At 39.8% G+C, this 136723-nt stretch overlaps 2 protein-coding genes and 2 long non-coding RNA genes across 7 annotated transcripts; 3 read left to right on the top strand and 1 right to left on the bottom strand.

Annotated features, from left to right (window-relative positions):
• Positions 1-20737: 20737 nt before the first annotated feature.
• On the bottom strand, positions 20738-29270 carry LOC124251429 (uncharacterized). Its single transcript, XR_006891753.1, has 6 exons — positions 29019-29270; positions 28286-28321; positions 27701-27748; positions 27521-27582; positions 24704-24734; positions 20738-22969 (listed from the first exon to the last, which is right to left on the bottom strand). It is a non-coding gene; the product is annotated as an uncharacterized LOC124251429 (long non-coding RNA).
• A 39-nt stretch (positions 29271-29309) lies between these two features.
• VPS45 (vacuolar protein sorting 45 homolog) lies at positions 29310-90114 on the top strand. Of its 3 annotated transcripts, none has more exons than XM_046684222.1 (15): positions 29310-29473; positions 30112-30246; positions 33469-33529; positions 37265-37344; positions 38396-38464; positions 38580-38717; positions 39155-39265; positions 41790-41924; positions 42639-42752; positions 43165-43332; positions 52398-52556; positions 53040-53147; positions 53964-54085; positions 65253-65384; positions 74985-75598. In XM_046684222.1, the coding sequence occupies exons 1-15, from the start codon at positions 29381-29383 to the stop codon at positions 75016-75018; spliced, it is 1659 nt and encodes a 552-aa protein (XP_046540178.1). In that variant the 5' UTR covers positions 29310-29380; the 3' UTR covers positions 75019-75598. The 3 variants fall into 3 exon arrangements, with proteins under 3 accessions (XP_046540178.1, XP_046540179.1, XP_046540177.1); XM_046684221.1 differs by lacking the exon at positions 74985-75598 and adding an exon at positions 89491-90114 and having other exon boundaries at positions 29311-29473; XM_046684223.1 differs by lacking the exons at positions 65253-65384; positions 74985-75598 and adding an exon at positions 64462-65211.
• Positions 90115-94766: 4652 nt separating this feature from the next.
• PLEKHO1 (pleckstrin homology domain containing O1) lies at positions 94767-103720 on the top strand. Of its 2 annotated transcripts, XM_046683588.1 has the most exons (6): positions 94774-95117; positions 95737-95883; positions 100121-100261; positions 100957-101061; positions 101453-101554; positions 102703-103720. In XM_046683588.1, exons 1-6 carry the CDS (start codon positions 95088-95090, stop codon positions 103405-103407), a joined length of 1230 nt encoding a protein of 409 aa, XP_046539544.1. In that variant the 5' UTR covers positions 94774-95087; the 3' UTR covers positions 103408-103720. The 2 variants fall into 2 exon arrangements, with proteins under 2 accessions (XP_046539546.1, XP_046539544.1); XM_046683590.1 differs by lacking the exon at positions 100957-101061 and having other exon boundaries at positions 94767-95117.
• Positions 103721-107848: 4128 nt separating this feature from the next.
• On the top strand, positions 107849-113833 carry LOC124251101 (uncharacterized). The gene is made up of 3 exons (XR_006891675.1): positions 107849-109134; positions 112041-112114; positions 113301-113833. It is a non-coding gene; the product is annotated as an uncharacterized LOC124251101 (long non-coding RNA).
• Positions 113834-136723: the final 22890 nt, after the last annotated feature.

Genomic DNA, 136723 nt, shown 5'->3' with positions numbered 1-136723 from the left:
TTTTCCAGTGGGAGTGAGGAGGAAGGCAGGCCAGGCTTGGGCAGGATCCTAGAGGCTGGGAGGACGTGAGAAAGGTATTTACTCACGGCAGCTGGGAGGAAATGAAGCCAGAGAGTGAGTGTAAAACTATATTTGGGGAGGTGTGGCAGAGGTTAAGCATTAATCTGGAGAAGCAAAATCTTGTCAGAAGTCCAAGGGGCAAATTCACAGCCAAAAATAGGAGATGAAGTCAGAGATCAGGAACTCAGAAAACTCAAGCACAATGATTAAGGCCGGTATGAGGTGAAAGGGTCCAGGGCTCCAGAGTGAAAGAGACTGAGTCTCACTGCTCCCTGCTGTGGGATGAGCAAACATGGGCTGAGCCCAGGTCAGGTTTACTGAAAGAAGACATGACAGCACCTGCCCAATGGAATCCAGACTCTAGTGCTCAATGAATACTTTCCAGATGATGAAACTGATTTATTAATTAGTCAACAATGTTTATGAAGGATATATAAAATTCATTAAAATATGTATATTGCCAGCAAACTCAGCAGCTTTCCTGAAGAGAGGCAGAAGGGAGAAAAAGGTATAAATGTGGACATTTTAAAGTCACTAACATTATAGACACAGTGGTTACTTTTTCTTGCCACCAAAAACACCATTTAACCCAGCCATTTGGAAACAAAAACAGTTTCTTATTCCAAAATGAAGAAAGAGCTAGCATCTCTTTCTCTCTCTCTTTTTTTTTTTTTTTAAAATTATTCTTCCTGCTTCCCAGCCCTAGAGTCTGGAACTTAGAATGGAAGTAATGAGTCAGGGTTAGTTCCACAGTCTTCACCTGTGAGAAACGCTGTAAACTGCTTTTATGCCTCAGAGTCTGAAGCAGGTGATCTGACTAAGGGAGCGACTCCAGCCCTTGGTAACTGGAATTGTCTACAAGAGCCACAGCCACCCATGCTCCCAGGAACGGAGCACGTACTTCATGTGATTCTCAACCACCAACAGCACATCACCTGGGAGCTCAGTGGAAATGCAGACAGTAGACTTGCGGGCATAAGAAGACACCACAGGCCATATAATGACATCACTGTGTCTCTAAAACAGGCTTCTGCAAACCACTAACAGATGCGAGTCCATCCTCTGGCCCAGTCAGTTAGGGATCACGCTCCACTTACCCTCAGTTTTATTCACCTCTCCAATATCTCACTGGATTCATCTTATGTCCAATGGTACATATTTTTAAGATTTTATTTTTTTCCTTTTTCTCCCCAAAGCCCCCCAGTACATAGTTGTATATTCTTCATTGTGTGTCCCTCCAGCTGTGGCATGTGGGATGCTGCCCCAGTGTGGCCCGATGAGCAGTGCCACGTCCGCGCCCAGGATTCGAACCAACGAAACACTGGGCCGCCTGCAGTGGAGTGTGTGAACTTAACCACTCGGCCACGGGGCCAGCCCCAATGGTACATATTTTTAAGAACCCAGGAGAAAAAAGAAACATCTCAAAGTGCCAAAGAGTCCAAGGACTGTCTATTTTTTTTTTTAAATCCTGCTTTTTTTTTTTCTGAGGAAGGCTTTTCTTTTTCTTTTTTTCTGCTTTATCTCCCCAAATCCCCCTGATACATAGTTGTATATCTTAGTTGCAGGTCCTTCTACTTGTGGCACACTGGACGCTGCCTCAATGTGGCCTGATGAGTGGTGCCATGTCCGCGCCCAGGATCGGAACCAGCGAAACCCTGGGCTGCCGCAGCAGAGGACTTAACCACTTGGCCCTGGGGTCGGCCCGAGGAGTCTCTTGACTGAAAGACAGAACATTAGCCACAGCAGCACAGCTAAGAACATTAGCATCCAGTAAGATTTTGTTTGCCATCATGGTGGCAAGAGGTTTATCACAATTAAATGAGAGCTGGCAGTGGGGAACTAGGCACTGTAATAGACAGGAAAATTCCTCTTACCTGGTATATGTTCTGAAAGTAGAATCAGGAAGTTCTGACTTGAGATACAAAAAGGTATAGTAACCTTACCTAGTGACAGCAACACTTCCTGCTTCCTCCTACACATGTTAGTGAATGATGACAGAATTTAACCACTCTGGCGGAGAGCAATACTATTTCTTTCCTAGTTTTGACACATTAGTCAGTGGTCAGTCTAGGGACATGAAGGGCCATCATTCTCAATGAAACATCTCCATTTAGCATATTAACAAAAACACTTTTCAAGCATTTATCTACACAAGGCAATGGAATAAATATTCCGTTCCACAAATTAAATCTAGTTCCTGCTTAGCTTTTCCAAGAGCCTATGATCTATTTTAGATCACAAAGTACAAGTCCCTTCAAATGGAGTCATTTTCATTTTTGTTGTTAAGGATGAGACCAGGGCAAATAATAAGGCTCGAGGTAACAGTTTTCCTGGCAGGAGCTTGTCCCTTATTACTGCCTCTGCACTCTAGGGAATAAAGGATCTCACAGGCTTATGAGGGGACATTAGCTTAAATAGGAAGAGAACAATAAAGAGGATAAGGGATTTGAGCACAAGGTGATAAAGCCTAGGAACAGATGGCTTGGTGAAGAACACTAAAGAGGGTTAAAGATAATGATCTGTATGCTATTTTCCATGTTCTTCACAAAACCGAGGAAAAATGTTCTTGATCCTTTAGGAGTTTAGCCTGAATGACATTATATGACAAGAATTATAAAGCCATACATAAATATAGATCTTTGAGAACAAATATGTCAATAAGTAGCCATCATTGTGGCTACCATTTTAACATGTACTATATGCCAGGCACGTAAAACTGAAGGATTGATGATGGTTTTCTCACTTAATCCTTTCAACAACTCTTCTTTTAACCCTAAGTCTTCAGTGAAGTTTTATTTTTTTTAATTAATTAATTAATTTATTTATTTATTTATTTATGAAGATTAGCCCTGAGCTAACATCTGCTGCCAATCCTCCTCTTTTTGCTGAGGAAGACTGGCCCTGAGCTAACATCTGTGCCCATCTTCCTCTGCTTCCTATGTGGGACGCCTGCCACAGCATGGCTTGCCAAGCGGTGCCATGTCCGCACCTGGGATCTCAACCAGCGAACCCGGGCTGCCGAAGTGGAACGTGTGCACTTAACCACTGCGCCACCGGGCCAGCCCCATATGTAAACTCTCAACCTTGGATCAGATCAGTCAATCCTAAAAGCCAATTTCTCTGCTACTACATTCTAAACACAACAGGAGAAAATTACACCTGTGTACTGATGCCATTATAAAATTTTAAATATCAAAGTTTAGAAACCCTTCTGTAATTCCTTCAGTCCTATGACAAACTTTCACTACCATCTTCCCTTTATAACCACCACCTTGCTCCTTCTCAAAAGATAAACTAATTTCCCATTTCACAGAGAAAATTGGGGCCTTGGTGTGAGTGGGGAGGCATTTCCTTCACCTCCAGGCCCTGCATTTACAAACCCACTGCAGCAGAATCCATCCTTATATGACACAAGTTTCTGGATAAAAGCCTTTCCCTCTGGGCTTAGAGGAAATGCCCCTTCTATTCAAGGTTAATCCCTCCAACCTCCAACCCCATTATTGTGCATAGGTCCATCCCCTTCTGCCTCCTCAGGGAACTTGTGCCATTAATATTCCATTTCTCTTCTATTTTTTATATTTTCCACTTCTCTTTCTCTCCTGGATCCCTCTATGCAGCTCATATCGCCCTCATCTTAAAGTAAATAAAACAAAAACCAGCCTCATAAAATATTCACTGGACCCTGCATCTCCTTCAAACTATTGCGCTCCCTCACAGCCAAGCTGCTTGAAGTGAACACCACATCTCTTGTCTCTACTTCCTCAACTCCCATTCATCCTTCAAGCTACTGCAGTTTGGCTTCCATTCTCACCAGTTCATGGAAACTGTTCTAGCAAAAGGTCATCAATGTCCGCAGCATCTGTAATTGTCACCTTTTTTTTAAAGATTTTTTAATTTTTTTCCTTTTTCTCCCCAAAGCCCCCTGGTACATAGTTGTATATTCTTAGTTGTGTGTCCTTCTAGTTGTGGCATGTGGGATGCCATCTCAGCATGGCCTGATGAGCGGTGCCATGTCCGCCCCCAGGATTCAAACTGGCGAAACCCTGGGCAGCCACAGGGGAGCGTGCGAACTTAACCACTCGGCCACTGGGCCGGCCCCCAAATAAAGATAATTTTCTTTTTCCGGTCTTTACATCTTTCATTGTTCTCACTTTATCACATGGTTTGACTTCCAATAAATATTGAGTAGCAGTGACCAACTCCCTTGTCTGGAAATTCTTCTAAAGTTGCACTGTTAAGTTTAATGTTTGCTGATACACTAAGAACTCTTTATCAAGTTAAGAAATTTTCTCTCTATTCCTTTTTTTGCTAAGAATTTTTATTATTTATTCAGGAACGGGTGTTTAATTTTATCAAATCCTTTTTACCCATCTATTGAAATGAACCATTCTATAAGATGGAATAAATCCTATTTGGTAATGATGGATTTTTCTTTTAATATACTACTGATTTTATTTGCTAATATTTAAGATTTTGCAGTTGTTTTCATAAGTAAGAATGACCTATAATATTCATTTCTAGTGCTAATTTGTATGTTTTTGGTATCATGGCTTTGCTAGGTTATAAACTAAGCTGGAGCATCTTCTTTCTTTTTCTGTGCCTTTACAGTAGGCTAAGTTATAGTTATTTCTCTGTCTTCACTGTTAGACCTCAAGCTCACTGAGGGCAGGAACTGTGTCTCCTCATTTGCTATCTTCCCAGTACCTAGAACAGTGCTTAAAACACCTGGCAGGGGATCAAAATATTTTGGATAAATGAAGTTCTCCCTGAGGACCCAATGTACAGCATGGTAACTATAGTTAACAATACTGTATTATATACTTGAAAGTTGCTAAGAGAGTAGATCTTAAATGTTCTCACCACACATACACAAATGGTAGTTATGTGAGGTGAGGGAGGTATTTAACCTTATTGTGGTAAACACTGTGCAACATATACGTGTATCAAATCATCACTTCGTACACGTTAAGCTTATACAATGGTATATGTCAATTATATCTCCATAAAGCTGGAAAAAAATAATAAAGCTCTCCCCACTTTGACCTCATAGGGTACGTAGTATCTTTTTACTGGTAATGATCATATTCTAGTAGTCACTTATCTCCCTTACTAAGTTATAGATCCTTATATGATTTTTCATTATATGCCTGATTATGTCTGGCAAGGAGGAATCTAATGAATATTTGTGAAATAAATTAAAGAAAATTTTAAGTGACATGAAAGAGCACTGTAACACCATATTTAAGGTGAGGTGCAAGGCCAGGCCTAAACAAAACTTTTCTCCAGTGACAGCCACTTGCATGGCACTCCTCATTAACCTAGTCTTGCTGTTTCTGGCTCACTGCTCTTCTGCTGTCCCACAGAGCCTGTCACTGACGTGCACTCCCTTCCACCTCCATAAAATTTACCTGTCCTATTTTTTATTTCCTCAGGGCCTGAGGTTTCAGCCAGCAAATCAGACAAGCTAATTTTCATTAATAGAGAACAGTAATTGGAGAAGCCAAAAGGAGCACATGCCTAGGCAATAAATGTGCACTTTTAATAAAACATTGTGCTTTTTCTGATTATAAAATACATGTTTATTATAGAAGTTTTAACCACTAAAAAAATAAAGAAAATATAAACCACACAAAAACATCTCAGGCAAGGCATGATGTTTGCTGCTATTTTAGCACCAAATAGCACAACAGTTAAGAATTCAGACTTTACTGCCTAAACTCGAATCCCTTCTCTACTACTTTCTAGCTGTGTAACCTTGAGCAAGATACTTAACCTCTCTGTGCCTCAGCTTTATCATCTATAAAAAAGGGGTAGTAACAGTATCTATTATTTCTCTTAGGATTAAGTAAGTTAACACACGTAAGGTGCTTAAAACAATCCCTGGCACGCAGTAAGGTTTGTGTTTGCTGTTGTTTTGCAAATATCCTTCCAGATAGACAAGACAGACCAACTGACAGACAGGAAAGGGATATGTCTATAAACACACATACTTTTAAAAAATATTAGAATCATCCTTTACCCATACTTTTCTTATTTCACTTGTCACTTAAAAGTATACCATGAATATTTTCTCGTATTTTAGTGTTCTTCAACAGTAGGTGTTTCAAGCTGGTAAACCGGTGGGAAGAATTCAGACTTCGTCTTTTGTTGGCCAGAAGAGTATTGTTTTACAGTTTGAATTTTAATGCCCTCAGGTGGAGCATGAACTCTCCAGGTTACCACAGTCCTCACCACTCACTAGCCTCTTAAGACTCAGATGCTTTGCACATACAGTTCACTTGCTAGGCTCCTGAGGGCTTTCAAGCTTTTTACCCTCAAAATGATTTTTAGTAATTGTATATTCTTTCATTCTATAACTAGGCCATATTTTACTTAAGCAATTTCTATTGTTAGGCATTTAACTTGTTTCTAGCTCACTATTATAAATAATGCCGTGAAAAATATCCATAAACACAAATCTTCTTTATACCTCTCTGTCTCCTTTCCTTAGAAAATTTCCTAAAAGTAAAAATGCTGGGTCAAAGTTTGAATATTTTTGAGACCTTTAATATAATACATTGCTAAATTGCCTGACAAAAAAATTGTACCACTTTACATTTCCACTAGCACATTTCTTTGAACAGTTACTAATACTGTATTATCGCCTTTTAAACATTTGCCCAGGAAAGGTCTTGTTGTTTGTGCCATCGAGTGGATTCCTAGTGACCCTGTGTACAGCAGAGTGGAACCTGCCCGGGCTCTTTGTGCCATCCTCTCATCTTCCAGTGCTATATCAGATAATGCTCTGCTGCCATGCATAGGGTTTTCATGGCCAATTTTCATTGGTTTTTCACGGCCAATATTTTCAGAAGTGGTGGCCAGGTCCTTCTTCCTAGTCTATCTTAGTCTGGAAGCTCTGCTAAAACCTGTCCACCATGGGTGACCCTGCCGGTATTTGAAATACCAGGGGCATAGCTTTCAGCACCACAGCAACATGCTGCTGCCACAGTAAGACAACCAACAGATGGGTGGTGTGGTTCCCAAACCAGGAAACGAACCTTGGCCTCAGGAGTGAGAGCACCAAATCTTAACCACTAGACCACCAAGGCTGGCTAGAAAAAATCTAACCAATAATATGCGTCTTGCGGGCCAGCCCGGTGGCATAGTGGTTAAGTTTGTGAACTCCACTTCAGTGGCCTGGGGTTCGCTGGTTCAGATCCTGGGCATGGACCTACACAGTGATCATCAAGCGATGCTGTGCTGACATCCCACACAGAAGAACTAGAAGGACTTACAACTAGGATATACAACTATGTACTGGGGCTTTGGGGAGGAAAAAAAAGAGGAAGATTGGCAACCAACATAGCTCAGGGCCAATCTTCCTCACACACACACACACACACACACACAAATAATAATAATAATATGCATCTTTTAAATATGGCCTTTTGTGGACAAAATACTTTTTCCTCCAGCCTCTCAACCTCATTCTTTTCCCTGCTGTCCAGACAACTAAGAGAAATACTTGGGGGAAGATGAGAATCCTAGCTGTGTCCTTAAATGACATCCAATATACCCAAGTGTCTCTATGCCTCAAAGAACTTGCCAGTGGTAAATAACAGGAGTAAAATAGGGGCTATCTTTAGTCTCTCCTAATTTCTATCATTAAGGTATAAAATTAACATTAGTATAATTATTATTGTAGTTGTTAATAACAGCAGCAGCCATCTCCTGCACACTTTATTATGTTTAGGCACTGTAATAAGTGCTTTACTTTCATTAATCTTCACAATAACCCATGAGATAAGTATTATTATAAGTATTATAATGGACAAAACTGAGGGTCACACAAGTTAAAGAAACTTGTTTCAAGATACATGGTCATCAGTGGCAAAGCCAGAATTTAAGCCTTCATCATCTAATTCCAAAACCACAATAGTAAAATGCCTCTAAGAATATTATTATTATTAATAAATCTCTTTCTTTTAACACTTTTAATTTCTCAAAAGGCTCTCATCTACACAGTTTGGTGCTGAAGATAATGTCTGTGGGATATAATGGAGAGGTATTGTGATCAATGCATAGAGTAGGCAGTGAAGCAGTCTGCCACAGCATAAAAATAACACAAAGTCCCTGTGGCCATGGCCATCCGTTAAGGTCATAACCAGGACCATACTTGCAGTTAGAACTTAAAAATTATTCACATAAGCACTTTGAGTTAGACATAGATGACAGCCCTGCAGGTCTCCCACACACTCAGGCTTCTCCTAGCTGCAGCAGGAATGCCAATTACAGAATTATGACACGAGTTCTGGCCGATTCCAACACTCCTCTTTCAGCAAGTTTATTCTTTTTCTCCTCTCCAGCTGACAGAGCTACTTTAAAAAAAGAAATCATTTCTGAAAACATTTGAAGCAGCTCATCCCTCTGGCTTCTAGCAGAATAGGACTCTGTCAGAATAATCTAGAAACTTGTTTTCCAATGTTTGAATAAAAGTTCCTAAGTTTTTTAGGGCTGTTATAGCATTAGATTTGGCCAAAAATATAAATATAAATGTAGGCTTTGACTCATCCAAAACAGCATATTTTGAATACTGCAGTTTTATTATTTTATATTTATTTATGGGCCTTTAAAAAATGTTAATATGATTTAGAGCACTAATAAGGTTCATTGCATAATTAAGTTTGGCAGCTTTCTTCCTAAGATCAGCACACAATAAAATGTCACAGTAAGCCTCTGTTTCAGCAGTTCTCAATATTTTTGGTCTCAGGAACCCTTTACATTAAAAAATTATTGAGGATCCCAAGGAGTTTTTGATTCTGTCGGTTACAGCTATTGATATTTACCATACTAAAAATTAAAACTGAGATTTTAACAATTTATTAATTCATTTAAAAATAAACCCATTATATGTTAAGATAGATAACATGTTTTAGGGAAAACAACTATTCTCCAAAATAAAAAATTAGTAAGAGGATGGCATTGTTCTGTATTTTTGCAAATGTTTTAAATATTTAGCTTAATGGAAGACATCTGGATTCTCTCTCGTATTTGCTTCTGCACTCAATTTGTCATGATAGGCTGTTTTAAAAGGTTGAAATATTTGAAGAAAATCTAGCCTCACACAGATATGTAATTAGAAAAGGAAGGAATCTTTTAATAGCCTTTTCAAATAATTGTGGATACTCTTCTTTGATACTACACCAAAACTCAACAAGTAGTAGTTTCTAAAAAGTTAGTTACAACGTGAAATCTGAAAGCATATCAATGAACTTTTCATACTCTTTTACATTGAAATCCATTAGTCAGGGGATTGCCCAGTGGAGCAGTGGTTAAGTTCACACATTCTACTTTAGCGGCCCAGGGTTCACTGGTTTGGATCCCAGGTGCAGACCTATGCACCGCTTATCAAGCCATGCTATGGCATGCATCCTGCATATAAAATAGAGGAAGATGGGCACAGATGTTAGCTCAGGGCCAATCTTCCTCAACAAAAAGAGGAGGATTGGCGGCAGATGTTAGCTCAGGGCTAACCTTCCTCAAAAAAAATAATAAAGTAATAATAAAATAAATAAATAAAATCCATTAGTCTATCTTGCACTTTGGATAGATCTTTTATCCATGCTTATCTTGTAACACCATGCATTGTTCATTTGAAAAATATTGAGTCACTGAATTATGCAGATTTTCCAAATGTTAGCACATTTCATTGTATAATATCAAAATATTACATTTATGAATATGATCTCATTAGAAAATCTCTAAGTATTGGGGAGCTGTCAAGTTCACAATAGCAGATACAATTTTTCCAAAATTCCTTTGTCTGTTTGAAAGCCCAGATTTTATCATTGGCAACAAATCTGGTCAGTTATTTTCCTTGAAGCAATAGGCTCATTTTGTCCATTTTTGAGAAAATGTCTACCGTATACCCATGTCTCAATATCCACTGTTTGTCAGTTGTTCTTTCAAGTAAAAATGGCACTCCTTGACCAAAAAAGTGGTTAGTTCAGCTCACAATTCAAACTATTGCACAAATTCTTTTCCACCAGACAACCATCATACTTCGGCATACAGTGGAAGTGTTTATGTGTACTTACTTCATCACCCAGAATATCAAGAACACATGTACTCAGGGGCTGACATTCAATAAAATAATTTTTCCTCCTTCATCGAGAACACTCAAGTGAGACTGGCCTCTATTTCCTTCCTTCTTTCTCTCTCTCTCTCTCTCTCTCCCTCCCTACTTCCTTCTTGGTCTTCCTCCTTCCCTCTTTCTCATTCTTTCTTTCCTTTTCTTCTTTCTTTCCTTCCTTCTTTCTTTACTTGTTGCTTTCTTTCCCCCTCCTTCCCCTCCTCCCTTCCTTCCTCTTTCTTTCTGCAAGTGCCTGGCAGTGAAGAATACAATGACTAGGAGTAGTATAGCTTGGTGCCACTCCTTAATTTGTGCTAAGGGACTAATAGTTTTACCTACCATTGCTTTTGCACCATCAATGTAATATCAACATAGGAAAAAAATGGCATATCATGTCTAAAAATTTTTGAAAATAGTTTTAACCTTACAACTCCCATACAGGGTCTCAGGGACCGTTGTTCTATTTACTGCTTGGTTCAAAAGTATTTTGCTGGGGCTGGCCTGGTGGTGTAATGGTTAGGTTTGCAAGCTCCGCTTTGATGGCCCAGGGTTCGTGGGTTCAGATCCTGGTCATGGACCTACACACCGCTCATCAAGCCATGCTGTGGCGATATCCCACATACAAAACAGAGGAAGATTGGCACAGGTGTTAGTTCAGGGACAATCTTCCTCACACTCACACAAAAAGCATTTTGCTTAAGAAATCACATACTAACTCATTTTTGGTTGTTTCATCAGAATAAGTCACTTCTAAAATCTTTTCTAATAGTTGGAATCTTTTATTTAAAAAGCCACTTTTTTGATATATAAGAATATTGTTTTAAGCATCTCTCTGACTCTGCTTCCATTGTCACATCTTTCTCTGACCCTCTCTTCTACCTCCTTTATCCACTTTCAAGAACCCTTGTGATTGCACTGGGCCTACCTGCTACCTTTTCTTTTTTTAAACTATGAAAATTTTGTTCTTATTTTTTCCAGTTTTATTGAGATATAATTGACATATAACATTGTATTAGTTTAAGGTGTGTACAATATAATGGTTTGATACATGTATATGTTGTTCAGTGATTACCACAATAAGGTTAGTTAACACCTATCACCTCACAAAGTTACATTTCTTTCCTTGTAATGAGAACTTTTAAGATCTACTCTCTCAGCAACTTTCAAATATACACCACAGCAGTGTTAACTGTAGTCACCAATACTTTTGCTATCTTAAGGTCAGCTGATTAGTAACCTTAATTCCCCTTTGCCATCTAACATGACATATTCACAGGTTCCAAGGACCCCAGTCCTAATGTGGACATCTTTCGGGAGGGAGGTGTTATTCTGCCTACCACAGTGAGCTCCACCCTTGAGTCACCATCTCAAAGAGAGTCAGGCATCATAGCCCAAAGGCCATACTATGAGACCTTCATGTGCTCTGTAATTTCCCAGTCCCTGTTCTTTGTGACTCTCCAAAATGGTTTGTAATAAAATTCTTAAAATGAAAAAGGCCTGGGAAGAGTGATAAATTGAGGACACAGTATTCCAATCCAGAGCTAGACTCGCAAGAGATTGAGCCCAAGAGGGTGTAGCATCAGGGGAGAAAAAGGCAGCCTGAGTCCCTGAAGCCTGAGCTCAGAGAGAGGACCCCAGGGTGCAGGTGGGGGTGGCATAGATGCCCTCACAAAATACAGTGACATTTAGAACATATAATGTCCTCTAACACAGAACTGTCAGCTGCCTGGGTTCCAGTCTCTAGAAAAGAGAAAAACAACATTCCAACAATCCTTCTGGCGCAGGGGTCACCGTATGTGTGTGTTTCTACCATCTCCCCTAGGTTTAAGTCTTTGTCAGGTTGCAATAGTAGTAGGTGCTCAACTAATGTTACCACTCCGTGCCAGGGTTTAATTTTCATCTTTACAAAGAAATTGCAAAGTAGCTAACAATATCTCCACTGGACAGATGGGGACACTGACGTCCAGGGAGTCAGGCCAGACAACTGGTGAGGGGGTAAAGCTCAGATTGAGACCCTGGTTGCTTTGGGTTCAAAGTCGGTGTCTTTTCATGACATCACATTGCCTCCCCCATGAAATCGCTGTGCCTGCTACTTGATCACATATTGTTCTCTTGTGAGACTACCATATTACTATGTGTTCTTCACCATTATAAGTTTTGTGACTGCTCAATATTCCAAGGACTGAAGCCATCATTATCTAATCAATTGTGTTCCCATTGCTGAAATTTTTATGATCATAAATAAAGCTATGATGAATACAAGAAAAATTGTTTTAATGGTATTATCCACAAGGGAGTGAATCCAGAAAGAAAAATTATGAAATTTAAGATATGCTTTAAGGTGATTTTCACATTGATTAAAATCATTAACTCATCTTAACAAAACAAATATTTGTCCCACAACAATTTAACAACACCCACAAAACTGAATAATTCGAGCTCTTGTATGTCTGTAAGTCATTCCTAGAATTGAATTATTCATCAGATAAGATTTAAAATGAAGCAACATAAACACTCTGTTGTCCAGGCCTTTAAAAAGAATGGTAAACTGCTCTTCTACTGCTCATATTCATCCTATGGACACAAAATACAATGGTGAATTTTTAAATAAGACATTTTCTTTATTTATGGCTACTGTCAAGCATATATAAGAAAATAAGAGCTGGCAAAAATTAGATCAGATGTGGCCCAGTCAACTCAGCATTTTATCTAATGAAGATGATCCTAAAGATTGATTCCTAAGAAAACATGCTAGTTGTCCTTGATAGAATAGATCTTAAAATGTTCAAGACGTAGGGGCCGGCCCCGTGGTTAAGTTCCCACGCTCTGCTTCAGCAGCCCAGGGTTCAGATCCTGGGCGCAGACACGGCGCCGCTCATTAGGCCATGTTGAGGCAGCGTCCCACATCCCACAACTAGAAGGACCCACAACTAAAATATACAACTATGTACTGGGGGGATTTGGGGAGAAAAAAAAGCAGGAAAAAAAAAGAATATTGGCAATAGTCAGGTGCCAATCTTTAAAAAAAAAAAAGTTCAAGAGGTAGCACAAAATACCACCACCCCTCCTTTTTTTTTAATAAAAGCTGTTTATCTTATTGCTCATTCCTTAATCTGAAGAAAAGAACTGCTTATGGACAGTGGATGAAACACAAGTGTTTACCTTGTACAAACCCTTCTAAAATGACAATAAAGGCACATGCCTTCAGTAATGAATAGAATGAGAGAGAAGATAACAGCAATAAAATTTGGAAAGTTGGATAACAAGTATCTATTTTAGCAGACTTGACATCTTATCACACAGATTTCAGGCCTCATTATACCTTTTCCTTTTTTTAGTTAAAAAAAAATTACATGAGGGGCCGACCTGGTGGAGTAGTGGTTAAGTTTGTGTGCTCCGCTTCAGAGGCCCAGCGTTTACTGGCTGGATCCCAGGCACAAACCCACACACCAGTCCTCAAGTCAAGGAAGATTGGCACAGATGTTAACTCAGGGCCAATCTTCCTCACACACACACACACATAAAATTACATGTATATCTGCTAATTGTGAAAAACTCAATACTCTGGGTATAATCTGGACAGTATAGAGTTTTGAACAGTGTTCTTTTCTTGCTATGACTGAAGTTTGCATCTGCTTCTCTTTTGTAACCCAGATCACACTGACTCTTAGTTAAGCTTGTGGTCCTTTACCTAAGAATTGCTCCTACATCAGATGTTCCCCATCCTGCACCAACTAAACTAAGCATAGGATTCTATACATCTGCCCACTTTAAATGTTACCTGTTGGGGATGGTGCTTTAGGTATCTTGGATACTAATCCTTTCAAATATAAACACACACACACCTAAACACACCCACATGTGTCTTCTGGACTGCGGCTGTCTTTCCTCTGTTTATGGTGCTTTTGTATAAAGAGGCTTTTAATTTTAATGTAGTAAAATTAATTGATCTTTTTCTTTAAAGTTTGTGCTCTTTGTGGTTGGTTTATGAACAGCTTCCTCATCTTGAATTCAAATTTTTAAGGTTTATTTCTTTTTTTTTCTCATTCAGGTCTTAATTCTTTTTGCCTTAAAATGCATCAGATAGCTTTCTTTCAGTTAGTATTTGCCTGCTGTATCTTTTCCTATACTTTTACTTTGAAATATTATTTATTTTTTTAAATAAAAATTTTATATATTACATGTATCTGTTGCAAACAGTATATACTGTTTTTTAATATAATAAGTAAATATGTTTTTAAACTAGTGAGTTTAATCCATTTATCCTGATTATCATGACTACTGATATATTTGGGTTTTCCATCACCTTATTTTTTTGTTTTTTAGACTTCTTTGCCATGCCTCTTCCCCCTCACTTCCTGCCCTCTTTCGGATTACTGGGTTTTCTTTATTCCCTCTTTCTCCTTATTTAGTTTCAAACTTTTAAAATTTGTTATTTCCACTTTTAAAAATTGTTACCCTTAATAATTTATTATGCATACTTAACTTACCAAGTCCAAAATTATGGTATGGTGCTTTATGGTTTTTGAATTTTACGTTTTGCCTAGGGAGGCTATTATCAAGAGTAAAAATAGTTTTATTTTCTTGTAGTACTTTTATAATTTTTTTTGTGAGGAAGATTAGCCCTGAGCTAACATCCATGCCCATCTTCCTCCACTTTATATGTGGGACGCCTACCACAGCATGGCTTGCCAAGCGGTGCCATGTTCACAGCCGGGATCCAAACCAGCGAACCCTGGGCCACTGAAGCAGAACGTGCACACTTAACTGCTGTGCCACCGGGCCGGCCCCAGTACTTTTATAATTTTTATTTGTACATTTTGATTGTTAATTCATCTACAATTCTTTCTGTATAGGGTCTCGAGGAGGAAATCTACCTTTATTTTCCAAACAGATAGCTAATGGTCTCAACACCTCTTATGTTGTCCATCTTTTCCCCGTTGATTTAAAATAGAACCTTTATCATTGAGTCCATTTAAAGATGGGTCTATATCTGTACATCCTACTTTATACCAATCTGTCTTTCCCTTGCATTTACCAAACGATCTTAATTACTCTTGATAGTCTAATATCTGACAAAGCAAGTCCTTCCAGCTCCATTTGCTACACATTGCTCTTTAAAAGAAAAAAATTTCTTAATTGTCTTTTCTTGTCTATAGTCTCTCTTCATATAGTCAAGTCCCTAGCCTCCCAAGAATTCCCATTGAAGTTTTGATTGAGATTACTTTGAACTTAGAGATTAATAAGAGAGACTGACATCATTATAACATTGAATTTTCCCATCCAAGATTATAAATCTCTTCATTTATTCAAAATGTTTTAAACTGTCTTTCAGAAAATATTTACAATTTTTTTCATTTAAGTCACACATTTCTTGATAGGTTTCTACTTTTGTTATCCTTATAAGTTTTTCCATTACATTTTTTCATTAGTTATTGCTTGCATACATGAAGATGTTGATTTTGTTTATCTTATACTGAGCCATTTTATTGTACTCTCTTATTAATTCTAATTAGTGTTTCATTGGTTGTCTTAGATTATCTAAACAGGCATTCATATTGCCTGTATATGATTTTTGTCTCCTCCTTTGCAGTATTTACCTCTTTATTTATTTTCTTCTACATCGGCTAAGACCTCTAGAATACTGCTGAATAGCAGCAATTATAGCAGGCATTCTTGTCTTCCTCATGAAAAGGCTTCTAATAAAGTATGATGTTCAATTAAGTGTTTTAATAGATCATCCTCATCAAATTAAGGCAATTTGTTTCTTTCTTTCTTTCTTTCTTTTTTTAAAGCTGCAGTGCATGGTTGCATATCCTAGTTGGTAGTTTAGTTCTCTATGTGAGCTCCCGCCACAGTATGACAACTGACAGACAGGTAGTGTGCTTCCACAACCAGAAAAGGAAACTGGGCGGTGGCAGTGGGAGAACTGAATCTTAACCCACTAGACCACCAGGGCTGGCTCTAAGGCAATTTCTTTCTTTTTCCTAGTTTACAGTAGCTTTCATCAGGAATGGGAGTTGAACTTTATCAAAAGTTTTCTCAGCATCTTACAAGATTATCTTTTTATTCTTTAGTCTCTCAGTGTAGTGAACATATTCCCTACTGTCAAACACTTGCATTACTGGAATTAATACTACTTAGTCAATTCAATTCACTCAACAACAATTTATGAACCTAACACAGGTCAACCACTTTTCTGGGCACTTGGCATGTATTAGGGAACCAACAATGATTCCTCATGGAGCTATAGTCTAGCAGATGTCTATGATCTATTTTTCTTTTAACCCATTGCTGAATTTATTTATTTTTTACCTTTGAGGAAGGTTAGCCCTGAGCTAACATCTGCTGCCAATCCTCCTCTTTTTGCTGAGGAAGACTGGCCCTGAGCTAACATCCATACCCATCTTTCTCTACTTTATATGTGGGACACCTGCCATAGCATGGCTTGACAAGCAGTGCGTAGGTCCACACCCAGGATCTGAACTGGTAAACCCAGGCCACCAAAGCAGAACATGTGAACTTAACCACTGCACCACCAGGCTGGCCCCCATTGTTGAATTTAAATTGCTAATATTTGATTTAGTATTTTTATGTTTACAGTTATAAGTGAGATGGACGTAAGTTTTTCTTCTTTGTGCTAATCTCTGCTTTCCTTGTCAAGGTTAGGTTAATCTTGTAGAAATATATTGCAAGTGTTTTGTTATTTTCCATGCTATAGGAATGTAGAAGTAACAGATGAATTTCTCTCTCCCTTAAAGATTTTGTATAACTTGCCCATAAAATCTAGACCTGGGGTCTTTCCTTTTCCTTTAAAAAAATGTTTTTAATTGTAAAAAATACATAAAATTTACCATCTTAACCATCTTTAAGTGTATAGTTCAGCAGAGTTAAGTATATGCACGTTGTTGTGCTCTTTTCCTTTTTAAATACATTTCTTTTGCTACCTTTTCAATTGCCTCTACGGTTATTGGGCTGTTAGAGTCTCTACCTCTTTGAGTGAATTTTGGTTTGCCTTTCCTAGAAATTCCTGTTTCACTTAGATTTTAAATTTATTGCTATAAAGTAGTACACAATACATTTTTATGCTTTGTAAATCTTCACTATTTCTGCGATTATGTCCCCTTTTCATTCCCAATGTTGTTTTTTTGTATTTTCTCTCCTTCCCCATCTTTCTCTTTTTATCAGATGTACCAAAGATGTGTCTGTTTTATTGATCTTTCAAGAGATCAGCTTTTGGATCTACTAATCAAGTATACTTTTTATTGTTTGTTTCAACTTCCTTACCTCTTTTAATTCCATCCTTTTGCCTTTTTTAGAGTTGATGTTCTTCGTCTAACTTATTGAGTTTAATATTTGGTTCACTGATTTTCAATCTTTCATGTTTTCTAAGTGCATTTCTAAAGCTGTACATTTTCTTTTTAATACTCCTTTCTGTATACTATAGGTTTTGCTATATAATGTTCTCAGTATTGTCTTTCATTTCAGTTTTGATTTTCTTTTAACCCAAAGCTATTTGCAAGTGTTCTTTTAACCATACAAGCAAATCATTATTCTTTTTGGTTACTTGTTGGCAGTATATATTCTTTTCCCCTCCCCTCACACTCATTCCCGCACAGAGAACCAGTCCCCCACTTGAGGGCAGACTACTCCCAAGATGGGCCTCACCCAGTGGGCTGAAGATCAGCATGCCCTCTCTAGCCTGTGGTCCCACACTCACTGCACCCTGCTCTGCCATGTAAGGGTCATTTTACACATTTGTCTTTCTCACCAGCTGAGGCCTTTTGGTAAGGAATTCAGAGATCTGTTAATACTACATTTTGAAACAGTATTTCTCAAAGGGAGGTCCAGAGACCTTGTGCATCAGAATCACCAGGTGGTACAAATTAAAAGTATAGCTCCCAGAGCCCCTTTAAGATCTATTAAGTCAGAATCTCCAGGGGTGGAGGTCCAGGAATCGCCTTTTTTCTTTTTTTTTTTGCAGGGAAGGATTCACCCTGAGCTCACATCTCTTGCCAATCTTCCTCTCTTTTTTCTTCTCCCCAAAGCCCCAGTACATCATTGTAGATTCTAGTTGTAAGCCCTTCTAGGTCTTCTGTGTGAGGGTCTGCCACAGCATGGCAACTGACAGACAGGTGGTGCGGTCCCACAACTGGAACTGAACCGGGCTGCTGAAGCAGAGCAAGGAACTTTAACCACTAGGCCATCAGGAATGGCTCTGTGGTTTTTATCTAATGAACAGTATTGACAGTTCTATTAAAATAGTATTTCTGTTAAACACCGCTTTTCAACATGTAGGGCTTTTTTAATATCATTTGAGGAAAACATTTAGTTTCAGTCCTTTTTAGGCACTCTTTTTAACTGCTTTTTCTATGTGAGCCACCACCACAGCACAGCAACTGACAGACAAGTGATGTGGTTCTGTGACCAGGAAACGAACCCAGCCACAGAAGTGGGGAGAGCACCGAACTTTAACCACTAGACCATCGGGGCTGGCTTGTGGGAATCTCCATTTTAACAAGCACCCCAGGGGCTGGCCTGGCAGCATCGTGGTTAAGTTTATGCAGTCTGCTTCGCTGGCCCAGGGTTCGCAGGTTTGGATCCCAGGTATGAACCCACACACCACTTATTAAGCCATGCTGCAGCAGCATCCCATATACACAGTAGAAGATTGGCATGGATATTAGCTCAGGGAGCATCTTTCTCAAGCAAAAAGAGGAAGATTGGCAACAAATGTTAGCTCAGGGCCAATCTCCCTCACAAAAGAAAGAAAGAAACAAGCACCCCAGGTGAGTCTATTCCAGCATAGAGAAGTTTGACGACTATTGCTCTACATGATACTCTGATAAGCTTCACTTAGTTCAGAGCAAGGCAACTTCGTAGGAAGGTTTTAAGAACCATGTCACATAAAGAATATTGAAGAAACTTAGGCTGTGTAAAGCTAGAAAAAAGACTTGGTGGGGAGAACACAAGAGATGCCACTCATATGAAAGATACTTTAAATTTACTCCATGTAGTTTTTAAAGGGTTAAGTCCAAAGGGTAAACATTAGAGGGAGACAGATTTGGCTCTAATATAAGGAATAGATCTCTAACAATTTGAACTCTTCAAAAATGGAATAGCTGGGGCCAGCCTGGTGGCACAGCAGTTAAATTCGCACATTCCAGCCCAGGGTTCGCCGGTTCGGATCCCGGGTGTGAACATGGCACTGCTTGGCAGGCGATGCTGTGGCAGGCATCCCACATATAAAGTAGAGGAAGATGGGCATGGATGTTAGCTCAGGGCCAGTCTTCCTCAGCGAAAAGAGGAGCATTGGCAGCAGACGTTAGCTCAGGGCTAATCTTCCTTTAAATAAATGAAACAGCCTTCTTGTGAATTAGTGAGTTCCCTCCTATTTGGACATATTCAAGCAGATAATGGATGACTTTGTGCTAGAGATGTTGAAGAGAGACTTTGACATCAGGCAAGATAATTTCTACATTCCCTTCCAACTCATAGGATTCTTAAGATCCTCTAATTTTAGGTTCATGAGCTCAGTAAGAGTTATGATCATTACAACATTTCCAGATGATATTGGACACCCATTTCTTCATAATCAATGATTCAAATACACTTTTTGATTTAACACAATGTATACAAAAATTGTTTTGAGTAAATAAAATCTCACACAACTATATTTTTCCAAATTTCAGAGCTGTTTAAAGGTTTAGTTTCTTTCTGCACATATATGTGATGCCTAATCCCATTCTAAGAGCTAAAAACACAAAACCCTTACCAAAATTAGACGTGCAATGACCAAATAAACTCATCCACTGCTTACCTGAAGGTCAAGGATATGTGGCAAAGAATACTATTTATAACAACCCAATATTACAATCTGGTCTATAAAATAACCCATCCTCACAAAGTTGAAAAAATGAGTTTAAAATATGAAGCAGTGACAAGATGTATTAACTTGTGAAAATGGTTCTTTAATTTGTGCCTTTAAGTTGATAGAAAAAAACTCAGTACTACAATAGATAAATTATATATCACTATGTTTATGTAGTATTTGTGGCCAAGGTCCCTAAACAGAAAGTTATCCAGGGGCCAGCCCCGTGGCACAGTGGTTAAGTTCAGCATTCTCTGCTTCAGCAGCCCAGGTTCACAGGTTCAGATCCCACACGGAGACCTACACCACTTGTCAGGCATGCTGTGGCAACAACCCACATACAAAGTCGAGGCAGACTGGCACACATTAGCTCAGGGCTAATCTTCCTCAAGCGAAAAAAACAGGAAGATGGACAACAGATGTTAACTCAGGGCTAATCTTCCTCAGCAGAAAAAAAAAATTATCCAGTGGTGCCACGGGGATCAATAATAGCATCAAGAATTATTAGATTCAGGACTGGCCTGGTGGCATAGTGGTTAAGTTTGCACACTCTGCTTCAGTGGCCCGGGGTTCACAGGTTTGGATCCTGGGTGCAGACCTACACACTGCTCATCAAGTCAAGCTGTGGTGGCATCCCGCATACAAAATAGAAGAGGATTGGCAACAGATATTAGTTCAGGGCCAATCTTCCTCACCAAAAAAAAAAAAAAAGAGAGAGAGAGAGAGAGGAATTATTAGATTCAGATTTCATATTTTAGTTGAAAAAAGATAACATTTGTTTTCAAATTAAACTCTTAAAATAAAGAATATTATTCAACATATACCAGAGTTGAGGGAAATTTTTGGAAAAAGGAGACAAAAACGTATTGAGGAAGTCAACTTACTTTCCAGAGAACTCCACTAATATTAGAACCAAACATTTTTATTAGATACTAACTTACTTGCTTTTTTGTACCTTATGTCATCTTCTCTAGTTTGTGTTGTTACAGTCCTGCATATGTTAAATAAAAAAACAATTATATATTTTGCATGATCAATACGTTACAACATTAAGATCAGACTAATAATACAAACGCACTCCACTTTTTTTTTAAACTCCCTGCAATCGTACAGCAAGTCCTCAAGAACATAAAAACGTGAACAAAAAGGCTTTATATTTATCTTACAGAAGGTATAAACATCAGTTATAAAGAGATGCAAGCCTTATTTAGTTAAATATAATTAACATGATTACAAAAGCATCTCTAATAAAGCAGACAAAATAATTACATTGTTCATAGTTCTACTCAGAGTTCACTGAACTGTTAAAAACAACTTCAAAAACAATCAAATGCAAAGGCAAATCCCTACTACACAAATAAAATAAATGCAAAGAATGGTTAACCTTTGGATATTGACCAAGCATTCGTTTTTCCCCAGTCTAAACAACCTTGTCTTAATTCCTATGGCATACAGGACGGATTAGAAAAGAAGAGGCTAAAAATTAGCTGTTGCAGAGTTCCAGGAGTGTGGCATATGGGTGATGCAGTAACAGTGGAATTGAAGGGGGAAAGGCAGTCTTCCCCCAAAACCTGCTCTTCCTGCAGTCTTCTTCATCTCAGTCAATGGCAGCTTCACCGGCTAATTGTTCAGGCTAAAAACCTGGTACCTTGCTGGCACTCCTGTTGCACATATCCTTCATCCAAATCACCAGCTAATACTATCACAGTCTCCAGAATCCAACCATCCCCTCACCATCTCCACCTCCCTGGCTAAGATCTCCCATCTCTCACCTGGATTATTGTAAATGCTACTAACCAGTCTCCCTTTTTGCCTTTGCCCTCTGGAGTTTATTCTCAACCCAGGAGCCAAATTGATCCTCTCCTCAAAGCTCTCTAGTGACTTCCTGCTTCAATTCAAAATAAAAGTCAACGCCCTCATAATAGTGTCCTGCAGAAACTGCTCCCCATTATCTCTTTCCCCCTCACTGCCTCAGCTCCAGCTGCACTGGCCACTTTGCTCTTTTATGAACAGACCACTCCCACCTCCAGGGTTTTGCAATTGCTCTTTCTTTTACCTGGAAGTTTCTTTATTTAGATACCACATGGCTTGTTCCTTTCACCTCCTTCAGGTTTCTGCTTAACGTGCACTTCTCCACAAATAATTCCTGGACCACTCTAGTTATAACTGCAAACCTTACACATCCCAATACTCCTCCATCTCCCTTCTTGAAACCTGTTTTGTTTTTCTCTATAGAATTTATCACTACCTAATTCCCATAAATTTTACTTATTTTGTTTGTCTGATTGTCCTCACTAGATGGTAAACTCAATGAGATTAGGGATTTTGTCTGTTTTGTTCAATGCTATTTTTCCATAGCTAGCACACAGCAGGTGTTTAATAAACACTTGTTGAAAGAACGAATATCCACCATTAATCCTCTAGCGACCAGTGTTGAGAACTAGATGCCTTACACCATTTGGGGTGCTTCATACCAGTGCTAAAGCAGATGCATACATAGTTAGATTTATATTAATATACTACTCGCAGAAATTGAACAAGACATGTACAGTATGCAGATATAAAGCAAAGAGAATAATTTCCATGTGCAAAATATAAAACTCCTAGATTTCTGAACTGAGGTTTTCAAAGTCCATTTCCTTCATTTGAAAGACAGAAGTCTAGTGAGCTTAAATCATTTCTGAAGCTCATCCAGACATTAGCAGTAAAATATACTACAAGTCAGATTACCTGGCTCTCAATTCAGTGTTCTTTTCATTCTATCATGGTACTCTTTAAACTTGAGCATTCCTCTGACCAGGAACTGAATCATTCTATAGCCTCTGAGTTGAAATCACTACATCACCAGGAAATAAATGTCTAACTCCCAATATTATTCCTTAATTAAGTCATAGTGAGTAGATGTTGCTGTATTCTTTCAATGATAACTAGAAATTAAAGGGAAAGAAACCAATTTCACTATTAATTGTAAATTTTGTGCCATGAACAAAGGAAGCTGTCATTTGCATTACAGTATTCTGGGTATAAGCATGGATTCTGGTATTCACACCTCCAGGTTCAAATCCCAGTTTTGTCACTTATTAGTGGAAATCTTCTTAATCTCTCTAAGCTCTGATTTTCTCATTTTTAAAAAGAGGGTATCGGCCCTACTTATGTCTTTGAGTTGTGAGAATAATGCACAGAAAGCACTGAGCACATGGCCTAACACATACATATTCATGTTGACAGATGGACTGTCAATTGCAATCAGACATGAATAGAAGTTATAATCAGATACACCCCCTTCAAATTTTAGATGTTACTTTATATTTATTAAACTAATCTCCCAAATTAGAATGCTTGTTGATTTGAACCTTATAGCAATTAATTTTACCTAGTTCCTTAAGAAGTGAAAAAATTATAAAGCATTTTATAACTCATGCAACAACTCATATCCATTTAGCAATTCATATTCATGCAACAATTCAATAACATTTAAAGCCAAAAACAGATTAAACTCAACATTAAAGCATTTTGTAATCTATTTTGGCCAAAACAATGCATTTTCCCTCATTCATGTAGCCATTACTCAGTGGGCCAGCACCCTGTTACAAAGAGCCTATTAGTTATCGGTACCTTCTTGGTGGTCCAAGGGCGCCCTCTGCCTGAACACTGAAAAACTCAAAGCTAAATTAAATACTTTTTAAAAACTGATGCTTTCTCAAGTGAATTCTTAATCAGTAATTCTATGAAATTAATCCTCTCTTTAATCACTGCTACAGATAGTCAGAAAAAAACAAATGTTAGTCAGAAAAAAACAAATGTCGTGTCATCTGTTACAAGAGCACCAGAAAGGTCAAGTTTACATCCCTGTAATTTACCTGGGAGTTTGGAAAGAAAATCCATGATATTTTCCCCAGAATTTATTCCATATCATTCAATAAATTATTGGCGTGAATCACCTAAATCAGTATATTGATCTCTTTGTTTTGTCCACGTAAAACTCTACACTTTACTTAATATGCCATTGTAGCACTTTGCCCAGTAATGAGTATCACCAACATCAAATATTTATTGGGTATCTTCTGTGTACAGGACACTGCACTAGGTCAAAAGGATGGAAAAAACCCATTCTCTATCCTCAAAGAAATGATTGTCTACTTTCTAAAAAAGGATGCGCACAAAGAAATCTATGGTAAGATGCCCACTGAAAAAGATAGGCTTCTCCCATTTGCTGCTTTCTGCGTCACCTTAGGAAAATTAGCCGACTTATCTAAACCTCAGTTTATCTGTAATACGGAGATGATACTCACCTCAAAACAAAGTTGCAAAAGTTAACTGAGATCTTTGCAAAGGGCTCAGCACATGTAAAATATCAGTAAAAGGTGGTTGCTTATATTTATTAGTATTACTAAGAGAAATCTTGAGTAACAACATCCTACATTAAATTTCATTGGCTTCAAATAGAAAGATGTGTAAACAAAATATTTTGTATCTTATTTTTTCAACATTAAATGTTCTCTCCAGTGAAGAAAAACGTGTGACCCTGACCAAATGCTTGATCAAGTCAATATTGAGCCATTTGTACAGGAATTATTTCATTATAAAAAATATAATTAAGACTACTTTACCACTAATGAAATTTAAGGATTTATAAGAACACACATTTTTCTGGTACTTACTTCAGGTAGCTTGCCTGTTCTCTTGAAACATCTAAAATGTTAAAAATAATTCTATCACATTTTATAGTCATCTACATTTCTAACACAAAGAACAGCCCAAGAACAAAATCATGATCACCAAACGGATCTTAGCAATATACATATATAATTTCAGAAATAAGAACTTATACATCTCCTTAACACTACAAAGCACTTTTAAATTCATTTTGTGAATTTTAACAATTTCTCAGGGAAGCAAGCACATGACAAATATTTTTTATATTCAATTTGTGGGTGGGGAAACTTATAAATAGTAAAACTAAGCACAGTACAAAATATTTGCTAAGAAAGAGTAATTAAAGCTAGCCTAAAGACTACATGTATTATCTCCCCTAATTCTCACACCAAACTAAGGTGGGGGTCATTTTCTCCACTTAGAAATGAGGAAACTAAGGCACAGAGCAGTTACGTAGCTTGACAAAGTCCCGCGACTGGCACACAGAATAATCAAATCCAGGTCGTCTGATTCCAGAGTCTGCACTCTCAACCTCTATATATACTTCCTACGGCTTAAGATAATAATTTTCTTAAATATCCATAAGTCTATCTGACATAAATGGGGGGAAAGGATAGCTCTTTTTTACCGAAGAATTCCAAATAATAACTATAGAACAAATGAGGAAAATACTTAGCATCAGGTAAACACCAATTGTTTCAGGCAAGAACCATCAATGCCTTCTGGCTAAAATTAGCAGGTGAAATTACGATGAGAAATAGGATATTTGTAACACATCAAGGCATCTCTCCATATAATATTTATTAATTACAAGGAGAAAAATAGTAACTCTACAGTGGAGAAAGCAGCAGACACCACCTAAACCAAGTGATCAAAGTTAACATCACCACCAGAAAGGCAGAATCATTGAAATTACTGAGTGCAGACAGAACCCTTCATGCAAATAATTTTACTTTCCTGAGGAAGATTAAGCCTGAGCTGACATCTGTTGCCAATTTGCTTATTTTGCTTGAGGAAGATTAGCCTTGAGCTAACATCCATGCCAATCCTCCTCTGTTTTGTATGTGGGTCACCACCACAGCATGGCTGATGAGTTGTGTAGGTCCATAACTGGGATCCGGGCCACCAAAGCAGAGCACGCTGAACTTAACCACTAGGCCACAGGCCAGCCCTGCAAATAATTTTTACTTAGTGATGTAAAACTTTTCAGTAGTTTTGCTACCACAAAGTTCAGTACTAAACCACCAACTGTGATAAAAATCTAACAAATTCTGAGTTTGGTAGGCAATAAACATCTGAAATCACTTGAAGCATATTTGTCCTAAGTTTTGTCTTTGTGAAAATTGTATGCTTTACAAATTATGGTGGAGCAGGCCAAATCTTCCCATTAATATTTCCATTATTGTATAGTAATGCAAGATAAAGTTATTATGGAAATTATATTTGGAAGCTATAGTTTACAAATACTGAAATTGATTCTATTTTTAAATTTTCTTATCAAAGGGGATTAAATACATCATAAGTAAGCAATAAGCTAAAAGATCTGTCTACCTTTTGATTTCAAATAATCAAAGCTGACATTTATTGAACATTTACTATGTGCCATTTTTTCTGCATTTCATTTAATTCTCACAATTTCATAAGGCAGATTATATTATCACCATTTATCAGATGAGGAAATGGTTAGAGAGGCTAAGAACATTGCACAAGGACTGACTGTCTGATGCTAGCAATACTGTCATTCTTTCTCCAAATATTTTTTCAATTGCTAACCAGTGGAAAATCTAATTAATTTGAGTTTCACTGAATTTCATCTTTACTTTCCTCCCATCCAGGGCTTGTTGGGGAAATCTTAACACATAGCAACAAGAAGAACGGTAGACAATTAGTAATCTAAGATAACTAAGAGTTGGCCATATTGTTATTATAATTATACAGAAGCTTATTTACATATTCTTTGTTTTATATCAAGTTTTGAGTTCTTATAGAGGAAAAACAGGATTTTGATTAAATATAAAATGGGTAGTTAAATCACTAAATAGGACACACTTTGTAGGAAGCTAAAGCACATGTAATTATTCAGGTAATCATTACTGATTATTCCCTTGACATACATATTTACAAGTCTAAACAAAATGTACAACTGTAAATACTGTATTTTTTTAACGTCTTGTTTTCTATCCTCAAAGCAGATTTCTTAGACCCAGCGAAAATAAATTTTTCAAGTGCCTGCATTAGAAAATTTTACAACTGATGTAATCATTCACATTTGAAGAATGTCATGATTTATTTTTTAAATTTGAAGTCTTAATTATTGAAAATATTTCTTGTTAATACAGTTTATTTGCACGTTAAGTAAAATAACATAAGTAGGGCACTTCATATTGCCTTCTGAATTTGCTGTGTCTTGCCTATAACAAAACAAGTCACTCTGGGTTTATCCCAGATGAGTCACAAAGCAAGAGTTTGGACTTTATCATTAGTTTCAGTTCTATTTTTAGAGGTATGGGGATAGAAAGAAGTTCTTAATCTGGAGATATTTAAAATGGCCTTTGTAGTTTTCTTCAGAAAGGAAAAAGGCTGTCAAACTTCCAGACCATCACAGCCTACTTTAAATATATAACTATTTTGTACAAAATGTTTACATTCCACATCTTATCAATGTATAAAATAACACTGCCACTGACATCAATGGAATTTCATGGCAACGGAACGAGTTAATAAGCCTTATCAAAATAGGCATTTTCGCCCTCCTTTAAAATTTATAATTGTCCAAGTATAAATAATCAAAAGGATGTAGTTTCTTTCCACATACTACTTACAGATTGACTACTGTCTAAAAAAGCACAAAGTTCACGGACAAATTTTTCTCTCCTTGTTCTTTCTAAAACAGACATAAAATGGAACACAATCTTAGACTAAAGTCCAAATTATAGGTAAGAAAACAAAAACGAAGTGACACAGGAGGGTGGAGGTGAATTTTCAAATATTGATTAACTTACAAGATTCATAAGTGTTTCATTTCTCATTAAGCATTGGTTTGCTGTTTTCTGTAACATATGAACATTTCAAATTGATTAAGAATAGAATTTTCATATAACATTAGATTTTTCTCATTTGTATCCAAAGATTCTCATTTTCATTCTACTCTAACTTTTCTTTGAAAACATATCTCAAAAATAGAAAAAATGCCCAATGCGAAGTTTTAGTTACTTGGTAGAAAAACTGAAAAGGAGAGAAAATAATTTTCGCAATTTCAGATGAAAAAAATCTATATATCAAGTGGGTTTTGATCGCTTAAAGAATTTGAAAATACACTGTATATAACATTTTATAAAGTAGTCTTAACAGCCAGATTAATGTTAGCGTGCTCTGGGTCTAGTTTTAACTGTATACTTCTTACAACATAATGAAAGAACGACTGATTTGGTAATGAACTTGTTGATTAAACTGACCCCATCAAACACTACTCATTATTTTGGTGGAAATATTTACAAGCAATTACAGTCACTGATTTCTCGCAGTTGTTTCTTGTTATCTTACTGACTTTACAACTCCCCAACGTAAAGGTGCAGAAAACTGTTTACCCTCCTTTTCGAGAAACAGTACGAGGGAGAGAAGACCTGCGGGGTATAAACACAAATACAGACATTTAGAAGTGGATGGCTTTAAGATTCATTTTGTTGCTAAGTTTTTGACGTTTCTTAAATCAAACTTTGTAAATTTTCCCTTAAAATCCCCACGCTACTTTTGCTTTAGCCCGCCGGGCACGCGCTGCCTACCCACTGCAGACTCCCTTAACGCGGCTCCCGGCCGCAGTTGCAGCGTCGAGGTCCCCAGCACCGCGCGAGTCGGAGCCCGCGGAGTCCGAGCGCCCAGGACGCCGGGCCCGGAGTCGCTCCGGGCTCCGCTGGACCCGCGGGCTGCGAGGCTCGCCCGCCGACCCCAGCTCCAGGCCCTCGTGCGGATCCGAGGGCTCCCCCAAAACATCCCTAAAGGCATTCCCTTTGTTCAGTCATCCATTCAACAAATATCTGTTCCATTTCGGACGCCCCCTCAGTCTTGAGAAAACCAGTGCGGCCTCACTTTGCAGGGCACTGGCCTCCCTTGCGAACGACCCAACGAGGACGAGGAAACCGACTCTCGGCCACCACTTAGCAAACACCGCGTAGGATTTGCCAAATGCCGTCCCTCCGAGTCCCGGGCGTCCGGCGGCATTACGCCACCTCCCTTCCCTTCACCCTTCACTGCCACCCAAGAAAGCGTTCATGGCCAACTGTGACCACGGCCACGCTCCGCGCTTCTCGCCTCCGAGCCAACCTGACGCCACGTTCTCCCCAAACCAGCGGGCGGGACTTCAGGGCCAGGCCGGGGCATCCCGGACCAAGGGCTGGAGCAGTCCTAGAGTCCGGGCCTCAAACACGTCCAGGCTGGAGGCGGGTAGAGAATCACGTCTGGGTGTAGCGGCCCAAGATGTCTCAGCTCGACTTTGCCATCGCGCCCCGAGGCTTGGTCCCCCGGGCGCGCAGCGGAACTACAACTCCCACCACCGCGGCCGCCCGGACTTCCGGAAGCCAGTGCCGGGCGGAAAGGAAGCGGCTGAGACGGGGCCAAGAGGCTGGGGGTTAATTTAACCGGAGTGGGTGGGAAGGGCTGTAGGGCTAACCTGTCAGTTCGCCACCATGAACGTGGTTTTTGCTGTGAAGCAGTACATTTCCAAAATGATAGAGGACAGCGGGCCGGGTATGAAAGTACTTCTCATGGATAAAGAGACGGTGAGTTTGCTTCTGCTCAGTTTTTGTTTGTGAGGGAACCCTCCCTCCCCTCCAATAGCCGGTCCCGTTCCGCTGTAGGATTTTGTATCTGATTAAAGAGTTTTTAAATGAGGGTCAGCTCTGTGTGGAACTGAAAGGTTGTATAAAGCTTGCCCAGTAGGTTTTCGGTCTAAATGACTCTAACTACTACCCGAGATTTCTTCTTGTACCCGAACAATGTATTGAAGTCAGAAATCCTTTTCCAAATGTCTCTGCCACGAAATACTATGTGAGACAGAGCACTTGGAAGACTGTGGGATGGTCCTATTATTTCCACTCAGCGTTGTATTTTTAAAGTAAGGCTGTTGGGGCTCAAGCTGAGATAATAGGTTATTGTTTGTTGGTCACGGAATTTTTTTAAAAAATCTTTAAGATGATGGAAAACATTTGGTGGGAAATTTATGAATTTTCCGTGTTCAGAGAGAGCATGCTTTTCATTCTGGTACGTTGCCTCCATGTTTTGGATGCAGTAAATGTTATTACTTATATTAATATTTGTTATCCAGCTAAGTATTAATGAAAAAAAATTAAGTCGTAGATATTGCTACTTGTTTTTATTATTCTAGACCGTCATAATATTAGTTAATTCTTCTTTACAGACTGGCATAGTGAGTATGGTATACACACAATCGGAGATTCTTCAGAAAGAAGTATACCTTTTTGAACGCATTGATTCTCAAAATCGAGAAATCATGAAACACCTGAAAGCAATTTGTTTTCTTCGACCTACGAAGGTACTACATAAACTGAGCTGCCATCTGCCCAGGCAAATACAGAACACGTGATCTGAAGGCATTAAGGAGGCAAAATAAATTTGTGTTATCATTTGCGGCATCATAATTATCCTGGTTTATCAGAGTTATAACCTTGACTCCCCCGCTTTCCACATCTCAGTTCACTCCTGACCAGTTTTTCAAGGAAAAAGCCAGTTTTTCTCTTGATGATGTTGTTTAGGTTCTCAGCTTTTTCCAAAGCCACTAACTTCCATAACAGAGACCCACATCACTTTATTCCTGGATTAACTTCCATACCTATCACACTGAACACCATTGCCCCTTAACCTTAGATACTTAGATGTTTATATCAGTGTCTTAAGTCTTTATCATTTTATTCACATCTATGCTCAGGAACCTAGAATGACTCAATTTTACTTCCATTATTAAATCTATATTTAATAGCCCAAGCTTCAAAGCCCTCCTTTAGCTGGTCTAGTCTGCCCCTACGTATCCGACCTCCTATGTCCTACCTCTGCTCTTCCACTACAGCCACCTAGACCCTTTTATCATCCCTCCACATACTCATTCCTGTCCTCTGTTCTCTTCCCCTAATTAAAGGTTCTTTAGCCTTCTATCAATTTCATTCATCATCTAAATCTAGCTTGAGTCCTCCTTTAAAAATCCTAGCTATTTCAATCTTTGTTTGTTTGTTTTGGTGAGGGAGATTGGCCCTGAGCTGACATCTCTACCAGTCTTCCTCTCTTTTGTATGTGGGATGCCACCACAGCATGACTTGAGTGGTGTGTAGGTCCACACCCAGATCCAAACCTGTGAACCCCAGGCTGCCGAAGCGACGCACGTGAACTTAACCACTACGCCACCGGGTCAGCCCCTCAATCTTATTTTGTATATTCTCTTGCCTTGTATTCATGTCCATCAACTCCAATGTACTCTTTTTACCATGCTTGTACATTATGTACTTTCCAAAATATAAATTTGATCATGTTACCCCTGCTTGAAATCCTTGAATGAATTCTCATTGCTTTTATGATGAAGACAAACTTAATTATGGCCTACAATGCCTTGTGTTGTCTAGTTCCTACCATTTCTACAGCCTCATTTCAAATCATTCCCCCTTTTGCATTTAGCCATGTTAATTTTTCAGTCCACTGTATTACATCATATCACAGGACCTTTCCACAGTCTCTTCTCTCTGCCTGGAACTTCTTCACTTCCTCAAGCAAATCTTCCTTGGCATTACTGACCAGGTCAAACCCCGCCCTCTTATAAGGACTTATAGCACCATCTTCCTCTCCCTGTTGTTTGTCAGGGTTGAAGTTTTATATAGTTTGTGTGATTAATTAATATCTTTCTCACCTACCAGCAGTAAGCTCCATAAAAGCAGAGATGGTATCTGCTTTTTCACACTATTATGTCCCCAGTGCCTGCCACGTAGTGGATACTCAGTAGTTCCTCAATTAATGAATACATTAATTAGTAATATTTTATACTAGTTTCCAGTTGTTTCATATTTGTAGCTCTTAGTCATGAAATTTTGGTTCTGAGAGGGATCTTAGAGATATAGTATGGACTAGATGTAGTCCATCATTTTCCTAACATTTTTTATTAGAGAAACTCTTTACAGCTATATATACACTCACTCGAACTCAAAATATGTTCTTAAAAACAATTTTTTCTTAAGATTATATTATAAAGTTAATTTTTAATGTATTTTAATCTAAATGACAATTTTAAAAACATTTTTCCCATTTAGCAAGCAATATGTGTGGTTTATATTACTTTTAATTCTGTAAGGAAATGTATGATTTTTTTCCTAACATTCAAAAATGATATTTTTATATCCTGTACTTTGACCAAATTTACATTGAAATTTAATCATGTGTTATAGTATCAAAAATAGATAAAAACGTGCATTATGATCTTATGTAACTGGAGTTCTTGCCAGCCCTAGTGGTGTGGTTAAGATTTGGCACTCTCTCTGCCCCACCCTGGGTTCGTTTCCCAATCAGTGAAACACACAAACCACACCACCACCCATTTGTCGGTTGTCATGCTGTAGCCAAGTGATGGCTGTGTGTTGCTGTGATACTGAAAACCATGCCACTGGTATTTCAAATATCAGCAGATTCAGGATCACCCATGGTGGACAGTTTCAGTGGAGCTTCCAGACTAGGACAGACTAGGAAGAAGGACCCGGCTGTCCACTTCTGAAGAAAACTGGCCGTGAAAGCTCTATGCATAGCAGCGGGGCGTTGTGTGATATGGCTTGCAAAGATGAGAGGATGGTTTACAAAGGCCAGGCAGAGTTCAGCTCCACTGTACACAGGGTTGCTAGGAGTCAACGCTTGACTCGAGGGCACTAACAGCAACAATTGGAATTCTTATGGTTAGATCATATAAAAATCAACTGTTTTTTACTTCTAAATTTCATATGTTATTTTAAAATTGTGTAACTTTAGAAGAAGTCTTAGCTGCTGTTTGCAAATACTTTACAAACCTTGCAGTTGTACAGAGTTTAGGTCCCAACAATTTAAAAGCCAAAGTGAATATAATTATATTTTCTCTTGAAAGTTGGTTTTTAAAGGGCTAAACATATTTTGATATTTCATATAAGAATTTTTATCAGATGAATACAATTTATAGACAAGCAGCTTGAGACAAATTTCAGAATTATTATCAATTTTGTGTTTTATTTCAACATCTGTGTCCTTCCTATTTTTTAATCTTTTTTTTTTTAAAGATTGGCACCTGAGCTAACAACTGTTGCCAACTTCTTATTTTTTGTTTTTCCTCCCCAAATCCCCCCAGTATATAGTTGTATATTTTTAGTTGTGGGTCCTTCTAGTTGTGGCGTGTGGGACGCCACCTCAACATGGCCTCATGAGCGCTGCCATGTCCGTGCCCAGGATCTGAACCCTGGGTCGCCGAAGTGGAGCGTGTGAACTTAACCACTCGGCCACGGGGCCAGCTCCTATTTTTTAATGTTAATTTGACCAAGGTAGCACAGCTAGTTAATATTATATATGATTCTTGATCATTAAATTTAATGTATCTCTTTTTCATCCCCAGCCCTCACCACCCCCCCCAACATATATACACTTAATCTAGACCTCAGCACACGGTAGACTCTCAGTAAATAGTTAAATAAATAAATCAATGGACATTTATTGCTTTTTCACATAAGCAATGCTCATACTTTGTTTGTTCTTTCTTTTCTAGGAGAATGTGGATTATCTGATTCAGGAGCTCCGAAGACCCAAATACAGTATATATTTTATTTGTAAGTGTGTTGTTTCACCTATTCAATCATGTAACTTTATCCTAGCTAGCATGTTCTTTGGGCACTTCATGTCATCGATAAGTTTATTGAATCCATCACTATAAGAGTCTTTTTTTTTATGTCCTTTTGAAGTATTAAAAGTCTTATGACCAACATTCTGTTTGAGAGAGCTAAATGTGATTTCCATTCATCATTGATGGCTTAGGTAAAAAAAAAAAATTTAAGTTTTACTTTGCCTCTTAAGATTCTTTGAAAATCAAAAGTAGTAAGTAGCCAGATTTCACATCCCACCTTTACAAAAGAAGTGCATACTTATTTCTATTTTATACTTTTATAAACTGAGGCCTAGAAGCTGATTTATTTATTTGGAGGGAGGATATACTTGAGTTTGTTGGAAAAGCAGAGATTCATTTTACATACCAGATGAAAATATACCACTTCTCTTCACTACTTTAAGTAATACTTGAAAGTACAAGTCATCAGGTAGATATCTCTTATGTGCATAACTTTTTTTGGGGCGAGAGGGAGTCCTGGAAATAAATTAGGTTTCTGATTACTATACAATATGTACAAGGTTTTGTGATGTAATAGATTCTGCTTTGGACGTTACATCTTTTCTCCTCTAGATGTCATTATTGATCTTTATAGAATTAGTATAGTTTATTCGATGCTGTTTCCAAAACAAAGGACAAAATTTAACAATCAGTATGTAGGGCACTTGAGAAGTTTTAAAGCTTACTTGAAGGCTTTGAAGTTTTAGAGTTTAGACTATAGTCTAACACATACATACTTTCTTCAGCATGTACTGCAATTTAGTAACCATACCAAAAATTAATATTTGTGATAAGACTTTGAATTTTATAAAGAACTTTCTCATATATTATTTCATTTGGCTCTTACAACAATCTCAACAGGTAAAAATAGGCAATTTTATTAGTTTCTGTCATTCTAGTTTTTTGTTTTGTTTTGTTTTTTTAGCTAATAGTCACAGGTGTTCTGTCTTAATTAAACTTTATTTTGAAATAACTGTAGATTCACACACAGTTGTAAGAAATAATACAGAGATCCCATATTTCCTTTACCCAATTTCCCCCAATGTGACATCTTACATAACTAGAGGACACTATCACATCCAGGATATTGACATTGATACAATCAAGATACAAAACATTTCCCTCTCTATGGGGATCCCTCATATTGCCCTCTTATAACTACTCTACTTCCCTCCCACCCCAACCCCCTCATTAACCCCTGGCAGCCATTAATCTGTTCTCCATTTCTATAATTTTGTCATTTCAAGAATGTTATATAAATGGAACCATACAGTATATGAGCTTTGGAATTGGCTTTTCTGTACTCCGCATAATTCTCTCGAGATTTATCCAGGCTGTTTTGTATCAGTAGTTCATTCCTTTTGATTACTGAGTATAGTCCATGGTATAGATGTACCACAGTTTGTTTATTCACCCATTGAAGGACATCTGCGTTGTTTCCAGTTTTGGCTGCTATAAATAAAGCTACTATACACATCCATGTACAGGTTTTTGTATGAACATAAATCTTCATTTCTCTGTAATAAATAATGCTCAGGAGACTAATTGCTAAGTCATATCGTAGTTGTGTGTTTAGTGTTTTAAGAAACTGCTAAACATTTTCTAGAGTGACTATACCATTTTACATTTCCACTAACAATGTACAGGTGATCCAGTTTCTTTGTATCTTTATGAGCATTTGGTGTTGTCCCTTTTCATTTTAGCTATTCTGATAAGTGTGTAATCATTCCAGTATTTTTTAGTCTGATCACAAGCTGGATCTTAGGAAAGTGTAGAAATGTTTGTACTCGGTAACATACCTAGAGAGAGAGAGAGAGATTCCCTGTGCTGCCAAATTTAAGTGGACACCTAACAGAGTCACTCTTGCTGAGTCTCTTAGCTAAAAATTGAATAGGTCATGAGATGAAGGACTCCTTTTTTCTCTGAAGAGAGTTCTTTGGGGCCAGCCCCGTGGCCAAGTGGTCTAGTTCACGTGCTCCGCTTCAGTGGCCCAGGGTTTGCTGGTTCAGATCCTGGGCATGGACATGGCACCGCTCGTCAGGCCATGCTGAGGCAGCGTCCCACATGCCACAGCTAGAAGGACCCATAACTAAAATATACCACTATGTACTGGGGAGGACTTGGGGAGAAAAAGCAGAAAAAATAAATAAATAAATAGAGTTCTTTGATACAGTGGTTGAGATTAATAACAAATAATAAATCTAATATTTATTCTTCTGGTTCTAAAGATTGAATTGGGCTGTAAATCTCTGTAATAGAAGAAAAAAATTATATATATTAAAGTAGTTAGCACTAAAGCCTAGGAAAAATAGACTGTTGAAATTTCTTGGGTGGAGCAATCAATTTCACAATTTTATCTGTTTGAAATAAACTAAAATGAGTTTGTATATAATAATTTTATTCACTACAGAGTTTCATCACAATTTATATTAGCACTAAACTGCCCTGTTAAATAATTTTATTTTTGCATATTTTTGTGTCTACTAAATACCTTGTATAACAAGCCCCTCCCTTTTATTAAAAAAATCTTTTTATTATGGACATTTTAAAATACATACAAAAGTTGACAGAATAGCATAATAACTCCCAATGTACCCATCACCCAGTTTCAACAATTACTGCACCAAGGCCAATCTTGTTTTAGCTGTACTGCCACCTACTCCCACACCAATGTTATTTTGAAGAAAATGTAAGATAGCATATGATTTCATTCACAAATATTTCAGTATGCGTCTCTAAAAGATGAAGACTCATTTAAAAAAATACCATTAGTACATCCAAATAACAAAAAATAATTCCTATTTTCAAGAAATCGTTCGGTGTTCAAATTTCAAATTCTCGTCTTTTTTTTTCCTCACTGGTTGTTTGAATCGGGATCATAGTAAGGTCCACACATTGCTATTGGTTGATATGTTGTTTACGTTTCTTTAATCTATAGATTCTCTCTTTCTCTCTCCTGTGCAATTTATTTATTGAAGAAACTACGTTGCTCTGTTAAAGTTTCCCACAGCTGGATCTTGCTGATTGCATCCCTTGGAATAGTTTAACATGTTCTTTGCAGTTTAAAATGTTCCTCCGTCCTCTAGTTCCTGTAAATTGGTATCTGGATATAGAGGCTTAATTAGATTCAGGTTTGATTTCTTTTTGGCCAGAATACTTCGTAGGTAGTGTTGTGTGCTTCGGTGATTGTCTCTTATTGTGATATTAGCAGCAGTTGATACTCAATGCCTAAGTCCATCTGTTGATTCATTAGTGGTTGAAAAAAAGGATGATGATGTTTTAATTCTATCATTACCATTCCTTCTTTGTTTTTTATCTGGAATATTTCTATAAAGAGAAATTTTCCCTCATCTACTATTTGGTTATCTGGTGGTACAGTTTGTATACAGAAAGATAAAAGCTTACTTCTTTTCCTTTATTTGCTATTTTCAATAACTTGGTTCCCTAGCATCTGCCAGTGCCTACAATGGTGGCCCCTTTTCTTTTTTGACTGATATGAATTTATGGACTTAAATATATTTGTGCTACTCATTCCAATTTGAAGTTGTTTGACTTTGACATATACCACAATGTATACTAAACTTCAGTTAGTCTTTAGGCTTTAACAGTCAGGCCCACTTATGTCTAATTGCAGCAGAGATGATCTCCTTTGAGTAAACCACAACTCATATGTCTGTTTCAGATTTCAGTAATGTGATCAGCAAGAGTGATGTGAAGTCATTAGCTGAAGCTGATGAACAGGAAGTTGTGGCTGAGGTTCAGGTAAACATATTGATCCTCTAACACATCTCTTACATTGGCCCTCTTTAAAAATTTCAGTCTAAAAATAAGGGAGGTGCTGTCTCAAAAGAGGGGAGACTTGATCAGACACAATAAATGTGCATTGCACCAGACTATACTCATTTAGAAAGTTTGGAAGAGGTATCAAATTGGATGGGAAGAGAATTAAAGGAGTCAATGGGAATAAGGAGATTGGACCAGTACTTGATGCTACTGGATTGGTAGGAAGTGTTTCACAGGGTTGGGGACAGAGTCAGATATGTCTTATGCTAGTTTTATAAGCCACAGTATCAGAATGTTCATCTATAGGACTGTGTATGATTGGGAGAGAATAGGAAGTAAAGGATGTGAATGAGGTTTGTTAAAGTTCTGTTTGTGATTATCTTGCTTTGGGAAGTAATAAGCAGACTTTTGTCATTAGGTTGAAACTTGGAACTCCTAAATATTCTATGTGCTACCTGATACATCACCTTAGAACATAGCATGTTATCTTTCCCTTCTTAGACACTTTAGGGTTCTTGAATACATTTATCACAAGCATTTAGACATGTTTATCAATAAGTGAAGAATATTCTCTTCAGGGCAGCAAATAAACAAGTTTTGAATTTTCAGAAGGATGTGCTAGGTGATAAATGAATTTAAAAAATGACCTATTTTAAATCATATTCTCCCTCATGAGAATACACTGAACAGCAAAATTCTTTTTCTGAGTGTAACATTGTATATCCTATAGGAGTGTTTTGTTTTTACTAATTGATAAGTGTACATAGAGGTCTCCAGAAATATAATGTATATACTTCTACAGCTTTTGTTTTTTGGGTTTTTTTTTAAAGATTTATAATCGCTGCTCTTTTATAATTATTTTACTAACCCCCACATTGAGTATTGCTACTCAATTGTTAATTGATCAATTTTTGTATCTTTTTTACACCTGCATTTTCTCAAATTTGATTATATCACATATGAAAGTATTACTACATGATACAGTTGGAGTTTATGGAATGACTAACTGGTCTTCGTGCTCTGTTTGCAGGAATTTTATGGTGATTACATTGCTGTGAATCCACATTTATTTTCTCTCAATATTTTGGGTTGCTGCCAGGTATGAAAGAAAGGGTTAAAAAAAAGTCTATCAGGTGGGAGATAATTCAGCAAGTAACTAGACTTGTAAGAAAAAATTCAAATATTTTCTCTGAATATACATTTTTAACAAAAAGGGTCGAAATTGGGATCCAGCCCAGCTATCCAGAACAACTCAAGGACTGACAGCGCTCCTTTTATCTCTGAAGAAATGTCCCATGATTCGTTATCAGCTTTCATCAGAGGCAGCAAAGAGACTTGCAGAATGTGTTAAGGTATGGCATTCCCTATCCCCAGTTCCAAAACATCAAAACCATTCATTTCCTTATCATATTTCAAAAACTAAAGGAATATTTTATCTACAACCAAGGAGATAATGTGTTAGGTTTACTGGCAAAGAGGTAGGTATTTGTAATTCAAACCCAAAAGCACCAAATCAGAGCTAAGATTCTTAGGTTTAACCCAAGAAACATTTGCAAGCTGCTTAACTTCTTTTGATCCAGTTAAACCACTTGTAAAATAGAGTTTCAAATCCTAACCTCTTAAATAGAATGCTACTAAACTTTGTCAAGCTTCTGATTCCTTTTATGGAATGCCTGTGAAGGTGCAAAGAACTATTGTTAAATGTGGTTTTTATGTATTAATTTCCTATTTATATCATGTCTATCTGCAACTAATTGGTTGACCAAACCATCTTCTTTCTCACCCACAGCAAGTGATAACTAAAGAATATGAACTGTTTGAATTCCGGCGGACCGAGGTTCCTCCATTGCTACTTATTTTAGATCGCTGCGATGATGCCATCACCCCATTGCTAAACCAGGTGCAGAACCCTTTGTTAGCATAATAGAAGGAGGATTTCAAGTGGGATTCATCAAAATACAGATGTGGAAATGAACAGCATGGTCCATTTATTTGCTTCCCTATTTTCAGCTATTCTTGTTTTTGCCTTATATTTCCTGGTATTTGGTATCACTATTCTTCCAGCCACAGTCATCTTTGACTCTCTTCTGCCTCATCCTTCCTGTCTCTTTCTGCCACTAACCCCACCCTTAATCAAGGCAACTTCTAGGTTCTGTGAATTCTACTTTTCCAGGGTCTGTCTGCTCTTTTCCATTCTTACTGCCATTACCTTGGTGTAGACCCTAATCTCTTATAGGAATACTGAAATAGTCATCTACTTGATTCCCCCACTTTCTTTTTTTTTGTGAGAAAGATTGGTCCTGAGCTAACATCTGTTGCCAATCTTTCTCTTTTTGCTTGAGGAAGATTATTGCTGAGCTAACCTCTGTACCAGTCTTCCTCTATTTTGTATATGGGATGCCACCACACCATGGCTTGATGAGCGGTATGTAAGCCTGTGCCCAGGATCCAAACCTGCGAACTCTGGGCTGCCAAAGTAGAGTGTGCGAACTTAACCACTACACCACTAAGCCCCTGATTCCCCCACTTTTAATTTCTTCCCACTCTAATATATTTCATAGGTGCCGTGTTGTTAAATTACTTTTCCTAAAGCACAGTTCTGATCCTATTACTCCTGGTTTAAAAATCCTCATTGGTTCCCATTCGTCTACTGGGTTAAATACAGACTCCTGAACTTGGCATCCAAGAGCTTTCACAGTGTAGGCCCAACCTTATATGAAACCTCCAGCTCACTACAGTGCAGCTATGCCACATGGTTTCCACCATAATGTTATTCATTTTGTGACCTTTGTCTAAACTCTGGAATGTTTGAAATATCTTCTCTTCCCATCTTCACCTATCATAATATTTCTCCTTTAAAACCACTCAAAACGTCTCCTTCAACTTTCAAGCATTCTTTTTTTCTCTAAAATTGCTACAGAACTTTGTGTCTCTCTTTACGTCTCATGCTGCACTTGCTATGTTGTACCTTTGATTGTTTTTACACTCTCCTAGGTTCAAGGCAGACTGTGTCGTACCTGTGTTTGTTCTTCTGCAAGTTCAAGCACAGTGCTTTGCACATAGTAGGTGCTTTATTAATAGTGACTTTTGATTTGTAGCAACAGGCCCAGCACAGTCTATATTTCAGTTTTTTTCCAGCTTATAATAATGTTAATGCTAGGGGAAATCTGTGGCTATGGAATGGAACTTCTCTGTGATATGGTAGATTTTTATTTCTAAAATTCAAAGTAATATATATTCACTAAAGAGATTTTGATAATACAAAAAAGTAGAAAGAAAAATGATTGCCTGTAATTCTGTTTCCCAAAGAAAAGCAACCATTCATTCAACAAATTTCACTGAGGACCTGTTATGTGTCAGGGACTATATTAAGTACTGGAGATAAAAGGTTAAAAGATACAGTCTCTGCTCTCAGAGAGCTCATGGTCCAATGGGAAAAGAAGTAAACAGATAATTTTAATTATAGAGTAAGTGCTAATGGCAGAAGCATGGACAGGATGCTGTCTATGGAAGCATAAAACATTTTGTTGTACTTATTTCAAATGCCCTAATGAAACTTGCTTTTTCAAGGATTCATTTGGCAACTATTTTAGTAAATAAAGAAACTTCTTTTATAACCTCAAGTTATTTCTTAATAAATCTAGATTGCTTAAGGTAAAGTATACATATATAAATATTTATAGCATTTAGATTCTAGATTTAGAGGGTAATTTGCTGGAAAATACTTAGTTTTGTCTAATGGGCCTATGACTAAAAGTAACCCATTCTCCATAAATGGTGAGAAGCCAAAATTTGGAGTTTCTCCTTTCCGGTTTTACCAAATAAGTTCACATTTTGTACGACTGGAAACCAATCCTTCACCAATTCACTTTAAGTAAAGATATATAATAAAATAGATTCAGAGGCAAGCTTCTGAATATGAGTGTTTTGATAAACTCACAAGGTTTTTTCTGATAATATTAGTGTTTTCAGGACAAATATAGCACAACTCAGATCTGCAAGAGCACACTTCTCATGCTGCAGAAAACCACAGAAGCGTACAGGAAATGGTACAGCTTGTAACTGCAGTACCAATATAGCCCTATCTGTGAAGCCAAAAATATACTCTTAATTCACACAGGCAAAAATTGGAGCTAATGATAGATCTAATTTGTTTCCTTTCTATCAGGAATATTAATCTTGCTGCCCTTCTTCCAAAAGTGTGAAATCTAAAAGTATTTTGACTTTTGAATGTTTAACCAATTAGAATGACAGTCTTAATGCTTATTATAGCACAAAGTATTAATAAAATTTCAACTAAATAGAGAACCTCCATGTAAAGACTAGTTACTAAGAATGTTACCAGTTTTATTTGTTTTCCTGAACATTTACTATTCCCGTGTTTTGTCAGTTACCAATTTTCTTTGTCATAACTCTTTATTTAGTGGACATATCAGGCCATGGTCCATGAACTACTGGGCATAAACAACAATCGGATTGATCTTTCCAGAGTGCCGGGGATCAGTAAAGACCTAAGAGAGGTGGTCCTATCTGCTGAAAACGATGAATTCTATGCTAACGTAGGTGATTTTAAAAATATTTTTTTAATTGTTTTTAGTTGTTTTTACGTAAGAAGGTCAATATTGACTTGTTGGAATGAGAGCAGGTATGGGATTTCATGTGGAAGGATGATCGAGGCATCCTATAGATAAACTGCATCTCATGGGAAGGCAGAAGACTTGGATTCTGACCCTTGAACAATATTTTTTTCATAGAAATGACATATTTAGTTTTATACTTTAAAAATTAGAACCCAACTTATTTGCTTCCCTCCCTTCTGTAGCCTTTTGTGAAAACAGTAATGGTATTCATCACCAGAGTCCTGGCCAATGTCCAGATTTGGTAATTACAATGGAATCTTCTTGCCTTTCAATTGTAACTGTATTCAGGATTATTTTTTTCACTTCTTCTTTTAATACTTTTGTGTGTGTGTGTGAGGAAGATTGGCCCTGAGCTAACATCTTTTACCAGTCTTTCTCTTTTTGCTTGAGGAAGATTGTTGCTGAGCTAACATCTGTAGCAATCTTCCTCTATTTTATGTGGGATGCCACCACAGCATGGCCTGACAAGCTGTGCTAGGCCTGCACCCGGGATCCAAACCTGCAAACCCCAGGCCGCTGAAGTGGAGCATGAAAACTTAACCACTACACCACCAGGCCGGCCCCCACTTCTTTTAAATTGTCTGAAAGTCAGATTAGTTGATAGAACTGTGTTTCCAACTTCCTTTCTCACAGAATATGTACCTGAACTTTGCTGAGATTGGTAGCAATATAAAGAATCTCATGGAAGACTTTCAGAAGAAGAAACCAAAAGAACAGCAAAAACTAGAATCAATAGCAGACATGAAGGTAAATTGAACATGTACATGGATGACTAACATGCAAGACTTTGGAACTATTCATGTAAGCAACATTTGTGGAATATTCTGGGTCTGATTTCTGCCTTGATTCGTTTTGTTTGGTTTGAGATTATTTTCTGTAATATTTCTCTTTAGGAAACAATATGGTGAAAACTTCATCATAAGCCATGTGCTTCTTTCCATTCTTTAAATCGTCAATATCTGGACGATTTAAAGATAGGCTACTAACATATACCAGTTCTTCTTTTCTTAAGCATAACAAAACGCCATGTAATTGAAAGTTGTGTAAGACTTAGTCTGGACAGAATAACAATCCCTGCTTATTTTTTTTCCTTCTTCGTACGTGCCTATCCTCAGTCAAGAAATAATAGAACCCCCAATTGATGTTTTTCCCATGGCAGGCCTTTGTTGAGAATTACCCACAGTTCAAGAAGATGTCTGGAACTGTATCAAAGCATGTGACAGTGGTTGGAGAGCTGTCTCGGTTGGTCAGTGAGCGGAATCTGCTGGAGGTTTCGGAGGTTGAACAAGAGCTGGCCTGTCAAAATGACCATTCTAGTGCCCTCCAGGTATCTATTCAGTCCAATTTGATGAGCACCCACTATATGTAAGTCACTATGCCAGGCAGAGCAAGAGAAACAAAGGCAAGTAATCTTTCACCAACATGGGATTTACAGTCTAACAGGAGTTAAAACAAGAACACAAATTAATATTATTTAAGATAGATACATGATAAGAGCCACAGCAGAAGAATAATGTGCAATCCCAAAGGGTTCAGGCAGTTAATTCAGTATTTAGGAGGGTAGCCTAGTCTACTAGAAAGAATACTAGACTAAAATCAGAAGATCTGGATTTTAGTGTTTGGTTTGCCACTTACTGGCTTTGTGACCTGGAGCTGTTGGCTTAATCTCTGAGCCAGTTTCGTCTTTTGTCAAATAGGTATAATGATGCTTATCTCACAGGGTTGTTAGGAAGACTTTAACAATATAATATATATTAAAATTCATTGTCTAAGGTTTTTATTATTGAACATCAGCTTTTCATTCCACAAACATGTGAATGCCTGCTACATGTACATAGTGCTATGAGGTTCTAGAGGTACAAAGATGAATAAGATACCACCCTTTTCCTCAGCTCACACTGTAGTAGGGAAGAAAGAAATTTAAACCAGGAATTATAATACCATCCACTAAGTGCTATACTAGAGGTATTTACAAAGGGATATGGAAATACAGAGGAAGGACAACTGTTTTCCCTAAGGATGAGGCTTCTTAGAGAAGATAACATTAGGTTTGGGTCTGGACAAATAAATAAATAGGAGTGCACCAACCAGAGAAAAGGGGGAAAATTCTTGGCAGAGAGAATGCAGGCATGGAGATGTGGGAAAAAAATTAAGGGAACAGAGAATAATTCAGTGTAGCTAATGCAGGGTACAAGATGAGGAGTGGTCTTAGATAAGCCAGAAAGGGAGATTGCGGCCCGGTTATGGCTGTTGAAAGGAAGTTGGGCTTTAATCTTAAAGTGATGGGAGCTACCAGAGGATTTTAGAAGAAAAGTGACATAATCAGACCCTGGCCTCAAGAAATTTACAGTATAATTGAAGAGACAAAAACTAAAGCACAAGAAACAATTAGGTAGTGTTTCAAGATAATATTAAGTCAAAGTTGTGATACTGACTATAGTACAATTTGAGGTTATTAGGGACAGTTTCGTAGAGAAGATGATATTAAGATGGACTGTAAGAATGAATAGAATCTGGAGGAGGATTTCCGTCAGGGATAACAGTAAAAGCAAAGATGCAGAAGTATGCAGAAAATAATAAACAGTCTGACCTGTTGAGAGTGGGTGTGGAAGAGAAACAGGAGAGGAGCTGGTAAACAGGAACCAGTTTATGAAGAAGCTTCTAAGAGGAATTTGTACTTGCTGAGATAGGCAAAGAGATCCATTTTAGGGTGTTATGTAGAAAGCTGATACGATGAAAGCAGTATTTTAGGAAACTTAATCTAGTAAGGATGCGTTAGAGGTAGAAAAAACTGAAGTCAGAGAGGCTAGTAGACTCAGTGATAGTAAAAATGTACAGTAAGGGCAAATCTGAGAGACATTTCAAAGGGAGAAAACAACAATTTAGTAACAGATTGGATATAAGGATAACAAGACAGAACAAATCAGAGATAATTCCAAGGTTCCTGAGACAAAATATGATATCACTGACAATAAGTAACTTGGGAATAAGAGTCTTTTGGGAGATAGCCATTCTAAGCCATTTATTATAAGTAGCACATTTCCTATAGGACCCTATATTCTTTTTTTTTGAGGAAGACTAGCCCTGAGCTAACATCTGCCAATCCTCCTCTTTATTTTTTTGCTGAGGAAGACTGGCCCTGAGCTAACATCCGTGCCCATCTTCCTCTACTCTATATGTGGGACGCCTACCACAGCATGGCTTGCCAAGCGGTGCCATGTCCGCACCCGGGATCCAAACCGGCGAACCCCGGGCCGCTGAAGCAGAACGTGCGCACTTAACTGTTGTGCCACCAGACTGGCCCGTAGGGCCGTGTATTCTAAAACTTGCTCTTTTTCTTTCCCTGCTGCAGAGCTACTTTGCTTTATAAGATAAAGCCAGCATGGTGTAATGGAAACAACACAGGCTTTGGAGCAGACTGTCCTGGCTAATATTCTGTCTCTACATACTGACATTTCTTTGAGAAAATTACTTACTTTGCCCAAGCCTCAGGGATAATGATTTCAAACCTTTAGATTGGTATTAGGTTTCAGTGAGATATATGAAATGCTTCACATATATTAGGTGCTTTGTAAATGTTAGTTCCTCTAAGCATAATTTTTTAAGTATATGATACAACCAAAAGAAAGAAATCCACCTTCCTGTGGTTGCTCTAGTTATACCAAGGTCTTACTGGAATTTGTAACTGTTGGCTTTTAATTTTTTAAGATGTTTATCTAGATTTCCTCTGAAAACAGTATCATTTGAAGATCATAAAGGTGCAATTTGCTTTATATTTATGAAAAATACTTCCGTCATCATTTTTAATTTTATCCCTGTTCTTAAATCTTCACAGAGAACTTTCAGGCTGACTTCACTTATTATTATTTTTTACTTGTATTAAATTATAATTTTTAAACAGATAATTAAGTACTCGGTGAAAGAGATATATAGTAAAAACTGAGTCTGTTAGTAGTTTCATATGCATCCTTACAGTTATTCTGTATATGTGCAAGCCCATGTGTGTGTATCTCTCTTTTTTTCTTTTTTTTGAGGAAGACTAGCCCTGAGCTAACATCTGCCAATCCTCCTTTTCTTTTTTTTCTGAGGAAGACTGATCCTGAGCTAACATCCATGCCCATCTTCCTGTATTTTATATGTGGGACGCCTACCACAGCATGGCTTGCCAAGCGGTGCCATGTCTGCACCCGGGATCCAAACTGGTGAACCCCGGGCCACTGAAGCAGAATGTGCGCACTTAACCGCTGCGCCACTGGGCACGCCCCTCTCTTTTTTAAATTCAGATGATACCGTAGTCTACACAGAGTTCTACACTTTGCTTCTTTACTTAACCATGTATCTCAGAGACTGTTCCAGACCAGAAATTAAACACACATTCTTTTTAATCACTATATAGCAATGTTTTGTAAAGATGTATCACAATCTGTTTAACTTGGCCAACTTACTTTAAACAACACTGCCAATAACAGTTTGTAGTTGTTTTGTGGGCCTAGTAGAAGTATTCCTATAAAAACTTATTTTTCTCAATAAAATGAATTTTCTTCTCTTGTTAAATAAAAACAAAATTTTGTCCTGTAAACTAAATTTAAATATCCTTATGTTTCCTTATCATTTTTCCCCCTTTAAAACAATAGAACCGAACAATCACTAGCCAATTTTAGTATCTTTATTTGTATCTCTCTACCATATGGAAAGCAGTCAGAAAAGATCATTGTAGTTCCTTGCCTGAAATCTTATTTTTTGTTTACTTTAAAAGAAAAATAGATAATGTAGAATATGAATTCCATTTGTGATCCACTTTATATTTTAGAAAAGTGTCTTTTGAAGGTTTTCTTGCCCAAAGAATTGGGGTTTTACAGTAAGCAGTTGATTTATATGGGGACTCCTCCATTATAAAGGATTTCTTTGGCAACATGATTTAAATTGTCTATAAAGGGAACTTTTGTTTGATAATGAGTAGATGCCAGGGGCCTGACCTCTACATGGGTTATAGCATTCCTTAGCTTGACCTTAGGTGATAATACGTCATGAAGCAATGAATTGAGGTTTTTGAGTAGAGATGGGGTTTGCCTTATTGAATAGAAATTGTATCACGGTGAGAAAAAAAACTCGTATATTACTAAAAATTAACCTGTAAATTGCTACCACTTCTAACCAGTTATCCTACAGGCTAACAAGAATTTGGTTTAGAAGAATTTCCCTAGAACCAAACTGCAATGTACTATCATTGAAACATATCCATAACCTCAGGAAAGACTCATTTGATTAGTAAGGAAGATTTTTTTCATACCATGAAGAGAAACATCTTCATAAAGTAAGCAGTTTTTTTGCCTGTGTCATCATATCACAGCTTTTCATTTAGAAGGAGGAACTAGTCTATTTTAAGACTATGCTTCTTTCCTGACCTTAGGTAAGAGATCTCAAATCATCCTATTAATGACACAGAAAAGACTCAATAAATATTTGTTAGAAAAATGAAGAGAAAGAGTTCTATTGGAAGCAGTATAGAGTAGTGGCTGAGAAATTTGGCTTGTGATGGCTTGGATTTGAAAATGATTTTTTTTTTTTTTTGAGAAAGATTCACTCTGAGCTAACAACTGTTGTCAATCTCTCCTTGTTTTTTTGTTTGTTTGTTTTTCCCCGCTTGAGGAAGATTAGCCCTGAGTTAACATCCTTGCTAGTCTGCCACTATTTTGTATGTGCGTTCCACCACAGCATGGCTGAGGAGTGGTGTAGGTCCTTGCCTGGGATCCAAACCCATGAACGCAGGCTGCTGAAGCAGGGCATACCGAACTTAACCACTACACCACGGGGCCAGCCCCTGAAAACGATTCTTAACCATTCTAAGTCTTAGTCTTTTTGTCTGTAAAATGGGGAAAAATAACAGTACTCACCTCAAAGATTTTTGTGAGGGTGCTATAGGCTAATACATATAAAGCACTTAATATGGTACCTGGTACTTATAACATTCAACAGGTATTAACTAACACCATTATCAGTATTATTATTTGACAGTACATTTTATTTTCTTTCTGGCATCCAGGACGTGTTTTTTAGTCCACTAATGACCTTGGATCACTCCCTGATTTCAGAAGGGTTTTTTTGCTTCTCATTAAAATCATAAGAAAATTGTTTGGGACACATTGAGCTGACAATTTTACTTTCACCATTTAAGAATAAAAATGATCTTATTCTCTCTAAACCAAAATTTAACCAGTGTTTCAGAAATGATGTAGACCAGCAGAAGACCTACAGCAAAGCTAAATTTTATGTTGACTAACTATTAAGAAAAAGAATACTGACTCAGATATGTTTACCAGTCGGTAGAATTGGGTCCTGCCTACTTTCTATCATTTTTCCTAGATAAGCTCTTTATAGTCCCACAACATTGTTCTCTCAAACTGTTAGATTAGACCCATTTTTTATCATATCAGCATGTTGAAGGCTTCTGCCACTTCCATCTTACTGTTCTCATCTGTGGGCTTAGAATGCTGGTCATGGGCTGTTTTACTACATTAATGTGATAATAGATAACAAGGTAGAGATCCTGTTCTTTAGGTTAAATTAAAGCAAAAAATGAAGACTCTTTAGTTGCTGACTTCATCTGTAACTTGTACAATGGTTTAAAATGTAAGTATGTCATTATAAAAGTTTTTTCATGTTGTGCTGCTTCATCATAGTTTTGGTTTAAGAAAACAGAAAAGTAGTCAGCCCAAAACAAGAATTTCTATCAGAAAAGACTTGTTTTTTAATTGATGTCTTTTGGGTGAACATTAGCTCCTTTTTGAAACTTGACCTTCAAAGACAGTGTTTTTGCTTTTCTTTTCCTATTCCTTGATTAGGCCTACAGAAATGTTAGAATTCAGTGGAAGATTTTTGAATTGTATCTTCTTAAGTGGACAGTAGTTTCCTGTTTTGCTCTTTACTCAGCCATTTTTGTTGTGTGACAGTATACTTTTCTCTCTTGATAGTCTCAAGGCTTATGGAAATAAGCCTCAAGCCTTATTTAATAAGAAAAGAGAAACCAAAAAGTTCATTATATAATTCAGTCATATTTCCAACGTGTAAATACCACCACGTAGCACATACCTGCCGTGTAATTAGCAGTCTCTCAGATTCTTTTTCTCCTCTTCTCTGGTTAGTACCCTGGAATCATAATATAATGTATGCCACTGTCAGTCAAGTTGATGAGTCAGGTACCCGTGACGGAAGTAGTTCAAAATTACATCAAAGGATAGCATGGGATCCAGGCAGGCAAAAAGGTCATGTTTCCGGGGGCCGGCCCCATGGCCGAGTGGTTAAGTTCATGCATTCCGCTTCAGTGGCGCAGGCCTTTGCTGGTTTAGATCCTGGGCACCGACATGGCACCACTCATCAAGCCATGCTGAGGCAGGCATCCCACATGTCACAACTAGAAGGACCCACAAGTAAAAATATACAACTATGTACCAGCAGGCTTTGGGGAGAAAAAGGAAAAATAAAATCTTTTTTAAAAAAAAAAGTCATGTTTCTTCAAGGACTTATATAGTGAAAGAAAGGGAAGAGCTCAGCTTGTACCTACAGGTATCCTTTTATGAGAGAATAAACAAGTCTAGCCAAAACACTGACCTGAGCCATGGGTTGGGTCCTAAGGGCTCAAAAATAAGGGAAGTAACCTACTCAAAGTAATCTTGGATCAGATCTGGGCCAAGTCCTTGAGGGAGAGCTAAAAGTCAAGCCAGGGACTCTAAATACCAATACCAAATCTCAAGGAATAGATGTGGAGCCTTTAATGGGAAACAGAGCCAAAAGTCAAGATCGAAATGAAGATAATTAGAAAGGGAGCAAGTAGGAAGGGTACAAGCTGATTGCTACAAATAGTCTTTAACTATCCCCATACCAGTTTTGTGGGCTTATATTTTCTTGAGTATCTCAGATTTGCTTAAAAGTACAGAGACAGGTCAGCCAGAAATTGAGTAGCTTTAAGGTAAAAAGGAAATGACTACAAGGGCAGGAAATAAAACACTGTGCCTAAAAGAAAAGTGACAACAGAGATCCCAGATGCATGTTCTAAACTTATGTCAAGTGGATTGAGATACATATGAAATTGTATGTATTTACTTGATAATAATTTGCACCCTGAAGTTGCTTCATATTATAGTAGAAACTAGTGGAACATTTGAACAGATATTCTAAATAGGTTGTATTCAGTGAGTATTCTGTGGAAAAGGTACCACAAAAGGGAAAAAAAGTAAGGAAATTCTTATGACTGCAGGGTTTAAATCTGTAGAGGAGAAATTTCTTCCTTTTAGATCCCTTAAGGACGATGTTAGTAAAACGTTAACTGGGAAAAGCAACAGTAGGAATCCTGCTCAGAGAACTTTCTACTTGAGAGCTACCTGGGAGATTCCCCATTTCATCAGACTTCCTCTTTAGTGTGAACAGAAGAGTTCTTAGACATTAGATCTGGTTGTTGTGAAGTACTGAAAAGATAATATATGTGAAAGCATCTTGTAGTCGTAAAGCACCATACTAGCTGTTAGTTCTTATGTCCTCAAAATCCAGTGCCTTCCAAGGTTCTTGCCAGTCTTTCAACCCAACCCATTTCTTTCTCTGATTTCCTTATTCCTATTAATAGCATCTCCTCTTTCTCTCAGACTAATTCTAACACTTACTGAATCTTTAGGGTCTTTTGCAGTTCTTACCTCCTTCATGAAGTCATCTTTGATTCCTCAACAACCAGATATATTTCTCTTCACTTTGTGTCCCCTTCTCCCCATTGCACTGATTTTCAATTTTGCGATTTTGTTTTGTTTTTTGCATATATATGTTTCTGTTATAATACCACATGTGTTCCCGAAAAACCTCACATTCTGCAAAATCATGCACTAAAAATAAACAAGCGTTATGGGAAAATAGGGTTATGAGCAGATCACTTAAAGTCTATGTAACTGAAAAAAGAAAAGAAAAAATCTATAACTTTTTCATCAGACCCCTAATAAAAACAACAATCCTAATAAAAATACTAACACAGTAAAATCTCCTCTGGCATTTGCACCTAGGAACATATGTAGCCATCCTTTGTGACCTTATTCCTAGGGCTCACGTTTTATTTGTCAAGATGTAAGATCTCAAAAACATTTGCTTCTCATGGAGACTAGTTTCATCAAAATTTAAAATATGATATGGAGATATCAATCAGTTTTTTGTTGTTGTTTAGTTTTGTTTTTTTTTTTTAACAGAGAAATAGCTTTGTATCCTTTTCATTTGCACTTGACTTTTCCCCAGATAGCTTAACATAGTGGAAAGTACTGCCCTTCTTAAAGCTAGGAAACCAGCTACTTCTTAGAGAAAACACTTCTGTAGGATTTTCATCATTTTTTCTTAACATTTTGGTCAAGCTTCCTCTTTAAAGAGAAGTTTGTCCCTGGTCTCTTCTAAATATTAACATGCTGAAAAATTACACATAAAGCAATATGTCTTCTGTGTCAAACTGATATGTATTTACCAATCTCATAGAGCTAATGTGCATTAAAGAAGCATGCTTTGTAGCAGAATGGGCTATACTTAGTTCATCCCCCTTCACCCTGTTGTCTGTGAACTCACTGAGGACAGACTGTTTCTAACTCATCTCTCTGTCCCCTCCAGTCCCTGGGATAGTGCCTTATGCTTAGAGCCAGGCTCCAAAAGTATTTGTTGGCTTGAATTAATTTGTTCTGCTGCATGATTAATATAAATCTATACTATATGGAAGTCCCTGAATGTGAGGATTGACAAAACCTAAACATGATTTTGTCTGGCTTCCTTTGCTGTCAGTACCTGCCCTCTTAAGATCATAAGTATTCAGTTTAAAGATTACATGCAATTACATACTTACGTCTCTGTAAACTATGTTCAGACATATTGTTACATCTGATGCTTCTTGGAAATTAAGCCCAGTCCTCCTATGTAAAATTCTACCAACTTGTCTCCATTTCACTGGTCAATCACTAATGCTAAGAGAAAGCAGTAGAGTTTTTCAAGTCAACTGGTCAGTTCTGTTGTGAGCTCTGTTGATTGAAGTGATAGAAAAAGCATATGTTCCTTGTTTTAGTAAGGAAGTTGCAACCTTTCCTACGTGAGACCCTTGACCATCTCATCAAAGGAAAGAAAAGAGGAACTATCCATAGTTAAATTCATTTTTGTCTGACAGCAACTACAATGGAAATTTATTTCCTTAATTTTTATGTTAGGCAAAAGGCATTTCACTTTCTCTAGTTGAAACAGTTGCTAAACCTATGACTGCACATTACCATAGTAGTAATCTTAGTCATGAACTCAATGTATCACTGCCATTCAAATAATTACTAGATCTAATATATTATACATTACTCAAGTGAAGGGGGGATAAATATCAGTTCTCTCTTTCTTCAGAATGTAAAGCGGCTCCTGCAGAACCCCAAAGTGACAGAATTTGATGCTGCCCGCCTTGTGATGCTTTATGCTCTACATTATGAGCGACACAGCAGCAATAGCCTACCAGGACTAATGATGGACCTCAGGAATAAAGGTGTTTCTGAAAAGTATCGAAAGGTAACCAAATTTATATATTAGTCCCACCAAACAGGACCCAACTCTATTATTATATTCTTAGCTCTGACAAATGATGTCATACTGTTTTTTTGGTTTTTTTTTTTTTTATTGAGTTAATGATAGGTCACAATCTTGTGAAATTTCAGTTGTGCATTAATGTTTGTCATTCGTGTTGCAGGTGCACCACTTCACCCTTTGTGCCCACCCCCCACCCCACCTTTCCCCTGGTATCCACTAAACTGTTCTTAGTCCATAATTTTAAATTCCTCATGAGTGGAGTCATACACAGATTGTCCTTCTCTCGCTGGCTTATTGCATTTAACATAATTCCCTCAAGGTCCATCCAGATGTCATACTGTTTTTATTCACAGAAATGTATAATTCTGTCCTCTCATGTCTTTATTTCCTTACTGAAGTTATTTTCTTATGAAATGAGTTTCCTGATCTCCAGACAATAAGAGCTTGTGTCTCTTTATATTATAGCTTGTGTCTGCACTTGTTGAATATGGTGGTAAACGGGTCAGAGGAAGTGACCTCTTCAGCCCCAAAGACGCGGTGGCTATTACCAAACAGTTCCTCAAAGGACTGAAGGTATGACATTTTCCCTGTGCTTTCCTAAGTGAGAAATGGCTGAAGCCCATGAGACTTAGCGTGAATGAATATGATCTCCAAAGTAACTTCAGGATTGCTACTGATTTAGTACTATGTCAACTAAATGAACTTAAAGCAGATGTCCTCCTGAAAGCTTTTTATTTAAATGCTTGCAATTTTGGAATGGCGTTCAGCATTGGACCAAATAGCTGAGCAGGATATAATGAGATATTTCCAGGAAATACCCAAGAGTAAAAAGACAGACAGTTCCGTTGGTCATAGCTATTTTACTCCATTTGGTTATAATTTAAGATTTGTTTGGTAGTTTATTCTGTGAAGGAAATTAAAGATGAAGCAAACAAGTGTAGATCTTCTGAAAATACTAACCTATTTTCTTAAAATTTCTTAAAAATTCGTTTTTATCTGCTAGCCTTTCCTATGTTTCCTGAAATTTTTCCATTTTCCTGAGTGTTTCTAGTCTCCTTTTCTACATGGTCCTTTCTTTTTATTTGCTTTATCTGTCATATAATATGTTCACAAAAGGATGAAAGTCAGTGAAGAGATGATAAAGGATTTAAGCAATTTCATTTTAAATATTCCTTTATAATAGCTAGCCTTAAATTATATTTTTATGATATTGGAACATTTCTAAATTGGTGAAAATAATTTTTAGCATTATTTAGTTATAAAATTCCCATTTGAATCTATCCCAAGAAATCTCTATTGAGTGCATGTTCTTTTCTGTTGTGAGTATCATTAACTGTTATATTGCAAATTTCCCAAAAATGACATAAGAACCATTTCCCCCTCTCTTAGGGAGTAGAAAATGTATATACTCAGCATCAACCTTTCCTACATGAAACCCTGGACCATCTCATCAAAGGAAAGCTTAAGGAAAACCTGTACCCTTATCTAGGTCCCAGCACACTCAGAGACAGGTAAGATAACAAAGATATTAGTAATAAAAGCCGAAACACTAAGAAAATAGAAAATTTAGAGTAATGTAAGGAACTGCAACTAAGATTATATCATTCTGCTCCTCCTTCCCCTGTTGTTTCACTTCTAAGATTCTTTTAGTTTTACATGTGTCAAGGTTAGATATAAATTCATCGGATAAGCCTGAAACATTAATTCTTTCAGAGTAAAGAAGCAGTTATTTTGGAGTGCCCACAATACTTTTATTCTGTCCTTTAGTATCAGACCAGTTTACTTATGCCATTTAAGGTTCAGTTCCATGGCATCTGGCATTTGGAGTTTCAAACATTAAAGCCAAAAATAGATTTGCTACTTGATCGCCATCCAGAGCAGGTTGTTACTATTTTGGGTGAGGACTGGACTTTGCCAAATGTGGCTAGCATACAAACTGAGACCTAATTAACAAAGCCCATTTGTTACATAGGAGAAAAGCATGGCTTTCTTTTGGAGTATTAACTGAAGGAAGCAATTAATTGTCATTTTAATCCAGTGGTGTGTTAGTTTTAATAAAAACTTGTCCAAAACAATTTACGTAAGCAACCTGAAATTTTAAATATACACAAATTCTACCTAGTTATAAATTATATTTTTATATTTTTTATTGGGACCATGTTATAAAGAGCTGAATATATGTAACTGAATCCTATTACACAGATTGATGTGAGAATTTTTACTGTTGGTATAATTCTTCTATTATTTCAGCTAATCATAATCTGAGAGCCTTGGAAGAATAGTGTTTTGTAAATATAATGAATTTCTGAAAGGAAAAATGTTTTGAGCTACATAGGTGACTCTTTTATATGATGAAGTATATTTTTTCACTTTGTCCTTTTAAAAAAAAAAACTCTGTAGTTTGGTAAAAGAACAGAAAAAACAATCTTTTATAAAGTCCAAAGTTGAGAGGCAGAATATCTGGGGTTAAATTCAGTGAGTACACTCATTCAGATACAACGGTCAAGGACCTTGGCTTCAAGATTCAGAAATGTCAGCTAAGTGGGAAGAATGAAAATCAGCCCATAGCTATTCACCTGTCTTAGAGGCTTTTTGAAAAACAGTTTAACTCTATTAAATAGGCTTCTAATTAATATGATAAAAGTAAAAATATTACTTTTTATGAATTTCGTGTAAGAATTACTGAACAAGAAATTGGCTACTTATTGCCTATAGGACACCATTGACCACCAGAAGACTATATTGTGTATGATTAGTTCACGACAGCAGACCTTCCTAATGTGAGTGATTCATTTACAAAGTTCAAAATAATGCTCTTCCAACAAAATGCACGTTTATACATTGTCAGCATTCTGTTAGCATTTGTCACCATTACCTAAAATACGTATGTAGTTAATACTTCAATTGCTTCATCCTTTTATATAACGAATATTTATTGAATGCCTTTAATATGTCAAGAACTGTTGTAGATGCAGGGGATATAGAGTGACAAGAAAGGCAAGATGCCTGCCCTCAAGGAACTTACATAAAGGAGACAGACAATAAAGCAGTAAACAAAGAAAGAAAGAATATAATTTGAATAAGCGCTCTTGAGGAAATAAATAGGATAATAAGCTACAAAGTAACTTTATAGAGGTAGGGAGGGCTACTGTAGATGGAGAGAACGTCTCTGAGGAAGTGATACTTAAGATGAGGTTTGAATTACAGGAAACAGCCAGTTACGTAAGGATTAGGAGAAAAAGCAGAGGGAATGCCGGAGCAAAGACCTTGAGTAAAGAGAGAACTTGGCAAGTTCATGGAACAGAAAGAAGCCCAGTGTGGTTGAAGTATAGTGAGGAAGGAGGAAATAAGTTGGAAAGATAAGTAGGGGCTGGATCACATAGGGTCTTACATGCCATGGTAAAGATTTTTTTATCTTAAATGTCACAGGAAGCCATCGAAGAGCTTTAAGCATGTAAGTGACATGAAATGAGTTATGTATTAAAAGATCACCTTGTGGGGAGACTGGATTATTGAAGGCAAAAATAGAAGCAGGGAGACTACCTAGGAGCTGGCTGCAATAGTCCAGGTAAGAAATGAAAGTAGTTTAGATAAGGAAGCTGTGAGAGAAGGTAAAATCAATAAACTTATTTAATGGAGTAGATTGATGGGACAAGGGTAAGAGAGAAATCAAGAAAAACTCTTAGGTTTAGGGAGTAAATCAAGAGTTCTGTTGTTAAGTTGCAGGTGCCTATTAGATAACCAAGTGGAAATGTTGGATACTAAATTGGAAGTCAACAAGATTTTGGTGATATTTAAAACCATGGGACTAGATAAGATTCCTTAGGGAGAGAGGAGAGAAAGAGAAAAGAAGAGAGCCCAGGACTGAGCATTGAATATAAGATGTGGAACCAGCAGTGGAGACTGAGTTGGAGACAGAAAGATCGGAAAACCAGGAGAAGATGGTGTCATAAAGACCAAGAAGGTGAAAACAGTGAAGAATCCATCAGACAACAATCCATCTGGCAACATGAAGGTCTTTGGTGACCTTATTCCCCAGTTTCAGTGAGGTTAGAAGCAAAATTAGAGAGGGTTACAGGATATAAGATAAAATGGAGATAAATGTATAACTTTTTTTTTAAGTTTTGCATGAAAGGGTCAGAGAAATGGGATGATAGCTGGAACAGATTGTGGGCTCAAGGGAAAGAGAGATTCTAGAGCATATTTGTAATCTGATAAGATCATCTTAAAGAAGGAGAAATAGCTAATGCAGAAGTGAAAGAGGAAGAGCTGCAGAAGTGAAGTCTTTAGGGGATCCACAGCACAAGCAGAGGAGACTTTGATAGGAGCAGAGGTACTTCTTTTATTTTAATGGTGCTGGTAGTGAGAACATGGGGTCCATCTTGTCCGATTGCTTCTATTTTCTCAATAAAATATGATACCAAGTTATCAGCTAACGTAGGGGGTGAAAAGAGAAAACACTGTGAAATTGTCATCTTGTAGGCTAGGAATCGAATTTACTAGATAAATGTAAGTAAGACTCCTAGGCAAGATTGAGTGCCTATTCGAGTTTTGCAGTCATTAATTTAAAATACAGCCCATGAGCCTAGTTGTGTGGTTTTCTCTAGCAACTTTTAGCTGCACTAGATTAAATGAGGAGAAGGCTGATAGCTGGATCCAGCTAGGATTTGGGGAAATGAAAACAGGAGGACAGTATTGGATAGGAAAAAAAAGTATTGTTGAGTGAATTGGCGGTCTTGATGAGGTCAAAGAATTATTACAGTAGAGGTTATTAGTGTAAGTGAATTACAAGTTGAGGAGGTGGTTATAGGAGAAAGAGATTTTGAATTCAAGATGTCATAGTACAGATACTTGTAATGAAAAGTTTATGCTATAATCATGGAAGTTTGTGATTGTGAATGATGGAAGAACAGATGAGTGTAGGTGAGGAGGCCAGGATATGAGATGAGTAATCCACATTAATGTTAAAGTGACGGAAAATCTTGAAAGAAGCAGGAGTGAAAAGGAGGACAGTAAACCAGAGCTAAAGTCTTCAGAGAATAAGAGGAAAAGAGGAAAAGAGGTTAGGAGAAAACTATATCATGAGCATCTAAGACAGTCAACATTTTGAAGAAGGTAGAGAAATGGTTACAAAACTATAGTGAGGAGCGCAGAAGATATCTACGCCACCTCCTGGCCCTGCTTAACAGAAGGAAGACTACAGAGGACTTGAAAAAACCTACTAAACAATTCCATTTCTAAAAGTCTGCCATATAGATATACTTGCACAAGTATACAAAGACATGTAAACAAGAATGTTCACTGAAACATCATTTGTAATAATGAAAGAAATGGAAACAAGATAAATATCCATCAGTAGAGGACTGGTTACATAAATTACAGTACGATACTATGCATTCTTCTTTAAAAATGGCATAACTCTTCATGGGGGGATATCAAAACTTTCTAAGATAGAGTGGATAGAAGAGCAAGATGCTATAGTACACCTTTTGTGTAAAATAAACTGTATATAAGCATAAATGTGATTATATACATATGTGTATATAATTAAGTTTCTGCCTGACTATACATATATACATAATATGTATATAATATATACGTGCGAGCACATATGTTTTCAGTAAATATTTCTGAAAGAATAAACAAATTGTTAATAGTGGTTATCTCTGGATATGGAGATACATACATGTTAGTTGTATACATATCTATCCTTCCTATTAGGTATTGTATTAAGTACTGTAATCTTGCAGTAAGAACTATGTTTTGTTAATGTTTGGGGTTTTTACAGTATTTAACACAGTGCTTCACAAATAGGTGTTCAACAGATATTTGTCAAATTTCTTATGTAGGCATCTATAGCAGTCAATATAAGATTTACAGTTGGAAAATTTAAACTAGAGAATAAATTTGGTTGATGTTACCAGAAAATTTAGGTTTTTTGCAGTTTGCCGGTAACCCTATGTGGTATTTTGGTTCTGCATCCCACTTTCAGCTCTAGCTCCTCTCTTGGCCCTGGATCATCACATTGAGAAGAGTCATTGATTTTAGTCATCTTTATGATAACTGAAGTCTCATCATGCTAGAACTTCTTGGTTTTGTTGTTATTGTAATATTAGAAAGTATCAAAGGAAATGTGTCAAGAACAACTGTGCAAAACCAGGAGCACTTATAGAAATGTTTTATAGCCCTTAGCTATTAAATTAGCAGTCAACCTGATTGGCATTGTAGCTATATCCACAAATTGGGTTTTGTCTTTCTCTTGCACACGGGACTCCCACATATCCTATTTATCAGGCTATTTTTTTTTCTCACTCCAGAATTGCTTCTTGTCCCTGATAAAAACAAGCAGCTTAAACATTTGATGAGGGTTGTACATTCCAGAATCAGCCAATTCAAAAAGGAAGTACTTTTTCACACTTACACAAATTTAGTAGAATCTTGTTGCTGCAGCTTATTTTTATTTCTGTAAAAGCAGCGGTCCTTTCTCGTTGGCCTTTTTTCCTACAATAAATGCTCATAAGATCTTTACCATCTGTAAGTATATTCAAAAATTTGAATTTTAGCCATAGTTACACTGGTCGACAAAGTAGATAAAATATTTCCTCTTAAAAGTTTGTTTTCCTGCTGTACTTATCTACATATAGAAGTAATGATTTCCAGAAATACTGTATGTGAAAAATTTTGTAGTTTTCTAATAAAATAAGATGTAAATTGATTGGGTTCTCAAGGTTTCCTTGTATATCTGTATACAGCATGAACTGGCTGCTGTTTTCTAATGTTTGCTGTCTGCATTAATTAATGCCTTTGGTTGCTATGGTGAATTACAGAGCACAGGAAGATGTGTACAAAGAATTGAACTTGTGTATTCCACTTAGCTTCAACTATCATATAAAAATGATTTGCTGTATATTTTACTGTTGGCCTCATCAGAACATCTAGTTTTAAAATTCACTGGGGAAAGGAATGAAAAGGAAAAATGTCATGGTTTTTTTTTTTTTCATTTTATCGATATTCCTCCTTAAGCCAACTTGAATAAGTAATAGGAGGCTCAGGAAAACATTTATTAATGTTCGTAACCAAATGTGATATAGTCATCTTTGCTAGGTACACAACTGAGTCAAGCTCTAAGAGCCTATCCTTGTATCCAGGTTTTGTCCTTACATTAATATAACCTACACTCACAGTTACCGTTCATGACATTTTCTTCCCTCTCCAGTAATACAGAAATATTCTGGCACCCTGAAATTATCAGACTAAAGGATAGCATTCTCTGGCTGTGCTAGAAACTCACTTGAGTTTATTCCTTCCCACTTCTTGCCTTTCTTTTCCATAAGAGACAAATGTACTCTAGAGGCAGGTGAGGGGCAGAGGGCAGCTATGGAGAAGCAACATCATTTTCTAGGATGATCCTCATTAGTCTGCTTAGCTGCTTTTTAAATTGATTTATCAGAGCAGGAGCTCAAAACAAAAGTGCTACTGTTTGGTTCCTCTCATTAGTCACCATACCCCCTGTAAGGGAGAAACTTCCTCTCTTCTTCTTAATGAAATAATCTGTGCAATTCGTGCGTGTTTACTCAAGATAAACTGCATAATTGGTCTCAGGCTAGAGTTGTCCCTCAACTTAAAGAGCATTGTATGTGGAATCTGACTGTAAAAAATACTCATTTTCTGAGAAAAACTCATTTCAGTGGTAGGATTTTATTATCTGAATACTGTAACTACCTTTTTTTTTTTTTCTGTTTTCCATCTAGGCTGACCCCCAGATAGTCACAGCAGAGAGTAAACTATTGGTAGAGTGTCCTCTATCTCCTTGACCGCACATTCTTACAGCGTTGGATTTTTTTTTCCCACAGAACTCATCCTTTAATGAATGTTAAACCCATTGTGACTGTACTTTAGAAGCCATTATTATCTCATATCATTGGTACTTCTAGAACCAATATAGTGGGAAGAATTAAAATTGTACATCCTTAGAACTTTAGTGTTAAAATGAAATTGTGTATATCCATGAGGGTAATACTATGGTAAAAGTTGCAAGGACGCATGCCAGTTTTTAAAATGACAGCCAACTGTAGCCTACTTGATCCCCTTCCCTATGAAATATCTCCCTAAAGATCCTGACAAGAACTGAACTTGAGTTTTAGCTGTTCGTATTCTCCTTCCTCTTCTGTAGAAATATTAGTAAGAATTGAAACAACACACATCACTTGGAAACAAAGAAGAGAACCTGTATTTTGCCTGAATAGTCAGTGGCTGAATAAGTGAGAGTTCATTATACTTGGCAGAAAAATATCACTATCATTATTGTACAGCTCTTCCTAAGCAAATGACCTTTCTCAGCAAAAGGAAGCTGGCCAGTATCTGGAGGCAAGGACTTGAAGGAAAAGCTAGATAGTGTAGAAGATTTTAGTGATTCATGGACAGTGGTAATGCTTTCCTGTAAGTTGGTAAAGAAACTCTTTCCTGCAGCCTAAAGCACCAGATTAGTATTGGATTAATAATTTAGCCTGAAGATTTGTATCTACTTCTTTGAGCTACTAGAGGAAATCACGCACTTTATAGATTAGTGCCACTACAGATTCATTGTTCCTAACCTCACTTGGGCCTTCAGGGATACCCAGTCAAACTTTTACGTATCCTTAGTTATATCTTTGTCTCAATCTCTGCATCAGTTTTGAATGTTTCCCTTCTCTCCATATCACCTAACCCACCCCAGCCCACACAGTGTTTCCTACTTCACAGAGAAAAAAATTTGTCTGTCAGACGTTAACCCCTTCAATGGCCAGCTTCTCTATTTATAAACTTATTTACATGTACCTACCTTTTTCTCCTTCCTCCATTCTAAAGGAAATATATGCTTTTTTCCTATTTAGAACTAATCTCTCTGCCAGCACTCGTTTTAGACTTCTACCATCTCTTCTGAAGCCCTTCTCTTGGTTATTTGCCTATATTTTCAGCTTCTCCTACTCTAACTACTTTCCCACAGGCTATAAGCATCCTCAAGTTTCTCCTATTAAACATGTAATAAATTTAAAGCGCTTCAGCCTGGATTCTCCTCTAACCTATCTCCTTCCCTTCACAGTTAGGCTTCTTGGATAAAGTCACTGTCTTCACTTCTCACCTCTTCAGTCCATGTACCCTGGCTTCTTACTCCACTCTGATACACTAAAACTTTTCTTGCAAAATCACATTGCGAGAATGTGCACAGTGGTCTCTTTCAGTCCTCACTGTATTTACCCCACTACTGCATTTAACACCGTTAACCATTCTATTCTTGAAACTCCTGTGTCCCTTGGCCTCTCCCTTCTAGGTCTCCTCCTACCTTTCTGACAATTTGCTTCTCAGTTGCCTTTGCTGGCTACTCTTCTTGCTTATCCTGTAGATGTCAAAGACTCTTCCAAAACTCTGTCTTTTGGTTTTCTTCTCATTCTACATAATCTCCCAAGGTAGAACTCATCTATTTCCATGGCTTTAGCTGCCCCCTGTATTCAGGGTAATCATCACGCCTGAATATCCAGATGTCTAGTGGCCATCTCCATTGGAATGTTCCACAGGCATCTCAGACATAACATGTTTTTGTCTTAGTTTCAGTAAATCAGTCTTCCTTTCTTCCCTCTCAGACCTAAACCACCATACCTACTCACCAAAACCAGAAAACTTAAAGTTGTCATGGACCCTTCCTTTATCCTCATCTTCCACATTTAATCATTGACCACACACTGAAGAGTCTACATTTTTTGTGTCTACTATATCAGTCTTTCCTCTCCAATTCTGGTATTTCTTTAGTTCCTATTTTCATCATATCTTCCTAGAAGTCTTACAGTAGTGTTTTGTTCTCCAGCTTTTCCCAACAGGAACCCCCAATTCATTCTCACACAGCACCGAAATTATCCTTCAAAAAAGCAAATTTGTTTATGGTAACCTGTTAAAACCCTTCAGTGATTGCCCCATGGCCTATAAGATTCAAGGCTTTCCATGACCTGGCTTCCGCTTACTTCTCCCTCTGTTTCTCTCACTGTGTCCCCAACTTATATGCTTCACTGCAGCCAGAAAGGAGGAGTTAGGATGACTCCAAAGCTTTTGTCCTAAGCAACTGAAAGGATAGAATGGCCATCAACTAAGATGGGGAAAGCTATAGGTAAAAAAAGCCTGGAGGAGAAGAGTAGGGATTTGAACATGTTGAATTGAGAAATCTGTTAAACATGCAAGTGGAAATGTCGAAGTAGACAGATATTTAAGTCTTGCCTTTAGGAGAGAGGTCTGGGCTGGAGACAGATTTTGGAGTCATCGGCAGATAGATGTATTTAAAACCACAAAACTGGGTGAGATCATCTAGGGAAGTGCTGTTCAATAGAACTTTCTACAATGATGAAAATGTGCTATATCTATGCTATCTAATAAGGTAGCCACTAGCCGCATGTGACTGTTGAGCACTTGAAATGTGGCTAATTCTACTGAGGAACTGATTTTTCATTTTATTTTAACAATTTAAATGCAAATAGCCATGTGTAGCTAGTGGCTACTGCATTGGACAGAGCAGATCTAGGGAGTAAGTGTAGAGCAAGAAGAAAGGAAAACCGATGACTGGGCTCTGGACACTCCACCATTAAGAGTTTAGGGAGATGAGGCGAGGCCGTCAAGGGACACTGAAAAATAGCAACTAGTGAAGTAGGAAAAAAACCAAGAATGTGATCTCCTGGAAACCAAGTGAAGAAAGTATATCAAGGAGAAGCAAGTGATCAGCTTAGTCAGTTTAGAAGGACCGATATATATATATACACACACACACACACACACCCCCCTAGATAATATCCCTGAGAGGATACTTAAGACATGAGTAAGAGTGTTTGCCTCTAGAAAGAAATGAGGGTGCAAGAGGACCAAGGTGAAAGGGAAACTTGCTTTATTTTTTTTTTTTTTACAGTGTACCCTTTTGTATTTTATACAACATGCAAACATTTACCTAGTCAAAAACAGTACATTTTAAAATAATAAAAAATGATTGTAGAATATATAACAGTATGTAACTCTAAAAGCATTATGGTATTAAATACATTGTTTCTGGTGAGTGGTCTTGAATGAATCTTATTTTGTCTTAAATAAATTTAGTGTTTCAGAGACGTGATTTTAAGATCCAAGTTGACATGGAAGTGTCATGATTGACTCTCTACCTAATAATTGCAAAGTAATTCATTTTCTTCATTGGGAACCTTTCATTTGGTATTGGCAATTCAGAGATTATCACAACATTTTTACTTTTGTTTTTGAGGAAGATTAGCCCTGAGCTAACATCTGCTGCCAATCCTCCTCTTTTTGCTGAGGAAGATTGGCCCTGAGCGAACATCCGTGCCCATCTTCCTCTACTTTATATGTGGGACACCAACCAGAGCATGGCTTGCCAAGAGGTGCCATGTCTACACCAGGGATCCGAACCAGTGAACCCTGGGCCGCCGAAGCAGATCGTGCGCACTTAACCGCTGCGCCACCGGGCCAGCCCCCAGAACATTTTTAAATAGCTGCAGTATCTGATTCTGTTTCCATGAAGTCCCACAAGAACAAATACTCTCTCAGTTAAATCCTTCATGGTATTTTAGAAAGAGATAGAGAGACAGAAAGGAAATTTTGGGGTTTTTTCCCATAATTTATACATAGGCGTGTATAGCTCTTGATTAAAGAGGTTTCTTTTTAGTTTTGTGCTATAACTTCCAAAATGGATGCTTCTGCTTGTTGTAGTTTTAAATCAACATCCAATAAGTGATTTAACAAAATTACCTGCCTACTAAGATTAAGTAATTTTATCTTCTTTTGATGGCATGAGAAAAGAAAAACAAGGCAAACTTTAACAGTTTTGAAAATAATATGATCTCCTTCTTGTTGATATCTACAGAAGGAGCTAATAGGAAGACCACTCACTTTTATGAAGCCATTTTGATAAAGATTGAAACAGTGAAACTACAAAGTCCTACCCAAATGAGGCTATCGACTGAGCTGTCTCAGCATGTCCAGTATCAAAACTACACCCACAGGTTTTTTTGTTTGTTTCCATGGTGTCTTTTTCTTGGTTTATCAAAGGATTTAGGAACAAAGATTTTAAGAAGAGGTGAAGTTCCTAGAAGCACTGTTAATTTGTGTGTCTCCTTCTTTTTTTACACTCAAAATATTAAATGTTTCTAGTTCCTATGTTTTGGGAACATCCAAATATGCCAATGCTTTCCAAAATACTTTGAGGTCCTTGGACAGAGGCCATTGTAATGACACTGTACTAAGTATTTGACAAAGGGCTTATTCTTAAGGGGGATATGTAGTACAAGCATATATTACTGCTATATTAATATCATGTCACAGTGAAGGACTCTGCAGCCTCTTAAATATAAAAGAATATTGCCACATTTGGTTCCAGCGAACACTATTGTGCTATTCTGAAATCCACAGCACAGAAATTATAAGACATCCGCTCATAAACAGAAAGCAAATCACTATTCAGCATTTTCTGCTCTACTTCCTGCCAATTTCAGATAATTAAAACTTTTTTTAAACCGTTTATTCTATTCTGCTTTAATTCTGCTTCCTTCACCAAAAAAGAAAGATTTAGAAATCAAAACTGTGTATATAATAGTAACAAATCTTTGCCCTTTTTTCCTTCTTATCCCATGATATTAACTTTCTTCGTTATTGCAGACCTCAGGATATCATTGTGTTTGTAATTGGAGGAGCCACCTATGAAGAGGCTCTAACAGTTTATAACCTGAACCGTACCACTCCTGGAGTGAGGATTGTCCTGGGAGGAACCACGGTGCACAACACGAAAAGGTAAGAGAGAACGTTCAGTCCTACAACTCTGTCCCCTTTCCCAGAGATTAAAGCTTAAATTCCCTTAAAGTAGGAAAGGTAAGGTCAGTGCTGACCAAACTGCTGTACGCCAAAATGCATCAGTTCATAGAATAATGTAGAGTTTATGTGAGATGAAGGATCTATACTCCCTTAGGTTCATAAATCACTTAATTAGGTCAGAGACCCGGAGAGTAAGGACCGAATGGCCCTATTAACAATTCATGTTTCCTATGTTCAAAGAAGGAGAAATCTAATAGCCACAAACTGGCACTTAGAAAATACCTGAACATCAAGGTATTGAATTCTGTGGGTTTTTCTATTTTGTTGATTAATTACATTTCATTCAGAAGTATTTAGTAGGGGCCGGCCCTGTGGCCGAGTGGTTAAGTTTGCACTTTCAGCTTCTGCGGTCCAGGGTTTCATGCATTAGGATCCTGGGCACGGACACGGCACGGCTCCTCAAGCTGTGCTGAGGCGGCGTCCCACATAGCACAACCAGAAGGACCTACAACTAGAATATACAACTGTATCCTTGGGGCTTTGGGGAGAAGAAGAAAAAAAGAAGAAGATTGGCAGCAATGTAGCTCAGGTGCCAATCTTTAAAAAGAAAAAAGTATTTAGTAAGAAGAATGCAAAGATAAATAAGATAAAAATCCTACCTCAAGTAAGTCGTTGTCTATTAGGAAAGATAAATATAAAAAAACAAGAAAATAAGTGCCTAGAGAGACAGGAAAAAGAGCCATGGATTCTCAAAGTGGTTAAAAGAAATGAGCAAATGTTTCATGGAGAAGGTTGTGTATAAGCTGAGGCTTGGGTGGAAAATGGACATATGGAGGGAGAGCACATTCTAGGCAGTTAACCACATGAAGACGTTATGGCAAGCTGTAGGCAACATGCACAGAAGAAGAATAGCAAGTAGTCAACTAGCTAGAATGTGTGTAATAAGTGAAAAGTTGATTGAATGCCATAATTGTGGAAGGCCTTAAATTCTAAGCTGAGGAATTTCTACTTTGTTGTGTAGAAAATGAGGAATTGTTGAAAGCTTTTAAGCAATAAAATTACAAGAGGGTCACAAAATTTTAGGCAGATTAATTTGGAAGCTAAGAGTAGGAAAACAGAGGAGGAGACTAGAGAACCATAGCATGATAGTTGAATTTAATGATTGGGGACCCTGAGAGATCCATGCTGAGCCATGTATACATAGATACATTGAGAGTCATTAGAGATGTTTGTGTACTTTTTCACTTTGTATTATTATTTGGCTTTTTAATATAAATTTTTCCCTTTATTATGGAAATAGTATATACTTATTCCAAAATTTTTTTAATTCAGAAAATATAAAGAGGAAAAAAAACCTCCCATAATCTAACCACTGTTACATTTTGATCTTTTCAGACTTTTTTTTCTAAGCCTGTATAAACATGTATGTGAAGGTATGGACAGAAAGGGATCTCATTGTACATTCTGTTTTATAACCTGCACTTTGCAGTCTATCATGTAAACATCTCTTAGAGTTAAATATATAATCATTCATTCACTAAACAAATATTAATTGAATTGTAAGATTGCCTGGGTTTGAATCCTGACTTTCCCTCTTACTATTTTCATGAACTTAGGCAAATTGCTTAACCTGTGTCAGTTTCCGGAGCACATTGGCCATATATATATTTCTTTTATGAATTGCCAGTTCATATTCTTTGCCCATTTTGAAATTGGGGTATTCCGTTTTCTTCCTAAAATGTTTAAGAATTATATCTGTTTAATGAGGGATATTGACCTTTTGTCCGTTATATATTTTGCAGATCTTTTTCCTGTATTTGATGTTTTGTTTTATATTATTTGTAGTTTTTTGTTGTATAAAAGTTTTATTTTATTTTATTTCATTTTTTACTTTTATATGGGCAAAGCTACCAGTGATTTCTGCCTTTGGTGTCATGCTTAGAAAGTTCTTTCCCAGCCAAGATTATGTAAATACTAACTTCTATTTTTTCCATTATTTTTAGGACTTATATTTAAAGTTATATCTTAATAACCTGTCAATTTTATTTTGGTGTAAATTGTGCAGTAAAGTTTCCTTTTATAACTTTTACAGAAATATTCCATACACATACTTCATTACATACAGAAAAGTATACAAATGAATAGCACACACCTCAATGAAATATCACAAAATGAATGCATCTATGTAACTACCATCCAGATCAAGTAATAGAATGTTACCAGCACCTCCAGAAGCCTCTCTTACGCGTCATGCCTCCTCCTTGTCACAACTCCACACAAAGTAATCACTATTATGACTTCTTTTACCATAGATTACTTTTACCTCTCCTTAAAAGATGCTTGTTGAATGAATGAAGAAACAGAGGTTAAAATTAGTCTTTTTCTACCTTTCTCACAAATAATACGAGGATCTTAGAATGATCCTTAGAAAGATCTCTAATCACCTTCCTACCAATTTACAAGCCATTATTGACTAGCATTTTGGTTCCACTTTATTTTTATAATCCTCAAATTAATCATTATTATTATTTTCAATAGTCAATATTTGTTTAGATTTGCCCACGTATTTGCCCTTTTCTGCCCCGCTCTCTTGTCCTGGCTCTTCTTTCTGATCCAATTGTATTCTTACTAAAGAACATTCTTTAGTAGTTCTTTCAGCTATTCATCAGCTTTCTTTCATCCTGGCCCTTTTTACTGATCCAGTTGTCTTCTTATGAAAGAATGTCCTTTAGCAGCTTGTCAGCTGATGTTTTTGTCTAAAAATATCTTATTTAGTTAACTTTAGAATTTCAGATTGATAGTTGTTTCTCAGCACTTAAAAGTCAGAATACAATGGAATACTATTTTCAGTTGTTGCTGTTAAGACGTCTACTCTCAATATAATTGGTTTTCATTTGTAGGCAATGTTTTCTTCTCTGATTCTTTTAAGATTATTTTTTGTCTTTGGTGTGTTTGTTTCAGTATCATGTATCTAAATGTGGTTTTAGTTTTATTTATTCTACTTGATAAGAAAATTCATGTTTGGCATAATTTCTGGAGATTTTCCAGTCATTATTTCTTTGAATATTGCCTCTTTTCTGTGTCCTCTGTTCTCCCCTTCTGGAACTCCTATGAGCTACATGTTAGACCTTCATCTGTTCTTGTTTCTTAACCTCTCATTTATATTATCTGTTATCTCTGTGTTCTGCCTTCTGTGTAATTTTTTCAGATCAGTATTCCAGTTCGATAATTTTCTCTTCAGCTATTTCTAATCTGTGTTTAATTTGTCCATTCAGTTTTTAATTTCAAAGACTATATTTTCATGCCTATACCTTCTATTTGCTTCTTTTTCAAATTTTCCTGATGTTTTTATTAATTTCTTCTTTCCTCATGTTTTCAAATCCTTCATTTTTCTTTAACCATATTAATTCTATAATCTGAACTACTTAGAAGTCTAATTCTGCTGTTGTGTCTCCTGACATTAGCTCATGATGAATCATTTCCACATGTGTTCTGTAATTTTGGATTCTGAGTTATATTAAACAACATTTTATCTGTGGGACTCTTGAGGGGCCTATGTTGAAAGTATATCTCTTCTGCATAGTTTTTCTTTCATTTAGGCCAGGTACCCAAAGAGTATTATCAGTTTGGAAGTATTTTTTAATGTTAATTTCTATACTAAAGGGTTTCTGAGCCATGCAGAGCCATATCAGTTTATTTTCAAGTTTCCTTGTTATCTCCCTGTGCAAACAGAAGATTTTTGGATTTTTTATTCCATCTTTTCAGTGAGGGCCTCCACATTATGCAGAAGACTCAATTATAATTTCCTTTCTTACTGAGGCCTAAGCCCTGTCTGCTGACCCTCTGTGGCTGTTAAAATACAGTGCCCTTGTTTATGAACATTGGCACATCCCTGTTGGGTAGTCACAGCATCAGTTTATACTTATCAAGCTAAGATTTTGGTTCCCTTTGTTTGATGACTCTTGGAGATTTTCCTTAGTTTCTTAAGAGCTTAACTATTCATTTAAAAGGAGATTTGTCATTTTTTATCCATCATTTCTATGTTTTTTATTGCAAGAGAATTTTTGCCTTATCTGGTCTGCTTTAATTCCAGAAATGGAAGTGTCAGTGTAGTTATGATCTTGGGAGAGTATAAAATCATAGTGACATTATGTGAAATTTAATTTGAAAACTATTAGTTGATATTATTTGGAAGGGTAGCCCTGCATCCTAAAATGTCAGACTGAGGCTTTTGTACCTAATTCAGTAATCAATGTGGTACCATTGAATATTGTTGAGCACAGGAGTGACATAATACTATTATAAGCATTTTTTTTTTCAAGTTTCTCCCTTTGCTCCTGCTGCTAATAAAAATGATAATCATAGTTAATATTTATTGAGCATCTAGTATATGCTGCGGACTGTAGTAAGTACTTTACATAGTCATTTAATCCTTATGTAAAGTATGTACTATTATTAACTCCACTATATATGGAAACCGAGTCACAGAAAGGTTAAATAACTTGCCCAAGTAATGATTAATAAGAGAGAGTGCCACAACTGGAAGCCAGCATCCATGCTTTTAATCACTATGCATTTCCTTCCTAAGTGTCACTTGAATGCCTGATACTGTATTGTTCTCTAAATAATATTTAGTAATTTAAGGTTCAAAAAGTTTTCTTTATTACTTGATAGCCATATAGGATTTTATTTTCTTAATCTAAATGAATTCTCTCAGGTATGTATGTATAATTATGTGCTTTTAAATAGGTTTTAATATCAGGATTCAAAAAAACTAATTGACCCCTAAATAATCCTTCTGAGAGATAATATTTCCCGCTGAGTATTTGTAGCCCCATGGCCAGTGCCTAAGAACTGTAGCATCTTCTCTTTAACTTGAAATATTAGAGTTTAAAACTAAACATCTATATCTCAATTTTAAAAATGTGTTGGATTCAGGGGTGGGCCCTGTGGCTGAGTGGTTGAGTTCGCCCGCTGTGCTTCAGTGGCCCAGGGTTTCACCGGTTCAAATCCTGGGCACAGACTCATCAAGCCATGCTGAGGTGGCATCCCACATGCCACAACTAGAACGACCCACAACTAAAAGTACACCAACTATGTACCGGGGGACTTTGGGACGAAAAAGGAAAAATAAAATCTTTTAAAAAAAAATGTGTTGGATTTAGATAGATAGATTAGCAAAGATTTTTATATATTTCTTTGTAATTTTGTCATATTACATACAAACAAAAATGCATATATTTTCAGATGTGTTTGGCTAATTAATAGTACTGTGAATAAAACTGCATTTTACTATTAAAAATTTTTTTTTAATTATTGGGTTTTTTTTTGAGGAAGATTACCCCTGAGCTAGCATCTGCTGCCAGTCCTCTTTTTGCTGAGGAAGACTGGCCCTGAGCTAACATCCGTGCCCATTTTCTCCACTTTATATGTAGGACGCCTACCACAGCATGGCTTGCCAAGCAGTGCCATGTCCGCACCAGGGATCTGAACCAGCAAACCCCGGGCTGCCAAAGTGGAACGTGTGCACTTAACCGCTGTGCCACTGGGTGGGCCCTAAAAATTTTTTTTAAAAACTAAACCTAGGTTTTTCCTTAAATTAGTGTCTCAGTTCCTGAGAAGATAATCTTTTATGTAAAATTAAGAACATAAGGCAGCTTTGCAAAAGCTTTAGACTAGATTCTTCCAAGTAGCCAGCTTTGGTATTTCTTTGTCTGACCTAACCGTATGCTAAGCAGTACACTGAATTACTTTTGAGCGGATATTCTTGGCAATAGAAGGCTCAATAAAATCTTCAACGAGATTGTTCACTGTCCCCTGACCAATGAAACTTTTAGAAAAGGGAGTTGCTATGGTAATTGCCAACCCGCAAAAATTTTAGTTAATGTTTGCAAAACATAAATGATCCAATATCAAGTTTTTATAATTTACTTTCATAAATATACCCTTGAGCCAGTAAGTAAATAGTGAAATTTATCACTATCTGTGAGAAGAGTGGGAGTTTTATTTCAGAGAGCAGTTATTGTAAAGGCTTAAGTAGGTGAAAGCAACATAGTTTCAGCTTTTAGTGGAAAGGCTCAATACTCATGATGAATGTGGGCTACCTTGGGTATTACTAGTGTGTTGAGTATGTTCACAACTCTTAATCCTAGATTCTCAGTAAGTGGAAAAGTTAATATTTTTTTAAATCAGTTTTATACCTGAATATAGTATAGCTGCTGTGAACTAGCCATAAAAACCTTGATATGGGGGAGAAAAAGCTGAGTAATTTGTTTCTATGAATTTTAGGGTTTAATTTTTGTGGGAAGTTTGTTTGTGCAATTTCCTATGTGATACATAGGTTATTTCTTAAGGAAAAGTCCTAAGCAATATGTGACAAAGACACAGCTGTGACCTCAGGAGCGCTACAGCACAGAAGAAGTATTTTGAGAGAATATGGCAATCGGGAACAGAATATACTTTTAGATGTGCCCTGATAAGTACACTCTTTTATACTTGGAATCATGTAGAATATGGCATGGGCTGCCCCACAAGGATTTGGCTTAGTGGCTGTCCCAATGAATAGGAAAGAAATCATCTTGGAGCTGGCACTTGATGTGCTGATATAGAAGCAACTATCCTTCCAGAGTGGGAAATGCCTAATGCAGGATATCTCTGAGACACAGGTCACTTGATTTCGCTGATCTCTTAAATAAAATCTGAGATCACTACAGATTTATTCTGTAATCAGATTCCAGCACCACCACTTACTAGTTTATGATTTGGAGCAAGATACTGAATGTAATAGGTAGGTAGGTCAAAATTGGTCTCCTGCATCCTAGAAAATTATGTGTACCCTTACCTCTTAGATAGCAATTTTAACAACTTCATCCTGGGATACCTTCTATTTCTAAAGTACAGTGAAGTTGGCTTTACTGTGAATTGAAATAAAATCTTAGTTGTAGACAATACCAAAAAATAAAGAATAGGAAGCAATTCTTTCCTTCCCTCCCTGGTATATTTCCAGAAATGAATGTAAATTTTGGTGATCTCTCACCTGGGCCTGTTTATAAGTAAGTTTCATCTTAAGCCAGAAGGTGCCTGAAGATATATGTCCCTTAGATTTTAAAAGGAAATATACATTAGTTGAATCTGAAATTCAACTTGCCATTCAAAGTTATAATTTAAGCTGCTCTTTCTTAAGTACCTTATTTCTTTAAAACAGTTCTTTTGTGACAATATTTTTCACTGATTCAATCACTGGTGACAATGAAGCAGAGTTCTACAGGCCTTCTGGAGTTATATGATTTGTTTCTATAGCGCCTGCTCTGATCAAGTGCAGTTGTAGTTAATCTTTGTTCAGATTAAACACTATTTAAAATAGAAGGTGTGTATTTGCTACTAAGACACCAAGGAACTTTGCAGAAGCTAATTATCTCCTTAGCAACATTCTTAATAAAATTGCCTTCTGAGTAAAGAGAGGCTGTCAATATTTTCTTCTCTCTCCATAGCCAAATGAAGTTTACTATGAATTTTGTATTGTTTTCTCTTCTTCTTTTGTACATAATGAAATACAAAGAAATGAAAGATAATAACCAATCACAGGGACCTCTTTAAAGGCATAACTTTCATGCTTTTTGAAGGCAGAGAACCTGCCTTGAAAAAGGTTCTGGGTAGTGGATTCAGACCTGGACATACGCAAGGGCGTGCCCAAGCAATCAGTCTATCATGTCTCTGGCAGCCGTGCAGGTTTGCAGTGTGCAGGCTGTCATCTCCTGTCTCCAGGTTTGCCCTTCTTATGGAATTACTTCCCTCTCTTACTACTTCCCTGTTTGTTTGTCTCTGTCATACTGGCCTAATATATCCTCAGTTGGGGGAAATAAGTCAAATTTCAACTTCTAAGAATTATAGATGACATGAGTTATTCTATAGCACCACAGATATTTTCACCAACATCTGTGTGGAACACTCAGAAGTCATATTTCCCTGGTTATGAGTTCTAGAATAGATAAATATTTATTGTACAAATGAGAACAGCATAAAGTCAATAGTTCTTTCACTCATTCAGCAAATGTTTACAGAGCATTGGGATACTTCCACGAATTAAACAAAGATCCTAACCCTCATGAAGCTTACATTTTAATGCAGAGGAAGACAGAAATAAATAACAAACTTAATAAATAAGAAAATCAGAAGGTAATAAATGCTATGGGAGAATAAAGCAGAGCAGGGTAAAGGGAAATCAGCAGTACATGGGGGCAGCAGGGGTAAGTCACACTACTCAGTATGGTGTCAGAAAAGGCCTCATTAAGAAGAGATTTGAGCAGAGACTTGCAGGAGGTGAAGGAGTGAGCCAAACTGACAGGGAGAAGAGCATCCCAGGCACAGCAAGAGCTGTGTCCTAAGGCAGATCATGCAGTGTGTCCAAGGAGACTGGAGAGCCTGGGGTGGAATGAGCAAGAGGAAAAGTAAAGGGAAATGCAGTAGAGAGGGATCTGGGGCCTGACGGTGGAGGACCTAGACTGCTGGAGGACTGGTTTTCACTGTGAGTTAGCATTGTAGGATTTAGGTTCTTTTTTTTTTTTTTTTTTTTTGCTGAGGAAGATTCGCCCTGAACTAACATCTGTTGCCAATCTTCCTCTTGTTTTCTATGTGAGCCACCACGACAGCATGGCCACTGACAGATGAGTGGTGTAGGTCCCTGCTCAGGAACTGAACCTGGGCCGCTGAAGTGGAGCATGCTGAACTTAACCGCTAGGCCACCAGGGCTGGCCTGGGTTTGGGGTTATTTTTAACAGCTGTAACATACCATACAATTCACCTCTTTAAAGTATACGATTCACTGGTTTTTAGTATATTTACAGATAGTGCAACCATCACCACAGTCAATTTTAGAACATTTTCATCAGCTCAGAAAGAATTCCTCTCCCCCTTAGCCCTAAGCAACTGCTCATCTACTTTCTGTCTCTATAGATTTCCCTGTTCTGGACATTTCATATAAAATATATAGTCTTTTGTGAGTGGTTTTCTTTACTTAGTATAATGTTTTCAAGGTTCATCTATGTTGTAGCCTATCTCAATACTTCATTATTTTTTACAACTGAATAATATTTTCATTGTATGCATATACCATATTTTGTTTATCCGTTTGTCAGTGATGGACATTTGAGTTGTTTCTACCTATGGCTGTTATGAATAATGCTGCTATAAACATTTGTGTACACCTTCTTGTGTGTATTGTAGAGTTTTGAGCAGAACCATGACATGTGACATATTTTAGCAGGATCACCCTGGCTATCAAAGCTAATGTGAATTAGGAGAAGTATTATTTCTCTTAAATGTTCAAAATGAACGGAGCCATTATTCTAGTTGTGCTTCTGAAGCACATGATCCTACTTTGCATATAAATGAGCATCTTGGTTCGCATTTTGAGCTGGCTTGTATCACTTCATAAGTCACTCAATATTAAAGAGTTCTAGTCCCTGCTGGCAGCAAGTGACACTTGAGTTAGGTATGTGAGCTGAGAGGCCAAGAACCAGACCCAGATGAATGGAATTGTTCTCACAATAGAAGAAATCCCTCTGTCTTCTTGGAATTCAGGATAGAAGTGGAGGAGAAAAGGAAGCTAAGGTGAATGTATTAGCCAACGGTGCTGCCCGTTGCCTGAGCCCCGCCTGAGCTGTAGGTGAAGAGGGCGTTTTAGCCACAAGTGCTGTCACTTCAGTACTTCTTAAGACTTTTGACAAGGAGGAAGATGTATCCTGCTAGAAGGTAACCCCAGATCAACAATCCCCTTACTGTCAGATTCCCTTTCATGCCAAAAATACTGACTACATATAGTAGGTTCTCTGTAATACTACTGGATTCAGTTAAAGCCTCATTAGCTATAAGCCTGCACAATAGTTAATGGTCCCATTTTTCAATTCTTTTCTCTCTAACTGGCCAAGATAGATGAAGAAAAATAGGCGTTTTCCCCCTAAGTAACTTATCCTCATTGTAATAAAAAAATTAAATATAAAAGTAAAAATCGTTTATGATACGACAACGCAGCTAACCACTGTTAATATTTTGGTGTACTTCCTCCTAAACTTTTTTTTCTTTGCCTAATGGTTTTTGAGTTTTGTTTGTTTTATGTTTTGTTTTTGACGTAATTAAAATCACATTGTCTATACAATTTTACACTTGTTTTTCTCACTTTTAATTATATCGAGAACATTTTCCATGTTACTAAAAACTATTTAAAATAATCTTAATGGCTATATAATGTCAATTTTAAGAATGTGTCTATTTAACCGTTGATATTGGCCATTTAGATTGTTTACAGTTTTTTATTTGATATAATACTGCAATAAATGTCTTGTATGTTGATAAACTCTTGTCCCATCTCTGATTATTTCCTTAAGATTAATGTGCAGTGAGGCAGTCTCAAATATTGCTAGTAGAAGTGTAAATTGGTATAACTTTTCTGGAAAACAATTTGATATTATGTATTCAAAGGTATGGGGTCTTGTTATTGTTGAGGTTTTTGTTAGCTTCTTGATTTTTAGGAAGCCCTGGCTCAGATGATGGAACTGTTCTGTATCTTGATTGAGGAAATGGTTACACAACTATATGCATTTGTTAAAATCATCAAATGATAGCCTTAAGAGCCAGCCCAGGTGGCCTAGTGGTTAAGTTTGGCATGCTCCGCTTCAGCAGGCCAGGTTGGGTTCCTGCACAACGACCTACACCACTTATCTGTCAGTGGCCATGCTCTGGCCGTGGCTCACATACAAAAAAAGGAGGAAGATTGGCAACTGATGTTAGCTCAGGGCAAATCTTCCTCAGGGGAAATAAAATGATACCCTTAAAATGGTTAAGTTTTATTGTCTATGAATTGTATCTCAATAAAAAAAATAAAATTTTTAGGGGCTGGCCCCATAGCTGGGTGGTTGAGTTCACACGCTCTTCTTCGGCAGCCTGGGGTTTATCAGTTGAGATCCTGAGCACGGACCTACACACCACTCATCAAGCCATGCTGTGGCAGCATCCCACATAGATGAACTAGAATGACCTTCAACTAGGATGTACAGCTATGCACTGGGGCTTTGGGGAGAAAAAGAAAAAAGAGGAAGATTGGCAACAGATGTTAGCTCAGGGCCAATCTTCCTCACCAAAAATACAATAAAATTTTTAAAAACAAAGCACTATAGTACAAAACTAACACTTTTTCCTTGCTATAGTCAGGAAGATAAAAAGATAATTAAAAAAGGAATAGTTTTCTCACTATGTAATTCAGTGTTATTTAATGCCATGCCTTAGAACCACCTGATATTAGCTGGTATTGAGTCATGTGCTTTGAGAAACACCGATCGTAGCAATTCCTAGGAGGGAGGTTATGATGATACTAAGAACTAAAATGTATTTAGCACATACTATGTGCTAGACACTGTTGTAATACTTTATACCTGTGCTATCCATATCCAGTAAAGTAGCCAGTAGCCACATGTAACTATTGAGCACCTGAAATGTGACCAGTCCAATTTGAGGTGTGCTACAAGTCTAAAATACATATTGGATTTCAAAGACTTAGTACCCAAAAAAGTGTAAAATATCTCATTAATAATTTTTTAAAGTTGATAATACTTGGGATATATGGGTCAAATCAAATATGCTATTAAAATTAATTTTACCTATTTCTTTTTCCCTTTTTTTTTTTTTTATTTTTTTTTAAAGATTTTATTTTTTTCCTTTTTCTCCCCAAAGCCCCCCGGTACATAGTTGTGTATTCTTCGTTGTGGGTTCTTCTAGTTGTGGCATGTGGGACGCTGCCTCAGCGTGGTCTGATGAGCAGTGCCATGTCCGCGCCCAGGACTCGAACCAACGAAACACTGGGCCGCCTGCTGCGGAGCGCGCGAACTTAACCACTCGGCCACGGGGCCAGCCCCTTCTTTTTCCCTTTTTAACGTGGTTGCCAGAACATTTAAAATTACGTGGCAGCTCACATTTGTAACTTGCTTTACATTTCTATTGCATAGGGCTGCTTTACCCATTCAATTTTGTTTAATTCTCATAATGACCCAATGTGGTAGATATATTTATTATTGTCAATAACCTCAGTTTTCAAATGAGGAGATTGAGGTTTAGAGACGTTAAGTACCTTGTCCGAAGTCACAGAGCTAATAAGTGGCAAAGCTGGAATTGAACTCAGAGACCTTGTTTCCAGTCTGGGGACCTGAAGCACTCAGTTGAAATAATATATTAGGAATATTTATCCAGCTATGATTTTTTTTAAATCTCTTGCTTATAAATTTATAAGGTAGGCAAAATATGTTTTTGCCAAATGGACAATTTGTGAAGCTTTCTTCCTACTAAGAAATATTGTAAGCCAAAGCAGGAAAAAATAGTACAAAAGTGAGGAATCATTTAGTTTTGTTTTAAGATTTTTGTCATCCAAAGATAATTAAGAATAAGATTTAAGACAGTGTTAGTCTTAGAATAAAAACTATGAACTTGATAAATTAGTGGCAGCTGTTAGTTTCGTCACTACCTGAGATGATGCCTAAGTGTTGATAATCATTCTGACAATCAGTGATGTTAGTGGTTTTTGTAGAGTACAGTTTGGCGCTTAGAAAACAGTTGGCATTTTGAATTTCTGTACGTAAATTTGAAGCTGGGAGGGGGCTGATTCATATTATCAACAGGTACTTTATAGATTTGTACCTAAACAAGTAACACTAGAAACTTGGACCTTCTCCTGTAACCACAAGTTGGTTCGATCTCTGAATTATTTACAGAAAAATTAGGATCCTGTGACAGAATTTGCATTTCAAAGGAAGAGGAATCTAGAGGACATTCTTCTTCATTTATGGGTATTTCAGGATCAGTTTTAAAACTGTTGAAATCACCACCATCTTTGTAGAGATTTTAGGGGGAGTTTGCTTTCCTCCTGTGACCAAAGTGGCAGACACCACTTTGCAAGAGCTATGATGGAGTGTGTCACCTATCACTGACAGCACTGACTGACTGCTGATTATGTGTAAGGTTCTGTGCTAAGTACTAGAAAGATGAAGACATGTTCTATATCTTTTAAGAATCTCAATGTCCAATGGCAAAATAGGCATGTAAATGAATAACTCTAATAAGATGCTTTTTTAAAAAACCGGATTTAATCCAAGATTCAAATATGGGTATGTCCCCCGATCCCAACTTATTAGTGCACTGGAGCATATTTTTTTTAAATTAAAAATAGCTTTCCATCACAAAATTTAAATACAGCTAAGCAAAAAAGAAGATAAAATATTTACACTGCCACCATCCCAGCATAGGAAATGTCAACATTTTGATGTATAGCCTTTTAGACCTTTTTCTATTAATGTATACATGTATATTTTTAAGTAAGAGAATATACTGTACGTGTACTTTCAGTGAAAGTACTTATATATGTCATTTTTAATGCCTGAGTAGCATTCTGTTATCTATACCACAATTTATTTAACCAATTCTCAGTTTTTTGTTCACTGAACAAATACTTATTGAGTACCTACTTTATTCTAGGAACTATCCTGAGACTAGATATACAGTGGTGAACAAAACCAAACAGTATAATAAACATTTTGTATAAATCTTTCCACACTTGTCCAACTGTTCACTTGGAATAATAATAAGTGAGCATATACTACAAGCCAGACAGTCTGCTGACTCCATTACATTTATCGTCTCATTTAATCTTCGTGATTCAAGAGATAATATTGCTGTGATCCCAATTTTCAAGTGAAGAAACTGGAACATGGAAAAATTAAGTAATTTGCCTTAGATCATATAGCAAGGGAAGTGCAAAACTGGAATTCAAGCTCAAAGTTGTATGATCCTAGATTCTATGTGCCACTAGCAATGTTGAGATGAAATTACTGCATCAGAGAAAATAAACACTTCTAAAATGCTAAATTACTAATTTGCCAGGCAGAAAAATTTTACCAGTTTATACCTTCAGACCACGCCCATGCCAAGACTGAGGTTTGCTGCTCCTGATTCTTAAAAATAAACTTAGGGGCTGGCCCCGTGGCGGAGTGGTTAAGTTCGCGCGCTCCACTGCAGGCAGCCCAGTGTTTCATTGGTTCGAATCCTGGGCACAGACGTGGCACTGCTCATCAAACCACGCTGAGGCAGCGCCCCACGTGCCACAACTAGAAGGACCCACAACGAAGAATATACAACTATGTACCGGGGGGCTTTGGGGAGAAAAAGGAAAAAAATAAAACCTTTTAAAAATAAATAAACTTAAATTTAAAAATCATCAATTTGTATGGAGAAGGTTGGTTAAAAAACAGTTTGCTTCAACTTCAATGTAGAGAAAGAGGAAAGAAGCAGATAAACAGTGTGAAGCTAAAAGAAGAGACCAGTAAATGAGAGAGACAGAAATGGGAACAAGAAAGTCAGAGGGGTAGATACTGTCTGGTTTCAAAGCATCCTCCGGTTCTAGATTTCAGGCCTTGATGAGGCACTGATCTTCTGACATTGGTTCAGTGATAGAGCCCACCCCGTCTAGTACGCTTTTTTCTTTTGCTTAAGCTAGATTGGATGGATTTATGTTTCTCGCAGCTAGAATGTTGCGTTTTGGAAAATGTTATCTCTTACAAATTTATAGGATATGCCTTTTTGTGTAGTATGTGAGGCTCAATACAGTATTTGCATAGTTGTTTCAGGATTTGTCAGTTAAACAATAAAAACTTAAAAATGAAAGGAAGAGCTCAAAAATGATAACTCTATGTAGTGACACAAAAGTGACTCGTTTACTTCATTTCCTATATTATCTACATTTCTGTTTTTTAATGATCAGAAAAAAATGTTCCACAAATTTTAAAAAGTCATCAACCTGATGCCACTGGGCTTATCAAGTAGTAAAGTATCTAGTTGATTATCCTCAGCACAGCCCTGAGTTGTCTTTTCTCTGCCAAGACTGTATTACCCTCGCCAGTTAAATGATGCATCCCTCAGAACGTATCTTCTTTCACTAGGATTATCATGAGAGCTTCTGGGATCGAATGGAAGCTATTTGTAAATCACCTTTTGGTACCCTTTGATCTTTTAAGAGGCAGTGCAGCATAGCAATGAAGAGCATGGGCTCCAGTGCCAGACTACCTTTTTCAAATCCCAGTTTTGCCATGTGTCTACTTGTATCACTTTAGGCAAAGTATTTAACTTTTGTGCCTCTGTTTTCTCAACTGTAAAATGGAGGTGATAATAGCTCCTTCATATCATTGTTGTGATGTTTGGGTGATATTAAGTATATAAAATGCTTAGAGGAGAATCTGACACAGGGTAAGCACTCAATAAATGTTAGTTGTTGCTGCTGTATTATTACTATTAGATTTGGGGGAATAAAGTAAAAAAAGTATAGATATTCATCACTGCCACCTCTGTTATCACCCATACCTCCAAATCACTTGTTTTGAAAACCCTTACTTTAAAATAATTCAAGAACAGAATTTTATATATATATATATATATATATATATATATATTTTTTTTTTTTTTAAAGACCGGTACCTGAGCCAGCAACTGTTGCCAATCGTCTTTTTTTTCTCTTTTTTTCCCCAACTCCCCCCAGTACATAGTTGTATATTTTAGTTGCGGGTCCTTCTAGTTGTGGCATGTGGGACATCACCTCAGCATGGCCTGATGAGCGGTGCCATGTCTGTGCCCAGGATCTGAACCAGCGAAACCCTGGGCCTCCAAAGCGGAGCACCCAAACTCAACCACTCGGCCACGGGGCCGGCCCCCAGAATTATATTATTATCTCAGGTATGAATATACTGGGGCAGTGATAAAATTTACTGTGAAGGTAGTCCAATCACCAGATGACCTTTGTGGTCTGTGAGGAGAAAAAATTTTAGTAGCTCAATTTCCATTTGTGCTCACTTAAAATGTCCCCTTTGAGGCCCCCAGGGTCAGCACATCTATAATTAATAGACTTACCCAGAGTCTTCAGTGTCCATGCTTTCTACAGTTAGGTTATTTGGGGCTTTGTTTCTCGTATTTTTTTTCTGGTGGCCACCGTTCTACTCCTGTAGTTGTGGTTGCTCTGACAAACTGATGCAGTCTTGAATGGTGGTGAGAAAGTACATCTATAGCTCTTTTTATTCTCAGACGATAACCTCCTTTCCAACCTCTGTGTAACTGATATTACAGGCAGTTCTGTCCCTGAGGAATCCACCTTTTGCCCTGTGGACTATGGGGGTAATCCCTTCTGCTCACATGGTCCTCCAATGAATGATATATGCACAATGCTGGAGACATGCAGAATCCAGTTGATTGCTTTTTTGTACTTTTTCTTCTCAGTGGGATAGGAAATAGGGCCAAGGGCTCCTGTTTATTTGTTTTGTTTTGCTTTGCTTTTTGTTTTTTCATAAATCAGGTGTCAAGTACTAAAGTGGGAACTAAGAAGCAGTAGCTACATTTTTTAATAGGCAGTTACATTGTTGGTAAGATAGTGTCATAGGATAAAGTAACCTCAATGGAATTGGTTATAATCAAGGGAATATTTTATATCTTCATTGAGTGTTTCCCAAGGTCGGTTCTATAGAAAATTTGTTTGGGGAGATATTGCAAGGTATTCCATTAAAAAAGGGTCTATAGCCAACTAAGTTTGGGAAACACTGTATCCTTTTCCTGGAAAGACACAATTCACAGCATGTTAAAGATTCTAAGAAACTCCAGAGTAAAGAAAACTCTTCAGCTTTCTTTTTATTTACTGTATTCTAATATAATATTTGATATTTATAGAAGAATATATGTAACATATAAGTTAGAAAGTAATATAATGAACACCCTTGAATCCTTCCCCTAACTCAGGGACTCAAAAATTGCCCATAATGTGGATCTGTGTGTTCTGCTCCAATTACATCCCTTATCTCCCTACAACAAGTAAGCACTATCCTAAATTTTCTGGTTAGTTCCCTTGCTTTGTTGGGGGAGAGTAGTATTTTTATCACTTATCCATGTATTTCTAAATAATACATTGTTTAGTTTTGCTTATTTTTGAGCTTTATACAAAATGGTATCTTACCTTTCTCATTAAACATTGCTTCTGAGATTCATCTGTATTATTCCATGTAACCTTGTTCATTCATTTTTCAGTGCTGTATAACATTCCATTGTGTGAGCACACCACAGTTTACTTCTCCATTCACCTGTCCACAGACATTTGAGTCATTGAGTTTTTGTTTTGTTTTGTTTACTGTTACTTCTATCAAAGAGCAGCAAGAAGAAACGTGAGCCAAGGATATTGATAGAATGATATCATTTTATTGTTTGGGAGCAAGAGGGAAGATATTTATTAAGTAGCTGCTTTAAGGCAGGGGTAAAATACAAAGAAAAAAGATGTCCCCATCTTTAGTGATCCTATGGGCCACTGGGGGAGTCAAACAAATCTGTATTTCTCAAATTAGGATATGATTAGTCCCAGCGATACACAAAGGTACAAAATAAACATGACACATCTTTTGAAGTGTTTATTTTCTTCTCATGTGGGGGGATGTTCAGGGGTAGAACTAAACAATGTAACTGATAAGTACCTTAAAATATGTTCATGTCAAAATTTAAAAGGTTCTTTTATGAAAAATAACATAAAATTGTTATGCATTTTTAAAACATAATACCAGACTTCAAAGAAAGGTATAAGCTGGTAAACCAATTTGGATTATACCCTCAAGACTAATAAATTCTTTCTCTTCTGTTGCTAGGGGTTTTTAGATACAAAAACTTGAGAAGTGTTAATGTGTGTAAGTTAAATAAAGTGGATCCTAAATAGAAATAATTGATTTTGGTAGGCTAATCAAGAAAGTCTTCACAGAGGAGACAGCATTTGAGCTAGACCTTACAGAATAAGTTGGATTTCCATAGAAAGAAAGGGCAGTCAGGACTGAGGAAACAGCATGGTAAAGGACAGGAGGGAAAAAAAGGTATAGCACATTTGAGAAATACTGAGAGGTTCTTCATGGGTAAAGTATACATCTAGTGAAGAGCAGGATGACCTCTGTGATGAGATTCCTAGTATTTTCAGACAGAGATGTCGAATGCCAACCTTTTGCCTTGCTTCTAATAAAATTGCTGTTGGATATTTAGGAAAAATTTAGCACAATAGGTAACATTTAAGCTGGAGTCTTAACTTCTTGAAACAGTATGAATCTGATTCATGTATTCATTCAGCAAACAATTCAACATCTACTTTATACTAAGGATTCTTTATACAGATCAAGAAGATATTACTCAAGATATGCATTAACTGCTAAGAGAAGCCATTAGAAGAGAACTTCCACAGCTCTCACTGCCGTGCTACCCTCTGCCTTCCATTGCGTCACGGTGGATCAATGCTCCTAGCCAAGCCCAGTCCTTCCTCTCGGGTGCCAGATCCCATCCCCTCACCTACTCCAGGATATCACTCCAAACTCACTCCTCTCCTAAACTGGTTTTTCCACTCTATTGGATCATTCATAGAAGCATAGAAAGATGCTGGAGATTTTTTTTGTTTTGTTGGGTTTTTTTTTTTTCTGAGGAAGATTAGCCCCGAGTTAACATCCGTTGCCAATCCTCCTCTTTTTGTGCTTGAGGCAAGTTAGCCCTGAGCTAACATCTGTCCCAATCTTCCTCTATTTTGTATGTGAGTCGCCACCACATCATGGCTAACGAGTGGTGTAGGTCCACGCCCAGGGTCCAAACCCACAAACCCAGGCTGCTGAAGCAGAGCACATCGAACTTAACCATTATGCCATGGGGCCAGCCCCAAAACATGCTGCTTTCTCTCCCATTGTTAAAGACCCTCTATAAACCTCCTATCTCTTTCCAAGTTCTGTACCATTTCTCTGTTCTCTTTTATAGCAAAATTCTTCAAGAATTATTTATACTCACTGTCTCTAATTCCTCTTCTTACATGTTCTCTTAAACCCACATATTAAACCTCACCTCTGCACTTAAGCTACTCCATTCAGGCTTCCATCCCCTCCTCAAAATTGCTCTTGTTGTGGTCCCTGGGACTTCCTCATAGCTAAGTCTAGAGTCAACTTTTAGCGCTCATTTTCTTGACATATCAGTAGTATTTGACACAGTTGATCAGTCCCTTGGCTTTGAAACACTTTTATCACTTAGCTTCCAGAAACTATACTCTCCTGGTCCTCTTACCTCACTGGCCATTCCTTCTCTGTCTCTTTTGTTCATTTCTCCTATTTTTGGATTCTCTGGAACTCTGTCCTTGGACTACCTCTTTTCTTCTCTATCTATACACACCCACTCCCTTGGCAATCACATCCGGTATTGTGGCTTTAAATTATATCCACTAATGACTCCCAAATTCGTATCTCTAATTCAGAGTTTCTCAACCTCGGTGCAATTGGTATTTGGGGTCAGATAATTCTTTGTTGTGGGAAACCGTCCTGTGCATTGCAGAATATTCAGCAACATTCCTGGTGTCTACAAACTAGATGCCAGTAGCACTCCACCAGTTATGACAACCAAAAATGCTTCCAGACATTGCCAAATGTCCGCTGGGGATAAAATCATACCCTTTCCCGCTGAGAACCACTGTTTCTAGTCCGAACTTCTCCCCCAAACTCCAGATTTGTATGTCCATCTGTCTACTTGACACTTCACTTCAATGTCTAATAAACATCCATATTTAACATGATCAAAACCAAGCATCTGATATTTCTTCCTAAACATAGCCCTCCCTCAGACTTCCCATACCAGTTAATTGCATATCCATTCTTCTAGTTGCTTAGGCCAAAAACCTTGGTCTTTTCTTAACTCCCCTCTTTCTCTCACACCTACATCCTGATTCATCAGTAAATCTTGTGATCCTTCCCTTCAAAATATGTCCAGAATCTGATGCCCTCTTGCCACTACTGCCCTGCCACCATCTATTGTCCATGCCACCCTCATTACAACTGCCTATCCCTTGACCTGTACAGTCTCTTGTCAATATAGCAGTAGAATGATCCTGTGAAAATTCTTAATTCAGGGCATGTCACATCTCTGTGCAAAATCCTCCAGATGTTTCCCGTCTTACTCAAAGTAAAAATCAAATTCCTTACAATAACCTCCTAGGCCTTACATGATCTCATCTTCACACTCCCCTCCATCCTCTTCCTTACCATCTTTAATCTCATCTCTTACTACCCAACACTGCACTCCCTTCACTCCAGCCACAACCAGCCGCCTTTCTGTTCCCTGAAGATACCAGGGCTTGGTCCCCTCGTACTTGCTCTTCCCTCAGAGATATGCTCCATTGCCTCATTCAGGTCTTGGCTCAAAGGTCAGTTTCTCGGTGAGACTTTCCTTGACCACTGTATTTAAAATCTCACACCACCAACAACACCTCCAACTTTCCTTCAAACCTGCTTTATTTTTCTCCATAGCATTTTCTTCATCTAGCATATTAGAGAGAAGCAGGGTAGCGTCATGGTTAAGAGAACAAACTCTGAAGCCAGGTTGTCTGGGTTTGTATCCCAACTCTGTTACTTTCGAGATGTAAGACTTTGATTTCTCTGTGCCTCAATTTCTTTGTCAAGTGGGATAGTTTCTATCTCATTGGAACGTTACCTCACATATAGTAAGTGATATGTGTTCACCATTATTACTGTTGTGTTTTTATTATTATATTTTACTTCTTAATTTTGTTTATCTTCCTTCCTCCCCCATTGGAATATATAAGTTCCGTGAGGGCAGAGTTTTTTTACTTTGCTTATTTCTGTATTCACAGCTTCTAGAACAGCACCTGGCATGTAGTAGGCACTTAGTAAATATTTGTTGATCAAATTGTTATCTCTGGAAAGAGTGGTGGGAAGAAGAAGGATCAAGGAAGGTTGAGCTCTGTGTGTACTATTGAAAACTTTCACAAAAGAAGTATATTCATGTATTCCCTGTGCCCTCAAATAGCTCGCAGACTTACCTGGAAAATAGATATGTAGCTAAATGAATTCCTAGAGGAGTGATAATGTGAGCTCTGGGTTTTAAAAGATGCATAGTTCCACTAGATAAAGTGTGAGAGGGATGGGGCAGCCTTCTAGGCAGAGAGAATAGTATGTGCAAAAGCAAAGAGGTATGAAACATAGTAGTAGCTCTGAAAACTGAAAGCAGTGGGAATTGAGAGGCGAGTTTTCAGTATTTTGAACTAGTAAAAGTTCCATCCTATTCTTCTCTCTCAGCCACTCCTATCTTCCAGCATCTCCAGCTAAGTGTTTGGTTCTAATTAGAAGCTTATTACTCCATTAAGGCAAATACCTTGGGCTTTTTTCTCATTATTTTCCTGAAAACCTTTTTCTGTTTTCCTGCTCCCCAGAAATTCCATTCATCTTTTTCATTATATCACTCATCAGATTTGATTCTAGATTCCTTTGGTGTCTTTGGTATAATAGGAAACTCACATGTAATTTCTAACTGTGGAGTATAGTGAAAAAAAGAGGGAGAGATAGATAGATAGATGGATAGAGGAAAAAAGAGGAAGAGACAGATAGTGAAAAAAGAGGAAGAGATAGATAGACAGACAGGAATATGGTTTTGTTATAAGATATAGCTTTATTTAGGAACACAATTGTTCAGCTCAATTACTTTAGTGATTAAAATTTAAAATCCTAGAAATGTTAGCCTCTAGTCCCTTACCAAAGACTTAAAAGTGGAAAAACTTCTTTTTCAACATGTGATGCAAGACTTTCTGCAGTTGACTTTCTAAAATCAGGGCTTTTTCCGTCACCTTCCTTCTCTCCATATAGTTGGGAAAGCACCCTTGATCACCAAGGTGTCGAGGTTTTGTTGCACAAACCAAGACAAGCAATGGCATTAATCCACTAGGTTAGCTCCTGGTACCGTCTCTGTTACACTGTGTCTCACACTGAGTTGTGATTGTGTATCTGTCTCTGACTGAGAGCCCCTTAAAGGTAGGAATCATAACAAGTGTTGATTTGTACAACTAGCTTAGTGCCTACTTCATAATGGATGCTCGGTGAACACTCATTAAACTGAATTGAACTGAGCTGAATTGAATTGGATTATAGTACCACAGGATAAGGGGATTTTTGAGTTTGCTTTTTAAGTGAGACTGATTTTAAACAAATCTACAAAAGAAAGAGTATTCTTTTTTGTTGTTTTTAAACATAGTCTAAATTTGGGGTACAGATACAAATATGTTCATCGCCCATAATTTTTAAAGCATTCTGCAGTGACTCATCAAAGTCCCCAAATGGAGATTGTTTTAAAAAGTCACAATGGCCCTGGGATACAAAATTAGGCTTGGCAAATATAAATAGTGTTTTCTCTTTGCAGTGGAGAAAGTAAGATCTTGTTAATACACAGAGGTGGATCTTTAAGTATAGTTTCCAGAAAGTTACTCCTTTCCTTTGCACATGTAGCAGAGTCTGAAGTGAAGCACAGATCACCTGAGAAATTCCTGTAGGCTTTCCCGGCACTTTTGTTTTATTCTTACTAAACGTCACCAATCAAAGACTTCTTGTGTTATCTTTCAAAAAAGCAATGCTGCCCCTTTTCCTGACATTTGTTTTGTGACCTCCAAGTGTCTTCAGTCCAACTGGTCAAAAAGCCAAGCCAGACAGAGGTGCCTGTATTTCGGCAGAGGAATAAATGACTTTAGCTTCTACTCCTTTCCCTCTACTTCACCATTTTTTTCTTTTGCAAAGGAGTTTGAACTTTAAATCCTCTAAGCCCAGAATCTTCCGGGTCTAAAACTGCAAAACAATGGTAATAATAGGGTACCAGGTCATTCCTCCAACCTTCTGTGTGCTATATAGATCTGTCTCCTGAGAATGAGTCCCGCATACTTACAAATACTGCCCCCAAAACTCCTGTTTTTTAGAGAAGGCTCTCTCGCCACCGGTCACTATTTTAAGTAATTCATTTATTCAGTATACCTTTATTGGCTGCCTACTAGGTGTCAGCTCTGTGCTAAGTGGTGGAGATGCAAGCTGAATAAGTCTTAGTCCCAACCCTAAGGAGCTCACAGTCTATTTTGGCAACAATAATATATAGAGTGCCTAGTTAATACTAATACAGTGCTAAAATAGCACCAGGACCGAGTGATCATAGTGGTGGGAGTGATTAGTTCAGCATGGAGGAGTTTGGGAAGGCTTCACAGAAAAGGCAACTTTTAATCCTCAACCTGAAAGAATAAAGAGGATTTTATCAGACAAAGAAGAGTAGTCCATCATTTCAGACATAGGACATCATAAGAGCAAAAGCATAAAGGTATGAAAGCTCATGACGTGTTTAGGGAACAGTGAGGGGTCAGTCATGGAGGGCACATTGGCTGCGTGGTGGGAGACGGAACCAGACAAGTGAGAGGCGGTATCGTGTGCTGCCGAAGGGCCTGCATTCTAGAGCCTGGGTTTGAATCCCAGCTAAGCCACTTGCTAGCTGTTGTGGCCTTGGCAAGTCACTTAACCCCTCTATAGCTTGGTTTCTTCATTTTTTAAATGAGGATAATAGTATCTATTTCATACGTATGTATACACATACATAGATGGCTTAAAACAGTTTCAGAACAAAATAAATACACATATTGCTTATTGTTAGGCCGCATCACAGAGGGCCTTGAATTTTAATCTGTACATTATTCTGTGAGCAAAAGAAAGGTTTTAAAACAGAAGAGGGGAAAGTACGCAATAGGATATAATCTGCATTTTAGAAAATTCACTCCACTGCCACTTTGGAGAATAGATTGGATAAGGAAGAGACAAGAGGCCAATACAAGTTCTGAGGCAGTTTCAAGAGTGTATTAAGAGGTGCTGACATGGTTCTGAGTTAGTACAGTAGTCTTGCCCTTAAAAATTCTGGGTTCCTAACTAGAAATTTCAAACCTGAAATGTTAGTCTTAACAGATCTTCAGAGCTTAATGCTAAAAAAGACAGAGAGAACCCTGGGCAAGAGCACAGAGGGGCTCTCCTTCTAGTCAGGATGTTTTAGTGCTCACTGATGCTCCTATTCTGCACCCAAATATCAGACCAGTACTTCTTGTATACTGTCCGTGATATCTTTTTATCTACTTAGATGTCATGAACAAGATATTCTATTTTTGAAGATGCTTTTGTTTTTTCCTTTGATTAACCTCAAATCTACTGGTCAGTTTCCTAGAGGAAGTTCTAGCTTCTGGACTGCACAGCCGAAATAAGGAGAGCTCTCAAGTTATGTCGAGGTCAACAAGCAGAAGATGAAATGGTGAGGAGAATGGCGCAGCTTCCCCTCTTGCCTCACTGCAGGCTTTCCCCGCTGACCAGAAGTGCTGGAGAAGAGCCTTGGGTTTTGTGCTTGTTGTTAAAACCCATCTCCAGGTAGCCTGCTGATTACTGAACTGTTGGCACAGATACCAAGTCTCCCAGTGATGAGTTGAAAATAAGTCTGAGCCCATCCCAACCCACTTTTCTCTTGGTTTCCTTATCAAATAACTACATGTATTCCTTGTGTATAGCACAATCACTTCAGCTTCTGATGAATTTTGTTGGGATCTTACTTGAGAAAAGGGTTATCAGAGCTTAGAGGAGTTTTAAAAAGTAATCGTTTGATGCACATGCTGTACACTCTCTCTTCTCTTGACCCCTTTTACTTTTCATTAACCACGTTCCTGCACAACTCATTTCTGAAAACTCGGCATGTTTCTGCAGAGAGCCATCCAGAAATTGTGTGTCCCTACATTGCAATTCTCTGTGGCACTGAGAAACCATGTATGACTACAATAAAAATCCATTTTATGAAGATACAAGTGATTTGTTTTTGTTTCTTTGGGGTTAATAACTATTTATGAGAATTCATGAGATGAAGCATGAGCTGGCTTTACACCAAACACAGCGAAGGCATTGCCTCCACCTGAAAGGCATTTAAAGTATGTCAAGGAAAATAATAAATTCAAGGCAAATAATAAATTTTAGTGTCAATTTCACTTCTCTTGAAAGCAGTGGAAAGTGATGATGTCATTGATTCCAGAAAATTATGGCATCCTCAAATCATAGCAAAACCACCACGGCACAATTCCTCCCTGGTTCTTGGTAAGTCTTTATTTTTTTTTTTAAACCTTTCTTTTATATTGATAAACATTCTCTAGCATCAGATAGCCTAGGCTGAAATCTATGTCACAGTTGTGTGGCTTTGGGAATGTTATTTAGTGTCTTTGTGGCTCAGTTTCCTCATCTATAAAACAAGAGTAATAAAGCATCTTCCTAATAGGATTGTAAGGATAAAATGAGATATATATAAGTACTTAGGACATTGTAAACACTCAATGAAATTTGACTAATAATAAGATTGATCCCTGTCTCTAAGTTGGGAAAACAAAATCACTAGGCAAAACGATTGGATTCCTGTCAACCCTCCCACTGCATTAATCAGCAGTTCAAGAAATTGAGAGAAAAGCTAAAGGTCATTCTCTCCATCTCCCTTTTCCCCATTCCTCTCAGCTCTCAACCATTGTTTCTTTACCTTACACGCCCTCACGTGAAGCCCTCAGGGCGAAAGTCCATGGTAGAGCTAAGAGCTAAGTTCTTTTCTTTTCTTTTCTTTTCTTTTCTTTCTTCCTTGTTTTTGAGGGTCCCTTTGGGTACATTTTAATTCTTAATTTTTTATACTACTGAAAAAGTGAGACGGACTTCACTTAGGAAGACAGTATTTTAAATGCAGCTTTTTACAAGTTACATAGTCTTTTCAAATAAATAGAAACTTTCCTCCTCCAAGCAGAATTATCTGTGCTTCCCTTTCTCTTGGCAAGATAAGTCTGAAGAATAAGAAGAATAAGAAAAGAGACTTTTCAGGGGCCGGCCGGTGGCGCAGCGGTTAAGTGTGCATGTTCTGCTTCCGCAGCCCGGGGTTCACCGGCCTGGATCCCGGGTGCGGACATGGCACCGCTTGGCAAGCATGCTGTGGTAGGCGTCCCACATAGAAAGTAGAGGAAGATGGGCATGGATGTTAGCTCAGGGCCAGTCTTCCTCAGCAAAAAGAGGAGGATTGGCAGCAGTTAGCTCAGGGCCAATCTTCCTCAAAAAAAAAAAAACAAAACAGAGACTTTTCTTATGTCGCTCTCCTCATTATTTGCCTGCTGCTACTGTACCTACTCAACTAACAATATCAAGAAGTCTAAGAAATGAGCCTTACCATCAGGATGTTTGGTGCCAAAAGTTAGCATTTCTTGATTAAGGATCAAAGGTTCATATTTTTATTTAACATTTACAGAGCTGATTACATTATTACTGGTACTTTATTTTTTCCCTTTAAAAACATTTTAATTAAGGTCTTATATGTTTTTAATGACCTCTCTTCAGTAGATTAAAGTGCCCTAGTCAAAACCTCTCTGTCCCATTTACTCTACAAAAGCCAGAGTACTTGTTTTTAACTAAACAACTGTTTAGATAACAGTTTCTGCCAAGTAAACTTGCAGGCAGTAATTCACAAGTCCTTATCTCTTACAGCTCCCTTCTTCCTCCCTGAAGTGGAGTTACTTATAAAATAGTCGATTGAAGAATAAAGCTACTGGCAGTTGTCTTATCCATGGTGGCCGCAGTTAGGGAGGTAACCCCATCATGAGTCTCCCAGTATTTAATCTCCACCAAAGAGAGAAATTGGCTTGGGTGGTAGTGTCAAGCTCACAGAGGAGCCAGTACTATGAAAATGTGTAAAGGAAACCATAAGGTTTTACTCTGACATTTCTCACTTAAAAATTGGTCTTTGGGGCCGGGGCCGGGCCCGGTGGCACAGCGGTTAAGTTCACACGTTCCCTTTGGTGGCCCAGGGTTTGCCTGTTTGGATCCCGGGTGTAGACATGGCACCGCTTGGCAAGCCACATATAAAAAAAGTAAAGGAAAATGGGCACGGATGTTAGCTCAGGGCTAGTCTTCCTCAAAAAAAAAAAAAAATTGGTCTTTGGAAACAGTCCCAATTCATAGATCCCAATTCAGGTGCCATGAAGGTCACCTGGCAAGAGAGAAGTCAGCTCGAAGAACAGACCAGGGGAAGAGTATGGCATCTGGAAAGAGGGTTGAGTAAAAGGACCAACGGAGACAAAGTAAGGGAAAAGCTGAATGTCATGCTGTCCATCTCCTTTCTCCCCATTCCTCTCAGCTGTTTTTTCTTTACCTTACACACCCTCCTGGGAAGCCCTCAGGCTTTTGTCCATATTATAGGATGATAAGATGAGGCAGTGCGGCAGTGCAGGTTAATGAGAGAGAGAGAGAAAACCCAAGATTTATGTAACATCTTAAGGAGCAAATAAGAAGGGAAGGTTCTCCAGCCCACATGCATCTGTTCTGGAATCTGAAAATTACTTTGGAGGGCTTTGGTTTTTCAACAGTCCTTCTGCCTGATGTTCCACAAAGCTCCTGTCCTGCCTGACGCAGCACACAGGGACCCCAGGCCCTTGCTTCTAGGAAGCCCTCAGATATTTGCTGACCTAGGAGGAAGATGGAACAAGTCATGAATTACTTTTTTCCCATAAAACAGAATCTATTTAAAGTGTAAGTCCAAAACACTCCTACCTGCCTGGCCAGCAAGCCCTCAAAAGATCACGCAGGCTAGTTTCCTCACCATTTTGCTTCCTCACTTATGAAGATACCCCGGATTTTCTCATTCTTTTTAAATCACTTTTTAAACAGAGAAGTTGGGAAATAGAGATGGTGGGAAGGAAAGAGGAGAGTAAGTATGTGTGTGTGTGTGTGTGTGTGTGTGTGAAGCCTAAACAATAGACTGGTGTCAGAAAACCTGGATTCTAATCCATTTAGCCAGTAACTTGCTGTGTAAACTTGGGCAAGTCGATTGATTTGCCATGCCATTTCCTCATTTTCCAAGTGGGAATAATAATATTTATTCTATATATCTCACCAGGTGGCACTAAAGATTTAAAGAAATGATACATAAGAGCATTTGGAAAGGATAAATTTCTGTATCAGTCTAAAATAGAGGAATTAATTAGTATGGTAAATGAAAAGAGGTTAAGAGGAATATTATTGGATTAGGAAGCAGGGAGGGGCTGGGAAAAGAGAGAATCCTCCTCCTTCATTTGTCAGATACCAGAAAAAGCCAAGACCACTCCACTCCTCAAACCACAAATTTGGCCAACGTTCCTTTTATCTTAAAACATCTCCAGAAAAAGAGTTCTTCCTTTTTCCTGCTCCTCTGTGCCAGTGATTTTTATTCATTTTGTGGTTATTGCATGCCTACATATGCCAGGCAATGTGTTTGTTAGCTTATTATTATTTAAGAATCAGCCCTGGAGGGCAATACTTGTATTTTTCAAAGGACCTCCACAGGTCATCCATTTCCCTAACTTTCCTTGTTGATGGAATCGGCAGTTCATCCCCCACCATTTCATATGTGGAGGAACTGAGGCCTAGAGGAATTCAGTGACTTGACCAAAGGCCACACCGTTAGTGATGAAGCCAGTACCCAAACCTAGGTTTCCGGACTCCCCTCTTCCCACTAAATATGTCTTGAAAATGAAGTTACTAAAATGTTAGTCTGTAGGCTCTGAGGGAGATCTGGCCCAAGAGGGATCAGCGGAGGTTCCCCACTCAGGTCCTGCTCCTTCCCTCCCCTGGACGTGAGCGCTGTGGACAGGATGGGATTTTCCCATGTCAGTGCAGCAGGCAGACACCCAGGTGGTAGAAGTTTAAGCCTCACCTGTATATTTAAAGCCACTTGGTATAACGGATTACGGCTCTGGAGACAGAATTCTATTCCTCCCAGAACTCAGTGTGTCTGCAAATCCCTCAGCCATTCTGAGTCTCACTTTTCTTTCTCTCGGCAGTGGAGATCATAAGGACAACCTCATACTTAGGCTTATTCTCCTGAGGCTCAAATAAGGTCTGAGGCTTTGTAAACTGCAGGAAATGTGTATTAATATTAACTTCTCTCCCACCGCGTCCCCCGTACACATCGATACCCTCAGAAGCATAAAACTTTTCCACAATATTTGACCTGCTCAGGCCACTCTGTTCTCCCACGCAGGGAGTGGGAATTCCGAATGCCGGTTCTTAGGAACGCGCCCTCCCAGCTCACGCTGTTTTTATTTTGGGTTTGGGAGGGAGATGATCCGCGAGAGATGATCTCGATTGAGGTTATCTCTGGTCTTCATAAATCTCTGTCTCTCTATTACCCATCCGCTCCAGCTGCCTCTGCCGCCTCTCTCGGCAGGTCCGCCGGGGCTGTCTCTTCTGGCTCCACCTCTGGATCGGCGGTCTGACCGAGTCTGGGTCTCTCTGCCCCTCGAGGAGCCGATCCCGGCTGGGTTTCGGTCTGTCTGCTTTACCCTCAGTGAGTCAGAAACAAAGGCGGGGGGAGCGCACCATCTCCGGCGCCGCGATTCGCCCTTTATTCTGAACTCGCAACGTCAGCGGGCCGGTGGATGGAGCCGCGGGGCGCGGGCTGGGCCGCCCACAGCGCGCCGGGCCGGGGGAGCGGCCGGGCCGGGCGGCGGGGGCGCGCTCGGGGCCCGGCCGCGTGGGCGCCGGGATGGAGGGCGCCGAGGGGCGGGGAGCGGGCGTGCGTGTGTGTGCGAGTGCGAGGGAGGCCGGCCTTTAGTGTAACCGGAGCTACAAAGAAGGGGAGAGTGCGGCGAGGGAGGGAGGAGCGGCGGCGGCGGCGGCGGCGCCGGGGGCATCTCCGTCGCCCGCCCCTCGGAAGGAGCCCCCGCCGCGGGGCCGCCCCTCGGCACCTCGCCCGCGCCCGCGCCCGCGCCCACCCGGCATGATGAAGAAGAACAATTCCGCCAAGAGGGTGAGTGCGCCGCCGCCCCGCGCCCGCCGCCGACTTTGTGCCGCGCGGCCCCGGCCCGTCGGGGCTGCGGGCGGCGGGGCGTCCTGCGCGACCCCCCGCGCCGCCGCCCGCCGCGCCCCCGCCTTGCCCTCGGCGCGCCCGGCCCAGGGGCGGCGCGGGCGGGGGCTTTTGTTCGCTGACTCGCGCTGGGGGCTGTAAGTTGGCTTAGTTTCTGCGCGACCCCAGCCTCCCCTCCCCGCCGGCGTCGCGCTCTGCAGGGGCGAGCAGACAATGAGAAATAAAATAAAATGCCGCTAATCCGGCGCGGCGAGCCAGGCTGGGGGAGGGGTGGGCGCCGGGGGGAAGCGGAGGCCACCTCCGCGCCGCCCGGGCCCGAACCCCTTCCCCTCGCCGCTCAGTTGTTTATTCGGGAGAAGGGGGAGGGGAGCGGCGGCGAGAGAGTTCGGCGGAGTGAACACCTTTCGGAGTGGGGGACCGCCGCCGGGCCCCCGACCCCAGCCCGCGGCGGGCGGCGCAGGACAGAGGCGAGCGGGGCCCCAGGAGGTGGGGGGGACGGCAGGAGAGGAGGACAGAGCTGTGAACCCTTCACCGCACGGTTCTTCTCTCGCCCCGGGGACAGGGGCCTCAGGATGGAAATCATCAGTCTGCACCGCCTGAGAAGGTCGGCTGGGTCCGGAAATTCTGCGGGAAAGGGATTTTCAGGGAGATTTGGAAAAACCGCTATGTGGTGCTGAAAGGGGACCAGCTCTACGTCTCTGAGAAGGAGGTAGGTGCCGTTTGCCTCCAACTACCCTTGTTTTCTCATATTCCCCGCTTCGTCTGTCCTCAGGGCGCTTGTCTACCTTTCATGTGCCCCTTATCTCACTCCCTGTTTTGTTCCAAGAGCAAGTTCAGGTTGGTCTCTACCCCCATCACATCTACAGAGAGGTCACCCTTTAGGGAGAAGACCTGAGTTAGAATTAGAAGTTGACTGTGCATCTTATTTAATGATTTTTGTTTGCAGTTACCTTTCTGACAACGATGATAACCCTCTCCCGAGACATCCCAAAAGTTCGAAATGTGCCCTGCTGCCCCCAACCCTATCCTGGTCTCTATCTGAACGTGGGATTTTATTTTCTTTGGTATTGCTGCTGAAACCCTCTGTTCAGCTTATTCTCCACCCCTTCCTGTCCCCCCCCTCAGACCGCCTGGCCTCCCCTTTCCTGTCTCTAGCATAGGCATGGTCGTATCAGCAGCTCGGCTGCCCTGAATCACAGAAAACACACACACAACCCTGGGACAGTCTCCTATGACCTCAGGTAAAGTGTTTGAGTGGCACACAGTTATTTCTGTTGAAGCCAGTGTCCCTAATCAGGATGCTCTCTGTTCCCCACCCCCACTCCACTAAAAAAAGAAGCAAGGAACTCATTCTCCACCCTCTTCCTGCCCCCACCCCCCCATTTGTATCAGAAGGGAGAAAAGTGGAGTTATGAACCCCTGTCTGTCTTTGTGTCTTTGGCTCTGTAGTTAAAGTGAAAACCTCCGTCCACATTGGGTCAGAACCTTAGCCCAGATCATTGAATCCAGACTCGTTCTCCCTTTTATCTCTAATTCTTGAGATCCATAACATGTAGTTGAGAAAATACTGAGAAACTGAAATTGCCCCTCTGGGAGTTAGAAGACTTTCCCGCCCTACCTCTGCCACTGTATCAGCATAGCCTAGGAGACTGTCCTGTGTTCCCTTGGTGGCGTGCCCTTCCTCCCCCGATTCTGCATTCCCTCCCCCCAGGGCCAACTGGGAAGTCCTCCCTGATTTCTAACCTCTTCTGCTTTCTGCAGCAGACTATATTTAGGTAAATAAATCCTTTTATGGTATTGAAACAGACACGCATGCAGTCCTTGAGAAAGTATTCATCTGAACAGAACGTCTACCAAGGCACTAGGGAAGAGCTAAGCCTCGCCAGAGCCAAAGAGATCCCTTGTTAGGGTGTTGACACCTGCTGTTGGGGCTAAACTGGGAACTTGGTGATGGAGTGAGGTGAGAGAAGGCTTTGGCAGGAGGAGTTATGTTTAAGGGCCACCTCTACCCAATCCCAAATCCTACAGAATGTTATTCCACAATTTGCTCACTTTCCAGTTAAAGGGGAAAAAAAAAAAGCAAGTGTCAAAGGGTATCTCCTGTATTCCCTGAACTTCATAATGGCAGGAAACTAGTGAGCAATCCGAGAGAAGTTCCCACACGTCAGAGGGGAAACGTGGGAACAGGGAAAGGGTAGAAGGAACAAGACATTTTTTTCTTGTTTGTATTTGTCCAAAGAACAGAGTCTGGGGGTGAAAAACCATAGCTGATCCTTGTTTGTAGAGGAAGGGGTACAGAGACAGGGGAAAGGATGGAATGACCTCAGCCTAGGATGTCTGGTGTCCTGTGAGTCAGGAGCATCTGACTAGGCATGGGGCCAGTGGCCTCCTGCTGAGGAGGGCATAGGAAAAGAGGGAACAAGCCTATTGATATTACTCTTCTTTGGAGCCAGTTTCCATGCTACAGTGGCCTGGGTTAAAGGTGGAACTGACTGAGGACTCTAGGCTGTGTTCTGTCCACTTCCCAAAAGCTCCTGAGCCAATAGATTGAAAAATTTTTTTAAAAAATGCATGGCATAATGTTTATAATTTACGTGTTAATGCGAGAAAATTCCTAACCCTCTCCGCCAGAATTTGCACCAGTGTTTTTTTGTTACTTCCTCTTTATAAAGGCAGGGTCTCCCACAACTGCCTCCACCAGAATAATCCTTCCGTATTTGTTGTTATTAGTCATTTTGCTCGTTCTCAGTCAAAGGGCACCTTATGATCATGGGGCTGGTGTGTGGGAACAGAAATTAGACTTTAGGGAGACCTCATGGTAGAGGAAATTGGGTTCAGGGCATCTTTTTTTGGCAAGCATGGGAAAAGGACAAAGAGCCAGGGGAAAGGAAAGGTTGACTTTGGAAGATGGGTAATTACAAATGAGACTGTGGGAATCAGATGGGGGACACAGCCCAGTGGAGGACACGGGTCTTGGAGTTGTCCGTCTTCCCTGGGCACTGGAATATACTTGTCCTCCTGCTTGCCTCACCCCATCCCCTACCCCTGCCCTCCCAAGAGCTAACCTCTGTCAGTGCCTCCTGCTCCCCAGAGCTCCTTATCAGCTCCTTATCGGTGTTCAAACCAGCATACCTCCCTTCACTTCCCTTCCCTTCCCTTTCCTTCCCCTGAGGAAAACAGAACAAGTAACTCTTCTCCTGGCTACAGACACACACACCCAGCACCTTCCTCTCCAGAATTTCTGGCCTCTGCTGATAGTCTCGACTCTGAGGCAGGAGGGGGAGAGGAGGAGCCATGCATCATCCTACATCCCTGCCCTGTGCTTCTGGGAATTGTTCTTAGATGGCCCTGGCCAGCATCTTGTCCACTTCTGCCCACAATCCTTCAAGGCCTCTCATCGTCTCTGTCAGCACCCTGGGTCCAGAAGCAAGTCAGAAGAATAGGCAGATGCCAGACCAGAGATGGACTGGGGAATGGAGAAGAGAACCACTTTCCCACTTCAAGGCTGATGAGAACCAGGAGGATAGAGGAAGTCATCTCCACGCACACGATTCCTATTTCAGAGCTTGGGAAGTGGGGCCTCTTTTGTGAAACAATTCCAGTTAGGAAGGGTGGATGTCTTCCAAGAAAGATGTGAGGCTACTTTTATCTGTTTGTTTAGTTTCAGAAAGACAAGTGCTGGTAGTTTTCATCTGTCATCCCAGGAAACGTGACTGGCTCATTCCCAGGGTCTCCCAGACCCGGGCCCAAGCAGCGGAGGGTGAAAGGGTTTTCTAATCACAGGCTACTCCGTCTGGGCCAGTGACTAAGTCTCCTCTCCTCTTGCAAGCCGAAACAATCCATGAGCCACAGCTTCAGGGCACCAGGGCTACAGGAACACCTTAGGGGAGAAGAGAAAAAAACCTCTGAGAAGTTTCAAACAGACGTTGGAAGACCTGTTAATGGAATTTGCTCTGTGGCGCTCAGAAAAGGCCGGTTGGGTTTGGAGGATGTAGATAGAATTGTGGTCTCTGAGTAGACATTCAGCAAGAGCCAAATGCTGAGTAAAGCTGCTAAGGGCAGAACCAGCGTGCAGGACAGATACCGCAAGCAGGAAGGGCTAAGTTTAGACCCAAAGAAGAACTTTCCAGCAGTAAGGGGACTTAGGCTCTCGAACTGGAATCGTGGAAGGAGGTAGCAGAATACTTCTTTCCAAGCTTCAAATTTAGTCCTCCAGGGAGAGGATAAGTGCATCTTTGTGTCAGGAAGCGTGGGTGCTTTAAATGGCTTTGCAAGCCTGGAGGAGCTAGGTTGGGTAGGAAGGAAGGAGAGGTAGGAACTACAGGTGTATTTTTCAGCTTGTCTGAACAAACTCTACAAAGTGAACACAGGGGCTGCTGTTCCTGTGGTGCTGAAGCTCCCGAATGAACAAGATAGATGACTCTTTATGATCATATATATTTGAGGAGGGATCCAGGAGGGAGTAAGAAAGCGACAACGTAAACATAAGATGGGAGAGGCCTTAGACAGCCCTTCATTCTCTCCAGACATCCCCTGATATTGGCCCTGCCTTTATCTCCTCCCTCTGGGCAATCATCTGGGTCTTGCTTACTTCAGGATGATAAGATTAACCTATTAGCAGTGTACGCCGTGTCCTTTGAAGAACAAAGTGGGGGTCATAGTGAAGAGAGACATGCTAGGGCTCTGGAAATGGTAGCTTGGCCTAGGAGAGTGGGGAGAAGGAGTTTAAATGGAAACCCATTTGAGGAGTCAGGACTTGGGGGCTGCCCCAGTGCTGTACCCCACTGTCGGCCTTTGTGGGCCTTGGATAGGAAAAACCCTTTCCTGTCCTGTCATCCCTTCCCTCTCCTGAGGCTTCTGATTCCCAAGATCAGTCTAAACTCACAATTTGGGGGAAGGGACTAAGTAATTTTATCCTTATCACCTTACCTCCAACTCTCCCCTAGGTAAAAGATGAGAAAAATATTCAAGAGGTGTTTGACCTGAGTGACTATGAGAAGTGTGAAGAGCTGCGGAAATCCAAGAGCAGGAGCAAGAAAAATCATAGCAAGTTTACTCTTGCCCACTCCAAACAACCTGGTAACACGGTAGGTTTCTCCTGCCACCTTGGCCACTGGAACGTTGACCAGTGCAGGGGTGCCGGGGGCAAGGGGGAGGGCACCTTCCCCCTCCATGTTCTCTCAGCTCTCTTAACTGACAGCCTCGAATTGCTCTCCTGCCAGCTTTTCTTGTTGAACCTGAGAATATTGTGGCAATTTCCTTCCCTCCAGGCAAACCAGCCTTTTAAACTGTCCAGCCACAAAGATCATAAGATCTTCTCTCTCTCTTTCTCTCTCTAACACACACACACACAGTCACACAGTCACACAGCTCTGAGGAGAAAATCACTTTTCCCTGTACCCTGATAGGTGGTTGAAGTTCTGAATAATTTCTTTTGTTTGAGGCCGTTCCTGCCACATTCTTTTTCTTCAGAGATTTAAAGAAAGATCTTTATTTTAGTACCTCTCCTTTACCAAACCTCCTCTAATCGTCTCCAGTCCTGTATTAATAGCCAGTATTCTTCTTAGCTCTTCCGTGGTCATTTCTAAAACAACCGCCAGGCTGTGGTGTTTTGCAGCAACAGAGGCCGGTTTCCTTAAGTTATGGGTGACTCTGGAAGCAGAATCTCTCTCCTTCCGGAAGCTGAGTCTAAGAGAATGAGAGTATAACTTCTTATTTCTTCACTGTCATGGTGAGGCACCAACTCTAACACCCTGACTGAAACAAGAATCTCCGCTCATAGGCTCCCAACCTGATCTTCCTGGCAGTGAGTCCCGAAGAGAAGGAATCATGGATTAGTGCCCTCAACTCCGCCATCACCCGAGCCAAGAACCGCATCTTGGATGAGGTCGGGGGCTCCTCGTGTGGGGAGGGATGCTGGGGCAGAGGGAGCAGCTGTCACTCACTAAAGAGGAAAGATCATGCTGCAGGCCCCATTTACTTGCTCCACCACTCAGTTCTGTTTCTTTCTCTCTCTCTGAAAACCCTCTTCTCTTTCCACCATCTCTCCAAGTCTGTTCTGCCAGTTCCTCTTTCCCTGCTTTATGACGCATGGGCCAGTGCTGGGCCAGTTTAAGGAGCCCCTTCACATCCAGTAAATCTCTTGCCCTTGGATTTGCTCAGAAGCAGTTAATGGGGTGGGTTTGTTTCCCAGTCCAGGCAGGTTCAGGCCTCAGGGGGCGCTGGGTTGGGACAGAGAGTCTCTGAAGAGCACCCTGACTCACAGTGCATCTCTTCAGGTCACCGTTGAGGAGGACAGCTATCTCGCCCACCCTACTCGAGACAGGGCAAAAATCCAACACTCCCGCCGCCCCCCAACTCGAGGACACCTAATGGCCGTGGTATGTAAGACTGTAAGAAAGTAAAAGTTGCTGAAGGGTCGGTTCCATGTCAGTCCATCTCGGGACTGTATCTCAGACAGCCCACCAGAGGCACTTGTAATACAAAAGTCAGAGGCTCGCAGAGGCCTCCGCCCCGTTCTCCTGCCTGATTCCTCCAAACCAAAGATATGTATTCAGCACCTACTATACGTTCAACAGTCCCTGCCCTCAATAAATTTATCATCCTTTGGAGAATGAGATGCACCCACAGGAAAATGAAGAATAGAAGAGTTCAATACTGGACAAGGCACTGTATGGTGGCCGGCTATCCTAATGAGTGACAATGTTAAGTACCGCAGGCGGTTAGAGGAGGAAGGATCACAGTGAAGCCCTGTAACATACAAAGTGGGGTTTTTTTTCATACGTCCGAGGTGTAAGTCTCTAGGGAGAGAGGCAACTTTCTATCGTAGAAAGAACAGGCAGTCAGGTACGGTAGAAGGAACATCGGCTTTGGAACTGGACAGAACTGGGTTGGAACCTCGCTTTGCAATCTACTCGCTGTGTAATTCCCTGAAGCTGCTTGTCTCCAGCTGTAAAGGGGGCAGTAATCCTGCCTGCCCTGAAAGGTGTCTGTGAGGAATGGTTGAAACTGTGTATCATTACGTATGAGGGACTGAATACCCTTATCACTCTGTTTTTTAATTACAGTATTCTGGAACCAGAACAAGGTGTATTTTAAGGCGAGAGGTTCTGAGTTCCAAATAGCAGAGGGGGTTGAGGTGTGTGGCTCAGGATATAGATGGAAAAGGACAGTTACTGTGCTGTGTGGAGCATCCTGGGTGTGTCAAACCCAATTTGATGCTTCAAGTCCACAATACAGAGGAAAAAGACACTCTTCAGAAAGCTCGTAGTAAAGTGGAGAATATGGGAAGCAAACAGGAGAAATTAAATCACAGAAAAATAAAAGAAAAAGTAAGTTCAAATCACTATGAAAGGAATAAGAATAGCCAACAGAGTCCAAGGGTTCAGTCGGGAGCGGAGGGCTCCTCGTTCAGGGAAGGCGTGTTGAGGAAAATGACCACAGGCTGCATCTCTCTTTCAGGCAGTTGCTCCTGAAATGCCCACTGACGACAGTTTATCCCCTTCATTCCCTCGCTCTCCCTCTCCAGGCTTCGACCTCTACCTCAGATGGGATGCTAACCTTGGACCTGATCCAGGAGGAAGACCCTTCCCCTGAGGAGCCAACCTCTTGTGCTGAGAGCTTCCGGGTCGACCTGGACAAGTCCGTGGCCCAGCTGGCGGGCAGCCGGCGGAGAGCAGACTCAGACCGGATCCAGCCCTCCTCAGACCGGGCAAGCGGCCTTCCCCAACCGTGGGAAAGGCCAGAAAAGGGGGCCACCTACACCCCCCAGGCACCCAAGAAGTTGACCCCCACAGAGAAAGGCCGCTGTGCCTCCCTGGAGGAGATCCTGTCTCAGCGGGACGCTGCCCCAGCCTGCACCCTCCACCTGCGGGCCGAGGACCCCCCAACCGCTATCCCACCGCACCCGGGGCAGCTGTCCCGGATCCAGGACCTGGTAGCAAGGAAACTAGAGAAGACTCAGGAGCTGCTGGCAGAGGTTCAGGGACTGGGAGATGGGAAGCGAAAGGCCAAGGAGCCCCCTCGGTCTCCTCCTGATTCCGAGTCAGAGCAGCTGCTGCTGGAGACGGAGCGGCTGCTGGGAGAGGCATCGTCGAATTGGAGCCAGGCGAAGAGGGTGCTGCAGGAAGTCAGGGAGCTGAGGGACCTGTACAGACAGATGGACCTGCAGACCCCTGACTCCCACCTCAGACAGACCACCCAGTACAGTCAGTACCGGAAGAGCCTGATGTGAAGGAAAGGGACAAGAGTCTGGAACTTGTAGGGGGTGGACAGACTCTTATCTCCCAGTGTTGCAGGACAAAGCTTTTTTATTTACCTCAGTCAAAAAAAGAACACAAAACAATCAAACTCATTGCTCTTGCTGACGCCCGACCCTGCTACAGCCCTCCTTTCCCAGCCTCCTTTCCTTCCTCACCCCCCTCCATCTCTCTCAGACCTAAATTGCCTCAGATGTGAGGAGGAGGTGACCCCTCTAGCAGTATTAAGAAGCTTTCACGTGGATGGAGAGAGAGAGAAAGGGTAATAAAGGCACAGTGACCATTTTACACCTGCCACCCCTCTGAGACGTGGTGGGGAATATCCTGCTGCTCCCAAGGACGTGTACAGGCTTCTGGGTTGGGAGCGGGGGAGTCTCTTATGTCCCATTCCAGGTTTTCAGGCGGAGGGTGAAATTTCAGCTGCCCAGCTCTAGCTCTAGGGACGTGGAAGCCAGTGCCACCTGTCCACGCTCACAGAAGAGAAATTTATCCTCGGCCTGAGGACGAGTTGTGGAATTAAAATCTCCCCCCCCCAGACACGGGCTTCTTGTTCCTCGAGTCTCTGACTGAGAGTGAGCTGCCTGGCTTTCTTATTTGACATGTCTCTTCCCTTCACCTGCCACACCCTTCCCAACACTGATGCAGATACAACACTGGGCAGATGGGACTGGTTTGGTCTTTTGCCTCGGGGGGCCTAGCACAGGGAACTGGGGACAGCTGACCCCCCAGAAGAACCGAACTAAGAACGAAACTGATTTGTGATGCAAGCTGGGTAGGATGACGGGGAAAACCAAACGTGTGCCCAGGTTCCTCTTTCGGCCAAGCTCGAGTTTCCTGTAGCCTCTCCCTCTCCTTCCTCAACCCTCTCTTCCAACACTAATCAAGCCCTGACTTTAGAAAAACATCTTGATGCTCACAGCCCCAAGCTCCTGACCACCTTTCAAGCTGGCAGGCTCCCTAGCATTCTTGTCAATGGTAGGTCCTACACAACTCATTTTATTCTGTTTGCTTCTTTCCTCCGAAGTTTCTAAGATCAGGTTTAGTAATAGTGACAGGGTCCAGAGAGGAGTTGTGAAGGTAAGATAGAAAGTTTTTGGAAAGAAGGGGACAGAGAAGTAGATGAGAGGTTTGAAAAAGCACTTAGAAGTGTATCCCTTGCCAGCTTCTTGACCCTCTTCTCTAGATCTCTCACCTCCAGGAGCCACGACCTGGAGCTTCACTGGGTAACAAGTTGCCTGTAGATCCTGGCATGAGGCTGCCCTAATGTGACATTCAGGAAGATGGAGTAAGAGGGAAAGAAGGAAAATCCTTTGGTGAAACACAGACCCTTCAATTCCCATTCTTCTCTGACGTTGCTCCCACAACTCATGTAGGCAGGATGGGGGCCTCTTTCCGAGTTAAACCATCTCTAGGGAGGAGAGATTCTTGTGCTGTTTTAGTCCCCACCACTCACAGTCATGACGGTTTTCCCCAGATCTAGGCTGTGGTCATCTGAACTGGTCTCTTCCCTGAGGAGCACATATCCTACCTGAGTGAGGCAGATGTGCCAAAGGGCCGCCTGAACATTTCCAGGGTCTCCTGGGGTAGCACGTGAGGGAACCTGCGTCTCCAGTCTTCCTGTCCTTCAAGCAGTCACCACTCTCCAAAACTAAGCAAGCTCAGCAGAGCCACCCATTGTCACAAATTGAAAATCTAGGTTAAAATGATATTTACTTTTTATAAATTTCCATCTTTGTATTAATTTTATTTACTATCATTTCCCCTTTTCCTTTTCTTCCTTCTTGTTCCCAAGTAATGAACAAAACACAAAAGTAAGAATGACGTGTATCCCAACATGCCAATTATCTGCGGCTCCCAGAGGAGCTGGAGGATGGAGGGAGACACTGGAGAGGAGAATGACAGGTAGGGGGAAGCAGAAGAGCAAGCTCAGGGACCCCGGGAGACTGAGACGAGTACTGGGCTCCTGGGGTCTTCAGGCACCAGAACCAGGCCGAAAGGTGGTAAAATGAACCATGCTTTGGAACCAGACAGATCTGGGTTCAGATTCTGACTTTTTAGTTATGAGGCGGTGGGCAAGGCACAAGCTCTCCAAGCATCGGTTTTCTCATCTGCAGGATGGAGAATTGTTGGATAGGTGGAGACAATGCTGCTGGCACTCTAAATGGCCGTTGTGCTGTGTGGTTATTTGACTCAGTGGGTTATGAACACTAGCTCAGGTGGCAAGAGTACCGTTTGAATGGGGCATGGGGTTAATCACTGTCACTTTGTTCTAGTACATGAGCAGATCCAGTCCAGGCTTTGCTGGTAAGACTTTCTTCAAGGAGAGAGTGCTGGGTCCGGTGCTAACCACTAGAGATAGAGAGGGTGGGAAAGCAGGATCCCCTGTGTTCAAGAGTTTCAGAGCTTAGCACGAAGCCAGGCTTCCCACTAGAAAAACAGACCCAAGCATAACCTGACGGTGGGCTGCCAGCATGATTTCGGTTAACAAAGAGTGTGTTTTGAGCATAGGCACTATGACAGGAGGAGAATAATGCTGTTACTCCAGCTTTCCCCTCCTCCCAGCACCTCTGGTCCTTCCCTCCATCGTTCCAGTCCTTTTACCTGCGGTATTTCCCTTCCTTCCTCCCAGTCGCTGTGTTTTGGGTAAATGGGTAGATTGAGTAGAGGGATGTGGGGCAACTTGTTCGCCACACAGTTGCCGACATTATTCAGGCTGTATATTTATTCTTCCTTCCTCTCTCCCAACAACTTTCTGTATTCCCTTCTTACACAAATGAACTGGAAAACAGAGATTCTTTGGGGAGGCCCTAGGATGGGGAGATGAGGAAATCCAGGGCCACAGAGTTGAAATGGCATAAGGGGTGTAGACTGGTAAAAAAAAAAAAAAAAAAAAAAAAAGCTAAGTGCCATTTCATATTTCAATGACATTTTTCTCAACTTTTCCTGTTGTTCCCCATTAAATTGTTAAGTAGGGGCTTGGGGATCAGATTGAACATCCTGATCTCGCTCCATTAGGAAAATGTCTGAGGTGTTGACCTAGAAAGCTAATGAGTTAATTTGCATGCTATTTCCACAGCATAGCTGTAGGTTGTTTAGGGTGAAAAGAAAAAAACCCCACAAGTTTCTCTTAACTCCTGCTCCAGTCTTCAGAAATCATGCTGTGATAAGCCTAGAGCTCTGACCCGAGGGAAATAGCTCTTGCCCTCTCTTCCAACCCCTCTGCCAGCTGTAAATGCTACCTGATTCTCCCAAAAACGACTCCCAAAGAGTCTCTCCCCTTTCTAAACCTCACAGGTGAGTGGACCTGGCCCCCCTCTGCAAACCTGGAAGCTCCATGACAGCCCCCTCCCCCTTTTCACTCCCTTCCCCTGCTTGGTTCAGTTCTTTTTCTGGTTTCTTCCTACCTCCCAGGCTCCCAACAACAGCAGCCAATCCCCAGCCCGCTCTAGAGCCACACCATATATGGAGAGGTTGGAAAGAAACCGGAGTAAATGCGAGAGGAGACAGCACACACACACACACACACACACACACGCACACATGCACACAGAGTTTGAGCGCCTTTCCACATGTGACCCCATGTTGATTTGTCTGTGTGTTTGACACTGGTCCCACCGTTCCCTGTCCCTGGCTCACCCCGCCCACAGAACGAGGAACCTGTTTGCTATTCCCCGCCTTTAGTCAGGCCCCCTGAGACCATCACTCCAACCAGTTGCCTCTGACCTAGATTCTCTGCGCTAATTACAAGCCTAATGAGATCTAACAAACACCCAACTTCACCCAGCTGAGACCCTCGGGGTCAATTAGTGCAACCCAGCTCAGCTCAGGAAATGAGACATGGAGCCAGAAACTTGTACATGCCTCATCCCAAGCCTACCCCAACCCTGGGCTTGGGAGCAGGCCTGGGAAGAATGCAAAAATTAGCAGGACCAGTTTAAAAATAGAATCTTGGAGAGTTAACAAGTGAGGCATGAAGTGCATTAAGGTTTCGGAGCAATTGGAAAATACAAATTCCCACCTCCTCCTAAGTTATCAAGAGGGTAGAGATTGGTGCAGCTACAAAAACGAGGGACATAGGCAGTTTTCGTTTTCACAAAGACGATATGGAGAAGAGTAACTCCTGGAAGAGCAGGTAGTACTAGAACTCTTGATCTGCCCCAATCTCCACTCTTAACCCCTTCCCATCTTTGCTTCCTGCTTTGGACAAGTTGAGGTTCCTCCCCTGTCTTCCCTGCCGGTTTGGGGATGGCTCTGAAGTCACCTCTCTCTTTCAGAAATACTAGACTCGACCTCATTCTTTTTTTTTTTTTTTTAGAAAGATTAGCCCTGAGCTAACATCTGCTGCCAATCCTCCTCTTTTTTGGCCCTAAGCTAACATCCGTGCCCATCTTCCTTCGCTTTCTATGTGGGACGCCTACCACAGTATGGCTTGCCAAGCAGTGCCATGTCCGCACCCGGGATCTGAACCGGCGAACCCCGGGCCACCGAAGCGGAACGTGTGCACTTAACCGCTGCGCCACCAGGCTGGCCCCTCAACCTCATTCTTGCTTTTGATTCTTCCAGATACTAAACTATGACAGCAAACAGCCCTTTCCTCCCAAGAAACACATAAAAATGTAAATTAAGGGTGATCAGGTTTGGGTTAACAAAGCATCATCAGACACTCTGGGGTGATGCCGGAATTACTGTCTTCTAGATGAAGAATGAGAGGAAATGGTCAGAGGTGGTAGCAATGGGAATCTGGTTGCTTTTGCATGGTTTTCCCACCTGGCAGCAAATGCAACACAACAAAAAGAAGATGGAGCAGAGCGATGTGCCTCAGTCCCCATTTTCTGAGTTCCTTTTTTAGGTGGCAAAACAAGGCAGTGGAGTGGTGTCCTATCCTGTCCTATGTGTGCAGCCCAGTTGTGCTAACCTTATGCCTAATGCCTGTGGCTCTCTCGAGGAGGGAAGGGGAAGGAGGGGGCTGGTGGAATGCTCTGTGCCCAAGTGGGGAACTTGCCTTGGAGCCACGGCAAGAACAGAGTGTTCCTGTTCCCCCAGCCCCCACCCAGCTCTGGCTGCAGCGGGGCTGCGCTCTGCTAGCACCCTGCCTCATGCACTGTCCACACTTCGGCAGTAACCAGGAACCTAGAGGGCAGGACAGTTCACGTAAGCATCATGTCTATATGTTGGTGACTCCCAAATTTACTTCCCTAGCCTGCACCTCCCTCTTGGATCAAGGTGCTTACTGCCAAGTGCTTATTTGACATCTCTACTTGGGCGTCTAATAGGCATCTTAAACTTTACCTAAGTGTGGTAGATCCTTAAATAATGGTCCTCAGTGAATCAACCTCTCTCCCCCATGTTCTTTTGCAATAAAAGTTTACTGCTCCTCCCACTCAAGAGGCCGTGCTTTTTCTCCAACTGCTGTTTGAACCTGCGTTTGCCTTGTGACTTGCTTTGACCAATAGAACGTGCCATTGTGTAAGTTCCAGACCTTAGGCCCTAAGAGGTCTTGCAGTTTCCTCACTGGCCCTCTTAAAATTCAGCTGCACGTAAGAAGCCTGGACTAGCATCCTTGAGGATGTGAGACCACATAGGGAAAGAGGCCCTGAAACCACACGGAACCATCCCAACAGCCAAGCCTCCAGGCAAACACAAGCTACAGACAGCACACTGGTGAGACCAGAAGACCGACACTCCAGTCAACCCACAGAAATGTGAGAAATCAATAAATCGTTGTCTTTAGCCACTAAGTTTTGGGGTGGTTTGTTATTCAGCAGTAGATACTAAAACAGAAATTAGTACATGGAAGTGGGATACTGCCATAATTAAAACCTCAAACACGAGGCATTGGCATTGGGACCAGGCAGCAGACAGAGGTTAGAAGGGCAACAAGAGGCTATTAGTAGCGCTGCCTGGGCAGGGAGGAAATTGCTATTGGACACTGGAGACAGAGTCACCCATGTTATATAGTGGTGGAATAATTTATGAAATTGTCACCTATGGTACTTGAAACATAGAAAATGGACCTAACGAATTTGTTGGAGGTGGCTAAGGAGATTTCCAGGCAGAATATTGTAAGTACCAATAAACTTTTCTTAGCTCTAGATGTTAAGGTATTGCCAGAGAAAGGAACTAAAGAAGGAGCCAGTCAGTTTGCCAGCAAAATTTGAATGAAAAATAGTAGAGAGACAAGAACAACCTCCAGCCGTAAAAACTTTCACCAGTGGTAACTTAGGAGAATAATCTGATGAACGGGCCACCCTGGCCAGTTAAATGATTCAGACATTCAAAAAGTACAGGGAAACAACTCATACAAGGACAGGGAAATGGGCTGTTTGTTACTAAACTGCATTGGCATCTTACAGAGAGATAAGGAAAAGCAGTTCCCAAAAAAGTGAAACTGTGTGCGAAAGCTTCTTTGGTAGCTCACAAAGAGGTCCTTATCTCCTGCAGTAGAAAAGCAGTAAAGGACGAAGCCCAACTCAGAAATTAATGGAGATGCAGAGCTTCAAAAACCAACTTTCAACTGAAGGAGGTAGCTAGAAACTTCGGCCAAGGTAGATCTGTTATGAAAACCTGAACTGGAATCCTGACACATGGAATAGGGACATCTGGTCCCCTGGGATTTGTGGATGTCCCTGAAGTTTTTGGTTTCCCATACAAAGGTGGCTCACCCCTCCCCATTAAGAGCTAGCACCAACTGTCCCCAGGAAAGACAGTGCAAAGGCCCCTCCCTAAAAAGTGACCGGGGTCAGGACCTGCCCCATCTCCTCTTCTGGATGCCAGGATGATCACTAGGGCTAAGTCACAGCACAATTCAGCTGAAAACATGCTGGACCTCAGGAAGGAGAAGAGGAACTAATACCTGGCATGTAGCAGCAGGACCAGGAGAGGTTGCCACGGATGGGATTTTGTGTGCGTGACCAAGGGTACCAGGATATAAAACTGGAGAAGAGTTTATTCATTTGGGGGCACTCTTTTGAGTTACTGGCTATACACTCCTGCAAGAACCCCAGGGATGGTTCAAATGTGTTATTTGAGTGCTTGCTCTTAGAAGCCTGGGAAAAGTGATAGCCCACACTGAGCAAAGTTGAAATGCCTGAGTTGCCACATCAGACAGTGGAGGAAAGGATAAAAAAACTTACAGAGTGGAAATGCTGGGATGGATCTAATATTTGAGGCCTGAAGACCCACCATAGGGTTATGTTCCATGGAAGATCAAGAAGACACACCATTGGGGATGGCCCGGTGGCGCAGCAGTTAAGTTCACACGTTCCGCTTTGGCGGCCCGGGGTTCACTGGTTCGGATCCCGGGTGCGGACATGGCACCGCTTGGCACACCATGCTATGGCAGGCGTCCCACATATAAAGTAGAGGAAGATGGGCACGGATGTTAGCTCAGGGCCAGTCTTCCTCTCAGCAAAAAGAGGAGGATTGGCAGCAGATGTTAGCTCAGGGCTAATCTTCCTCAAAAAAAAAAAACAAAAAACAAAAAGAAGAAGACACACCATTCACCAAAGCCATTAGGAGTGTACTGGTGAGAGGGGCACCAGCATCACTAAGTTCAGTGGTGGCTCTCCTCTGCAGGCCGGGGATGAAGGTAGGAGAGGCAATCACAGAGCTGGGCTCATTGATAGCAATGGAAATAATCACCCTCCCCTCCCCGTTACAGTGGGTAGAGGCCAGGTGGCAACAGTGGAAGCCAGGGGGTCACAATTATCTTAATGACCATCAAGGTTGAAGGGCCAGCCAAAGCGGCTTGACCCACAGAGATTTGCATTGGTTAATAGAACATAATGTCCCTAGAGACAAAATAGATGGGCAGCCCACGAGGGCATTGTTTAATGTATATAATCCAAAGAATTCAAGACTACATGAGCAGGAGGCTGAGCACTGTTGCTCCATTAAAAATTCATGATCTCTTGATGCGGGGAAACTGGAAGCCTGTGCGCTGTTAGTGAGAATGAAAAATGGTGCAGCCACTGTGGAAAACAATATGGTAGTTCCTCAAAAGAATAAAAATAGCGTTACCATATGATCCAGTAATCCCATTCCTGGGTATATACCCAAAAGAATTGAAAACACGATCTTGAAGAGTGATTTGCACTGTCATGTTCATAGCAGCATTATTCACAATGGGCCAGAAGTAGAAGTAACTCGTGTCCATGAAAGGATGAATGGGTAAACAAAATGTAGTATATACATACATTAGAATGTTATTCGGCCTTAAATAGGACAGAAATCCTGTCATATACTGCAACATGGATGAACCTTGAGGACATTATGCTAAGTGAATTAAGCCAGTCACAAAAAGACAAATACGGTATGATTCCACTTATATCAGGTACCTAGAGCAGTCAAATTCATAGAAACAGAAAGTAGAATAGTGGTTTCCAGGAGCCGGGGCGAGGGGAAATGGGGAGCTGTTGTTTAATGGGTACAGAGTTTCAGTTTTGCAAAATGAAAAAGTCCTGGAACTGGGTTGCAGAACATTGTGAATATGCTTAATAGTGTTGAAGTGTACACTTAAAAATGGTTAAAAAGATAAATTTTATGTTATGTGTTTTTTACTACAGTTACAAATAAAATATTTTTTAAAAAGTCGTGATCTCTTGCCCAGTTCCTAGACCTGAAATCTGATGAATGAGAAAGTGGCAAGTCTCCAGGAAGAAGGACCCTGCAATATCACAACAGGTATACACTGTCGTAATTCCACCAGTCCTTCTCCCAGAGAGACTTACAGCCGTCTCCCTGGGTGACTGTAAACTAGGGTGGGGAGAGTATCCAGTAAGACACAGAGTGTGAAATGATACTGACGTTCAGAGACTTGACATGTCTTTGTGGCCCCCGTTAGAGTGATGGGATATGGGCCCGGTCAAAATGGAGTCCTGGGTGAAGTTCATCTAAGAGTCCACTGGATCCATGGCCCCACCTGGTGGTCATTGGTCCAGTTCCTGAATGTGTAACTGAGCTTGATATATTTGGCAGAGAAGCCCCCACAGTGTGTCATTGGTTCATGTGATAAGAGCTATTACAGTGGGGAAGGTTGAATAGAAGCCTCTGAAATGGTGCCCCTTTCCCCTCTCCTCCAGCCCCGAGACAGGAGGGTAAATAAAAAATAATATCCCATTTTGGAAGGAAGATAGAGATGACCACCACCCTTAAGTGTCTCAAGGATGCAGGAATAGTGGTCTCTATCATACCTCTGTTTAATTCACCAGTCTAGATCCCACTACCCCCTCAAGTTTGATAATTTGCTAGAATTCTCACAGAACTCAGGAAAGCACTGTACTTACAATGAAAGTTTTATTATAACAGAAGGATACAAATCAGAACCAGCCAGAAGAAGAGACAGACGGGGTGAAATCTGGGAGAGACCCAAACGCAAAGTTCCTGGTCATCTGCTCCTGTGGAGTCCTGGTGGCATTACCTCCTCCCAGCTAGGATGTGTGACAATACTCAAGAGTGTTGCCAATCAGCAATGCTCACCCAAGTCTTTGGTGTCCAGAGTTCGTACTGAGGCTTGATCAGATCACATACTGCCCATATCACTGACCAGTCGTCTCCAGTTCCTCTGGAGATCGGAATTGATCTGGCATGTTCCAAAGCCCCCGTCAGAAATCACATGGTTAGATTGTCCAGTGGCCAAACCCCCCAGGCGAAAAAAGATACTCCTCTCAGGGAGGACATTTTAGGGCCCCAGAGACCACCTCCCAGGAGCCAAGGGCAAAGGTTAGATCTTTGGGTAAAGTTAATTCTTCACCATACAGGAGAGCTTTACTCTTCTTCGCTTTTTTAAATTCCAAATCTAAGTACTCTAAACACACTGTTCTGCTTAATCTTTGATCACTAAGTCTTTGACCCATCCTTCCTCTTTTAGAGTCTGCTTCAGGTCACATGTTGCCCTGGAGAACCAAGAAGGGCGAGCAGACCAACAACCAGTTATGGCCCCAAAAAGCCAGAGGATGGAAGAAAGCAAAGTCTTTATTATCAAACAAGAAATATGCAATTTACAAAGGAAATTGTTACAAGTTCTCTTTTTTTACATGATGTTGTTGAAATAAAATCTAGTAGATGTATCTATTGGTAAGGAAAAGACCAAAACAATGCCGGGCAGTGACATGAAAGTAACATAATGACATCAAAGTAACATAATACTGTAATCTACTTGACATTCTCTGATGATACACTACAACACGGCAGCCTGTAATTTCCTACTGATTAACATGCCAAGAAAATGCCAGTTACTTATTGGAATGTAAAATTTGGATGATTTTCATTGATGTGGGGGGTTACACATGTGGGTATGTGTGTATGTGGCTTCTCTCTCCCACTTTTTACAAAAGTTGATTCTGATTATTAACTTTTGAGTAAAAGTTGTCATCATGCTATCATTAAAAACCATTTATTAAATCTCCAAATTGCAAAGTATGTTTTGTCTTTGATTGTAACCATTTGTTTATTTACCTTTCTTTCAACTAGTCAGTGAGCAGTTTACAAAGGTACTCAATAAACGTCTGCACAAGGTTATCTAACCTGAATTTTAAAAAAAGAGAATTACACAGCACAATAAAAGCATAATAACAATAATGAAAATATAAAAGGGTATTAAGTGGCTGGCCGGAAGGCCAGGTTCCTATTCTAGCTCTGCTCCTTCTTGGTTGTTTGACCTTGCACGGGTCTCAATTCCTAAATCTATTTCCTCATCTGCAAAATGGAACTACTCATATTTGCTCCACTTACCTCATAGAGTTATTGTAAGAATCACATAAGTCCATGGATTTTAAGGTGTTTTCAAACTGTAAAGTATCTTGCTAATGGTACTTATTTTTTCAGTGAAAACATTTTTAAAGTGACATGCATTTTACTAGGATGTAAAATATGATTGGCAAAACAGACTCAAGAATTCCAAGCCAAGGCAGAAGGAGAGCAGGGAAGCCCCCACTCGCCTCACGGGTCCTGCAGTAGTCGAGAGGGGACCTACGCCTGCTCTCTGCTATTTATTATTTACGTGTCTTCTCTGAGTTTCCATTTCTTTATATCAATCTCTCTGAACCTCAGTTACACCGTCTGTTCCATGGGAAAAAAACATGCCTTACTGACCCCAGATGGTTTTCTAGGAGGCTCAGATTAGATCATTGTTGCTCAGGTCTCTTTGCTGGCCATAAAGTGCTATACAAATGTAAAGAAATCTGGTAATATTTTCTAAAAGGTGATGAGCTTCCAGGAATAGTTTCAATACAGCGCACAGTCTGAGGGTGTGGGAGGCTTACACTGGTAGGCACATCCCAGGAAAGAACAGAATACGCTTCACTGTCTTGAGTTGGATTACATATTGCCTCACAAACTCCATGCTGGCAAGGCCTTGGAAAAGAGCAAAGCGAAACATAGGCCCTTTCACATTCACTAGCTTATTAAATCTTCCCAACACGGGTGCCAACCAGGAATTATTATGCCCATTTTATTGAAGCTTGAAGATGTTGAGACTTTCCCAAGATCATACAACTGGGAAATGGCTGCATCTGAAACGAACTCTTCCAGCATGAGTGGGAGAGGACAAAGGGTGCTTAAACAGAAGGGAAAAACTAGGGGGAGGTGGCCTTACACAAATGGCCCCTTTCTCATTCCTCCCTGACACAACTCTCTATTCAATTCATCAAATCTATTTTCTGTCTCTTACAAATACTTCACGTCTCTCACCATGGCTACAGCGCCCAGAGAAACAACTGTAACAGCAAGTGGATTTAGGATGTGATAGGGTGACAGACATAGATGGGCAAGAAAGCATTTCTACCGGAGCAGGGCTGGTCACTGTTCACAGCTGCAGCAGCCTCCTCCCCGAAAAGATCTTTAACTGGTGCAGTGGCCGGGGCCAGCTTCAATCCATCCCTGATAGAAATGCCTGGTTCTTAGGGCCGGCCCGGTGGCGCAGTGGTTAAGTGCACACGTACGGCTTCGGCAGCCCAGGGTTCGCCAGTTTGGATCCCAGGTGCAGACACGGCACTGCTTGGCAAGCCATGCTGTGGCAGGTGTCCCATGTATAAAGTAGAGGAAGATGGGCACCGATGTTAGCTCAGGGCCTAAGTCACATCCCAACTCTACACATAGACTCAGAGGTCTGCGTAAATACCCTCTGCTCTCCACCTCCACCCTCATAAATATGTTCACCCTGAGGCTCAGGCAAGTTAACAGCAGTTCCTCAGTCACAAAAATACTAGGGCTCCCTGTTTATGCATAAACCTTTCTTCACCACCTAGAATTCCTCCTTCATTAAGTTATGTCTCTTCTCTTATTTAAAATCTAATTCAAACACCAAATTGGAAACAGCTCCAATGACCATCAGTTTGGAGAACAATTTAAATAAATTATGATAACACGTTCATTCAATGGACTATTAAGCAATCATTAAAAAGAATGAAGTGGATACGGCAAGACTGCCAAAATATAATGTCAAGTTAATTAGTAAAGGGAAGAGCAGGGTGTGCACTATCTTTCCATTTTTATTAAAAAATTAAATGTTTTAATATTTATTTTAATAAAAATAAATGTTAATTGTTTTGAGATTAAAATATAAGCTTACAGTGTCACGAAAAATTTCTAGAAGAAGACATAAGAACTATTAACAGCAGTTGACTCTGGCTAAGGAGACATACTTTTGATTGTATGTCTTTAGAATTGTTTGAATTTTACCATGGCATGTATTACTCTTTCAACTGAAAAAACTACTTTAAAAACAGACTCAAAATCTTTTTCCCTCAAAAGCTTTCCTTGTCCATCCTACTTCTTCAAAATTGCCTAATCTGATTACCGCCCTTCCTCCCCGCCTCCCCCCCCCCCCCCCCCCAACCTCTGCCCCAGACTGACTGCCAGGGTTTCACTCTGCTTTGCCCCTGGAGACAAAAATTTAGAGGCAGATTTTTTTTTCACGTAATTATTTTAAAAGAATAGCACCTGGTTATCAGGAAGATTTACTTAGGTTGAAAGCTATCAGAAGGCACATTACCAGTCACACCCACTTGCAAGCCATATCTTGAATTACAGAGTTGTTTGAAGGTCAATTCTGAGTTATTTGCCTTGAGGGCCAAAATTCCTTGGTTCTGCTCCCACAGGTTCGCCATCAACCCTTCTCCCTTCAACCACTGCAACAGTCTAATGAGTCCCGCTGACTCCACTGCTTCTCATCCTCCTGCGGCCGTAATCCATCCCCACACTGCAATCCGAGTGACCTAAAATGTAAATCTGATAGGCGTATTCCCCATTGATCTTGAGTTAAAGTCTACCTTCTTCGGTTTACAGAATTCCTCTGCATTCTTCAGCCTCATCCTCCCTCTCCCTGCTCCCCTTACTAGATGCCTCAGGGCCCAGCCAGCTCTAAACTCCAGCCAGACTGCATACGAAGTGAACTTCCTGTTCCCCGAAACAGCAGCGCTCTCTGTAGCCTCTCCCTTCATATCTGCTGTTTGATCTTTGAGGACCCCACACACACTTGACTGCAGAGCAATGACCAAAATATATGTGGCTGCCACAGGCTTGCCTCTCTGATGCGTACCCTTCTCCTGTTGGAACAAGTATCCTTTCCATTAAAAGTAATAAATCTCCTATTGTTTAAGTGGCAGATGATTAAGATTGTTACTTTTGCTTTCAGTAATCCTCTAAAAAGGGAGAGGAAACCTATACGGCATAGAGAGTGAGAAGAGATCAAATATTAAGGCCAAGAAGTGACTCCTAGCAGCCAGGCAGGAGTCCAAGGGGGTGACTTGAGTTCTTTATGTCAAGACCTCCACAAGGACCTCTCCTGTCATAGACTCAAAGTTCTAGCAATCTGGGTTCATCCTTAAATGTGTGATGGCCTTTCCAAGCTTACTCAGAAATCAGTGAATCACTGAACTCCACTTCCCCTCCCACCCCCACCCTATCATTCTGATGTTCACCAGGGACACTTCCTGGGCACACGTGCTCCAACAGAGAGGACATTGAAAGGCTTCATACTTGGACTGAAGGATATAAATTTCTTCATGTATGTTCCCCAACAACACAGAATAGAGAAGAGGTTTTTCTGGTTCTTTTGTAATGTCCACACCATACCCATTCTTCAAAATCTGTCATACTTCCAGATAACTCCAATTAGCACTGAACTATCCCCATACGCAGTGGGGTTGATTATTCGATTTGCACTTAATTATACATTGTCTTGAATTGTTCTTTAACAACTATAAGGCACTTTTAGCAATAGTCAAATGGAAAGATATCACTGTGACTAAAAAGATCTAGCTTCTAGTCAAGAGTTTGCCACTAACTCTCTGTGTCATCTTGAGCAAGTCACCTTCCTGGTCCCCAGTGCTCCCTGCAGAATCAGAGTGGCCTGCTGGTTTCTAAGGATCTCCTACAGTCTGAGCTCCTCAAAGTCGGGGATACAGGTCATAGCCTTTCTCAAGGCTTAGGCACATAATAGGAGCTCTATTAACACTGGAATGAAAATCATTGATGAAGAGGTTGCCTGGCCTCGGCCCTTCTTCGCCAACCACCATGGCACAGGTGATTGTGTCTCCCTGGGAAGAGCTCTCTCGAAGTCCACGAGTGAGTCTGCAACCTCACCGATACGCTTCTAACAACTGTTAATATCTTGTTCCACTGGAAATCTATTCCTTAGAGTAAAATTAAATCTCTCCAGATCAACCTTCAAGACAACTGAGAAACTATCAGCAATAATTTAAATCATCAGCTTCAAATTTGCCTTATCTCCCCCACCCCAGTCCTCTTTTTTGCTACAGAACTTAGACTCTAGCTAAGAATAACACTGATGCTGTCCCACTGACTTGTCGGGGACCCTGCCTTGGCTCTGCCACCCAGACCCCTGTGTTCCCACTAAATAAGCCAAGCGACTAAGCGAATCATTGACTGACACCAAAAGGCAAAGATAAACAAAAACCAATATCTTTTCAGGAATTTCACTTAGAAAACCAAATATAATGGCAAAAAAGAAAAAAAAACCCACCTAATTTTTTAAGCTTTGGGGGAAGTTGGGGGTGTAGAAATCTCGAGAGCTGGTTTCCGAAGGGCATCACATACCAGACAATGTGGAACAAGAGCCTCGCGGCTGTTGTGTCAATGGAGCCTTTCAGACCCTCCACACTACCGTGCTTGTTCCCCTAAGGAGCGCTTTCTGGAAGCTCAACTCTCAGCTGGCGAGAACAGCGAACCCTGTGCCATTTGTCTATCAACTTCTTTAAAAAGAAAAACCTCCTGTACAGCTGTCTTGTTTTGCATTTTCTGTTCTGTCCTTCAGTACACGCAATGACAAACAGAGGAGGCAAGGGGCTCCTTTAAAACCGTGAAGAAAGAAGAAATAAAAAAGTGCCCAGAAGTCTCTGCTTTCAGCTATTGGAGAAAAGTTTGCAACCCATAGAAACCAGCACTAATTGAAAAAACAAAAGTCAGTCCTGTGTGCTGAGAATCAACAATAAGGCACAATTCAGGTTTTGGAGTACCAAAAAAAAAAAAAAAGGTGTATAGCCCATCCATCCTTTCCAAATCAAACGATATAGCTTTACAAAATTTGAATGTAAAAATCTTTTCCTATGCGAATTTCGCCTCAATAAATAAATTTTTTAAAAAATGTTTTCATGTACAATTAATTCTATTGGCAATACTATAGGAAAACAGTTGGTGCAGATAATCCAAAGTAGTAACTATTCCCCAAAGCTTTTTTTTTTCCAAAAGCATTTTTTTTTTACTACACTTTGGTATACTCTGATGCGGGGTCAGTGAGCCGAGGAGTCAAAAGAAAGATTTCTTGGACTCTCAAGATCTGGCAGTAGTGCTCTTTTATTTAGAGAATAGTATGGAATAGCATGGGGACAGGGCCCATGGGCAGTCAGAGATTCTGCTGCCGCCGCTTCTGCTGCCCCTGCTGGCATGGGGATAGGACCCATGGGCAGGCAGAGCTGGTGCGTGAGGACAGGACCGACGGGCAGTCAGAGCTCCTGCTGCTGCCCCGAGTTGAGGGTTAGGGCTAATTTTATAAGGCATGGGTATGTGAATCATTTCTTTACAAGACAAAGGAAAGAACATGAAAAAAAGTTAAAATGGTATCAGTGCAGGTGGGGTCTGGTTGTTGGGTGATCCATGACTTTTAGACAAGAATCAAATCGGATTAAGTAAAGGTCAGAAGCCACCACCCTAAATCAGTTACATGAGATTGCCACACAGCAACCAACTTAAGTTCTTGCCTTCCCCATTAAGAGTTTCTAAGGATAAGGTCATCTCTCTTCTTCTTCCTGGTACAGAGAGGGAGGCACCTTTTACAGATAGAGATTTACCTTACAAATGTAAATGTGTCCCAACAAGGGCAAGTTCCATTCCCCAGAGCCTCCTTCCCTGTCCCAGTTTATCAAAAGCAATCAGCCCAAAACAATCCCAATGCCAAAAAGACATATCTTGGGGTGGTCAATTTCAGGTCCCTACAAGCTCATACCCCCTTCCTTCACAAATGCAAATGTCTCTCAAAAGGGCAAGCAAAATTCCAGTCCTCGGAGCCTGCTTCTCATCTGTAGTTTTAAAAATAACCAGCCTAAAATCCTCATCATACTCTATGTAGATTTTACAGAAAGTTTATCTTCGTACTTTTATTTTTCTTAAAGTAATTGCTTAGTGTAAGTAGTTTATACCCCTTGAGCCCACATTCATTGACAGCACAAGAAAGCAGTTAAAAAGAGTGCCTAAAAAGGACTAAAACTAAATGTTTTCCTCAAATAATATTTTTTAAAACCCTACATATTGAAAACCGGTGTTTAATGGAAATACTATTTTAAAAGAACTGTCAATACTGTTCATTAAAAAAAACTAACAGAGCCATTCCTGATGGCCTAACGTTTAAAGTTCCTTGCTCTGTTTCGGCAGCCCAGTTCAGTTTCGGTGGCAGAACCACACCACCCATCTGTCAGTTGCCATGCTGTGGTAGCCCCTCACACGGAAGACCTATAAGGATTACAGCTAGGATATACAACGATGTACTGGGGCTCTGTGGAGGAAAAAAAAAGAGGAAGATTGGCAACAGATGTTAGCTCAGGGCAAATCTTTCCCAGCAAAAAAAAAAAAAATAAAATAACAGCTAATGTCTTAGTACATCAAGAACTCAGATGAACTGATAAGAAAAAACTGAGCAAAGGACAAGGTAAATATAAATAAATAGGAAATAACCATAAATATGGAGAAATGTTCTTGCATAATAATAGTAATCAAAGAATTGATATTAAAACAATAAAATAACATTTTTTGCCTCCCAATTAGGCAAATAAAAAACAAATGAGACTACTTCAGTGCTGGTGACTGCCATGAAACGGGCCCTCTTTCACACTGATGGAAACTCATATGGGGACAACCCTTTCAGTAATCAATTTGTCAGTATATATCAGGAAGCTTAAAAGTGTTTATCCTCTTCAATTGGGCATCTCCACCTCCAGAAACTGGACCTAAGGAAAATAGCCCTGAAGCATCAAATATGGCAAAGTGGAATAAATGTTTAACCATGGGGGATGGCTGAACAAATTATGACATAGTACACTATTGTCATGTAGGCATTTTAAATGATATTTATGAGCATTTTAAAACAAAAGCTTATGATATAATTTTAAGAAAAAAGCAAAACAAACAATTATATTTTCTGATCACAATATTTTTAAACCCATATAAAAGACTTGGGAGGAAGTATACAGAAATAGTTGTCTTTAGGATTATGGATTCATGTTTTTCTTCTTGTTTTTCATATTTTCCAAATTTTCAAAGGGTCCTTTTTTTAGACATTGGCACCTGAGCTAACTGCTGTTGCCAATCTTCTTCTTCTCCCCAAAGCCCCCCAGTACATAGTTGTATATCCTAGTTGTGAGTGCCTCTGGTTGTGCTACGGGGGACGCTGCCCCAGTATGGCCCGATGAGCAGCACCATGTCCATGCCCGGGATGCAAACTGGTGAAATCCTGGGCCACCAAAGTGGAGCATGTGAACCTAACCACTGTCATGGGGCCGGCACCTCAAAGGGTCCTTTTAATAATGGGAAAAAATAGAACCTAAATTTAAAACCTACTGCCTCTATAATGCACAAATAATGCCAGTGTGACTGCTAGGATTAATATGAAGTTGGTTTTGAAAGAACTGGCTTTTTTTCTGCTTTTTCTTCCCAAATCCTCCCAGTACATAGTTGCATATTTTAGTTGTGGGTCCTTCTAGTTGCAGCATGTGGGACGCCGCCTCAACGTGGCCTGATGAGTGGTGCCATGTCAGCGCCCAGGATCCGAACCAGTGAAACCCTGGGCCACTGAAGTGAGGACGGGAACTTAACCACTCGGGCCCCGGGGCAGCCCCTAGATGTTTGTTTTAACATAGGATCAGTGATGAACTCTCTTTCCCTCGTTCTACATTTCTGGAACTGTGAAGTTAGCGCTTTGGAAGTTTAGCACTTTAGGACTATAAAGTTTAGACTAAATCTCTATACTAATATTACTTTCCCATTAGATTTCCAGCTTGTTGAGAACCAAGATGGTATAGTCTTTTTATAGTAAACCTCCCCATGCCTTCTGCACATAATCAGAACTTCTCAATGACCATTTGTTTTGCTAATTGGTAAAGAGTAATTGGTAAAAGTAAAATGCATGCTACATTTTAAAGACAATATGAAAAAAATACTGTAAAATATCTTGTTAATAATTTTTATATTGATTACATTTTAAAATGATACCATATTTTAGATATTAGACTAAATAAGATATATTATTAAAATTAATTTCAACAATTTTTTTCAGCTTTTTTAATGTGGCTACTAGAAAATTTAAAACTACAAAAAAGCACCTCAAGTTGCATTTCTATTAAACAACTTGACTTAAAGGATTGGGCTATGGAACTTCAATGATCCCTCCTTGCAGGTTTAAACAACAAAATCCTTCCCAACTGTTTGGGTTTAAATCTCTGCATTGCCACTTACTAGTTTTATGAACTTAGTCAAGTTACTTAAACTCTCTGTGTTTACTTTCCTCACTGGTAAAAATGGAGATGACAATAATAGCACCTACCTCATACGGTTGTCATATGGATTAAATGAATATGTGCGTGTAAGGCACTTGGAACTGTGCCTAGCACTTACTCACTAGTGCTAGCTATTTTGGTTATCATTATTATTCACCATGGAGAGCAAAGTCACAAACCTCATCTTTACTGTGTGAAACACCTAGAGGAAAACGGGGAGTATCCTGCATAATTCCAAATATACTGTTGCTTAGTATTAAGTGATGTGTTATAAATATCCAAGCAGTTCAACGAATTTCAAGCTTTCATTCAGATGGACTGCGTTCTATATATTCATTCATTCAACTAATAAATATTCCTCGAACATCTACTATGTGCTTGGTACTTTTACAGAAGTTGCAGTCTTCATGGAGTTTACATCCTAGTAGGGGGCAGTAAAGCCGACGACCAATAAAGTCAGTCTGAACTACTTGGGATTTTTTTTTTTTTGAGAAAGATTAGCCCCGAGCTGACATCTGCTGCCAATCCTCCTCTTTTTGCTAAGGAAGACTGGCCCTGAGCTAACATCCATGCCCATCTTCCTCTACTTTATATGTGGGATGCCTGCCACAGCACGGCTTGGCAAGCTGTGCCATGTCCACACCCGGGATCTGAACTGCAAGCCCCAGCCCACTGAAGCAGAACATGCGCACTTAACCCCTGCACCACCAGGCCGGCCTCCTACTTGGGATTTTTTAGATGAAATATTTAAAAGAGATCTTAAAAGCAAGTTCAAAAATTATACCAGCCCATTATTTTCCTAGTTTTTTCCCCACTCCCAGCACCCTCTCAAAAGAAAAATAAACCTAATCAGTACTCTGTACCACTATGCCAGTTAGTACCCACCCAGAGCTAGGGGGAAAGAAATATAACAAAGATGTGTTTAAGCTCATTACTTAAACCAAATGAAGGCATAAGATCCAGAGAATTCTTTCACATCTGTTTAAGAGTTTTAGAAAACATACAATCTGATGCAACATATTATAGGGTTTTGCATTTTTTAAACTTAGATTTAATTGATAAGACAGCAAAAACAAATCTGTGCAACCCAGCAATTCCAATTCCATCCTCACATGTGTGCACTAAAGCAGGAATCAGCAAACTTTTTCTCTAAGAGATCGGGTAGTAAATATTTTACTCTTTGCAAGCCATCCAGTCTCTGTTGCAGCTACTCAGTAGGCCTGAAAACAGCCATAGACAGTATAGAAACAAATGAGCAGGGCTGCTCCAATAACGTTTTATTTATGGACACAAATTTTAATTTTCACATGTCACAAAATATTAGAGTTCTTTTGATTTTTTTAAAACCACTCAATAATGTAAAAACCATTCTTAGCTCCTGGGTCATGTGAAAACAGATGGAAAGCCTATGGACCAAGCCATAGTTTGCTAAGTCCTGCCCTAGAGAACTCTTTCACGTGCACAGAAGCAGCTATATATGAGAACATATGTAACATCGTTAGTTATATTAGCAAATAATTGGAAGCAACCTAAATATCTACAACAGGAGGATGAGAAATAAATGTTGGTATAACTGGAGCTTCGTAACATGGATAAATCTTACGAACATAATGTTGAAGGGAAAGCACAAATTACAGTACACTTCCATGCCATTTATATAGAGTTTTAAAATATGCAAAAATTATGTATTATATATGTTCTCATTTAACATATGTAATAAAAGTATGAAGAAATATACAGGAATGTTACACATGAAACTCATTTCCCTGGGCACGATGGCGGGGCGGGAGGCAGGGAGAGAAGGATGCCGTCAGAGAAGGGAGCACAGAGGGTTTCAACTGGATTGTTGTTTTGTTTTTTAAGTTGAATTCAGGTTCATGGATGTCCAGTCTTTATACCATGTTGTATACCTTAAATATTTAATAATAAGTAAAAAGGAATGTGTAGGTTTAATGTGAGTTTAGCAAATGGTTTGTCCTGTTTGGGGAAAGGGGGCTCAATTGTTTTTTTTTAAGATTTTATTTTTTTCCTTTTTCTCCTCAAAGCCCCCAGTACATGGTTGTATATTCTTCGTTGTGGGTCCCTCTAGTTGTGGCATGTGGGACGCCACCCCAGCATGGTTCGATGAGCAGTGCCACGTCCACGCTCAGGATTTGAACCAACGAAACACTGAGCCGCCTGCAGCGAAGCGCACGAACTTAACCACTCAGCCACGGGGCCAGCCCCAAGGGGGCTCAATTTTTATTAAAATACCCCAAAATTTAGGCTTGAGCCTAACGTTTCATATCAAAAAGAAAAAATAATTGTTTCATTTTTGAAAACTGGACTGATTCTTAGGAGAAAACAGAAAATTGTACTGCATTCTTGCATAGTTAGCTAATGTAAATACCTTCAGGTAACAAACTGGTTATTATTTGTCTTTTTCAGAGAGTCAGAGAGTTGAGTCAGACTCTGACTTGTCTAACGGGCTCAGTCGGCTTTGCCCGTCTGCCCCAAGCTCCCCACTTCCAGAGCAGCTCCCACAGCCTTCCAGTGATCCACGTGCCCTGGGAATAGCGACTTCCCATCACCTGTTTCAACAGAGCCAACGGAAGTGTAAGCGACAATGACGTTAGTGTTTCTAGGTGTGAAAACCTAGCATGAATTTTCCCCTTTCTCTGGCAAAACTTCACAAAGCATTTTTTAATAAAAAGGAGCAAAAAAATTGCTTGCTCTGTTCTTACTCACTTCAGAAACAGTCATCGCTAAAACTGTCTTTTGATCTAGAATCACTTGAGTAGTTATTCAAGGGTCTCCTACAGTCGCTTGTCCTCAGGTTACCGAAATCAGAGCTCCTTTCCTTCGGAGGCCCCAGAGCAGAGAAGCGTCAGCTGCCTCTGTGGGGCAGGTACTGCCCTCTAGTGCTTACACTTTTATAATGAGAGTTTTAAACACCATCTGACATCATACCACAGAAAGAGTCACAAATTAAATGACATACTACTACCCCAAGATTTTTCATCTTCACTCTAGTGACTTTTGAGGCTAAGTCGTCTTCGTGGGGGGGCTGTCCTGTGCTTTGTTGGATGTTTAGCAGCATCCCTGATCTACCACTAGATGCAGTAGCACCCCAACTCCAGTTGTGACAAAAACATCTCCAGACATTGCTAAATGTCCCCTGGGGAGCAGAATCGCTCCTGGTTGAAAACCACTGTATTAGCCAAAACATTCACATCAGTCCTGAAAATTATGAGCAAAAAAAATCTTTTCTAGACTGATTCCTTTGAGTGAGATAAAGGAGAATTTCATCTCTGCATGAAAAACAAAAAAAAATAGACACAATATTTTCAGCTCTCCTCCTCCTACCCAAAGTCCCAGCTAGTGGGAAACTCTTTAAACCTTTAACTTTCGGTTCCAGCTTTACTTTTTAGATCTGTTCACTTCTCTTCAAAGTGCTTAGAAAACAAAGCTTGCACTTCTAACCGAATGCAGGGAATACGGTAGAGAAAGGGGTGGGGGAGGTATGTGGGTCTGTAATGCGTTCTAGCAAAACGTGGAGGGCCAGCGTGAACAACACCGGCAACCGAGAATCTGTATTGATTGTAAATATAATATGAAAATTCCTATAAAAAATCAAAAGAGGTTTTAAATCTGGATTTTAGAAAGTTATATTAGGAGGGTTTATTCAGATCTGCCATGAATGATCATTCCTCCCGTTAGCGCATGATGCTTATAAATCCTGATTCTAAGAATTGTAAAGACTACAAATGACTGAGGACTAGATATTTTAAAAACAAAAAAGTAGTTTGGACAGGCACTGAATGTAACTTCCTCCCCTCGCCAAATTTCCCACTGACTTAATTGGTTTCACTGAAGAAAAAAACCAGAAATAAGAATCAATAAATAATTTTAATTCACATAGGATTAAAAATATATCACTTTTTATTAACACATTCAGATCTGATATTTGATTTATTACTTAGTGAAATTGAAAGTATTATAGCTCTACAATTGTCAAGCTCTTATTAGCAGAAATTTGGGCCGGAAATCTGTCTCAGCTGCGCGGAGCAGTTTGCGATCAATCCCCGTCCTCCTCTTCGTGGCTGTTGCTTTACTGACTCTGTTTATATTGGTTTCATCCCATCCTCTCTAATTAGAGTTAACCAGAAAGTCTTCTAATCATACAATAAAGCAAGGCCCAAGTAGGTTTTAGGCTTTGATCTTTTAAAGGACAACCAGATGATTTAGACTATATATTCAAAACCACAACATAGAAAAGTTAACATGACTTGGATCAAAGTAAAAAGCTAAAGGAAAACACAAAATCTGGAAAGATATGGCTCTGATCAGAGAGAGAAGAGAGATATATGCCACCCAGTGATATTATTTGAGTAATTTTGTATAACTTTTTTAATTATACAAAAAAAATCAGGTTATTCTGTGATATGCAATTATTTTAAAGCATCCAGAAGATTTTTTTAAAAACAGGAAATTATTATAGAAATTAGTTTATGTTTTCATTGCTACTTTCATAGCACTTTAAACTCTTTCGTGAAGGAAAGTATTTCCTGTTTTTGATTTAAAGGAACTGTGGTCGGCAGAATAATTACCCGACTCCTCCTCAGAAGTTCATGTCCTGATCCCCAGATCCTGAGAGTATGTTACTTTACATAGCAAAAGGGATTCTGCAGGTGTGATTAAGGAGTCTGAGATCGGACGATTATCCTGGATTATCTGCTGGGCCCAGTGCAATCACAAGGGTCCCTACAAGTGGAGGAGGGAGACAGGAAAGTCAGAGGAGACATGATGATGGGCGCGGAGGTCAGAGTGATGCAATGCTGGATTTGAAGATACAGGGGGTACGAGTTTAGGAATGCGGACAGCGTTTAGAAGCTGGAAAAGGCGAGGAATGGACTCTCCACTAGAACTTCCAGAAGGGACACAGCCCTGCCGACACTGTGATTTTAGCCCAACACCCGTTTCAGACTTCTGACCTCCAAAACCGTAAGAAAATTACTTTGTACTGTTTTAAGTGACTAAGTTTGTGGCAATTTGTTACAAAAGCAGTAAGAAACTAATACAGGGGGCCAGCCTGGTGGCATAGTGGTTAAGTTCGTGCACCTCACTTCGGTGGCCCGGGATTCACAGATTCGGATCCCGTGTGCGGACCTACACACCCCTCATCAAGCCATGCTGTGGTGGCGTCCCACAAAGTAGAGGAAAATTGGCACAGATGTTAGCTGAGGAACCATCTTCCTCAAGCAAAAAGAGGAAGATTGGCAACAGAGGTAAGCTCAGGGCCAATCTTCCTCACAAAAAAAAAAAAAAGAGGAAACTAATACAGGAACATTTCGTTAATTTTTAGTACTTTTAATATCCTGTTAAGTCAGAATTTCAGCATTTAATCAATACGTCTCACATTATTATCACGTTTGTGTTTTTAAAACATGTGCTTTCTCGGGGCTGGCCCCGTGGCCGAGTGGTTAAGTTCGCGCTCTCCACTGCAGGTGGCCCAGTGTTTCGTTGGTTCGAATCCTGGGCGCGGACATGACACTGCTCATCAAACCACGCTGAGGCGGCGTCCCACATACCACAACTAGAAGGACCCACAACAAAGAATATACAACTATGTACCGGGGGGGGTTTGGGGAGAAAAAGGAAAAAAAATAAATAAAATAAAATGTTTAAAAAAAAAACATGTGCTTTCTCTAGTTGCTAGTAACTATCATGTTTTCACTAAAATAGACTTGTTTACATTCAAGTAAATAACATATCCCAAGATTAAAACCTGGAGCCTAATACACATACAATGAGGAGCATGCACTCTAGCATCGTGAGACAAATTTAGTGGATGTGACACATGCATTTAAATATGTGGTAAGAGCTACCTATCAAATCTCAAGAGATAAAATAAGTCTAGTAGCCCAACCATACTGGCTGTTAACCTGAAATATGATTCAGAAAATAGAACCTGACTTCAGAAGACAAAAATGGTGAAGTTAACAATGCTACTTTGATGTGACCCTTTAGCAGAAAGCTGACCTTTTTAGTGGTTGTTAAAAACAACCAGTTAAGTCACTGTAGGAGAGAGCTGAGCTTGATAAATTATGAAAAATAGGCCTATCCCCTTAACGTAGATAGAGAGAACTGGCTGACAATGGATGCTCATCTCATTTCACTAGTACTTTAACAGTGAAAGCTGCCGCTGTGAAGGCTTGCTGCTCTGCCTCGTTCTGATGTATCGATTCCCAGTGGTCCTCTTGATGGCAAGCGTCCACACCGTCTTCCTCATCATGGAGAGGTATTATTCAGATGCTCTTTAAGGAATTATAATCACAATCTTCAAGGGTCATAATACCTTCAAATAACTAAAACAATGGCATATACCCCTCCAAAGAAAACAACTTTCCTTCCTCAGCCAACCCACTGACAAATTTGGAAAAGATACAATTCCAAACATAATGTTCATTGTCGCTTATGATTTGGACTCTTGAAACTTTATGAAGAAGACTCTGTACACAGACTATTTCCTCATCTTTTCCAAAGTCCTTATGAAAAACAAGAATACTTAATCCAGATGCTGTTTCCTAAATTGGCCAAAATGTGTTATTCCCTGATTTGAAATGTAAGAAATTATTTTAGCTTAGCATTTATAGTTTAAGAAAGTCAGCTTCAGAAATTCGAGTTTCACCTCCTCCTGTCGTGTTTCAATATCATCTGGCCTTTCAATAAGAACATGAGGGGCCAGCCCGGTGGCGCAGCGGTTAAGTTCGCATGTTCCACTTCTGCGGCCCGGGCTTTGCTGGTTCGGATCCTGGGTGCCAACATGGCACCGCTTGGCAAGCCATGCTGTGGCAGGTGTCCCACATATTAAAAAAAGTAAAGGAAGACGGGCACGGATGTTAGCTCAGTGCCAGTCTTCCTCAGCAAAAAGAGGACGATTGGCAGCAGATGTTAACTCAGGGCTAATCTTCCTCAAAAAAAAAAAAAAAAAGAACATGACTTCATTTCTTCTTAGCCGATGGTCATTTAGCATATTGACTTTTAAAATAGTGTCCTCAGAGTAAATTAATTCGTTACAGAACATTTTCTTTATCTTCAGCTGGCATCAATGTGGGCCTCAGGTGTCCTTTGCACTAAGCAGTTTAATCTGAATTGGCAATATATGAACTATATATGTATAGTCATTTGAGGATTTTACTGTATTTCTCTTATGGAATGCTTTACACAATTAATTTTTTTCTCCTTCCTTGATATGGTTAAATGCCTCTAGAGAACTTTATGCTTTATGTCTAAACAACAAATACAGTGTGGGTTTAAGTGAAAATATTTCAAGAAAAGTAAACTCTAGCCATTTTTAACCTATACTTGAAATTTTCCCTTTCTTGCACTTCTGTAATGAGGCAAATAATAATAACTAAGGGGATTATAAAAACTTAAACAAGCATTATAAACAAGGCACTGCCACAGAAGGTGGAAGATGCAAGGACAATTCCTGACCTCCAGGGGTTTCCCCTTTGGTGCAGACAGGAAGAATAACGATAGGAGGCTGAGTAACAGCCACATCATCAGGGAGCTCTAGACAAGCAACCAAAGGATAGGCAAGAGAAAGACCGCATCCAGAGAGATCCATAAAAGAAACTGCCCTGGGGAGGGAGAGGATCTTAATGAGTACAGATGGGGGATTCTAGGCAACGGGGAAAGTGTGAGGAAAACCAGAGAGATATGGCCATATTAGCTTCCTAGAGTTGCCATCACAAAGTACCACAAACTGAGTGGCTTAACACAACAGAAACTTATTCTCCCTTAGTTCTGAAAGCTAGAAGCCCGAAATCAAGGTGTCAGCAGGGCTATGCTCATTCTAAAAGCTTTAGAGGAGGATCTTCTTTGTCTCTTCCTAGCTTCTGTGGTTGCCTGCAATCTTGGGTGTTCCTTGCCTTATAGAAGCACCACTCCAATCTCTGCCTCCATGGTTGCATTCTCCTTGTGTGTCTCTATTTTCACATGGCTGTCCTTCCTTATAAGGACACCAGTCATATTGGATTAGGGCCCACCCTAATCCAGTATGACCTCATCTCAACTTGATTACATCTGCAAAGATTCTACTATTTCCATTAAAGGAGAAATCAAAAGATGTCTGGGGGCCGGCCCCATGGCCGAGTGATTAAGTCCATGCACTCTGCTTCAGTGGCCCAGGGTTTGGATCCTAGGCACGGACACGGCACTGCTCATTAGACCATGTTGAGGCAGCGTCCCACATGCCACAACTGGAAGGACCCACAACTAAAATATACAACTATGTACTGAGGGGATTTGGGGAGAAAAAAGCAGAAAAAAAAAAAAGGTTGGCAACAGTTGTTAGCTCAGGTGTCAATCTTTAAGAAAAAAAAGATATCTGGAGACAAATGAAAATGATAACATATCAAACCAACTCATATGGGATGCAGCAAAAGCCATATTAAGAGGGAAATTCATTGCAATACAGGCACACCTGAATAAACAAGAAAAATCCCAAATAAGCAATTTCAAATTACACCTAACTGAATCAGAAAAAGAAGAACAAACAAAGCCCAAAGTCAGCAAAAGGAGAGAAATAATAAAAATCAGAGCAGAAATAAATGCTATTGAAACAAAAAAGGCAGTAGAAAGGATCAATGAAACAAAGAGCTGGTTCTTTGAGAAGATAAATAAAATTGACAAACCCCTAGCCAGACTTACAAAGAAAAAAAGGGAGAAAGCTCAAATAAACAAAATCAGAAACGAAAGAGGAGAAATAACAACAGACTCCAAAGAAATACAACAGATTATAAGAGAATACTACGAAAAACTATATGCCAACAAAATGGATAACCTAGAGGAAATGGATAAATTCTTAGACTCTTACAACCTCCCAAAGCTAAGTCAAGAAGAAACAGACAATCTGAATAGACCAATCACAAGGAAAGAGATTGAAATAATAATCAAAAGCAGCCCGAAGAATAAAACCCGAGGACCAGACGGCTTTCTGGGGGAATTTTACCAAACTTTCAGAGAGGATTTCATACCTATCCTTCTCAAGCTACTCCAAAAAATTAGGGAAGATGGAACACTTCCTAACTCATTCTATGAGGCCAACATCTCTCTGATACCAAGGCTAACAAGGACAGCACAAAAAAGGAAAACTACAGGCCAATATCACTGATGAACATAGATGCAAAAATCCTCAAGAAAATTTTGGCAACCGGAATTCAGCAATACATCAAAAGGATCACACATCATGATCAAGTGGGATTCATACCAGGGACACAGGGATGGTTCAGCATCTGCAAATCAATCAGCGTGATACACCACATCAACAAACTGAGGAATGAAAACCACATGATCATCTCAATAGATGCAGAGAAAGCATTTGACAAGATCCAACAGCCATTTATGATAAAAACTCTTAACAAAATGGGGATAGAAGGAGATTACCTCAACAAAATAAAGGTCACATATGACAAACCCACAGCCAACATCATACTCGATGGGCAAAAACTGAGCGCCATCCCCCTGAGAACAGCAACAAACAAGGATGCCCTCTGTCACCACTTTTATTCAACATAGTACTGGAGGTTTTGGTCAAAGCAGTTACGCAACAGAAAGGAATAAAAGGAATCCAAATAAGGAGTGAAGAAGTGAAACTCTCGCTGTTTGCAGACGACGTGATCTTATATATAGAAAATCCCAAAAAATCCACTGGACAACTAATAGAAATAATTAACAAGTACAATAAAGTTGCACAGTACAGAATCAACTTACAAAAATCAGTTGCTTTTCTATACTCCAATAACGAACTTACAGAAAGAGAACTCAAGAATACAATTCCATTTGCAATTGCAACTGAAAGAATAAAGTACCTAGGAATAAATTTAACCAAGGAGGTGAAGGACTTATACAATGAAAACTATAAGACATTACTGAAAGAAATTGAGAGTGACATAAAGAGATGGAAAGAAATTCCTTGCTCATGGATTGGAAGAATAAACATAGTTAAAATGTTCATATTACCAAAAGCAGTCTACAGATTCGATGCAATCCCTATCAGAATCCCAATGACATTCTTCATGGAAATAGAGCAAAGAATCCTAAAATTCATGTGGGGCAACCAAAGATCACTAAGGCAGTCCTGAGAAAAAGCTACATATTTCCAAATGAGGTCACATTCACAGGTAGCGAAGGTTAGGACTTGAACACATCTTTTTGGGGGATATAATTCAACCCACAACATATAGTAATAAGAAGTTCAGTGTGGCTAGAAAGTAGACTACATCTGTGGAAAGAATGGAAATAATATAGGAAAGAGGAGTTGGTCTGTAGAGGAAAGCAATGAGGGTACCACAGAATATTTTTAAATAAAAGAGTATTACTAATTAAATTATCCATTTAGGAAAATTAATTTGTCACTATTATAAAAAACTCATTGTAGTAGAAAAAGGAATAGGCAAAGTCAGAAAGCTACACTAGGAATAGAGAGATTGTGATGCCTCAAATAAAATGGTCTCATAAAGTTTACAAAGAAAGGGACATACAAGAGAGACTTGATCCCGGGAGATAAGAGATGAAGTAAGACTGAATTTGGGGACTAGGAGAATAGTGGTACGATTATTATCATTGTTATATTAATGGCATTCTGGAATTGCATTCTAACACCAATTCCCTGACACTAACTGGGTATCCTACAATTCAACTCTGACCCTAACTACCCAGAGTCAGTGCAGACCCCAAAAGTTAAGTGCAAAGTCTTTCACCAGACTGTCCCCACTTCAGACACCAGCCACAAGTTTTGGGTATCCCCAAGCCACCCACACTTCTGCCCTGCTGACTACAAATTCAGGGGTTCTTGCAACCCCTTCAGGTTTGACAATTTGCTAGAACCACTCACAGAACTCACTGAAAACACTACAGTTAAGATTACAATTTTATTATAAAGAATACAGTTCAGGAACAGCCAAATGCAAGAGACACATAGGGCAAGGCCTGGGGCGGAGGAGACGGGGCACACAGAGCTCCCATGCCCTCTCCTTATGGAACCCAGCGCATCACCCAGCACATCAGTGTGTTCACGAACAAGGAAACTCCACCGAGTGCCGGATCCAGAGTATTTATTGGGATTTTATTATGTAGGCACGACTGATTGAATCATTGGCCACGAGACTGAACCCAATTTCCGGCCTCTCTCCTCTCCCAGGAGGTTGGGGGTGGGGAGTGGGAGAATGGGGCTACAAGTTCCAACCCTCTAATCATGTGCTTGGTTTTCCTGGTGTGGCCAGCCCCTCACTTGAAAATATCTAAGGGCCCACCATTGGCCACTTCTTTAGCATAAATTCAGGTATGGTGGGAAGGCACTTGGAATGAATAACACAAGACACTCCCATCACTCAGGGAATTCGAAGTTTTTGAAGCTTGTGCCAGGAACCAGGGACAACGACCAGACATATTCTTTATTGTATCACACGCATATTAATAACTAATATTTATTAAGGACTTGATTTAACACTCTCACAACCTTATTATTATCTCCATTTTACAGATGAGGAAATTAAGTCTCAGGGGTCATAAAATGAGCCCCCAAATCATAATACTAGTAAATGGTAGAGTAAGAATTTGAAGCCAGGTCAGTTTACTCCAGAGCCTGTGCTGGTGACCACAATGCATACTTCCTCCCTGTGCATCCTCGAGCAAGGCACTTAACCTCTCCAGACTCTCTAGTCAAATGAAGAGGCTGGACTCCATGATTACCAATGTTCCTTTCAATGCCAATGTTTCCTGTTTTCATTTAAATTGTTTCAAAACATCATTCTTACTGGCTGCATAATATGCCACTTATGAGTAAATGATAATTTACTATTACCCTGCTTTTGGATATTTAGGCTGCTTCCAGTTTTTCCTTAATATAATTACCCCTGCAATGAACATCCTGGTGCACTATCTGCTTTACAGATTATGTTCTTAGAATAAATTCTTAGAAATAATCCTATCCAAATCTATTTCAGTAATGAGGATTTAAAAAAATGTTTGTTAATCTGAGAATTTAAAATGTATCATTTTAATATACCAGCTCTTAAAAAGCAATATTACAGGGACTGGCCTCGTGGCGGAGTGGTTAGGTTCGCACGCTCTGCTGCAGGCGGCCCAGTGTTTCGTTGGTTCGAATCCTGGGCGTGGACATGGCACTGCTCATCAACCACGCTGAGGCAGCGCCCCACATGCCACAACTAGAAGGACCCACAATGAAGAATATACAACTATGTGCCGGGGGGCTTTAGGGAAAAAAAATAAAAAATCTTTAAAAAAAAAAAAAAGCAGTATTACGGAGCCAGCCCTGTGGCCGAGTGGTTAAGTCGCATGCTCTGCTTCAGCGGCCCAGGGTTTCGCCAGTTTGGATCCTCGGCGTGGACATGGCACTGCTCATCAAGCCACGCTGAGGTGGCATCCCACATGCCACAACTAGAAGGACCCACAACTAAAAATACACAACCATGTACCAGGGGGCTTTGGGAGAAAAATGAAAAATAAAATCTTTAAGAAAAAAAAAGCAATATTATGTTATAATAGGAATTTAGTAAAAAAAAAAAAAAGTAATACATTTTACTTTTTCATGATTTCTTTAAAGTTTTTATCATTACTTTTTTATATCAGGTCTGCATCTCCTTATCTTCATAAAATTAAAGTTTTTAATCACAGTAACAATTAATAAGAAAAGAAGATAACACATTTTACTTATACCTGATTACTTTAAAATTTTAATACCTTGTTCATTGATGTATTGCTAGGGCCTGGAACATAGAATCAATAAATACTTCTTGAATGAATACATTTATCTTGCTCTTTTTTGTTTCTTCCTTTAGATCAATGTTAGAAAAAATTTTTAGTTCCCCTCTTAAAAAATTCCAGTCATATTCTTTACAGAATTAGAACAAAGAATCCTAAAATTCATATGGGGCAACAAAAGACCCCGAATTTCTAAAGCAATCCTGAGAAAAAAGAACAAAACAGGAGGCATCACAATCCCTGACTTCAAAACATACTACAAAGCTACAGTAATCAAAACAGCATGGTACTGGTACAAAAACAGGTGGACAGATCAATGGAACAGAACTGAAAGCCCAGAAATAAAACCACACATCTATGGACAGCTTATCTTTGACAAAGGAGCTGAGGGCCTACAATGGAGAAAAGACAGTCTTTTCAACAAATGGTGCTGGGAAAACTGGAAAGCCACATGTAAAAGAATGAAAATTGACCATTCTTTTTCACCATTCACCAAAATAAACTCAAAATGGATCAAAGACCTAAAGGTGAGACCTGAAACCATAAGGCTTCTGGAAGAAAACGTAGGCAGTACACTCTTTGACATCAGTAGTAAAAGGATCTTTTCGGACACCATGCCTTCTCAGAGAAGGGAAACAATAGAAAGAGTAAACAAATGGGACCTCATCAGATTAAAGAGCTTCTTCAAGGCAAATGAAAACAGGATTGAAACAAAAAAACAACCCACTAACTGAGAAAAAATATTTGCAAGTCATATATCTGACAAAGGCTTAATATCCTTAATATATAAAGAACTCTCGCAACTCAACCACAAAACATCAAACAACCCAATCAAAAAATGGGCTGGAGACATGAACAGACATTTCTCCAAAGAAGATATACTGATGGCCAATAGGCACATGAAAAGATGCTCATCATCGCTGATCATCAGGGAAATGCAAATCAAAACTACACTAAGATATCACCTTACACCCGTTAGAATGACAAAAATCTCTAAAACTAATAGCAACAAATGTTGGAGAGGTTGCGGAGAAAAAGGAACCCTCATACACTGCTGGTGGGAATGCAAACTGGTGCAGCCACTATGGAAAACAGTATGGAGATTCCTCAAAAAACTAAAAATAGAACTACCATACGATCCAGCCATCCCACTACTGGGTATTTATCCAAAGAGCCTGAAGTCAGCAATCCCAAAAGTCCTGTGCACCCCAATGTTTATTGCAGCACTGTTTACAATAGCCAAGACGTGGAAGCAACCTAAGTGCCCATCAACAGACGAATGGATAAAGAAGATGTGGTACATATATACAATGGAATACTACTCAGCTGCAAAACAGAACAAAATCATTCCATTTGCAATAACATGGATGGCCCTTGAAAGAATTATGTTAAGTGAAATAAGCCAGCGAGAGAAAGATAATCTGTGTATGACTCCACTCATATGAGGAATTTAAAACTATGGACCAAGAACAGTTTAGTGGATACCAGGGGAAAGGTGGGGCGGGGGGGTGGGCAC

The sequence above is a fragment of the Equus quagga genome, chromosome 13 (genome assembly GCF_021613505.1).
Source record: "Equus quagga isolate Etosha38 chromosome 13, UCLA_HA_Equagga_1.0, whole genome shotgun sequence".
Classification (NCBI taxonomy): domain Eukaryota; kingdom Metazoa; phylum Chordata; class Mammalia; order Perissodactyla; family Equidae; genus Equus; species Equus quagga.
Note: the sequence above shows the minus strand (reverse complement) of the source record. Positions and strands in the feature narration are given on the sequence as shown.

Coding starts and splice junctions, on each gene's coding strand:
- PLEKHO1 (XM_046683588.1), top strand. CDS start 95,088: ATGATGAAGAAGAACAATTCCGCCAAGAGG. Junction 95,884..100,120: donor TCTACGTCTCTGAGAAGGAG/GTAGGTGCCGTT, acceptor ACTCTCCCCTAG/GTAAAAGATGAGAAAAATAT. Junction 101,555..102,702: donor GAGGACACCTAATGGCCGTG/GTATGTAAGACT, acceptor CTCCCTCTCCAG/GCTTCGACCTCTACCTCAGA.
- VPS45 (XM_046684221.1), top strand. CDS start 29,381: ATGAACGTGGTTTTTGCTGTGAAGCAGTACATTTCCAAAATGATAGAG. Junction 41,925..42,638: donor ACGATGAATTCTATGCTAAC/GTAGGTGATTTT, acceptor CCTTTCTCACAG/AATATGTACCTGAACTTTGC. Junction 65,385..89,490: donor ACGGTGCACAACACGAAAAG/GTAAGAGAGAAC, acceptor TCTACTGGTCAG/TTTCCTAGAGGAAGTTCTAG.